The 101,129-nt window shown below is 40.2% G+C and overlaps 2 protein-coding genes across 3 annotated transcripts; both read right to left on the reverse strand.

The window, feature by feature from the left end:
* Positions 1-1,854: 1,854 nt before the first annotated feature.
* On the reverse strand, positions 1,855-34,336 carry GOLPH3 (golgi phosphoprotein 3). The gene is made up of 4 exons (XM_074569780.1): positions 33,869-34,336; positions 14,003-14,134; positions 7,120-7,234; positions 1,855-3,829 (listed from the first exon to the last, which is right to left on the reverse strand). The coding sequence occupies exons 1-4, from the start codon at positions 34,079-34,081 to the stop codon at positions 3,405-3,407; spliced, it is 885 nt and encodes a 294-aa protein (XP_074425881.1). The 5' UTR covers positions 34,082-34,336; the 3' UTR covers positions 1,855-3,404.
* A 15,577-nt stretch (positions 34,337-49,913) lies between these two features.
* Positions 49,914-88,065, reverse strand: MTMR12 (myotubularin related protein 12). 2 transcript variants are annotated; one of them, XM_074570230.1, is made up of 17 exons: positions 87,886-88,033; positions 79,713-79,767; positions 78,342-78,481; positions 76,461-76,533; positions 75,090-75,220; positions 71,477-71,570; positions 68,887-69,010; positions 65,950-66,025; positions 63,991-64,097; positions 61,695-61,819; positions 58,650-58,728; positions 57,048-57,118; positions 55,874-56,046; positions 54,879-55,046; positions 53,770-53,931; positions 52,195-52,756; positions 49,914-51,666 (listed from the first exon to the last, which is right to left on the reverse strand). In XM_074570230.1, the coding sequence occupies exons 1-17, from the start codon at positions 87,943-87,945 to the stop codon at positions 51,656-51,658; spliced, it is 2,211 nt and encodes a 736-aa protein (XP_074426331.1). In that variant the 5' UTR covers positions 87,946-88,033; the 3' UTR covers positions 49,914-51,655. The 2 variants fall into 2 exon arrangements, with proteins under 2 accessions (XP_074426331.1, XP_074426329.1); XM_074570228.1 differs by having other exon boundaries at positions 49,914-52,756; positions 87,886-88,065.
* Between the last annotated feature and the right edge of the window lie 13,064 nt (positions 88,066-101,129).

A 101,129-nucleotide genomic window follows, 5' to 3' on the forward strand; every position in this document is an offset into this window, starting at 1 on the left:
ACACGTGAGCACTCAGTCACCAGCCTTTTACAGCCAATTTATGCAACTTTCGCCTCGAAAGCATCACGTATGGCACACAGGTTTCATCAGCATCTCACACAGGAGCACCATAACATCATCTCTAGAAACACAGGAGAGGAGGATGTAAATCTCAAGGACTGTAAAACTATATATACTGCTCGGGGATTTAACTTTCAAAATTCTGGTTTTGACACCAACTTGAAATTTTGTTTTACAAGAATGCATCCCTCAGTAACGTATGTTCCTCCTTGAGGTACACGTTCAAGTTAGGCTATGGCTGGCAGTTTTCCCTTGAAGCAGCCATTGCACGCTGAGGACTTGGAGCAGCCAAGTGTCTTAAACCCAGATCTCCGAGAGCTGCAGTAGCAGCTAATAGGAAGAAAGGTACCTGAATCTCAACGGAACAAAGCAGTCTCCCACGTTTAACCATTTTGTTAGAACCTGAAATAGCAACGAAGTTTGCTAAATCAGTCCCTACCAAACTTACCTTCCTCATTAGACGCAAGGTCTGGCAGTACTTGTGGGGCTTTGGGTTTTTTAAAGCACAACACAGGACTCAGGACTCCAAAAGCTCATCTATTTCCCCTGCACATCCAGGCTTACACCAGCTGGGCCAGCAGAAGACACTGTCCCTCTTCACAACACCATCACTACTTACACCACAGTTTTTTTGATACACCCAGTACAAACTCTCCCTATAACAGACAGAGCTTCTACCTTTAAGCAAAATAAAGCTGATAAATACTGTAGGCCATTATCTTCTGGGGGGGGCAGGGAAGGAAAGTTAAAAACCCACCCTCTTTCTGGAGGGGATTAAACAGTGCCTTCTTTTAAACCATGTTGGCCATAATGGTAAAAAAAACCCAATATCCTCCACAACCTAACATGAAACCCGCAGGAACATGGAAAATACTCAGAGAATGAAGACAAGAGGACAGAAAAGGGGCTATGAAAGTTACTTCCAGTCTGAAGCATGTTTCATGTAGCTTAGATTTTTAAAGCCATTTTAAAAGTTTTGTGCACTTAACTTGCTCCTGAGTACTCCACTATTTTTCTGGCCCTTCCACCTAATTACTTTTCTCTCCTCCCAAAGAGCAATAAAAAAAATGAGAGAACAGATCACGGGAGTGAGAGACAATGGAAGCAGAGAGTTAGCACAAACTATCAAGTAAGAAAGTATTCTATAAGCTGCCAAATGTAAGAGCAACACGGCAACTTTCACTTTTCCTCCACTTAAAGCAATCACGTTTTGAAACGTTTGAAAGAAAACGTCCGCAGTTCATGCCCAAGCTCCTCAAAGATTTTAAACACAGCATCTTACAACTGAGAGAACACTGTTTGTCTTTTTATTTGTAAACCAGAGTTTGAAATATCTTACAATACACTTTTCATTTCATTTTTCTAAAGAAACAGCGTTTAAGAACTGAACGAACAGTGTGCCATTAAATGTTAAGGACCATATTTTAAAAACCTTTATTAAAAAAAGGTTATATAGGTATGATGAATTTAAGTTGTATTTTAAAGTCAACTACTTAAGCATCTGAATGATTGAAAATGAAGTGCAAAATTGTAATTCCAGTCACAGATGAGGCTGTATGGTCGTGCTCCAGACAGAGGAGGTCTGCCCGTGGCAGGCGCAGCTGCACGCTCACAGGCTAACTCAGTCTCAGCCATGAATCCTGCAGATCTGAGCGACACCACTGATCAGGTCAGTTTGATCTACTTAATATAAACTCTCCCTTTCTAATAAGAAGGATATTAACTAAAGCTTTCAGTCAAGCACTAAAACCTTTCTAATTAGCAACAAAAAATAAAAATGACATGCTTGCTCTGTTTCAGGCACTTTCAAGATCATAGTTTATTTACTGTAGGTAAAAAGCTAGTATACAGATTAAGGGATCCCTTAAATTTCAACTCTACAGTTATACACCATCTAGTATTCTTGCTCTGAATATTAACCAAGAAAGTTTCTAAACACCTGTAAGCCCCACTATAAATCAGCATTGTTATGGAGAAAAAAAAAATTAAATCAATGCTTAATTTTTTCAACGCATAATATTTACACTGTGAAACGAATGGGAGATAACAAGCAGTGGCAAAGAGGCAATAAATTTTAAAAAGCCAACGTTTTCTATTTTTTTTTTTTACAATAGTGTGCTAATCAGCATAATTGTATATAAAAAATACAATATAGCAGAGCGTCCCATTACAGAAATCTTAATCATCTGAATTGCAGTCATTACTTGTTAACCATTTACATGCAACACCTGCTAGGACTGACTTTTTGTTTTTGAAGTGTAAAATAGATTACAAGGTTTAAGAGACAAACATCAATGTGTGTACAAAATTAAAAACCGCACTCAAGAATTGTACTGGTCACGACCCTCTTCCGTACGGGGGGCAGAAGTACAAACAACGCTAGGAAGCGGTCTCTGTCCATACACTAATTATTAAAGGCGATGCATAGACTGAGAATACCCAGATGGCAAACTCTGTAGACACCAGAAACAAACAGCTTTCACATACATGCTCTTTACAGGAGGCCCTTCTTTCCATCGAATGGCAATGGCTGACAGCAAATAAGGGGCACCAGGTGTACAACTAGGTAGATCTTGCAAAATACTCAGATGGGGCAGTTGTTAATATACAATTTGAACTATATATACACAATATAATGGAATGTATCCCATCCCAAAACTGGTTTATGAAACAACTGGACCTTTCTATGCTAGCCTTACGACTCAGCTATCGTTCTAATGAAAATATAAGAATGCAAGAGACTTGCATGAAAAGTAAAATTTATGGGGCATTTTACAGGAACTATTGACAAAGCTGCTTAATGGCATTTTTGCTTTCAAAGTAATTTTGTTAGATATAATTGAAATAACATCTGTATATAAAATGTCCTGATAGACACTTCAACATGGAGCTTTGGTGATTTAAAAAGGCCCTTTTTAATCTGTTATGAATTGTACTGCAGACGTATTGATGCATGCACACATCTGTGTCAGCTGAGACTAGTGGTCCAACTGCATGCACATTTCCTCCTTGAGGTGCTTTCCACGTTAAACCACTTCAATAACAATAAGATGAAAAATAGATTAAACAAAGTATTTCAGATAACTCAAACTGAATAGGAAATGGAATGCCAATATGGCAGTAAAACCTTTTTCTGTTGTTTTTAAACAGGAAGGTCTCTTGTACCAGCAGAATCCTGTATACAGATACACAGAGAAGGAGGGAATACAGCACTTATAATTCCCATTAAACAAGAGCCGACTCATCATGTGAGAAGGTACAAATTACAGAAAACATGAATAGTCAATAGAAGAGAAACCACTGGTTTACATGAAAGAAGAGAGAACACTTCAGTCTGAATGCAGTTATTTTGTGAAAGCTGCTACAACAGCCCACAGGACCTCACTCGTGTTGGCTTTCATACATTCAACCTCAGGGTCTAAATCCAGAAGCTGCCGCACTCTCTTTGTGGCTAAATCATACTGCTCATCCAAAAGGGGGGCAAAAGCGTTCTCCAGAACATCTGAAGCATGGGCTAAATAAACAAGTGCCAGTAAGCGCTTGTCCATGCGGTGAGGGTCGTTCACCCATTTGTCAAGAACTGCTTCTTGAACTTTCTTGATGAGGCGCTGTTTGATATTGTTGTTGGTGAGAGGGTGCGTAGTCATGTCAAAAAGAAGGAAGTTCTGTTTCTCTGTTGTCAGTACACCTTTTTCCACTAGATTTTTAGCTAACCGTTCACGGACATTTCGTAGTTGGTAGTGCAACTTCAATGGGTTCCATGTTTCACCTAAAAAAGCAAGCAAAAAACCCAACAGTCAGGCACAGTTTAAGTTGTAGTATTACAGTGATTTTTTTTCCCCTCCTGTGGTGCAGAATGAGCTGTCAAATTCATATAGCTGACTGTTATGCTAACGTATTGTTTTAATGTCAGCTTTCTCTGATCTCTGACCTACCCAGATACAGGCAGAGACAGAGACTGAAAATCTCCTTGGAGGAGCTTCAGAGTACATTTAAAGTTTGGACAAAACGCTAGCTAAGCCATGTCTTGATTAAGGATATGACAAATAAGCAGTCTTGTACTGAAGGAAAAAAAAAGAACAAAAAAAACAACAAACCCCAAGCCAGTCATGAAAAAAAAGTTTACTTTTAATAATAAAAATAAAAACAAGCATCTCCTCCAGTCTTGTGCATTTGTCTGCTTCCAGCCTTTTACCATTTCAGAGACTGGAAGAAATGTCATTGCTTTTCTTTCTGCCACAGAGAAGCAAACCTGCCCTGTGCATTTCTCTACTTCAGGTTTCCATTCTTCTCTCCTTTCCTGCCCCCACCAGGTGAAACAGTGACCGCGCACTGTCTGAGTGTGGGGGCATGTGTGTACACATGAGCACATGTTCGGTAGAAGCTCTAATGTTTCTACAAAAATTATTTCTAATGCTTTGTGTTAAGGCAGGAAAATCTGGCCCTTCAGAGTGCATGACTCTGTGTGCATAGAGGAATGACTTTAAAAAGCACAAAAATCAGCATCAACAGCTACCAATAAAGTTAAAATTGTTAAGCACTGCTAAATCCACTTTGCTTAAGAGTTTAGCTAAAATAAAAGTTTTAGGTCCAGCCTACCTAAGTATTCATCATAAGTATTAAAATCCCCTCCTTATATAAGAGTCTATGTATTTTAACACGTGAGGGAAGAAACAACATTAAGTATTTCTTATACAGATGGGGTTTCTCTATAAATGATAGAAGAATTTCTGTAACAATTATTTTTCTACATCAGAAAGCTTTGGTTAACTAATAACAACACTAATAATAATAATAAATAATAATGATGATGATAAACACCACAGACGACTAAGTTTTCTCCCACTGTGATAGAGTGTGACATACACGGTATCCAAGTAACAGCCAAGTTAAGTAAACAAATAAGGTGACACCAACTGCATCACAAAAGGCAGAGAACTAACCCAGGCCTGAACTACACAAATCCCTTTAGGTCCCATACCTCACTGAATGCGATTCCCCAGATTGACCATGAATGAAACTACCACAAACACACAAAAAAGTAGTTTCCTTACAGCATTTTGCAGAGCAAAGGCTATTTCCTAGATTTTTCTACATTTGTTAGGTGGATGTGGCTATACAGTAACAAAAACCAGTACTGTGGTGACACCTTGTGACCAGTCTCGTCAATTACACAGACACTTGCTTGTCCAAACACAGATGTTTGTTACATCCACAGGAAGACCTGCCATTTTGATCCAAACTTCTGTATTCCTTACACTTGCTTCCCTTAGAGGCTATCTTATAAACGACATCAGCCTGGCAATCATCACCTTACAGGTACACATAAATATTTCCATGATGGCTTTGAACTCATGTATACTGTAACTTCAAGCACCATTCTTCGTGTCACTGGTAATTACAGACTGAGTAGCTATTTTTCCAGGATCAGGCCCTGATGCAAAATTCTAAGAGTTTATAAAAAAAAAAAACCCAAAGTATTTTTCTTCAAAGGGCAGTCCTCTAAACTGTGAAAAATCCAAAGAACCCTAAAGCCATCCAAGAACTAGTAATTAATAACCATATGTAAGCAAAAATGATTGACCCAAGTGTTAGCCACAGTGCTGACGATAACTATCTTCCCAGAGCCAAAGCTCAGCACTGTCAGGAAAACCTTAGCTTAGCTCAAAGAAAACCTATAACATTGTTCATTCATTAGTTGACCTTTTTTGAATCAGTACCAACTTGATGTGCACTGCACTGGGAGAGAAGGTGAAATGTCAGCACAAGTTATGGATTTGGGACAAGAAAAATGAATTGTTTTTCCAGGCTGTAAAAGCTGAGCAAGAACTGAACTGCAAGGCTACGCAGCAGCGGTGCCCCCCACTGACAAGGGCTGCTTTGTTCCCCCTCTGCCTGACGGTCAAGGAGCAAGAGGGGAGGGATGGCAAGGACAGGAGTATGAACTGATGTGCAAGGAAGACTGCTGAAGGTGGTGCAGGACAAGGGGGAGGAACATAGTGAGATCAAGGAGAAAGGAAGATCCTTTCTTTCAAGGAGAAAGGTGGAGATTTTGCTCATTTTTGACACTCTTACTCATCGGTTGTTACAAGTAACAAGTACATTTAGAAAGACAACTTCAAGTCTCATTACCCTCCACCCCCCCAGAGACATGTTATTGCCAAAACAGCAGGGGTTTTTCCTGCACTGTTTGCACAACTGAAGAACTGCTCTGATCTACTCCAAGCAAGCTGCATTTTATGTGTTTTGTAAAAACAGACAAACCCTGGTGATGAATTCTGTCTACAGAAAAAAAAAACCCAACAAAACAATAACAGCACGACCTGTTAAAGGATGGTCATTATAATTTCAGTTTAACTTATGCATCCTGAGAATACAACTGGTGGCAAGGTATATGAAAAATGTTAACAGCAACTGTAAAGATGAAATCTAATTGACGCTTCATTTTTTTTTAGCAATGACTCACTAGCTTTACAGGAAGAGCTATGTGCAAAGTGCTCATCTTGAAAACTTTGTTTTCAACAACAAGAAATATGTAATATTTGAAAATATTTATGACATTTCTCCACTTAATAGAAAAATAGAACTCCTGACTGTTTATTGTTTCCTTATCATTAATGGCCAAATCATCCTCAATTCGTACATCTGAGCGATGAGCTCCTTATCTCCTTTCTTTATCAAAGGATCCCAGTACTGAATCCATACACCTACGCTCCAAACTTCCACTAACCCTCAGTTCCAATTACAGAGAAAGGCAGTCAAATCTCCAGGGTGCAGTCCCGATTTACTTCAGAGACAGCAGAAGGCACTTCTTCCACAGAGTTGAGATGTTCTCTGACACTTCCATCTAGATTCTTTCTGTACGAAGTTAAGTCAAAAGCCACGGTTACTTGTATTTGATTAAAGGCTACAATCAACAAGAGACTACCCTAGAGGACAGACTAATTAACTTTTTTGCATACTTTCTCCCCAAAAACCTTATAGTATAATCTCTTGTGATGACAGATAATTAGCTTTATTGGGGGAAAAAAAAGCAAATACATTATGTCCAAGGCTTACCACTAAGCAGTTCAATCCAATTTTGTACTGTTTCAGGAGGCTGGGTCTCTTTTATGTGTTTCAGAGCTTCATCAAGCAGAACATCCCCTGTAGGAGCATCTGACTTGCAAATCACCTAAGACAGAATAAAACGCAGTCAGTATTTTGACTTACTTCATGCACCACAAACATCCACTGATAAAAACTGGAAAAAATCTGTTATCAAAACCAAGGACATTTAAAAAAAAATATGAACATCTCTAGAAATATGCAAGTTTAAAAAATACCTAATTGTAAAAAAAAAGACTGATTATGATTTTAATTACAAAGCTATGTTAAATCTTATGTTATCTATAACTTAAATTAACTAAAACAATAGTATTAATAACATGCTTAATACCTAATTTTTTAAGGAAGATAATCCATTAACCCCACAAGGTCCTTTGCTTCCTCCCCAAAACAAAGTACACTACGGTGTTAAATTACTCTCTGATTGCAGTCTATTTTGCTGCTTCAAGTCAATTTATTTAAAATACTGCAGTTAAACAATCAGGCCATGTGAAACTGCGAAATAAATTATAAACTGAAAAAGCAGGAAAACTGGTTTTCTTCTTCCATATATTGATGGATAAAAATAGTTTCAAGACAACATCTGTAACTTTTACAGCTCTGAAGAACACACTGACCAGCACCACTACATTCCATTCACTACCACTTAAAACAGATGTATTGGTGAAATATGTATATACTAATAAACCCCTTAACATGCAATAATAAATGCAATATAATTTAAGGTTTTTATTTAATAACTTCTAAAATTATTTGTGTCTTCCCTCAAGAGAGCACAGGAGAACAACAAAAAAGTTATTCACAGTAACATAAAACTTAACTGCCTGTTTACAAGTAGTTATATAGAATCATGGTATTGTTATGGTTGGAAGAGACCTTTAAGATCATTAAGTCCAACTGTTAACCTAACAGTGCCAAGTTACTACTAAACAATCTCCCTCAGCACTACATCTACACATCTTTTAAATGCTTCCAGTGATCCAGGGATGGCGACTCCACCACTTCCCTGAGCAGCCTGTTCCAATGCCTAATAACCCTTTCAAGTGAAGACATTTGTCCTAATATCCAATCTAAATCTCCCCTGGCACAACTTGAGGCCACTTCCTCTTGTTCTATCACTTGTTACTTGGGAGAAGACGACCAACCCACCTCCCCGCTACGCCCTCCTTTCAGGAAGTTGTAGAGAGCAAGAAGGTCTCCCCTCAGCCACTCCTAATAAGACTTGTGCTCCAGACTCCTCACAAGCCCCGTTGCCCTTCTCTGAACACGCTCCAGCACCTCATTGTCTTTCTTGTAGTGAGGGGCCCAAACCTGAACACAGTACTCAAGGTGGGGCCTCACCAGTGCCCAGTACAGGGGGATAATCACCTCCCTAGTCCTGCTGGCCACACTATTTCTGATACAGGCCAGGATGCTGTTGGCCTTCTTGGCCACCTGGGCACGCTGCTGGCTCACGTTCAGCCAGCTATCGACCAACATCCCCAGGTCCTTTTCTGCTGGGCAGCTCTCCAGTCACTCTTTCCGGAGCCTGTAGTGTTGTATGGGGTTGTTGTGACCCAAGCGCAGGACCCGGCACTTGGCCTTGTTGAATCTCAGATAATTGTCCTCGGCCCATCGATCCAGCCTGTCCATGTAAAACCATGTAAAAATAGCATTTTTCTGGCTAGAAAAACAAGAGCACCAAATGAAAACATATAGATTAAACTAGGCCAAGTCAATATGTTTGAATAAAAACAATGTAAAAATAATAATATCTATCTTTCCTTAGGAAAAGAAGAATTACTACAGTTTCAAATCTAGTTATGAAAATAACAATTAAATGTCACAATTTAAACTTTATCAGGTTAAAAGATAACAGGCAATTGACAGAAAAACTAACACAACAATATAATTCCACATATACATGAGAAGAAGGAAGTGAAAGCTCATGTTTCACAAAGCTTCACAGTAGTCGGAATGGGGTCCTGGAAAAGCTTTAAGTGTCATGTTGAAACACATGCCAAGTTTAGTTCTGTTCTGTAGTTCTAATAATCCTTACTACAAACAATAGAGGAGTACAATGCATTTTCACAGCATCTTTAGATGACACTGAAATAAGCTGCAATGGTAAGACACCTTCCGTACTAGCAAGATGATCCCAAACTGGAGATGTGTAAAAGTCAGTGAGATGAAACAAAATGCAAAATTGCTGGAGAGATCTTTGTGAATACCTAACAGGTCATGGCTGGAATACTATTTCCAATTTCAAACGTATAAATAAAGAACAGAAACCAAGATTTTTAATAAAATCAGCAAGAATGAACCAGTCCACAATGCCAGGCTAAAAAGAACAAAGTTTGTTCACATCTAAAAAGAAAGCATGTAAGATATTTTTACAAACAGGGTATCAAATAATAGTTTAGGGTGCCTACTTTGGGAAAATAAGAGATACCAGCTTATTCTGGCAATGGAAGATGCATGATGTATTGTCAAAAACTTCAATAGGCAAATTAAACACTCAGGGAGCTGCTGAACTGTAGTCAGTGGAGAATTTTAAGACTAAACATCTGCCAGGGAGGGACCAGAGAAACCTCATTATCTGTTACTGCATCAAGACTGTTCAAAATGGTCTCCTGAGATACTGTCCAGGTCTCCTTTTTTGGGATCTGGAGATCACTCCAACGATAAGTTTCAGATATTTGGTTTTAAGAACCCAACTACATTTTAATCCAGACAGTTGTTATTTGAAACTAAACAGATAACAATGTGTCTTTATCTTTCTGATTTACAAGCTTGCACCACAGCATCACCCAATACCTCTGTTAAACACATACAATGATATTACATACTTTCCAGTTTTACATCAAGATTTTGAATTTTTGGAAGTTTCTGTTCTTTAATTACACAGGAGCACACTTCCAGTTGGGTTTTCAAGCTGCCAGATTGCAGCTATTAAAGCCACCTTTCAGATATTCCTTTAATAATTAGCCTAAAAACACCCAACTTATTTATGTTTACTTCTTTTTAAAACTGACATTACAGTAGTTTTTTAGTTTCTTTGAAGTGTCCCATATGATTAGTTTCACAGTAACTGTAGTTACACTGGATCACTCCAGCCTGCTGCAGCTGGTAACCTACTACTCACCATCTCACTTTAACAGGTAAGATGTGAAGTCATCTTTTTGACCTGTTTTATAACACACACAAACAAAAACCCCGCAAAACAACAAAAAACCCCCAAACCTCACTGAAGAGATAAAAAATACTTTTAAGTCTAGGAAGTAAGTATTTTATTTTTTTTTATAGTTTAGAAAACAACTTTCCTTGCTTATTTGGCATTAAGGTACTTTTTTCTACCACAACAAAGAACTTTAAGAAGCTAGCCTGAATATAATGCACCATGACAGTACGAGCCTAAACATACAGGCATTTAGAGAAAAGAGCTATAAGGAGTATAGACTTCCCCATTCAACTCAGTCAGGACTCCATAAGCTCTGGTGAAGCCACAATGCACAGCAATTTTGTTTCCAAGTTTACTGTTCTCTGCTGCCAAGCATACAGCATCGTTTCTTCTCACTTCTCTGCTATTCACAGATTCTTCGGACTATCCTTCCCCTCAAGCAAAAGCAGTTTGGTTCACACATCCATGGTATTTCTCTTCCTCTCCCCTTCCCAGTACATGGAGTCAGGCAACAGTGGAAGCCCAGTCACCTCTCTCCTATCTTCATGGATCCACCCTTTCTCGAAGAAGGATTTATCAATGAATGCTTCCTGGTTAACTCTCTTCAGAATTACAACAGCACAAGAAGAGTGGGAAATCGAGTGGGTTGGGGATCTTGGGAAATGCATCATCACAGAAAACTAAGCATCCACAAGGGGCAATTATTTTTTTTCTCTCTTTAATAGATAAGCTAAGGTAGAGAAAGAAGCTAAGATCCCGTTTCTTCAGAGATGAAGGTCCTTAACCTTATTGCAAAAAATCTTTCTTTATTCCAATTTTTCAGCGATTTACCAGGTACTAGATTTGCTTTGTATCAAACTGCTGAGGAAATTTCAATTATACAGAATACTTAACAATACAGCTCTGCAATTAAGCAATGCTAAAGATTAAGCACCTCTTGTGTTGATTTTGAAGTAAACTTCATTTTTTAGTTTTAATACAAAAAATTCACTCATGCATGAATCACTCAGAATTGTCAGTTATAAAATACTGAAGTCAATCTGCCAAAGATTTGTTGGGATGTCTTTTAAGAACTCTGATGATTTGGTTTCCTTTCTGAGGCTGTAAGGCAGCAGAGTGCCGTTTTCTATTTTCAATAACCACTAGTCTTAGAAATTATTTTATTTATATATAAACCTCAAGATTCATTTATTTGTTTCTAAATTGATGCCAGTAGATAGAACTCCAAAATGATGCAATAATTACATACTCTCAAGCCAAATTTACAAGGATGTTGCAACATAAAACATGTCACACTTGACTTTTCAAAGTTTTGTTACTGTCCGCCAAGTCCTTGTCTGCTAGTTTCTCAGTTTCATCTGTCTCTCTATGCCATTCAAGCACAGATCTAATGCATCTTGATGCATTCTGAAGTTCTATCTTGGAAACTGCAAAAAAAGTTATCAGCAAAGATCCACCTGCTTTAAGGCCTAAAGTGGAAATCATTGTAACTAGCAATCTTTTAAGTCAGCTGTACAACCAAGGCCACAGTCAGCTGGTTATAAATCAATACCTCTGCCCAAACAACTAGTTCTACCCTCTTCTTGTTATCACCTTACTACTTGTGCCAGCAGCCTCACTTGTGCCCCACCTGATGACAACATCAAGAAAGTGATTAAGTAAAAACTATACTGATCAGAGAAGTAAATTTGTTTTCAGCCAGAGGTGATACCTGACATGGCTGCATAAATGCCAGCAACAACCCAAGAGGGACTCCAACAAGCCTCTTCACAAAGACGGGCCTACCCTTCTCAGCGGCAACACAGGCTAAAGTGACTGAAGCCTAAACCATGGCTTGAAGAAATAGGGTTTTGATTCACAAGTCAAAGCTTTGAGTTCTAAGAAGGTTTTACCTTCCCACAAAAAAATGAGGACAGACTTGGGGAGAAGAGGAAGAAGAGCTAGCCCGAGATGCAGAAGCTACAGAAAATGGTATTGCGACCGAATCACAACCTTGGATGCAACTAGACAGTTCATTCCACTCACTAAACACAGTATTTAACTCACAGCGAAAGCTGAGGGCAAGGGGAGCAATGCCTGCAAAGCGGGGACAAGGAAGATGCTTGGTAGAGTTGAGACACTTAAACTTAGCTAATACAGAAACAAGAGTGAAATTTGGTATTAATGCAAAACTTCAAATAAGGTATGAAACAACATAAGTCATTCACAAGAATGATTTCTAAATTGAGAGAGGTGATGCAGGGAAGAAGAAACCTGACATAAATCAACAGTTAGCGATTTTATTTGCACAAAATTACTTAAGCGGAAACCAACAATTTGAGTTTTAAATTAAAGTTACCTTCATAGAACCCTCCTGCCTGCAAAAAGAAATCTCTTGATTGCTTTCCAACAGCAGAAAGAACAAAACCTTTAATACTGGTAGCTTTTAGATCACCTTAAACAAAGGGGGGAGAAAGAAGAAATAAACACACCAACCCACCCACAACATCACATGTTAAAATTTAATAAAACAAAACAAGATAATTTTGGTTTTACTCTTTACTGAAGATATCCACAGGTTATTTTTCCATTTTCCTAAAAAAAACCCCATAATTAAAATTTCAGGGAGATAGAGCTGACAAGGTTTGCATAGAATGAAAGTAACTGCTAGGGAACATTCCTGAATGCCTAAGAAGCCAAAAGCTTTGGAGGAATAAAAAAAAAAGTGCAAACTAATCAATGCTGAATATGTTTAAATGAAGCTAAAAGAAGTAGGTGCTGTTTGTCTGAACAGAGGTTCAATTTTTCAGAAGAGAAGGAAGCTGGGAGAAGGTTGGGGAATTTGTGAGCTTTCCTTTAAAGAATTTAGCAAAAGATAATATTGACAGGGAAATGTGCCATAAAAGAGAATTTATTTGTGGTGGATAGACAACATTTGACCATGCGTTCGATAAGCTTATTTTATAAGTATCCTCTAATGCTGATGAAGTAAAAAAACCTTCAAACAGTGCGACACTGCACATTTTATACCAAGGAAAAAATCCAGCGGCAAAAGTAATAAATTAAGGCCTCAAATATCCAGCCTAATTCAATAAAGGACCTTAAAAGTTTGCCCATCTTAAAGGTCAGCGACTAGAACAAAATTAAAACAGTCACATGCTTAAACTAGGTACAGTTTTGTATTCCCAGGGGCCCAAGGTACACGGGTCTTCCTTCCCATACAAACCACAATGCTGTGTACGCCAGAATTAAACCAGTGGCTTTGCAGGATATATCTGGCAAGCTGTCAGTTAACCATTCCTTTCAGCCCCAGATGAACTGGCAAAAGCCAGATCCTTCAGCAGATTGTAACTGCTGCTGCTGGCTCTCAACAGTAGCTGCTGCCACTGCACCCTGGCCAGAGCCACTGCCAACTGTCTGTGCAAGGATCCAAACAGCAGCAGGAACAGGCAAGAGAACAAACAGGAGCAGAGACCAAGTACAGAAGATTTTCCAAGGCACTTCACCTCACCATTTAAACATGTTTAACTCTACATATCTAACTTAGGTCACTACTCAGAATCCCTATTACCACGTAAAGAAAAAAAAAAGTAGTTTACTTTTACTGGTAAAAGTAGCTTACCAATTGTAATTTACACCTACTGTATTGCCTGGAGCATGACATAAATGTAAATGTGACCATTTTCCTCCACTTACCTTTCTTGTTAATAGGCTTTTGCGCCTCATTCCACAAGCCTCTAGCTGAAGACGACCTCGCAATGCCAATTCAATTAACATACAGCCGCGCAATCCTGAGGAGATGCAATCATTCCAGAATGATGTGTAACCCTGTAAAGAATGAAAGGGAATAAGATACCTACATCTTCACCTGAAACCAAACAGAAAGAGAGGTTTACTGCCTTCTCTATGCAGTTCTCCTGCCTTCATACACTTTTGAAGTAGCATCACTGGTCAACTACCACTCCTGTATTGAAAACATTAAAGAAACAGACTCATCTCCTATTGGTTTTGACACTTAGTCTCTGCTCTTTGATAAACAGGGAAACCTCAGGAAAGTCACACACAATGAAACAGCAAGGTATCAAGAACTGTGAGATACAAAGTGTAGTTTATGCGTAGTCAAAATAAACTTACTACATTTTTAAGACATGAAGCATTTGGCATTACCAACATCACACAGGCTTATCTGAGTTTCTGAGAAACATTAACATGATTTTACATCCATAAACAACATGGCACTGATGAAGTAATAACCACCTGAAAATCAATATTAAGTAAAACATGGAGTATACTGGAAACACAAATGTGGCAATCAGCACAAATCACAGAACAGATTTTTCAGCTTCCACGTAGCAAACCAAAGGATAATTTTTTTTAAGTAAATACTTGGAATAGCAACTATTTTGTCATTAAAATCCTTTGAAACCATGTATTTTTAAAGCTTGATGTATACTGCTCTTATATGGACTGCAAAACTGGAAGCCAAATTTATTCTATGAACCACATCACATCTACCATACTTTTTCATCTATATTTCTGCATTGATAGCTGTCTGCTTAAATGGCAGAACAGAGTATTTGACACAACAGACTGAACTCAGTATCTAGAAATACCTGTACTGACTTTTGTACTCTATTGCTCAACAATTATGACCAAAAAAAAAAATCTTATAAAAAGGATGTTATTTTACCTACATAGTAGCCAACAAAGTTCTTGCATATTTTTTTAATATTTAAGTATCTAAGACAAAACATAATAATTCTGAGAAATGTCTTGTCTTTTGAGAAATGACTGCAGAAACATTTGGTATGACCCAGAAAGACCTTGCAAAACTCCTCTCCAGTGATACACACTTTGGGATACTTTAGAAAAGAGTGCTGGAAACAAAAGAAAGAAAAAGAAAAAAAAAGGCCACTCCCTTTCACAAGATTTATCTTAACCAATAACAAAAACTAGCTTTAATTGGAAGCAATTCAATATTATTCTATTCACAAATAAAAGCTGCCACTGTATAGAGATAACAAGATGCATATATCTGAAGTCCACTAAACTTACAAACCAATCCCTAACTAATGCATGCCATTAAATATAGATTTCCAGGAACATAATATTTGTTTCCATTTAGCACTTAACTATTTTCAAGAGCTGTATTATATAGAGGACCAATACTTCTGAAAAGTCTACAAAAGCTCTGAATCTCCAGCAATTAACTACTGAAGAACGTCACAGATATTTATTTAAAAGGCCATAAATATAAATGTTGGAAAGGGACTTGAAAAGTTACCTAATCAGCTGTCAACTTTGTGAACATCAGCTACTCTCAGAAGTCAGCCATTCTGTACATTAAGATTTTGGTTGGCACCAGACAAAAAAAAAAAGAAAGGAAAAGAGAGCTGACCTCTATATTCTACTATTTTCCAACCAAATGGCCTCTTTACATAATAATTTTTGAAATCAAACACATATGCAAACCAAAAATCTAGTGTTTAAACTTACAGTTGTGTGCGATAAATATACACTTTTTTCTATTCATACAAGGTGTTATATTATTATGCAAACAATTAAAGTGCTAATTTTTTCCCCTTTGCTTAATAATGAAAATTGAATTTATTTTTAAAGTGAGTATTTTTCAATGAAGTGACATTAACTACATTGATCCTGGCAGCAATTACCAGATGTAAACTCCTCTGCTCCAGTGGTTATTCAACATATATGGACACAGGCTGTCGGTTGCAGAGAAATACAGCATCATAGGGTAATTCAGCTTAGAAGGGACCATAGTAGATCTCTAGTCCAACCTCCTGCTGAAAGCAGGTTCAGCTATAAAGTTAGATCAAGTTGCTCAGGGTTCTTCTATTCAGGCACACCTTGAAAACCTCCAAGGATAGAGACTGCACAACCATTCAACAGTTGTTAATCAAGTCATTCTGAAAGGCAGCTCAAAAAGATTATGGTCTTCATAAATGGCACTGCTTGCCCTAGTGGGTTAGATGACACTGAAGTCATGAGAATATATACTGCCTTGCCACCTATTTTTTTTTTTTCTTTCTCTTCCCTCCCCCCTCCAGGGTCAGAGTTTGCAGGTGATCCACTAGAGAAGGAATGTCCTATTTCAATACACAGAGATTATACTGTTATTAACACAGTGAGGAAGGAGACATTTTAGAGCATTCTGTGTCATCCTGAATATTTTTCGATCCATTAAACTAATCTTTCAAGATAGTCCAGGCAGACGGACTGACTGGTTTTGGCATTTACTGCGAAGACCTTAGACAACTGTTGAAACCTTCACAGAAGGTCAGTTTAGCACACAACAGTAACTAAATTAACTCAAACTTCCTCGTATAACCAAAAATGAGTAGAAGCAGACAGTTACCTTCAACATCGCAAACAGCAATGTTGACACCTACTTTAAATAGCATACAACATAACTAGAAAAAGGTGCACAAAAGAGAAACAATAATGCTCACCATTACAGAACTACTGCCTATTAAAGAGGCTAGAGACGGACAGTGAAGAAAAAAGGAGTGAAAATGGTAGCGAAAATAATAGTATATGGAGAGAATAGCAACATAGAATAATGTACCCTTCGCACAGGAAAATTTTTTTTTTTCTTTTTCCACAGACAAGGACTAAAAGATGGTAAACGAAGCTCACTCACAGGTCTGAAAACTCAAAAGGCAACTCGTTTTCTATGATTATATTCAACTGTTTTTAGAGGAAGGCAAAGGTTTAAAAAGAATCCTTTAAAAAAAAAAAAAAGGTGAGTTAAATTCATAGGAGATCGATAATGAAATTTGACAGCCAGCAATGGATCTGTAAGCCATGCATGGCCTGGGAAGCTCCCACCCAGGAGCTTGTACACACCGAAGTCAGCACACACTGGAGAGGAGTTACCATTCTGTGCACTCCTGTTCCCTGAACATGGCCTGGCTGTTGCTTGCTATGGTTATGGAATAAGACTGGGATTTGGTTTGACCTTTAACACTGTTCTCACTGTTATTCCAAATACCTAACAGTCTCAAAACACTTAGACTGAAGATCAAAAGTCACCATTTATAGATGCAAGTCATTCCGCTATTTAATGCTCTTAAACAGCACTAGGTTTCTCACAAATACAACACCAAATGTTTCTACTTTATCTTCCTACAAGTTTTTTTACAGTTTTATAAACATCCTAACTCAAAGAAATACTTTTTTCATTAAAGCTGCTAACCAGCAGAGGGGGAAAAAAGGTCTTACAAGGCAAGGAATTATTTTTATCTGACAGCAATTACACTAGAATAGCACTTTAAGCTATGAATAGCTTGCAAGAGAAAATTTCAAATCTACATTGATTCAAAGATCAAAAGAATGTTTACAACTATCATGTTTATTTACACAAACACAACACAAAAGCATTTATTGTCACAGCTGACCTAGAAATGTTCAGGTAAAAACTAGTTTTGCTAGACAAACATAAAGGGAAATAAGAATAAAGTTTATAACAAACTTGTTACCATATTAACTTTGAAAGCTCAGATTTTCCAGTCAGGTATGGCAAAGCACAGAGCTAAGACTAAGATCCTCTTTCTGCTTAAAGAGTAAGTTATCCAAAATCCACATTCATTAGGACATTTCTCTCCCACCATCTCCTGCAGCACTTTTTCGCTTTCTCCTCTTCCCATGCCCCTTGACCAACTTCCAGCTCACGCAGGTCTTCCTGTTTAGTTAGCCATTAACCACTTGAAACTCTCCCTTATTAAACAGCCCATCTCCTAACGATGGCCCTCTGCCTTGGTGTTACCCAGCCTACCTTATCTTTCACTCCCTGCTTTTACTTTGCCTCTTTAGCTGCACTTTCTCACTATCAAACTGTGACACCCTCTCTCCTACAGCAGCCCCCTTCTCCACCTCATCTTCCTGTAACATGTAACACGCTTACTTTTCACTTCCCAGACTCTCAAACTTCACAAAGTTATACTTCAAATGCAATAGGGTCCTAGGACTTGCAAAAACATATTTCTATGTATTGCTAGAAATTATGAGAACTCCTGCATAGACAAAGAAATAATGTTGTTTAGCAGTTCACACGTTATCACGCCAGTTGTGAGAAACCTAGCAGGCTCATCTGTTTATGGTATAACAAAGCCACAGCTAGATGGGCAAACTATACAGGGAGAGGAAACACTCGTATATTATCTCTGACAACATCACAGCATTCTGAATTTCACGGCTATTCAAATATTTAATTGAAGCTCTCACTACTAAGTATTATAGAGCTGGTGCAGAAGTATTAAAGTACACTTCCACAGAACATATTGATTTCCAATTTTTCAAAACAATCAAAATTTAAATTTCTGGATATTTAAAATCCATAAATTACTGGAGTGATTTTATAATTCAAAGATTATTAATAAAAATGTTTTTTTAAAGGAAGACAGATAAGACAACACATTCTCCACCTCCCATCCAAAAAGGCACTGCAGTAATGACCACTATAATTTACTAAGTATGTAAAAAAACAGAACAAAGAGATTCTAAAGTGACCAGACTGCCTGAAGGTATTTGGCAAAGATCAGTGCCAATTAAGTTAGCGATTTCTAAACAATCTATGCTGCTTTAAGAACTTGCATGAAACTCCAAAAACATTTAACCGAAGTGCAAAACAGCCAACCTTCATGGATTAGTCGTTCAGTTACCTCTTACATTGCTCTACTCAGCCTCCAGGCAATTTTCCATTAAAAAACCAAAACAAACAAAAACCACAACAAAAAGCCAAACAAAAAGACCCCACCCAAACAAACCTCGGTATTTTCTGTTTCCCAAGTGCAAATTAAGGTCACTTGGCAGTAGCAGTGCAAAAAGTACAATTAAATTGCAGATGCTATTTTACATTTATAGACATTACCTTAAAATATTGATGGAGAAATTATCTTTAATGGATTACGGAGTGAAGTTTTTAAAAAAAAATACTTTTTTCCTAAAATTGAGTACAAAAACCTTACATAAGATCAGGTATTTGCTTTATGCATAACAGTTACTAAAAATCTCTTCCCACTACAGAAACATTTATTCTCTTTGAATTCTTCAGCTAACTCAGAACACAAGAGCAGAAGTTCCACTATATCTGGTACAGACCACAAAAGAGTGGTGAAGAGTGAAAAATCCACAAAGATCTCTCCAATTCAAAAGAAATGAAGTGCTGGCAGAGTTCCAACTCTGAGGCTTCAGGATACACACATGGCAGTAAAAAAAAAAAATCGTGTTTAACTTACTTGGTTAAGCCACCTGTTTACAGAATGTCGTACAGTGCAATGCAGACTGTAAGTGCCAATGCATCCCCTGAACTAACCCAGTGAGCCTCAAGATTACTTTGCAGAGCACAGAGCCATGGCAAATAGAAATCAGCTTTATAAGACTTTTAAAAAAGCATCACAAAGCCATGTAATAATCTGTGAAGATAACTGGGGGTTAAAACAGCCTGCACATCAAAAAATTAAATATTTCTTTATTTTAGCAACAATGGGCCCCTCAAGACCATCCTCAGATCCACACAGATTCACATTCAGCATTAGAGGTTGATATTAGGCCAAAATTTTGGCCTCAATTTATGAAGAACCCAACAGCAGAGCTTCTTGTCCTGGGATAATTCATGTAACACTGCCCAGTCTATATTTATCTTACTAAAAGCCTTTTCATTTCATATTCACACTTAACAGTAGTCCTTAAGTCCTCACCTAGCACTCTCTACTTAAAAGCAATCATAACCAAACTGAAATACACCAAACGATTAAAGGGGAAACTTATGAAGTAGAAACATCACCAGAACTACCCAAACCCTGAATTTCTGTTCTCAGAAAATTCCAAATTCTTCTTTTATGAAAGACACAAACAAAAAGACTTCAAGATTTAGTAAAGAATGCAATTTCTGAAACTACATGTAGAGACAGCAGAAATACAATCTTGTTTTAACCCTTTCTACCCATGGTAGCCCCATCAAAAGGGGAGCTGGCCAACTGGGTAAGTAACAGAAGGACAAGATAAACAACGATTACAGCTTCTGAGGTGTTTGGAAGGCCTAACTCCAAAGCAATAAATCGGGCAGTCTGTCAAGAAGACATGAAACCTCTAACTTCAGGGTTTCTCAGCTAGGAGGCTCAATCTAGGTTAAAGCAAGCTTTACACTTTAGCAAACAGTAAATTCAGAATTTACAGGTAGCATGTTTTCTATTATAAGAATATTTCAGAGGAAAAATTTCAACCAGTTCTACTTGGATGCTGAAAGATAGAAAAATTAGACTTCCCAAACTCTGCTGGAGTTTGCTGTTCTTTTATTACTTCTGCATGGATGGCATTCAAATACTGTGTTGGTGCTTGCAATATAAAAGCCCGGAGACATAAAACTATTGTTTTGTTTATACACAAACAAGCATCTAGCTTTCCCGAGCAAGGGTTTCTTCCTTGCCATCTATTCTTTCCGATATGTGGCAGACTATTTTTATGGTATGTTCTCAGAAATCACAGATGACAAACATAATGGAAAACGTTCTGTGCCTGCTGGTATCTTGGGAAGTTACTGAGGGTAATAATCTCCAGGTCCAATTAGTCTCTCCACCGCATTTACATGCCAACATAATAAAAATACAGTTTGGAGACCTGTAAAACATACAAGGTTCAGTTCTACTTTTCAGATGAGAACAGGAAGAAAGAGTTGTCAACGGATGTATAGCCTGAGATGGACTAATTAAAGAGAATATAGAACTTGGAAAAAGAAACTTTGAAAGTCAGTTCAGGTCATTTGTAGGATTGGGCAAAGCAAATTGAGTAGCCTGCTGGTATAAATTTTATGTGTGAGGCTGATTTTCACTTTGCATAGCATAATTAGCAAAGAGCCTACTTACTTCTAACATTTACACAGAATGCGTCACGAAGCAAGAATACCTGCAGGCTCACTTTGAATAGTTATCTCAATTCTGAGAAAGAGACTCATGTTTTGTATTTACATAAATGCAGGTATCTTTTCTTAGAGGTACTTAAAGTGGCAGTGGGAAACACCAGAGGAAAAAAGTGGGAAAATAAACTGAGGATAATATGACATACCAGTGTTTAATTACTTTCCCAGCATAAGCATCTCTTTCAAACCCCTATTTTCTGCACACCACTTCAATTATTTTTCCTTTGAGAGAGTCGTTCTAGTTTTACTGGCCTTTCAAATCAATGTCACAGCATCTCATTTCAACCTTTCACGAAACAATGTAACTTGAGAAGGTATGTCCTCCCCCATGCCTTCATTTTTAGCCATTTGAGGGCTAAACCCAAGAATGCAGTCCAACAAAGCCTGAACTGCTGTTGAAGACAAAAGTATCTGTTTTTTCACCCCATCGAAGGACATTACTGTTCTCTCTTGAGACCACAGTAGCACTTGTGTAGTCAGCTAGATGAGAAAGTAGTCTGTCTGAAAGCTAATGGTCAGTCTCCTCATCCAATTCACGGAGCTGAACAAATTTCAGAGACAGCATGGGAAAGGGAAGGAACACAGCTGGGACAGACAACACAAGGCAAGAGCATCCCCTTCAGTGACAATTCACATTTCAATGGACAAACTGCTTTCAAAACCTGAATAGTTTTTGCAACCTGAAGAATTACAGCTAGAACTATTCACTTAGTTGTTGGGATAATGAGCTTAAAAAAAAAACAAACCAAAACCCCAAATAAAAACACCCCATACATTATTGGGCTACCTATACTGAAGCCATTCATGAGCACAACCTGCTCAGAAAATATAAAAGGCTTAAGGTATCATGCACTATACTCACCACTACCTTCAGCTTCCTGATTTGAACCCTGATCATCATGAATTTGAAGTAAGATTATTTAAATCTGACAGGATGGCAATAGCATCCCTTTCCGATTCTCTAAAGCAATAGCAAGTTTTCAGATGTGCCTACTAGCCTACTATTAACCAGCACAAAGCACAGACAGAACGTAGTAATCCAAAATCATCTTCTGTCACCCACATGAATCCTACTGCAAAAGACAGGCAGAGACAATTTATCTCAAAATATGGGCTATGGCGAGTTGTATTTCATAATGGACTTGATCACAGCTGCAACAGAACTGTCACTTTTTTAGTCAAGGAGCTGCTCTCTGAAGTAGTAATTTTGGAATCTACAGAAAGACAGCTGGGGAGGGCAGAGGGAAAAGAAGCAACAGCATATACTGTCCAGGTGCACTGCAGCAGGTTAGAAGTTAAGAGGAATTCTGATTTGCCATAGTTTTCATGTCAAGGATGGCTGTTCCCTTCCCCTTTCATTCCATCTCCAACATAGGAATCTATTGCAAGCAACTTTACAACTTTAATGTGCTTCACAGCTATGACTGTGGATGACAAACACTGTTTTTAAGTATTTTGATTTTAATGAAGAGAACCAGCACACTGAAAAGCACAGGGCTATCATATACCACCAAAAGAAGAGAAGCATCAATACACTGTTTCTTTTACTTAGTCTCTCTACAGTTACTAATACTACTTTTGAAAGCAGTTGGAATCACCTGAAGAACACCTACAAGACATCTCCTTAAAGCTGTTCCCAAATCCAAACAAAAATATAAGCAGTATGTGTTCAGTAATAATGAAAGTACCTGGTTTATTATAAATTATGTTTTAGTATAGAATTTCAATCCTTTCTGGTGACCCAAAAGCTTCATTTTATGAATTCCAAATGCATTTATCATCAGTATTCTTCTACAACAGAAACATTACATCCTCTTGGATACTTATGTAAAGTCATACAATTAAATGGAGATATCAGGAGACATCAGCAGTAGAGGACAAAGAAGAATAAGTGAACGCCAGATTCTGACACCTTTACACAATTCTGTGTTTCCTGTCCTTTTACCTGCAAGTAAAATTGCTGATTAGAAAGAAAAATTGCTTGCTGTTGTTGCAGGTAAGTACATCTCTTCTTTGTGATTATGTAACTATAAGCAGAAATCATAAGAAGATCAAAATCAAGAACTGAGATAACTGAGTTACTGTTATATGTTTTAAGACTTTTTTATATCTAAAGAATCCATAAAGTTAGTATTTTACTTAGGAACTTCGTTATTCTGTAAGGAATAACTAATACAATTTCTGAATCTCTTGAAGCAGGTGGAAGTCAGCAAGACTGATGCTACATATGCTGAATTTAATACTGAGTATAAAAGTATTTGTCCAACATATCTGATAACTGCCTTTTTCAGTCAAACCTAAAAACTTCAACCACATCCTTTTGCAGAGCAGGAAATATTAGAAAATAAGGTATATAATATACCTTACATTAGAAATAGGGTAAGCTTTAAAATAGTTTATCTAAGTGGGTTTTTTCCAGCATACTGTTGCAAGAACCTTCTCAACGTAAAAATAAGCAAACAGGTCTTGTAAAAGTTAACACAAAATTAGAAAAACACACAAACTTTTCCAAGTTCTCAATGACAAATAGAAATGCTGGTCAATACTAGGAGAACTAATTGTATACTTATTCTATTAATTAGAAGCCCTTAGATCCCCTCATGCAGCCAGCCAGCCAGGATTTGTTCCTTCTCAACCAGGTCCTTATACGAATTTTTATAAATCTCGGATTCAGCTACTCAAGTAACCTTAGACAGGCTATAAACATATAAAGGATCCTAAACTCAGGCGAGAGCCAATTAAAAGTCTTTTTACCAGCATAACTAAACATACCTGTAAGAAGCTGGAGGAAACTCAAACAATAGAAAGCAATGATGGGAGAGGAGAAAAAGGAAAAGCTTCATTGCAACATTCATCGAAGACAGCTTGGAATGTCAAAAATTATTTCAGCCCTCAAGGCAAAAATACGCTGCTCTCACCACAGGTAACTCATTACATTAACTGATCCATTTTCACCTTCAGCGGATCAAAAAGATCTGTTCTTTTCTTTCCAATGCAGGTTATTGTAATCTAATCTACCTGAAGATGAGTGTAATCACAGCAAAAAAGCTGCAGCTGACTGAGTAAGTCTCAAACAAGAAAAGCTGATGTGGTCAAATTATGAACGTGCTTTAATGACCTAGAGATTCTCTGTTATTTTCTAATATCTATTCAATACACATATATTAATTTATTTAATCTAATAGCTGTCGATTTATTATTACCTCTAAGAAAATCTAATACTCCATGACACTGCAATACTACATAACGCCAGACATTAAAACACAAAACCAAATTCAGCTTCTGTGGCAGCATTCACTGGCAATACCCATATCAATTTCCTCTGGCCAGGAACTACGTGTGGTTTTATCCAGGCTACTGATACTCAGCTGAAAATATATTGTTCAGGGTTAGGGTCTTGCTTAAATAACTCTTCAATAATAGTTTCAATCTCTTCCCTCTTCTACGGGCCTGTAAGACAGGAGAGAACAAAAGTCTCCACAATTCTGGAACAGAAGAATGACAGTAAACTGAGAACACATTCAAAATTTTTTTGTCGTGTTTAGGTTCTAAGACAACAAACAACCCTGAAACGCAAAACTGACTTTTGGTTTTGACAGCAATAAGATTCAATAAAATTTATAATTATCTAGAAAATTATGAAAAGACAAACCCTCTATTTTTCTTTTAGAATTGTTTTCACATCTACTGTCTGCTGGATTTTGTCACTGCTTCTCTAGACAAACTGTTTTAAAACATATGTGGTTAAAGACATTACCCAGCTTCACCTGACAGGAATGCATTCAGAGAAGGCTACTTTGTACATACTATATAGACATATAATATATGTAATAACCAAAACTGAGAGATTAATTTTTCAGGTAGCTCTTAAACAGGTACAAAGGAATTTCAGACTCAGTTAAAAAAATAAATACAGTTTTATCTATCTATGTAATTGGAAAAAAATGCATTCCTGAAGATAAAATAATTTTAGGAGATATTCATTCCTTTTACCAGTCATCCTTCAAAAACAATAATTAAAAGGTAAAACCAACATGCCCGGAACTTGTGAATATTCAAAATATTCAAGTAAGACACCTGCTAAAGGAATACTCTGGATTTTCTCCCAACTGCAAGTCATTTGCAATTAAAATGAACTGGATTCCTCTTCATCCTCTTCACACTAGATTAAGGGTCTATGCCAACCTATACCTAGCAAGCTCTTTGCTGCAAACCTTACTTTTCAAGTTAGCTGTCACCTTCTCAACCCAGAAGGTTGCAGGAACATCTCATGATACATCCTGACCTACAGAACTTTTGAAAATTAGTATCTGTTTAAGAAAGAAACGCAAGCCAGAGCACAGAACTGTTTATTACTGGAATACTACAATGTGAGGACTCTGATGTCTGACTGCGGTCCCTCTTGATTTCCTCTTTTGATGCAAATGAAATCATTAGCCATTTTACTGGAACATAAATTGTAGCCTAGTTATAAATAGAAGATACGTTAGCGAGGAATATCTCTGAAGTGTTCTGACAGCCAACACTAGAAATACTTCAGGAAAGCAGCATACATATTCTACAAAGCACTGTGTCATTGACAAAAAACTTGTCAGGTATTTGATTAACCTGCCACTGCATTTAGGAATAAACAAGACATAGCAACTGCTGTTGACTACTGAAAGCACTAATGCCAAATGCTATTGACCACTTACACATGCATACATTACATAGACACATCTCTTCATTAAAATGAAAGTAATTAAAAAAATGTAACTTTGACGAAGAGGAGACAACTAACACATGCACACTGCTGAACCCTTAAGGGACCCCTGAACAAATCAACATTTAACAATCTGACTGTTCATTTAGGAATGAAAAGACAAACGTAGAAGCCTAACTTTCAGCGTGATTAAGTGTATACACATGCAGATAATGACTTCAAATATTTGCACGGCCCTTGTAAAGCCACCTTCCATCAGGGTCCAATCTCTATTCTCAATAGTTTGTGCAAAGTAAAGATGTAACTAATTTGTTCCATAACCTGCAAATTCATTTCTACACTACCAGCTATTGCCACCGAGCATAAAATCTGACATTTATTTGAAAGAAATGTTTAACTAGAACTGTTGGTTAAATCCTCCACATCAGATATTTCACTAAAAAAACAAGTCTTCCCACAGCAGTAAGCAAATATAGCAAAGATCAGAAAAACAGCTTGTATCCTGCCTAGATGTAACAACCAGAAGCTTACAACACAAACACATTTAGTGTTTCCTAGTGGTGGGTTGACCCTGGCTGGCACCTAAATCCCACATAACCACTCCCCCAACCGCCCCCCCCCCCTCAGCTCACCAGGATGGGGAGAGAGAACAGGAAGAGCAAAACTGAAAAAAACAAAACTGAGTGACGCAAAACACTCGGTCATCACCTCCCACAAGCAGACTGCTGCCCAGCCAGTCCTTGAGCAATGACCACATACCCACTCACCCACGCCCTCCCCTCCCTTTTCATTGCTGACTGTGACACTACACAGCATGGTACAACCCCCCATCAGCAGGGTCAGCTGTCCTGGCTGTCCCCGCTCCCAGCCTCTTGAGCACCCCAACCTAGTCACTGGGAGGTGGGCAGAGCAAGAAACAGGGGAGGCCTTGACCCTGGGCAAACACTGTTCAGCAACAGATAAACATGGGTGTGTTATCAACACTGTTCTGTGTTATCAACAACACTGATTTGGTCAAAAATCAAAAACAATGCACCATATTGGCTGCTATGAAGAAAATTAACTCTATCCCAGACAGGTCCCAAACACTTCTCTTAAAAACAGTAAGAAAAACCTTTTGATACAGACAAAGAGGTCTAACATTGGCTGACTAAATAACAGGTGGAAGTTTCATTAACATTGACTAGCTAGGCAACCATTAAAACTACAATTCCCTCCTCCAGGCTTATACTGTATCTGCCCCCAAATATAAGAGCTATCCCTCCCTTCTACCTTTCCCTCTGCAGTGTCCACAGTTTAAAACACTATGTAAAGCACTGCGTTATTTCATATTGTGGAGCTGTACAACATTTCATTTTGAGGGATTTGCATTAGGTCATTAATGTGGATGGATTTCCAGAGTCATGTTTTGGGTGTTTAATAAAAAAAAAAAACAAAACAACTATGCATAAGGGATAGGAATTCCTCTCCTCTTTGTCTAAACTTACCCTAGTTTCCTTTCAGTTTGTTCTCTCACTTTTTTGCACCTCTAAGTGAAACAATTTTCAAGAAACAGAATATCTCATAATAATGCCATGTCAACATTTTCAGAATTCCACTCATTGGACTGTTCTCACATTAGAAGGCACAACTTCTTCCATTTACTAACTGGAAATTGTACTATACTGTACATACTAACTGTAAACTGAAAGTCTCAGCCACACACTGCAGATCCTGCTGAAGCAGAAGTCCCATTTAAATATCCAGCACAAGCAAAGCAGTTGCAATTAGAGCTTCCTAAGTGATTAGTATAGATCAAACATCCATCTGGCATTTATCTCAATCTAGCCAATAAATGTTATACCTGCCTTCTCCACTGTGCAATGCAGAAGACATACTGAAATGGCAATGTAATATGTAAGGAATGCTTACATTGGTAGAAACTGTGGAATGCAGAGGTGCCAAAGTAAAATCAAGTGTCTACTGAAGTCAAAAAATGGAAGTGCAATGTGCTGTGTTGTACAAGAATGACGGGCTAAATAGAAACCTCATGGTACAGCCCACATACAAAAGACACCTCGCCTGGCAGCTAAGGACTCTAAGTAATACAACCATAATGCTATCAAGTAAGACCATACAGACAGATGACTAGGAAGTGTATAGCAATAAGCAGCTTATAAGTGCTTAAAAGAGTATCAGTGGCAGAAAGATACGCAAAAAGCCCAACACACTAATTTCCTGGTGTGATGAATAAATCCTGTAACATCCACAAATAATAAGAGAGCTATGAATGCAATATTTCTCCAATTACAAAGATCTATCTTAGAAGGCATACATTTCATTATCTTAATAGTCCATCACAAACAGGGAAAAGAAATAAAAACAGGGGTTGCAACACAGTAGTTTCGTGTAAAATATACTGGAGGAGGTGGGAAAGACTTGACATGCATAGTACTGATTTGCACCCAGATTAACAGCATAGGCATAGTACCACACACCTGTGTGCTCATACTCATCCAGGTTTACATACAGTGCACTTAGAGGAAGAGAACAGTTGTGCACTATTTTATACTAACTTCGTAATTTTTAAGTCTGAAAACTGTATGTGAAATCATTCTTCAGTAAAGTTTTGTAAGTATTTCTGAAAGTAAATAAATTATCAGGGAAAACCCAGTTTAAACTGACACATGCTATTATTTTTTTCTTTCTTTAGTAGAGGTTATGAGAAAACAGACTGAGAATGTTGTCTATGCGGAGGAAAGCAAGCCATACATTTACTCCAGACTACCTTCCCTTTCCCTGAGCAATGCAACACAGAAGTGAGCATGTGTTGCAGTAATTAATTGCTCTGTGAGTAAGAACGTAATTCTTGAATATACTGTCGGCACCACTCAGCCTGGTCAATTTAGCCTTGCAAAGAAGGCCTATTACATATAGCTTAACTAATTGAGATAAATGATGCAGTACTTGAACTACTTTAGGATCAAAGAAAACCTGAAATAATACTACTTTTTCTTCAATACAAAATGTTAGTTTTCAGTTCTATGATTACTTCCCTTCTAGCAATTAGCAGCAATACTTTCTTATATTTCATGCAAATTTTTTAATAAAAACTGCTTTAGTTCTTTAAGAGCACTTCAAAAAACTGACAAACCTCACTAGAAAGGCTTTGACAATGTTTTTGTCTTTCTCCTACACTAGACAGCTTGACATGAAAGAAGGGACTACACTACACTCGAAGCTGTTCATGAATAAATAATACAGACTATAGCCATGCTATAAGAGCAGGGATAACTAGCTGCATGCAGAATCATGAAATATAAACACCACTGCCACACAAAGTCAACTAGTATCCAAAATGCTGCTTTCAAACCGGCGTGTCCTCCAAAGAGCCCAAAAGCAGGATTTACTCAGGAGCACAGTAAAGAGGCACTTTACTGCATCTTGTAGCACACAGAATTTGGGTACTCCTCGTCCCACACCTATCTTCTCCTAGCCTGCAATTTCTGTATGGACATGAAATAGAAAAAGGACAAAAAAGGTAGGCAACTATGAAGGAAGAATTTTTCATCATAGACATTACACACTTTGTTGTTATTAGGCCCTGAACACTTTGAGAAAAAGCACGTCTTTGTCAAGGTTTCAACACATTCATACATCACTCTTCAACTGAAATGTGAATTCCCAGTAGACGCACGCCTCTTCATGTTTCACTCATTTGTCTCAGAAATTTTCCAGCAAAACTCAGGAGCTTTCAAGTTGACATACTGGCTATTGCTGAAACTTTTTTAATGAGTTAAAACAAACAAAAAAAATACTAAAAAGATACAGACAACACAAACCAGCACATCTGAAGCAAGCAAACTAGCTCCCCCATAACTGATTTCAATACAACGAAAAATATCATAAGCTGGAGACTTTCACGTGAACTATCTGGACAAAAAGCTGTGCTGCAATACTAAATCTTCGGCAATAAATGAACTTTCTGAAGGCCAAACACGAGTAGCAAAGATCTAAGATAATTTCTGTACCTAACAAAGTGATTTAACATTACTTCATTCTCACAAATGACATTTTAGTCTTCATCACAGAAAGGGTAAATAAAACCAGAAATATTTACTATTACAGTAGAATGCAGTACATGACACTTATTTCGGTATATTTACATGAGATTTCTTTCAGCAAATTAGGAATTAGTTACAGATGAAATAAAAATTTTATCTTAGTAGTTGCCATGTCTCTATAGCTGTTTGAGTTTGTTTAGTTGTGGCACATTGTATAGAGGACAGGAGCAGCTGTGTGCATTGCTGTATTTGAATAGAATCCCAACATGTACTGAGGGAGAACTCCAAAAAGGAAAAGAAAAAAAAGAAAAGACAAAAGAACACTCTACATGTACAAAATACTTAAGTGCAACAGTTGTAGAGCACAGCCACGTAGCAAACTCTCAGTTTTCTATGGGACTGAGTTACAAGATGTCTGGAAAAGCTGTAATGAACAAACTGGCCTGTACTCATCTCTTAGCTGTTGTTTTTAAATAAGCTAACTTTTAATATTTATCACTCCCTTCTTTTGGGAACGATGACCTCAGATGCTTCAGTAGTTCTACAGAATAACCTCCTTTCTGCTGTGGCTTTGACCTATCTGCAATACTATTTTTAACCTAATACAGCAAAGTATTTTATTTCAGTGAGTATTTTTTATTCCTATAGCAACAGGCTAGTGCTCTACTCTAAATGGATGAACACACCTCCATTTCCCCGCTATGTTTCTGAAGGGTTTCCAAATAAGTACAGGTGTTCTTGTGATCCCCCCTGAAGAATTATAGTAATATATTTTGAACCACTATATTACCTGCTCCTCCAAGGACACCATATCTGTCACGTTAAGCAAGCACATATTTCAACACATATAGCTTATAACCTGTCTTGACCTTGGAATATTATGTATACACAGAAGATACAATGGAATAGGAACCATTGGTGGAAAAGAGTGGTGGCAACCAGTACACATGCAGCATGTACAATCTAATTGGGCCAAACATGACAAAAAAAGAAAAAAAAAAAGGCCCTGTCCAGGAAGCATGTGCAAATGCAGTTAATTGTGTTCGAGCATTAATAATGGGATTGAGGCATGCTGTGTTTGTTTTAAGGTAGCCAGACATTCCCATCACTGAACCCATACTGCAGCGACAACCAGGCAACAACTCAAAAATTTTGCTGTGGTTGTTACAATCACTGCCCTGTCCTGAAAGTAGGATTCACCTAAATAGCCAACAATCTCCTAGAAACACTGCACTCATCAATCCATCACTGCCTGGATCTTCCTAAAAAACTCTCTCCTAAGAGTAAAGGCTCAGCCACCTACACTTAAAAATTATAAATGGTAGCTCCATACATGCAAGGTATTTTGCACACTATTTACATGGTGTTAAGCCATATTCAACGGTGTTTAACTTTAGAAAAAACATTAACCAAAAACCTGAAAGCTAATTTATTGATGACTTTTCTGAGTGAAAAGCTATTTTCAGGGAAACATGTTCTTTGACCAATCCAGACTCCTTTTTTAATATTTTTTACTTATTTGAAACTCAACATTACATTATTTTATCCTGTTGGAATAAACAGGAAGGATGTTACCAGCATTAAATTTACTGGCTTTCAATTGACCTTGTAGCTCACACACCTGTCTCTGCCTTTCCCTTAGGCTTTGTGTAGTTTCACAGCTATACTTTACGGACTCTATATTGCTTTTCTCTGCTTGCTTTCATGAGAAAGTCTCACACAAACATCATGGGAAATCAATTTTATTGGAAGTAAAAATATTGTAAAAAACATTTCCAGATGCATACATAAGTTTTGCTCACTTATTCCTAGAACAATAGAGAACAAAAAAAAATTCATCTTTGAAAATACATCTATAGTTTTAGTCCCAGTTTTAAAAGGAAAAAAAAGTGAAGACAAAGTGGTTTACATAGTGTAAGAAAGAGGGCTACATGCAGACTCAAAACAAAAATACAAACCCTAGTGATTCATGTCTAAGAAAGCTCAGAAATGGCGTACGCTACAGCTTCTGCACATAAGCCCCCTACCCTAGAGATGACATTATAATTCTTTTTGTCTGACATCTCAACTGCAAAATCGCAAGGGAGTTACGAATATTCGTGCCACTGTAATCATTCAGTTCCTTTTTCCATACAAAGGAATATTAGATCATCTGCAGTGTGTGTCACTACTGCACCTCGCAAAGTTAAACGATTTATAATTTTGATGCACACCAGTGCAAAGCTGGATTTTCATGCCCAATGTTAACTATTAACTTTTGATTACTAGGAAGACTTGGACTATATATTCTTTTTAGGCAGACAGAATGCTCCCTCCCTTGAAATCTTTATAGCCTGAGGCCCACAAATTCAGCAGATTTAGCACACGATTGTGGAAAAAAAAAAAAGAGCTGAAAGATCACCCAGTTTATCCCACATTCCTCAAGGCGACACCTCCTAGGCAATCCTGCCAGGTATCCGTCTTGTCACACCTAACTTACTTTCTCAAAACTGTTCAGGTTGTAGAAAGAGAAATGCGCATATGCACAAGTCTTCAATTCAACAGGTGGAAGCACATCACTGTGAATAACTACTGAGTTTATCAGGATGCCATGGCAAGGTCCACCTGAAAAAACGGGATTACAAGAATATGGCCTAAAATAACACAATTGGAAAGATAAATAAAATACGTTATTGAAGCAGGCATATATACAGATATACCCACACACATTAAAAAACAAGTGTTAACCAGGAAAACTACTCTTCAATCTATTCATTATCAACCAGCGAATTTATTTTAGATGCAACTCACTGTCAGAGAACATCCCTCCCCTATTATTCTGTGCTCACGAACACACACGGTTTTAAAAGACTTCCACCCAAATCAATAACCTGGCTTCATTAATTCATTTACCACTAAAAAAAAAAAAAGGAGGTTGCTTAACTAAATTCATATTGTAACTCTTACCTAAAATAAAGGCATACCATCCTTCACCACACACCACATCAAACTAAACTGTGTCCCTAAAAGAACTGACTTTCTGCAGCGTGCATGCTTTTTATATTGATTATCTCTTTCAAATGAAACAAAAATCTGACACACTGGCAGAAGTACACCTTCCTCAATGACTGTTATTCACTATATCCTGACAAACAATTAAGCTATAAATTCAGTAAAAACACAGAACTATACAATAATGCTACTTCCTCATTTTCACAGACTTCTCCTTACTGAAGGCCCATTTCTGTCATATGTATCTCCCCTGATTTTAAAACCTTTTTCACATGCATTAGTCTGGAAAGTCTTAGTAGAAAGTGCTAAGCATCCTAAAGCACCTGAGAACCCCATTAAGTACCACAGAGTTGTATCTGACAAAATACACTGGAGTAGACAAGTCTTCCACATTAAAGCCATGGGTAAGTTGTAGAAGAAGGAGTATAAATATCACAGATCTACCCAGGCCTCCAAATCAACCATCAACGCTGACCAGATGCCGTGGCCCTCATCTCCAAGTCCCTGTCTTGTTCCAAGCCGTACACCACCTTCCTTGAGATGCCACAAATATGACAGCCCCTCTGTGACCCCCACACCCAACGACCGATCCAAACACTCTGCCAGGCTCCCCCTCCCCAAAATCCAAGCACTTTCCCTACGTCCTCCAAAGAGCCGAGCCTGTTCCAGCATGTGCCCCTACCCCCGGCAACTCCACCGTCGCCAGCAACGCCTCTGCCCCCAGCCCGCAGAAACACTCACCCAGCAGCGCCCTTGTCCCCATCCCACCTGCACCCTACCGACACTTAATGCTCCCCGTTCCATAAGCCCCCGAATAACCGCTGTCCCCTCAGACACCCCCCAGCACCACCATGCCCCCTTAACCTCCCCCTGCCCGGCTCGGGCCGCACCTCACGGTCCTTGAGGCCCAGCAGCAGCACCTCCTCCATGAGGGTCAGCCGCGTTTCCTTGGAGTCGCCCTTCTCGTCGTCGCCGGACTCGTCCCGGCGGTTTTCATCCTCCGGGCCTCCCCCCGCTCCCCGCTCCTTGTCGGCGGCGGCGCTGCGAGAGGCCTCGGTCCGGCGCTGCACCAGGCCGGAGCTGCGCTGGGTCAGGGAAGTCATGGCTGGAGGCGGCGGGAGGGCAGAGGCCCACCGCGGGGAGAGGGGCTTGGCAACAGCTCGGGAGGAGGCAAGGAGAAGGGAACGGCAGCCGCCTCCGCCCTATCGGCACCGGGCAAGCGTCCGGCCGGAGGGAGTCATGGGGAGCGGGGCTCGACCGCAGCGGGGGAGGCGGAGGCGGCGGGGGCCAGCGTCCCCCCCTGCGACGGCCGAGCTGGCGGAGGCGGCTTCTCCTCCAATATGGCGGCGCGGGCTGATGTCAGCGGAGGATGTGGCAGCGCCGAGCGGGGGGGGGGCGCCGGAAGGGGCCGCGGGCGGTAGGGGCGGGGCCGACGCGCGCGAGCCCCGGCGGCCGTTCCTGGCCGTTAGCGACCGTTTGCCGGTGCTGTGGAGAACCGTTTGTGCAAGGCCCCGGGCGAGGGGCCGGCCGGTGCTGCACTCTGCTGAATTGATAGTTCTTTTTTGTTTAAAAAGTGCCTTATTTCCAACCTTAAATCCGCTTGATTTCATTTTTAGGCACAAGGCCCTGTCCCATGGCTAGTGCAGCTCCCCAGGAATCTTTCTCCCTCTCTTTATATTTCTCTCTCTCTCCCCCTCTCTGTATAGATATATATGTGTGTATATCTGTATCTATCTAGATACGTATACTCATCAGTTACGAGCGCATAGGTGAGCTCCCAGCAGTCCTGACTTCAAGGAGATGGAGCCCCTCAATGAGCGGCTTTGTCAAACCTCGAGGCCTTTCAAACGTGGCACACCAAAGACTCAAAAAACTACTTGTCATGGCTAAACCCCGTGTGTGTTTCTGGGTATTTTATTGCAGAGTAAAAGTGCTTATGATGCGAGGATGGCCTGTAGTTTTTAGTCCACAATTAGGGTATTGTGTTTGGCCATATTGAGATACACAGATATAAACACATATAAAACATATATCTAAGATATAAATAAAGTACGTATATAAACATAGAACGATTTCTTAGCAGCTTTTCAGGTGCACCCTGTTTACCAAGAGCTCCGAGTCACTTTGTAGGTGACTTTAGCCTCCGTTGTTCCCCACACCCCCAATTCTTGCATCATCTGCTGTTGTGACTTGGTGATAAGTTGGTATAGCTTCTTCAAGATCACTGATAAGAAAGAAGCGATGGACAAAACTGATCCCCAGAGGGTCTGAATCACTCACGCAAGCGTTTGTTGATTTTTTCTCTTCTGTGTTTTGAGGCTTGCGAATTATTCACTGTCCGCCTACTGTATCTTTCTAGTTTTTTTCAATAAGATGTTTTGATGTACCAGGTGAGATGCCAAAACAAAGCTTAAGGATGTAACACCACTGTTAATTTTATCAAGTAAGCATTTGCATAATGAAGAGATACCACAATAGCATTACAAGATCTGTTTTCTGCAAAAATCTTTTTAAAGTAGTAATTTAAATATAAAACTACTTAAAAGTAAACCTAAACTAATAGTGTGAATCAAATGAAGAACGCATATAACCGAATTTTGAGCCAATTAAATTACTTTTTTTTTACACCGGCACAGGGCTGATAGACAAAACCAAGATTTGAATTAAAAGGACAGCAAACAGGACACATTTCAGCACATGCTTTCATTGGTGTTGATCTCTTCTACGCAATTGAGAGCTGGTGTGTCAGCAGGGACCACTCGTCTTGTTGGACCTCCACCTAGGAGATCCTAATGTACCCTGTCACGACCTTCTTTCCTGCAGTTTATTTTACAGTACCAAGCTGTATTTGAAAAATATTTCTGAGTCTTATATGGCTTTAACAGGAGTTCAGAAGGCCATAATGACTGACACTGTGTTTGGCACTCGCTGGTACAACGTGTGGTTCATGTCATTTGGGTTGTCACTGGGCACCTCACTGGGTACAGACTCCTCTTCTTCCCCCCATCCCAATGCCAGTGGCATCGAGCCTGAGAGCTGAGGACCTGAATCTTTGAAACATTCTGTTAAGAAGTAATAATGCAAAAGCATGGGCTGTAGTCTATAAATAATGTTGTTTGGCTTGCAGTAAATTGACCTTGTAACGCATCCTTGTTTATTGTTAAGCCCATATCTGTCACAATTTCTGTTAACAGTTGCTGATGAGTCCAAGTTATCTTTACTAAATGCAGTAGACTTCAAAAGTAGATAGGTTTTTTGAACTGCTGCTACCTCACTGGGAAGTTGAAATAAAAAGGAAAATAGCAAAGCCATGAATCTTAGACTTATTTATGTCAGTCTGACGTCGGTAGCAGGGAAGGTCATGGAGCAGATCATCTTGAGTGCCATTACAAGTCATATAACGGACAAGCAGGGGATCAGGCCTAGTCAGCATGGGTTTGTGAAAGGCAGACGAACCTGATCTTCTATGACAAGATGACCTGATTATTGGATGAGGGAAAGGCTGTGGACGTTGTCTACCTAGACTTTTGAAAAGCATTTGACACTGTTCCCCATAGAATGGGGAACATGGTAAAACTGGCGGCTCATGGCCTGGATAAGCATACGATCTGCTGGATCAAGCACTGGCTGGATGGGCGGTCCCAAAGAGTGGTGGTCAATGGAGTTAAATCCAGCTGGTGGCCGGTCACAAGTGGTGTCCCTCAAGGCTCAGTGTTGGGACCATTTCTGTTTAACATCTTTATTGATGATCTTGATAAGGACATAGAGCGTATCATCAGCAAGTTTGCAGGTGACACCAAGTTAAGCAGGAGTGTTGACCTGCATGAGGATAGGGAGGCTCTACAGAGAGACTTGGATAGATTGGATCAATGGGCCAGCGCTAATGGAATGTGCTTCAACAAGGCCAAGTGCCGGGTCCTGCACTTGGGCCACAACGACCCCATGCATCGCCACAGGCTTGGGGAAGTGTGGCTGGAGAGCTGCCTGGCAGAAAAGGACCTGGGGGTTCTAACTGACAAGTGGCTGAACATGAGCCAGCAGTGTGCCCAGGTGGCCAAGAAAGCCAATGGCATCCTGGCTTGTATTAGAGATAGTGTGACCAGCAGAAGGAGGGAGGTGATTGTCCCCTGTACTCAGCACTGGTGAGGCCACACCTTGAGTATTGTGTCCAGTTCTGGGCACCTCCATAAGAGAGAGATATCGAGGTGCTGGAGCGAGTGCAGAGGAGGGCAACGAAGCTGGTGAAGGGCCTGGAGAATAAATCTGATGAGGAGCGACTGAAGGAGCTGGGACTGTTTAGTTTGAGGAAGAGGAGGCTGAGGGGAGACCTCATCACTCTCTACAACTACTTGAAAGGACATCGTAGAGAGGTTGGTGCTGGTCCCAACAAGAGGGAATGGTTTCAAGCTGCAGCAGGGTAGGTTTAGGCTGGACATTAGGAAAAAATTCTTCACAGAAAGAGTGGTCAGACACTGGAGTAGGCTGCCCAGGGAGGTGGTGGAGTCACCATCCGTGGATGTGTTTAAGACTCGTTTAGATGTGGTGTTAAGGGATATGGTGTAGGGGAGAACTTTGTAGAGTGGAGTTGATGGTTGGACTCGATGATCCCAAGGGTCTTTTCCACCCTAAATGATTCTATGGTTCTGTGATTCTATTTTGTGTTTTGCTAGTTGCAGTTGCCATGATTTACTTCACTGTGAAGCGGGGCTTACCTCAGTGTTGTCAGCAGGAAAAGTGAATGACAAACCGAGTGCAAATGTCTGTTGGGACCACAGGCCAAGCAAAGAGTAAATTTATTTAACACCTGAAGCAGGAGATCGCATGCTATTAACTATTGACAAATGAACGTCACGAGCATGACATAAGTACATTTAACAATACAGCTGGTTAAAGCAAGAAGTTGTAGAAATCTCAACCTAACAGATGTGCCAGGCTCTGAAAATTAAAGATGTAGTGGACGAATCCTAGTGTTACTGTCACAGCATCATAACAAGGTACTGCTGGGCAGACTTTTTCTTGAAGGAGGATTAGATTATTAGCATGTGCATGTTTTGAAGTTGACAGCAAGAATACAGGAGTTGTTTTCTGGAAGAAGGCTGCTGACTCTGGTATGGCTTCACCATCCAGTGGTTTCACCAGTCAAGCTTGTTTACATTCCTGCCTGTGTCTTCCATTCCCTCCCAGTGAAAGTTTGCCACTCCCAATTATGCGACTAAAAACAAGTGTCAGGTGAAGCTGTGGCCTGAATCCCTATAAGGATCTAACTTAAAAACAAGAGTCAAAAAAAAGGTCATGTTTATCCTATCAGGAATCTATTGACAGGGCAGCTTCACTAATAGGTACCGTGTCATTACTGAACAAGCGCTGAGCTGGAGTACAAAATATGGAAACCCAATGGCCAGGAGCAAAAGGAGACAGGAATTTCTTAAGGCCAAACCAACTTCAAAACCATGCTGATTACAAACATGCTGCTTGAGTGCTAGAGTAGACAGTAATGCCAGAAAGCAACTGGAAGAAACAAACTATCTTGAGATTTTTTCGATCCAACATAATCAGAGTGACCTCCAAGAACAGGATTTTCACTTCCAGTAAGACTCCAGATGCTGAAATGTACAGAGTGGCGAGAGAAGGAGGAGCTCAGAGGTATGGGACAAGAGAACTGAGCGGACTAATGTGTGAGACTGTAAGTGGGAAGAGACTAGAGTCAATGATCAACTGACCGTAGAAATCATATCTAATACACAGTGGTCATGTAATATTGTCTCTTTCCGTTTCAGCTGCACCTAGTTTGCTTGTACTGTTGTTCTGGTTACTAAAGAAATCCTTCACTAGCCATTGCAGACCAACTGGGATTTTCTTGTTGGTTTTAGGAATTAACTTTCCAACACTAGCAGCAAATTTTTCAAAGTAAAAAACACTTACTGATATGACTCTTCCAGTCCATACAACAAACCCTTGCTTTGACAGTTTTTAATGCCCAATAGTTAGACATTGTTTAAATTACGAGTTTACAAAGTCAAAATTTGCCAACATGTCTTTTCCAATAAGCCTCTTTTTAAGCTTCTCCCTTGGGATGATTTAAGGTTGGTGTTTTAGGCTTTTCAGAAATACAAAGAATTACTGCTTTCAGTGGCATAGCGCCAACTATTAACACCTAGCTTATATAAAGTCAGATGCAGCCACTAAGTTAGTAATAAGATTTAACTCTGAGTTAAAAATTTAGCACTGCTTTTAATTTGTGTATATACAAAACCAATAAATTGTGTTTTGTTAGAGACAGAGTGACAGGCATTTTAGAAGACCAAAGGCAGACATGCAAAGGTGTTACTCACATTTGCTCATTTCAAAAAGATTTTCTTTATTTCAAGTATTTACAGATCCTCTCATTTTCTCATCTCCTGCGGAATTCAAATGATTGCTAGTTCTTGAAATCTTTATATTGTAATAGCATCTTCCTCCTTGTATCTAAATGATATTGTTTGGTAGCGAGAATCTGTACTGGTTATTTTAATATTACAATTATAGTACTGAAATCATAAGGGCAAAAGTATCAGTCAAGGTGCTGTTTGTAATGAAGATGTGCTTTCATTTCTACGCAGGGGTCCAGTTCAACCAGCCTTACCAGGAAGAATGTGCAGCTCAACAGACATTCATTGAGTAAAATGAGTCCCATGCAGCCCCCACCGAAAACTGTCATTGGTATTTTGGCAAAATGTAAAATGTTTAATGCAATGAATTTATATAAATTCAGTTTTGAAAAATCTTTATTTCACTTCCTAATGTAACAAATGCTTTACTATCTATTCCGTGTAAAGTATATAAATACTCATCAACTCATTAAAAAATACATAAAGCCAGATGGCGCAAAGAAAATGTTTCCATGGGGCTGTAATTTACAAGATAAATAATGATTAGAACAGTATTCTTGTTGTCTAATTAGAGAGTACTTGTGTTCATTCAGAAGTGTGTGTAGAACAAGTCTTGATTATTTTTGGTAGGTTTACACCCTCTCGTTATGACCAAAGACCCACGCAAACAGAATCAAATGATGAGTGGTAATTTTAGAACAGTAAATGTGAGGCAAACAGAGCCATGGGGTCAGTAAGGGAGAACAATAAGGATTCCAGAATTAGTGGTTGTGTCAACTTAGCAAAGGGTGTGTGAGCAGCTGGGACAGGAGAAACTGAAGACAGATCTAGAAATATTTGGCAGCAGGCATCTCTGAGCCTCTATAGAGACTGCTGTAACAGAGATAAAGCTGCATTTTAAGTTACCTTGTTCCTGAGAAATCAGCCAAGGGCACTGCAATGTCTGTTCTACTCCTGGGCAGAAGTTGCATATCCTGCTTGTGCCGGGTAGTTTGTACTTCTCGTGGCAGCCAGGAGGTTGTGATCACAGGGAAGGCCAGAAAATTTTAAAGTTTGGCACAGGTGATAATACCTTCCATAACACCTTCTATTCAGGGAGCAAAAAACACTGATAAACATTTGTGGATTAAACATGCAGACATCTCTGGGTAACGCTTCTCCCCAGTTCATTCAAGAGTCAAACCAGGATGCATGCAAGTCTAATTAGTTTGTTACATTTAAAGTTGGCTTTGAAAACGCAGAATAAAATCCTGTGCAAGTCAAGTCTTAGAGACCACTGTGTCTCACCATCTCGCTGTGAACTTCTTTGCACAGTTGTTGCCATCATGACCTGCTAGACACCAAACATGGATTTGATGATGACAGAGGGAGAAAATTCCAAAAGATGTTTTTTTGAAGGGGACGCACTTGCTCTCAACTGGGGGAGTTCAGAAGTGACACTGCTCATTCAGCAGCAGAGCACTGTACCAGCACCGCCATTCTTCAGTTTTGACTAGTATTCCAGGTGCCTCGGTTGGCTGCAAGGCAGAAAGCTTGAGAATATTGTCCTGTGAACATTTTCTCATAGGGTTAAAACAAGGCAAATGTGGATTGATTTTCTTTGGATTAGTTCTGCATTGGATTTTAACAGTGTATTATATAATATTATTGCTAGATCATTTCTATGTGGTGGCATTCAAGGAGATTTCACTGACCAGCACTTTACAGTCCATGCAAAGGTTTTTCAACACATTTGATGTAAAAGAGCTGTTATTCAAACAGAAATCTCTTCAAGGAATTTTTGATTTAAATATACACTGCAGACCACATTCTTAGTTCAAAGTAAAGTAATAATTTGAATGGTTTGGACAAAGGCCATTTAGTACGTTACCTGCATAGTATAGATGGATGAGCATTCGAGCATTAAACACAACATTGTCTCTGAGGTTAGCCAGTTATTTAAAAACTTTTTTCTGTCCAGTGGAATAAGTACATTTTCATAAGTACTGATTGCATGGAGAAGTTCATTAATGATCTATAAATATAAAAGAACTCCCACTACATACTTACGTAGCACCAAACACAAGACTACCTGCACATGACCAAGTGAAGATGATGTACAATAACTAATGATGAGACACAGAGGGGTGTGATTCCAGAGTTTCTCCATTTTTTTAATACTAGTGTTTGTAGCAATCACAGTGGACTCAAACAGAGCAGAAACCTGACTAGTAATCAGGAACTATCAGAAGACTCATGGTAAGACAGTAAATTTACAGTCAGCCTTGTACACCTATGGCATGCTCATGTTTCTGCCTTTTAGTGGATTTTTTTTCACCCTGAAAACTAGATTGAGGAGGAAGAGAGGGGTTTTTGGGGTTTCGCTGTTGAAGCCAAAAGAGCTAAAACAGCACCAGAAATATGTGGTGTAGCTGGAAAGGTTATTTGACTTTCTTGTAGGGATTGTGGAATGGGGACTTAATAGAGAAGTGCCTCACTGACTCCAGGGTGAACCAGCAGCTGAGTACATTTCTCTGCACGCCCAGACATGCAGCAGCACTAGGAGAGAGACAGTGAGCCTGACAAAAATAGCGTCAAAAACTTGGCGTGAGGAAAGTTCCCCAAAATACTTTTCTATACGTGGGAGGAAAATTAAACAAAGTGTAAAAAAATGCTTGCATCAGTTATTCAGTTATGTGAACTGCTGTCTTGCTGACGGCCACTTTTGCATTGTCATCTTATTTTTTTTAAAGATACTAAGTTGTTGAAAAAGTTAGCTTTGAACAGGGCAGAAGCAGCTTTCCTTTTCTCTTCAATCCATCTACCATTAAGCTGTAACTTCAAGCCAGGACATTGGTACCCATCTGCCTCAAAGCCTCATGCTTAGAGTAACGGCAATGTGTGGCAAGTGACCGTCAGATCGCTTTCCCATGCTGATGCAGGACTAGCTACAAAACATAGCCTACCTTTTGGGCCTCCCAAAAACCTGCCTCCCACAGCTACCGGAGGCGGTCTTCTGCTCAGAGCCATAAGCTGTGTCTCTGAAGCCAGGATTAGACCATCAGGACTCCAATGACTTCCCCAGGGAGGAGAGAAAAAAAGAATTAGCAGCTAAAATTATCACCAGTCACAAATTAAGATAGTGAAGAAACCCAGGTGATGACTGGTAACAGAAATACCTCCCACAGCCTGAGACGGTGGCCCTAAGGGGGTCCAGGAACCCCCAAACGACACTGATCCATCCGCACGGGAGGCCCTTGGCTGCAGCGGTGAATGAGAGAAGCTGCAGAGCATATCAGTATTTTCACACGTGTAAGTAGTTAGTCAAGATCTCCGCGTCTGGTTTATAAGTCATCTTTGGAAGAAAAAATAAATATCTTTCCGCTCTTGCTGAGATACAACAAATGACATCTGAGCTTTCCATATTTAGCACAGAATATGTCACACTGATGAGTCAGCCCTCTGTATCAAGGTGTCCTACTTTGGTATGTATGGTCTTTTCTCACTAAATGTTTTTCCTAATGTTTACTGAGGCACCAGCTTAATTCTCTTTGCCAAAGGATAAACCAATGATTTGATTTAACAGCTAGTTACTACATGGTTAAATCCTTCAGAGAGAATATTAAAAAAAAAAAAAAAACCAAAAAAAATCCTTAAAAAAACCCCCAAAACTTAAACTAGTCTCATTTTCACTTAAGCGTGAAAACACACCTGTGGCTGAAATCCAGTAAGGTGATCTCTCACTGCTTACAGTAGGAGAGCAGGACCAGGCACTACGCCAAAGCAAAGAAAGCACTCCCTGTCCTGGAAGCATGGTCCCACTCTGAAACACAGCTCTGTAAAAAACAAATTTAGGCCTTTCCCTCTTCTTTAAATCAAATGGGCTCTGTTTTCCTAGCTGCAAACTCAACTGGAGAACCAACTTGGCACTTCACCATCCGTCATAAACATCCTGTAGTCAAAACCAAAGCGCTACTTACATCTGCAGGGCCCCAGGACTGTAAATTGGCCTCAGATATGAATGTCATGTTTGAATGCGTGTTTGCTAGCCATTGTTAATATAAGCTTAATACAAGGTGCTAAGTGTTTCTAAGATCCTGTTTTCTGACAGGAACTATTTCACAAGGCTGCGCTGCTCTTAGCTATACTGCTGCAACAGAACTGAAAACTTAAGCAAATAATCTTTATGAAGGTGTACTCCAAGCAGACAGTAGCAGGGACTTAATTTTGCCATTAGCATGAGGAAATATGGGATGGAATCTACAGGAGGACCAAAACTGTTTGAGAAAGAGGATGCCATTTTTACCACTTTCCATTAGCAAGAACATATTGGAAAGATACCATAGCACAGAAATTGTTTTGAAATTTGAAAATACATAGATAGATAAAACTACTTCAAAGTAGTCTTTTCTACTATGTCACTTCAGCACAGCTGACAAAAATCAAAAAACGGTCAAAATTCCTAATTCCGCTCCATTGGCCAGTTTCCCTTCTGCAGGAAGAGATCTTTCTGGGCAGTTGGCCAGCTCAGAGTCCGATAGGTTACTCCAGTTAGGAATAAAGCATCTTTGATGCAGTTTGGTTTATTTACAAAAACATACAGCCCTGCTTCTTTGAGCACAGTATAAATCAAACAGCCGGAGGCAGTTTCTTTAAACACAGCTCTTTCAGCCAGCACCTGAGCCAAGAGCCCTTTTGCAGTGCTTCTACGACCAGTTCTCCGTAGAGTGATTTGTTGCATGCTCCTCACCCCCATCGAGCCTGTCTCAAAGTCTAATGGCTACAGCAGGGTTCCTGATGAGCTGTTGCATGGCTTTTGCCTGCCCCAACATGGGACAGCCTGCTTAGACTGCTGTAGCGCAGCTGTGAGGATTTGGAAATAGCCGAGCTGAGACTACTGGCTTATTAATGCAGTGTGTACCTTCTCACTGCAGGCCCAGAGAGACATTCAGGAGACCTGGGAAATAGGAATCAGTGAGTGATTTTAACTGAGCAAGATCTTCCTGCAGCTGTAGCTGTCTGGATGGCAAACCAATAGTTAAGCAAATTGGACAAAAGCTAATACAAGATGCATGAAATACATTTTCTACACCTTTAAAACTCAGCCATACCTAAAGGGACTGAAAAATCATACCGTAAAAGCTTTCTAAAAATTCATGCAGCCAAACAGATGCTGTTAAAGGGTGCAACTATGTGTCTGTGGTGGGTTGACCTGGGCTGGCTGCCAGGTGCCCACCAAGCCATTCTGTCACTCACCCCCTCAACAGGGCAGGGGGAGAAAGTATGATGAAAGGCTCATGCGTTGAGATAGGGACAGGGAGATCACTCACCAATTACTGTCACAGGCAAAGCAGACTTGACTTGGGGAAAAATAATTTAGTTTATTGCCAATTAACATCACAGTAGGGTAATGAGAAATAAGAACAAATCTTAAAACACCTTCCTCCCCATCCCTCCCTCTACCACAGGCTCAGCTTCACTCCTGATTTCTCTATGTCCTCCCCGCAAGTGGCTCAGGGAGACGGGGAATGGTGGTTTTGGTCAGTTCATCACATGTTGTCTCCACCGATCCTTCCTCCTCACACTCTTCCCCTGCTCCAGCGTGGCATCCCACCCATGAGAGACAGTCCTCCACAAACTTCTCCAGCGCGGGTCCTTCCCATGGTCTGCAGTTTTTCATGAACTGCCCCAGTGTGGGTCCCTTCCATGGGGTGCAGTCCTTCAGGAACTGACTGCTCCAGTACGGGCTCTCCACAGGTCCTGCCAGGAGCCTGCTCCAGCGCAGGCTTCCCATGGGGTCACAGCCTCCTTTGGAGCACATCCACCTGCTCCACTGTGGACCTCCATGGGCTGCAGGGGAACAGCCTGACGGACCCAATGCAGCATTTCTTTTCCCTCACTTGTCCATGGAAAGAAGGGCTAAACCTTGTTTCCCCACTTAAAAGAGTTCAGGCGTATTAGAGAATTCCTCATGAGTCCTGTGATTAAATTTACCTTTTCAACTCCACCTCATTACACTCAGATATTATTTAACTAACTGAATGTAACTCTTCAAAAGAAGATTTCTTGGCAGGGGAACAGCCGTATATGATGCTCCTCTGAGATATGCAAAGATGTAAGTCAGCTTTTCCTTCTGCGTGCGGACTGCAGGTCAGTTTGCCTTGTGGGTGTGGAGCTGGTAGGCAGCACGCTGTATATTAACAACTGAGAGGGAAAACGTTCAAAAAGGGGAAGGATGTCTACCAGCCTAGACAGAATATTAATGTCAGCAGACAGCACCAGGCTATTATTACTTTAATAAGATCCAAAGATTACGAAAAAACGTTTATGTTTGATCATTTCCTGCTGCCTAAGTGAGTCTGGGTCCCCGATAATTGTATTTGAGCTGTTCCAGCGTCCATTATTACCTGCAGAACTCCAGAGGCTTTGCATATTCATGCAGCCTCTACTTAACACCAAGACATTAAGTAATGGTTTTACTATTACTGTATTTCATTTCAGTAAATAGCCCTTTTTATCATAATTTCTGCCAGATAGCTATTCAGCTGCAATTTGAATGATAAAAAGGGCCACTGCCTTGGGAATGACACTAGGTGGATAAATACCCCCAGAAAATTAGGGTGTCTCACTCAGAATGGAAAGAGCTCTGTCCTACACCTGAGACAGACAATGGGCTGTGCATGGACAAAGCACATCACCTGCATGAAATCTAAATAAAAATGAGAAGTAAATAATTAAAACGCGCTAAAAAATAGCTGTTGCAGGGGGAAGTAACCCATCAGCTTAGCTATGCGTGGCTGAAGCTTAAAAGAGAAAAGCAGGAATGTGTCAGGAATCCGAAATCACTTTCTGAGCGACAGTTATTTTCAGATTACAAGTCAGAACATGATTTTTGCTTTCCAACAGCCGCACTCAATCACTGCTTAATCACAGCCCCAGCAACACGGCGGTATTTAAAAGCTCTGCTGGCCCAAGCCAAAGCACAGCCTAAGGAACTACGGGCCTGAAGAGCATCAAAGTGTGTTTGATGGCCATAGATTGAATTAACTGGTTTTGTTTACCTTACCTTCTTAGTGTAGCAAACAGGTCAGATCCAATGCAACTATCCTTTAAATCACCCTTTAAGGCTTCTACAGGCAACCTCAAACCAAAGCTGGTTTGGGTTGTGGTTTTTTCTTCTTTGTCTTTTTTATCCCTCCCCCCCCCCCCGAAGTGTTAAATAGCTGGAGTTAGCTATGTGTGTTATTTACAGCACTTCAGCTAGCCGCACATTAGATGTGGTTCCCAGGATTTATCTCTTTTGCAACAACGCGGCAGTTTGAGAGCTGAATTTACTGCACTTGTGGTCCCACCTTTGACCTGCTCTGCTCGAACTGGGGGTTGCCTATTGAAAAGGGCATCCTCAACCAACCTGCTCCACGTGCTTCCTCGTGCACCCCCATGGAGAGAATTTGGATCAACAAGCTGATCTGATCGAAAACAAAACCACAAAATAAAAATAATTATTTCCATAAAAATTAGATGGCAGCTACATGATGCTAACAGCAAAGGTGGTGGGAGCGCACCGCCGGACCTCCTTTGGCAGCCCACCTGTGGTTGCCCCACATCAGGTGTAACCCAAAGACCAACCCAAACCCAGACCCTGCTGGGAGAAGAAACCATCGTTCTTTGGTCACTCATGACTCTCCACTTGCAGGCATCAGTACAGCAAAGTACTGAGAGGTACGGGAGATATGCTGCATTAGAAAACACAGTTTGGGATTATCACCCTGCTTTTTCTTTGGTGCAATTTTTATTTGTGACAAATGCTCTGGAGGATTTTACATATTCTGAATAATTATTTTTTTATTCTTATTATTATTACAAGACAACTTCCAGAGCTGCCATGCTCCCTATTGCCAGGGAAGTGAGGGACCTCATACTTTGAAAAGACTGGTTTACTCATCTGTAGTACTTCTTGTCTGGCTTTCAGATACTGCCACCACCTCAGGAGAATGTGACAGAAAAAACTAAGTATAGATGGCAGATATAAAAACCAATCTTTTCCAAACTTAAGTGAACAGCCATCAGAAAAAGCATGTCAAGAAAGACTTTCTTAAGAGGGAACCCACAGTGGGAAGTCAGGGATGGGAAACTGGAAAATGCAGGAAGTGGCTTGTAGGAAACAAACTGGGTTCATCTGTGTGGGAAACTTACAGAGCTTGGTAAGGAGCATCCTGTTTTGTTTTCTGATTTGGGCTCATAGTGGGAGTTGAAATATCTTCTTGCATCACCACCAAAACATGAAGCAGTGAACACTTATGCTCTCTGCATAAAATTTGCTACTCTGTGATCATGTTCATGCATAAACATACATTAAATCAATGCCTGCAGAAACACAAAAGGAAGTGAATCCCACTGACTGCAAAGTCAGGTAGGTAGGCAGCCCACAAAGCTCTGATATTTAAAAGCTTACTAGTATTTATAACATACTTGAAGATTTACTCTCTTAATTAGCAGAACTGTACATGATTTCTAGCTGCGTTAGCTGTTCTTAATTAGAATTTTCTTCAGTTGGGACTAAACCCAGGAGTTATAAGTGACCTTATAGAAGTCATAGAGATGTCACTTGATTTCCAGGAAACTGGACAGTTTCCTAGCCTGAATTTTGGCTCCTACAGTATAATGAAAAGTTTATTCCAGAACACAAAACCAGACATTACCCAAGATTAAGAAAAAAAAGAATTGTTGCATTAGGAGAAAACTGGGATATCTGATCTGACTGTAAATAAGCAGATCTTCCTGCTTTAAGCACGTAGATATAATGTTAAGGGAAGTACTTATTTCATTTTACTGGATTACTGAAGTGAAAAAGAGAAACAAAATGCCCACTGCAAGTGGAGTAACATGATGCAATTGAGCAAGAGCGTTTACTGTTCCACAGGGTTTCCACATGAGGACAAGGCTTCACAGTAGTCCAAAACGCGGCAGCATCAAGCATCCCTTGCCCATACAAACACTTGCCAAGATGGTAGCAGTCCTCTGTCAGCCTCTTCTCAGCCTCCACAAGAAGTTTAAAGATGATACTCTTTGAAGTCAAACTTACCTTCCAAGCAAGCCTTTCCAGAACTCAGAACTGTTTGCGGCCTCTGCCACGTTCTTCTAAGACAGCCTGAACAACCCCCTTTCTGCTCCCTTTGTATTCAACATGGAGGTGCCCTCCCCACAAAATTGTTTCTCCAGCTCAAACACCAGCTATCCTGACCTTCTGTGTCCACTTCTGACCAAGACAACTCTACTACCCCACCAGGCCAGAGTTCTGCCATCCTGCAAATGCCAACAAAAGGCATTTGTCACAAGTTACCTTTACCATAAACCAAGAATAAGAACCTGAGACCACAAGAAGAAGAGTTTTGCCCCTCCCACCCCCCAATCACTAAATTCATCCTGGAAGAGCGTATTAGTTCTGTACACAGAATGCTCTTTTTAGACTCAAGAGTCCACTAATCCATCTTCTTCCTGTCTCAGAAAATGAATTCCATCCCACATAATTTCTAAATAGTTTAATGCAAAACCTAGCTTTTTTCAAGGGAGCACCAGGCAGCAAACACTGCATATGAAGGTTCCAGCTAAAGATTGGAATAAAGGTGGGACAGAACTAATCCATCACAAGACATCTAGAGCAAAAAGCATTCTACTACCTCCTGAATAAGTCATGCTTCCATGCTTTGAGCATGAAAGGAAAAAGTTTTAACTAGAGCAAGAGATCAGGAGGACAAGTTGGCCATAAGTACCTTTACAAAGTACATGTTTGCATTCCAATATGGTGTACATCAATAGCTGAACGTTTTCACTAGTGAACACAGACTTAAATCAAAGCCCAGCAGCCAGAGTACAGTCACTGATCTTCAGGAGATGTGGGTGAGGCAGAGGCACACCTTGTGTGACAAGGTGACCCGGCATTTCAGAGCTGGAGCAAAAGCTATTGCTGCATGGGACTTCAACTCTGTCGCAGTCTGGTGACATTCTCTTTAGGAAATACCTGAAGTGGCATGATTTTTCAATGTGTGATTTGTACTAGTGCTGTTTTTGTACAGAAGCTAGTAATTTGTAATCTCTAGAAAAAATTAGGAGTTTTTAATTGGTACTCTATGGTGCACTGTGACCATCTCCCAGTCCATGCTCAACACACATTTGGTTTGAGAAATATCCCACTGCAGCGATTTCAAGAAGTTGCTTAGTTTAACATTGTTGAGAACAATGCTCCCCCTTAAAATGGGGCAAGACAAGTACATCACTAAGACCGAAATAAATAGCATTTAATAAACCCCCAAATACTGACATTCACCAGACAGCTTCTAGACCACCTTAGTAACTTCCCATAGCCACCCCACTACACTGCACTGAAATTTCCTCTCTCCTGAGCTGGCAGCACCTCTCCAATAAGTATAACCAGGTCAAAACTGCAGAGCTTCCTCCCTGTAACTGTCTGTAAAAACCCAGCACATAACCAGAAAAGCCTTGTGACTGCAGATTGTCAAATCTTCCATGATTTAAAGGATCATTTGCAAAATATGATCTTAAACACACATTCTGATTTCAGGACAAATACATCAAAGTATATTTTATTGATAACTCTCCAAACAGCCTGCTAGAGAGAAATGACAGTATTTAAAAAAAAAAACCAAACCAAACCCGAACTGTAAAGCTTCTAGCTTGCATTCAGTGTAAAAACTTGGAGGTATAAACAGAAGCCTGGAGCAAAAATATTAAGTACATTTCCAATCCCACAGTGCAGAAAAAGAGTAACAATAGTATTCACTCTACATTAGAAGTGTTCCCATGTTCAGTTCCACATATATGTTTCTCTTCTATATAAACTTCTGGTAACTTATGTACAAATAAATGTCCAACATCTGTTCTTTAATATAAATACATAATCTTCATGACTGAAACATTACAACAGTTTGATTGAAAGTATAGAAAAAATCCATTTAATATTTTTTTCTAATGGCAGTATTTTAAAAAAAGTCTTGAATCCAAGTGACCTTAGAATGATAGGTGTTTCTTCACCATAAAAATGCATTGCTCATTCAACATGCAGAGTAGTATTGCATACTTGAGTCAGTTGAACTACAATAATTAAGTGTGAAGGACAGGTGCTGGACAGCCCATTCTAGCAAGGGCTAGCTGTAAGATCATGTATCACAAAAGAAAGCATAAGTACTAGTGTATTTTTAAATAAAATGCTACAAACTCAAGTATTGTCCTCGCACTACTAAGACTTAAGGCAATCAAGAGTTGGGAAGCTTCAGTTCGGCATAGTTGCATTAAGCTCTCCCCTTATCCCCATTAATACATTTATTTTAACATCGTAAGATTTATTTTTAGAGTGCTGCTGATGAATTTTTGCTATACATTATAAATACAACTCTGTGTGAAATAAGATTAATCAGTAACCTATTTAATATCCCCAATCACACTGAGCTGATCTCATTTAAGCAACAGTTTCTCCACCAGTGAAGTTTTCCAGCGTGGATTTCTAAATTGGTATGAGAAAAAAGAAAAATATTAAATGTCTGTCCTCTCAGTGTAACTGATTTTATGACTTGCATCCATTCTTGGGGTATTCTAGAATTTAACAGTCCAAAATAGATTTGACAGTTAAATAATATTCAGCTTTACAAAGGACAATTATTTGCAGTAAAAATACTTTATGTATAAACACACACACACAGTAGATCAAAGTCAACAGGCGTTTCTTTATGGCTTTTTTCACTGAGGTACTGTTAGAACATCCAGCAACAGGATGCAAGTGTTCATGTGGTATGAACGCCACATTCATAAGCTGTGCCACCAACTCATGACAAGTGGCAACACACTGCAAATCCAGCTTCACTGCAGGATTACAGAAAAAGAGTCTTCCCTTCTCTGTGGAGGGTCTCAGTGCAAGCTACAGAAAGCCTCAAAGGCAACTAGCATAAATGGGGAAAGTCAAGATGAAAGTCTCACTCTATTAAAAAGAGAAAAAGTACTAATGGCAAATCAGAATCTCACAGTCAGACCATTTTTTACAATTAACAGCAAATGTTTGAGACTTAGTATTCCAAGGCAGCAAGGGCGTATAGCACAGCAGCCACACAGTAAGACTTGAAATGTGTAGTTAAGCTCTTGCATCTGATCCTTAAGCTAAGTGCATGCGCAGGCTTTGAGCAGCCAAGCTGCTGCTGCAATACCAGACAAGGTGAAGTGCTGCAAGCCAAAGATGAACGCTGTCAGAAAAGATGAGGCTGACAAGCACACGACTTCAGTGATGCCACAGTAGACAGGAGAACCCTGGTGATCACAAGTTCATTCCTCAGCTGTAAAAAAGTAATTTGGGAACGCACATTTAGTTGCACCTTTCCCTGTTTATTTTACATAAGGGGGAAAGGCGGATGTATTGAGTTCCTAGTCACAGTACTTCTGATCCTAGTACTCTTAGCATAAGGGGAAGCAGTTTTATGTTAAGATAGTGATTGTTGCTGTATGTATTTAGTACTCCACCTTTACACAAGAAAACGCTAGTTTTTTGTTGTTTGTTTTTCTTTTTTAAACAAAGTGGCCATACGGCTACTCCAGCCTACACTTCTGTTTTTATTACACCTATGCTAAAAATGTGCTGCAATAAATACTGTTAAGAGTGAAATGGAAGTTCAAAATATGCTCAGTTAATCAAGGCAACTAATTCTTTGCAACCAAGGTCTTTTTTTTAACCCCACAAAGTCATTGAACAGGCTGCAGATGCTTGAGTGAGTTCCTTATATGAGGATACAGTACAACATTTAAAACTCAGAGCTTAGCCACATACAATTCATACTTTAACTTATATACACTTTATGGCATATCACCTGTTAGATCGACAAATTCATCATCCCTCTTGACCAAGTCATCTTCATCTTCCAAGTCTTTCCAGGTGCTAGTGGGTAAAGCTGGTTTGATAGACTGTCTCTGAAGTAAAGCAAATGGAAACAAGGATGACAAACGGGCAGAATTTCTCAGCAGTGGAACAGAACGTACGTCTCCAGAAATAGCTTGACTATGTTCTTCATCCATTTTCACCTGCAAGCTTTGCACTTCCTCCATCAAGTCCAAAATCTTGGCAGCTGTGGCTATTGTACCACCACCATGAAGCTGGGCTTCAGGAATCCATCGTAAATACCGTTGTGCCCAGACTCTGATCTCAGGGCCATCGATGCGAGGTAACAGGAGACCATGATAGTCAACAGGTTTACTATGCCAGCTATCATAAAATTCCCTGAAGCTATTAGGAGGTTCATCTGAAGAATTTATAAACTTGCTGATTCTTTTACCCAGAATGTTTTTAATGAAATGATCTGTTTCCTCCCTGAAAAATCCTCTCTTCGTGGTAGATTTTGTTGCCGTCAATGGCAAAGAAAGTTGCCGTTGATGCTTTAAGAGGAAAGAAAAGAAAAATATACTGAGTTAAATATTGATGAGACTTTAGAAAACATGAGGAAGAAAAACAAAACTTGTATTCAGAAAATACTTACAAGTGAAATCACTTAGACTATATAGCAAAGCAGCGGCTGTGTTTAAAACTGCTGCTCTTCAACGGCTAACACGCCAAATACTTCACACAGCATACTTAGTATTCCCAGATACCTTCCCTGCACTGTAATTACAGCAATGAAGTAACACTGAATAAAGCATTTTTCTTTGAAAACGGAGAATTCTTTGCATACATTCAAGTATTACAAACTTCCATGTTTAGTTTAAGCTAGCCACACAAATCAAAGAGCACCTGATTTAGAAGTTTTTATCCAGTGGTTCCTCATTGCATCCCACTACCTAAGAATTCCCTGATGAGTGCTATAGATCATACTGACAGTGTCTCACTGAGAATGCTTTGTACAGAACAGAGTTTAATCAACAGGGATGTTGCAATCGAGAAGGGCTACTCCAGACAAATTTTTCTTACTGAATTTGTGCTACTTTCCAGTAATAAGGTGGTGCATCCTCCATACCACAGACAGTTTTTGTTGCAGTTGGTCACTCTTCCTCCCCCCACCCTCCAAGTGCATGCACATGCTCCAATTAGACAAAATTAGGGAGGCAATAAAAAACCTGCTATATATTTCAGTTAGGTACTCCATGGAACAAGAAAATAAACTCACATCAAACACGCCAGTGCAACTCACCTGGCTGTTAAGTCCCATGAGTTATCACTACATTTGCAAAAACCCCTAAGTTTACGGCTATGCACAGTAAGAGTAAAAAAGTGATTTACAACTGAGGTGGGTGCACACTGCATTCTTAAGACCCAGGAGAGTCTGAGGTGTACATGTATTTTGTCAATTAAAAAACTTTGCACCAATACTTCCACTGTAAGCAGATTTGAAGTATGAGCTGTGCTAAATATTTTTATCATTAAAAAAAAAGTAGTTAAGCAGCACATATCTTACTTTGAATCGTGTAGTTTTCCGTTGACTTTTATCTGGTTTTGGCTTCTCTGCATAAAGAGGGTTGTTCAGGAAAGCCTGAGCCTTGGGGTCAAACTGCACAGACCAGTCCCACACAGTAAGAAACCTGAAAGGACCGCTTTGTGTCTTGAGGCTTTCACCACTCTGCCAAAACAAACAGGTCACAATTAATACTGCTAGAAAGGAATTCTAACCAAGTCAAGGGGAAATTAAGAAACTGGCTTTTCACAGAAGAGGCCACAGACTTGCAACACCACTCATGATTTCTATGTATTCAATAGCTGAATAACATTATTAGATGCAAGTGAGAACAGACACAAAGGCTATCTATATATTATTCTCTGTAATTTCAGGCAGTATTTAATTTTAACAGTGCAATTAGACTGCACCAAGAATGCCTTTCCCAGTTGAAAATAAGATTATTTAATCTGAGGAAAAAAGAAAGTTTTCAACATGGGGCAGGAAATAGACACTTGAAGTTGTCAAACACAGGGGGGCGTGTTAGGATTGCAGAATAAACCTCTCCAAACTCCAAAGGTTAACCGTAGTTATGCAGTGCTACCAGTTTAACTTTTATGATCAATGCTTTATTTATATGCAAGACAGTGATCTTCACAATATTTTTTTTTTTAAGTCTCTGTGCAGCCTTGCAGAGGATACTCCCATTGCTTCCAGCTTCTTAGGCTAGAGAAAAGCATGAACCAAATATAAAGCAACATTAATGAAATGTTGATTTTGGAATACAATACTGTACAAGAATTTTGTAGATAACTTATTCTGCAGGACAGCGTGATAATCCTCTTAGGTTAAGGAGGTCCGTTTTCATTGAAGAGCAATAAACATGAACCTATAGTCACACATTATAAGTAATACATTCCTGAGTTATTTTCTTTTTGTCATCATAAACTCCTAAATCCTAAACTTGGCTCCTTACACCCAAGGTCGTACTCATTCACCCTTCAAGGCACCACCCCTTCAATTAACTATGGAAAAACATGCTACTAGGGAATTTTTTTTTTTTTCAGTCTTTCCTGCTTGTTGGTCAAACCTGTTCTCCAACACAGTGCACCCACAAAATATAATACCCTTACCGTATTAGTGTCTTTTTGATGTTGTGAGTTGAAGAAGAAAGTGCTAAAAATAGGCACGTAGAGGCTGTCTGACAAGACAGTTAAGTAAGTTTCTGTGAACTCAAATGCTGGAGGATACTGCTGTACCAACTGCCAAACACAATTTAGCAGGAGTAGAAAAACAGGAGCCTAAGTAAAGAAAACATTACATTGGTTTCAGAAAAAAAATATATTCTACAATACACACTATTTTATACAATTTAGTGTCTCCGAATACAAATCTTAAGGAAAGCAACCTGGTTAGCTACAGAACTGCTGCACCTAACTTCATCTGAACTCTGAAGAAGTATCATCTGAGCTACTTTTGGCCAATCGTTGACAAAAGAGACTAACACTTTCTAACCTGAATTTGCACATATTAACTTGCTATGAAGTTGCTGCTACACAGCATTTTAAAGTTGGCAAAGCAAAACTAGTTTATAGCAATTCTTGATCAGTCAGTTAACATGTATGATTTCCATTCTGCATAGTAGTCTTATCTTTTCCCAAAATATAAACAAAAATGGAGAGATGAGACTACAGCATTTAGCAAGACAGTATAAACTCTAGACGTGACAAGAAGAGGCAATTTTGAGCGATGTGGTCTAGTGGGAGGTGTCCCTGCCCATGGCAGGGGGGTTGGAACTAGATGAGCTTTAAGGTCCCTTCTAACCTGAACCATTCTATGATTCTGTGATTCACTTGAGTTATTTAACACAGCTTAAATGGACATAAGGTACACATTTTTCAAAAGTCTCCAAGACTGAATGCGAAGTTTTGCACTTGTTCCCTTTAGTTATAAAGACATTGCTGAACTCTAAACAGCAAAAACAGTGATGCTGCACAAAACATCAGCCCATAAAACAAAACATAAAATTAAAGATCCTCAGAGTAATTGGAACTTCTAGACTGACTTTTAAATGCCTCCTTTTGCTGAGTAAACTGTAAATAGTAAGGAAAAGTAATAAAAATCATACCTCTTCTTTGTCACTTTTATGTAAGTGGTTACAACGATCCAAAAAGGGATGTCCTCCAATTACCCACTCCTTCTGAATAAGGCTCTGAAACCCTGACTTTGTTCTGCTGTATGGATCCATCATCACTTGAACCAGAGTAGAGATTACGCAGCACAGATCAGTAGCACTCTCTTCTACAGAAGAGAACAGAAATGACATTGTCTACTAAGCCATTCCTAAAACTTTGGGTAAGAAAGCAAAGTATTGCTAGCTTCACATAAATAAAACTGTCTTTCAAGATCAGAGAAGCACACAATTTCTTGCAAATGCTATACCATCAGAAAGAAGTTAATCCATGTTTCCAATACTTCCCTTTGTAAGGTTTCTTGTACACTTATACTAGGATAATACCTTGACAATAAAACCTGCAAAACCCAAGCTTTTACTACTGTAACTCTGACGCCTATGCCTTTCAGTCTCCTGCAATGCACATACTGCCCCTCCAGCCCTATGCTACCAGGCCAGCTATCTGACCTTACCCTTCCTACCCTGCATGCATCTTTTCACAAGGTGTGAAATTGCCTCCTCATGCAGCATGCATTCTTCACCCTATAGGTGCCTTCTGGAAACATCTCTTCCCCATGCTAGATTTCTCCAATGGCAGTGTGTGGAAAAAACCCAAGTAAATTACTAATCCAAAAATAGCTTAATGTTAATAACAAACTGTTCAAGATGTGTACAATAAGCATATTCTGTCAGGTATTTTTAATAAAGAGATTACATAGTATTCAATGTGTATCCAGAACATAAAAACATCCTTTTAGAAACTTTTCATGCTCCATGTAGGTGTGTTCCCTGGCCCCCTTAAAGAACAGCAAAAGGTCTAGTATACCTTTAAAAAAAATAAGTTAGGAAACAGGAATGCATAAACAAGAGGTACTCTCCTGACAATTTATTAGCAGCTTTCTCATTCACACCATATTTCTCTTAGTCTGGAACTATGCTTACTATGTTTGGTTTTTTTCACTACAGGAAGCATTTCCAGGATTGTGATAGATTTAGGTGTCTGTTACTTTGAGTACTCTATGAATTTTTACCAGCCTCTACCATAATTATAAACATACAGCTTAAGCTACATCTAAATAAATTAAAAAGAAATTTAAAAAATATATAGGATAATCTCTTTAATTCTTACCTATAAGGAGAATATTTGTATGCTGTCTTTCCAGACACTCAGCAACTTCTATTGCTTTCTTCAAGACTCGCCTGTTGTGGTACAGAAAAAGATAAGTGAACATTTTCATAGCATTTTTACAATTAAGTTTCCACATTAGTTTCCCCTAAAAGGGGTTAGAATGTCATACTACTGAAACTTGACTAGTCCTTCAAAACAATAAAAGCCATGCTCAATTGTGTAAATGAAGAACTGTTTCGCCTCAACAGTAAGATTTCAAGAGGTATCTTTATTTGGCCATTGGTCATGCATTGCCAGTTGTTATCTTCGTAAATTTGTAACACAATACTTTATTCTGGATCAATAGCAGCCATCACACAAACACACACTAAAGTATTATAGTTGCTAAGAGCCAGATCTTTATCCTAGAAAGAGTCAACATCACCACACTTATGTTCTAATACACTACATTTCTCCCATAATCTGGTTTTAAGAGGCAGAGGTAAGGATCAGCAATCAGATCTTGTAAACACGCAGAAAAAATTTTTGAGGTAATCATTACACAAGGAAGACTGAGTGGAATTAAAGATCACATAAAACCAACGTAACATTGTTGGTTCTTACACCTAACTCTTCATAAAGTTGGTGATTTTCAGCAAAAGTTTGCACACGAATTAGGATTCTTGCATCTGCTTAGATCACTAATAGATGCTGGCAGCTTATTTGGTAAGTGTGGAATTCTCAGATTGTTTGTTCAAGTACCTAGAATAGCTGAGAAGGCATTCCTACTAACTGCAAGAGCCAAGAACAGGCTGATCCAGGAAGCAACTGGATCGAAGTATGGAAGTGACCAGACTCAAAACATAAGGACAGGAACTTGGGCTGCCGTTCACTTTAAACTATGTGTGATCTTGGTTATGTCAATGCATTTCTCAACATATGATCTTTACTATAACCTCTCATTCAACATACATTTAAAGTCTGGATTAAGGAATGAATAATTATCAATATTTATTGATTGTTATTAAGACTAATAAGAACTCAGGCTGACTGCAGAAGCACTTCACGGTAACAAGCAGATCACAGAATAAATTGGCAGACAATAGAGCTAGCACAAAGTAACACTGAAAACAAATGAAACCCCTCAACACTCCACTACAACAAGCCTTAAGTTAGCCAACACCATTCCAATGCTTACTCACTGTGGACTGCTGAGAGAAGGAAAAAGAACTTGAGGAACAATCAGGAGAGGAAGGGGACAAAACTGAGAACAACTGTCATTTTATAAATCTTTGGTGGGCTAACATCTTGAATACTGCAGTTCATCCCGTCCTAAAGGATATTACAGAAGTAGAGAGTACAGAGAAGAATGGCAAGGCTAGTCAGAGACATGGAATAGGTTTCATGCAAGAGACAAATAGGATTCTTCTACAAGCTTGCACTGTAAAAATACTGTCTCAAGTTGTAGAAACAGGATACAGAAATGGGACCATAAGTCTGTCTTAATTTTCTTTCATATTGGAGGTGAAGAATGTCATCGTATTTCAAGAAACTAGCGAGAAAACCCACTACAAATGCGTTTAACAACAATTTGAAACCCGGAAAGTTACAGATATAGCAAACCTGATTATCTCTAGCCAGTTTGTGCTCTCCAGTAATGAAAACCATTTCACATCAGTTGCCCAGAAGTCTGTACTGTTATCTGCAAAAACACCAGAACGAAAAATTGGTTTGCTCACATATATGTAGTGCTAATTAACAGCCATCCATTGTATTATTCTTCAGTTATGAACTTTATAAAACAACCAATACTAAGGAGTCATTAAATTCCAGTCACTGTTAAAGTCAATACCCTATAACTAAATGAGGAAGTGAAGCAGTCCTACCAGCACCAGTGAAGTTTTATAGCACCGTAGGCTTTTAGAAAACGTATGATGTAGGTTCATAGCAACCAAACAAAGTAAACAAATCTGTTGACAAAATGGGAAAGGAAAGGAAAAGAAATTTAAGCAGAGGCGATGGTTCTTCCAAGTTCCAGTTGCCTTGACTCTAAAGCATGATCTATATAAAGCTTAACATAATGAGGCTGGATTTTGAAATTCATTACCATTAGAGCCAGAAACACAAATGGGTTTTACAAGGAGGTTACACAAATTTATGGAATGTGAGACTACCTGAAAAAGGTTTTCAACAGTTTTCACTGCAACTGAAGAGGCATTAAAAGACATCAAAAAGGGAATAGCTAAGATAAACAAGTACAATACCACAAAGTCATTAAACGCTTACAAATTTCACTAGAATTTTTGTGGCTTTTTAAACACAAACGAAATCTCTATTGCTTTTATTTCTATCAAAGCCAGTATTCAGCAACTGGAAAGCTCTCACACTCTGATATTGTCAATTAAAACCAGAATAGATTACCTTTCCTGCATAAGATACAAACCTTGAAGCCCAGGTTCTACTATTGAGAAACAGCTGAGAGATACCACACGCTTCCCTCCTTCCCTACCCTGCCCCAACAGCTTCAATTCTGCATGTTTCTGTGTAACTTCTTTTCATAGAATTGTAGAGTAGTTTGGGTTGAAAGGAACCTTTAAAGGTCATCTGGTCCAACCTCTTGCAATGAGCAGGGACATCTTCAACTAGACACGGTTGCTCAGAGCCCCCTCCAACCTGACCTGGAATGTTTCCAGGGATTGGGCATTTACCACCTCTCTGGGCAACCTGTGCCCGTGTTTCACCACGCTCTTTCAAAGTCATTAACCCCCATCCTATCGCTACAGGCCCTGCTAAAAGGTTTGTTCCCATCTTTCCTGTAGGCCCCCTTTGGGTACTGGAAGGCCACTGTAAGGTCTCCCTGGAACCTTTTCTTCTCCAGGCTGAATACACTAGCTCTCTCAGCCTGTCCTCCTAGGAGAGGTGCTCCAGCCATCTGATCATCTTTGTGGCCCATCTCTGGACCCACTCCAATAGGGCCTTCCTGCCCCACATCCCTACATCACCCTGGACTGTCCCTATACCCTTTTCCAGGACACTTGTCCCTGCATTTCCTTCTTTCCCTTTAGGTTGACCAGCAGGTCTCAACTCAGCCATGCTGGTCTCTTGCCTTCCTTTCCTGATTTCTTACACCCGGGGATCGAGAGGTCTTGGTCTCTATGGGAAGTGTCCTTACAGATCTTCCAGCTCTGTTCTGCTCCCTTGTCCCCTGAGTGCAGTTTCAAAGGGGATCCCCATAACTAACAGCTGGAATTTTGCTTTCCTAAAATTCAGTCCAATCAAATTACATAAATCAAATTAACTAGGCACATACAGAACAAAAATAATGGTTAATGTGTTCAGACTTTGAAAAATAGTAGTAACGTAGTCAATTCCTGCAAGATCTTAATACTTCCACAAAAAGTTACCTGACTGATTTTCTCAGACTGCTAATGCATAGTGCTATATTAAGAAACACTTACTGGAACACAATTTTAACATATTCACTTTTACTTCAAGTAATATAAGACAATGATACAATTATACCATTGAAATATGCAGTATTTCCTGAGATATTTTAAATGACTTAAATTCAAGCTTTGGCCTTTTTCCTATAGGATTGTAAATTACCAGAAATTACATTCAAATGTATGTAATTATTTTTAGCTCCTAAGATTCACTGTGGATTTGACAGTGTATTCCGGGCAAAATCCTCAATGTGAAACTCTGGCAAATACTTCATGTATCTTGGACTTCTCTTTGCAGCGTACTTGATATCTTTACTAGACCATTCATACTATATTGCAATCAATATCAACTTCCCAGCTAAATTCCATGGACCATACCAATAGGACTTGTATACTGTCTGTAGGCTATGCTGCAAATACATGGTTCCTCAATGCTGATCAGTTATGTCCAACATCAATAGCTATGGCTCCAGTGTTCAGCATACCACCAGACAGAGATTATTGCAACATTTACCCTCGTTATCTTGTAGAAGAGCCACTGTCCAAAATGGCCCAATGGCACATTGCACAGTTGCAAGGTGATGCAGAGCATTTTTCATGACAAGAGGTGAGGTCAAATACTGTTTCATGACAGCAAAATAGTTAAAGAGTCCCAGAAAAAAGTCTGAAAGTCTAGATTATACTTTCACATGGCTCACATTTTTATTCCTTTCAAGTGGACTTACTATTTACAGGAGTCATGTTTAGGCCTACAGCCAGAGACAGAATTTTAAGCATGCTCACACTTCATACATTTTGAGATGTGATTAGTTTGTCACAAAAGCTACGGCAAAAATTAATTGCTTTTAGTCTCAACTCTTGACATAGCACAAAGGATTAAAAGGTTAACACTTAACATTCAATTTCAATGGACCACAGAAGACTGAAAAATTTCTAGTGTATTCCAACTAACATTTAAAGTCTATAGTCACCCTCTTCAAAAGTCATTTTCAGATACCGTTGACTGCTTAGCAAGAGGTAGTAAGTCTAGGAACTACAAATCTCCATTAACAGGCCAGTCATAAGCAGTCTTCAGTTACATATTTAAAAGTCTGCTCTTAACCACTGTCAAAAGCAAGACACCAACCAAGATTAAGGACTGCATTCATGGGACATAAACCAGCATTGTTACGCTTGGCATCTCAGTCACTTCAAAGACAAGAGGCTACTTTAAAGTTTGACTTACCTATCAAAAACAGCTGTTTAAATCTTGTGTATGCAGTCTGGATATCTTGCAGAGATGGAAGGCTGCTTGACAAGTCATCCGTCTTCAGGAGTTCATAGGGAGCTTTGCTAATTGTCTTATAGATTCTAAATCAAATCATCAAGAGATTAAAGCCTTCTGCTTCACAAGTCAAATAATGCACTAACTATTATCACTGAAGACAAAGTTAATAAGCATGGTTTGGGAAACAGCTGTAAGACCAAAAGATATACATTCTGGAAAGCTAATGGCCTCCATGCATTTTTAAGGACTGGCTGGAAGCTTGCCTACAAGCTTATGAAAAGCTTTGCTGCTCTTAACTGTTATACCAATAAAATGATATCCATGCATATTTGTGCAGTTATGAATATTACAAGCATTAGTTGATTTTTACTACTGCTTCTTTAGTATTGTCTTCACTGGACACGCCAAAATTCCTTCACTAGCAGGCTATTTAGAGGTGAATCCAGAAAGAAGAGATGGATAGAAATACCCAAACGTCCCAGCAGACACAATTTTTCTTGACTTTTACCAACCAAATTACATTCTGATACCTAGCTGCCAGGTCTGCTAATGAAACACATGAGTAAAAGAAAGAAGAAACAACTTGGACTCAAACAAGACACTATACCTGCCTTGTACTTCCCTACATATCTGCTGATTTTTTTCCCCTAGAGGTAACAAAAAAAAAACCAAGACAGATGAAGTTTTGGCTTGGACCCAGAACACCCCCTCAGATGAATATCAGCTTAGTAAATACCTCTGTTGTCATGCTGACTTTTTATTGTCAAGATTTGGGAAAAACTGCTCTAGCTCATGTTTCAGAGCTGAAGCCTTGCGGGCGCTTGCCCATACAGGACAGAGTACTTTGTTTCCTGTAAGTTGTAGAATAGAAGCCTGCTTTAAGTGAGGAGTCCACATCAAAAAGGCAGGTTACTAGACCTACCAGAAGAGGCATCAGATAAGAGAATTGAAGGAAAGCAATTATTTGTCAGTTACAATACTTCTTCCAAACTGAAGTAAACAATTTGCACTAGAAGATTTGGCTCTAAACAGCTTTTTCAATAAAACAAGCTGTTAGTTGTAAAGATCTGCCGGTTGCTTGAGTTCAGACTACTGTTACAATGGCATATTAACATACCCTTATGGACAGTTTGTAGATGTATTTTTAAGTATTACTGGTTAACAACCAGTACTCTATAGCAAAGAAAAAAAACACCAATACCGCCCCAAGTTCAGGTGGCCCCAGACACAGCATGAATTGTTACAGCTTACTGCTAGTTTCACTTACTTTTACATTATGAAACAGCATTAAAAAGAGTTCTAAGTCATGTAAAGTTTGCCATTTCAGGAGAGAAACACTGGAGAATCCACAGGAAGGTTCAGAAGCCCTTCCCATGCACGTATAACTAATTTTAAAAACAAAAGGGGTTTTAAGAGCCTAATCAAGCTATTTTCTGTTAGTTCTGTGTGATTAATAGGTTCGCCATCTACAGGTTCTCCATCACTAGTGGGGAAGTGGTACAAGCTGTACACATGAGCCTGATCTAATAGCTTGCTGCTAAGAGAGAAGTTCTCTCCAGGACAAGCAACAGGTTAAAAAAAGCAAGGAAAAAAAAAGAAAAAGAGCTACAAGTCATTGTAATCAGTCTCAGCCAGGCAGCTGTGCTCTTCCTCTTAAGTTAACCTCACATTTTTCAGACTGCCAAGCTAATTCAGCTCACTACCTCAGCTGAAACAAAGTGCTGTCTGCCATCGCATCTGAAAGTAGCAGAACTGAGCTGCTCGAGTGTCTCAGTCATTTTAGGTCACTTCAGATAAAGTTATTTAAGAACATGAATCCACTTCTGAGAAGACAGCACAGTTCAGAGAGATTTAAAACTCAGCTTGCAAATTCATGTTTAGAGATGGAGTCTAGACTTCTCTTTCTTGAAAACAGAATTGTGCCCATCAGCCAATGATACTCCAACTGTACTTAAGACCTACAGGCTTTGGTACAGCTCTATCTAATAACAAGGCACAGTTTGTGCAGAGATTCACCTGAGATGTATATATATACACTTACGTCTGTAAATAAGCCTTCAGTGATGTTACAGTCCTGCACAATTGACTGATGCTCTTAGGCCAAGGGCTTAAAGCCATTCCACTACAGAAAACTACTTTTAAATCTAGAACTTGTTTCCTGATGTGTGCAAGCTTAAAGACAGAGCATATATGGAAAAAGAGAAGCAAGGTCCATACCAAGCAAAGTGTTGTGGACAGAATAGCTATTACTGACCCATCCAAGAAGGCTTTTTGTGTTTGTGAAGTGCTGTCATCCTGTTCTTTGGGAAATGCAGACATTTTGAGAAGAGCAGCACCATTATGGCAAGACCAACACCAAATCTGCAGAAAGACATTTACCAGGTGATAGAAGTTGGTAAGCTGTCCTGTAGGAAGCAATTGCTTAAGTGACTGAGTGATTACAAGAAACTTCTCTATGCTGTGCTTTATTGAATTTTCAGTATATGCAATGAACCCATTAGTAGAAGCAAACTTCTACATCTGCACCAAAACTATATGCCTCAATAAACTGTGTTATCACTTGCAAGTTTTAAGTTAAGCTTTACAAACGCACAAGGAAATATAAAAAGTCTCAAAGAACAAAATGTCACAAAGAACATTACTTTCTCAATAGATGAAAAAAAAGATTGGTCAAAATGTCTACGGCCAAATTACATTAGAAGATATGCCACAGCAAGATGGCTCTTGTAACTCAAATCTGTATTAGCCATCATTTTTTTTCCACACAGAGACAGTAGTGTTTTTCCTACAGTTCAGCCTTGAGGTAACTCACAACAGATACACTGTCATGCCTTTCTACGTGAGCTATGCATAAAGGGTCATCTAGGCATACGGAATAAGATATTAAACAAGAACTCCACAACTAAATCATATTGTGTAGTTAACAGGCATTGCTTGTAGCAAGTCAGTCCTCAAAGCTTCTTTCTTTCCTTTACACATCATTTCTTGACTCATACCTACTACTTGAAACTCTCAAGCTAATCTTTAAACTTGCTTTGAAACTGGGAGTCAGAATCATTTTTATCAGGAATATTACACAAGTCAAATTAGGAAGTTAAAGTTCTGCTATCAAGTTAAAGTTCTGCTATCTTGGCTATTTACAGTAGCCAAGAGGTGCACCTCTAGAAGGATGCAGAAACCTCACAATCATTAAGAGTGGAAAAAGCGCCCATATTGCCCTTTCACTGCCACCTCAAACTGATTTAATATGGTCAACCTATTCTGACAGTAGCTTCCCAAAATGGATTTGGAAATAATTATAAGACTTCTACAAGGCCTCTGAACAATGCAAGATGCAATTTAATAAAAAAAAGAAAAAAAAACCTTCATTTTCTGTGTAACATCCACTGTAATTTGTCTGGTTGACTATCTGAGAAAAAGTGAACCAAACTATTTTGAACTTCGCTATCTGAAAGGGCAATTTGGGCAGGACAGTACATCACTGTCTTCCCTATGGACTCATTAACTTAAAGGCATGAAGTAAATATGGTTTTCCTTGGCAAACTTAATAGTCATGCACCAACTAAGGTAAAGCCTCATAAGTGAGGTTACTTTGCTCCCTGTTTAGATCTACTCTGTCTTACTGGTTCTTAAAACTGGTAAGAGGAAGAATGCCAAATCCAGCCTGCTACAGGGCACAAACAGTACCTTTAACTTCATTTTCTGTTGAGACTGGTAGAACTAGTTTTCCAGCAAGGCTATTTAGCTTTGTAAAAATGCTGCATCATCACAGCCATACTACTTACCAGCACCCAAGCAAGGCAACTAAAAGTATTCTATTACATCTGCACGTTTATGGTCTTCAATTCAATATCCAAATAGCACTTCAAGCCCTACATCCTGCCCAGCTAGATAGGATTCAGTACTCAGCCTCATGAAAAACAGGCTGGTGGATAGACAGACTAATGGTATACGAAGACTACAGGACATTAAACACTTGATACAAATAAATGGGGGCTGTGAACGCACATTTTGCTTTACACTTTTTAAGGGGAATACAGAATACTTTGAGCACCTCTCCTTCCAGCATCTATTTCTCCTTCTATAGATAACTAGGTGCAAGGAGCTGTTGAAAACAAGTTCTAAAAATCACATGCAGTAACATCTGAAGTGTTCATTGAAATTATGCCTTCTCAATAAGATTTCTTACCCTTAATCAAGCATATATACTTACAGGAATGCCTCTGCCTTCATACTTCAAGATACTCTCTTCAGAAACGCATATGGGAACAACAAAATACAAAGGCAGCCTAAGATAACAGAAAAAGAGTTTCTTGCACTTAAATAAAATACTGAACAAAGAACAATCTCCAAGCTCCTTTTAATGATGGTGAGCATTCTAGCCACATGCTAATTTTATTTTCACTCTTAAAGCTACAATAATCTTTCCTACTAGATAATTATATTGTCCTCAACACCTTCCCTTTATTTTCAACTCGATAAAGTGTTTTCTTCCAATGTTGAGACGTTCATTATTTTCACTGCCTTTCCACTCTGCCTTTACAAGGCTGCAATTAAGTCCTACATTTAATTGTAACATCTAAGACTGACTGTTACAACCGCCTTGGTTCTCTCACTTTTTGTTGTTTCAAAAGATAACCCTTGTACTATTAGATAACTAGTTCTATTTCCATGTCTTGTAAGCCGTTTGCATCACAATTCAAGGATATAATTTAATATATCATGAATTTCCAGTATCAGCCAACGCTATTTATGTTCAAGGCCCACAGAAGGAAAGGTAAGTACTTAAGCTCAGCTTGGGTCTCTCAAGACAGAGTTCTAGAATAAGTAGTTAAGACTTCTCTAAGTACATCAGGGGTAAAGGCAAGACTAAGGAAGATGCAGGCCCTCTCAGGAAGGAGACAGGAGACCTGGTCACCCAGGATGTGGAGAAGGCTGAGGTGCCAAACGACTTTTCCACCTCAGTCTTCACTGGCAAGGGCTCCAACCACACCGCACGTTGCAGGATGCAATGGCATGGTCTATGAGAATAAAGTACAGTCCACTGTAGAAGATCAGGTTCGGGACCATCTGAGGAACCTGAAGGTGCATAAGTCCACGGGACCGTATGAAATCTATCCACGGGTCCTGAGGGAACTGGCAGATGAAGTCACCAAGCCACTTTCCATTATATTTGAAAAGTCGTGGCAGTCTGGTGAAGTTCCCGCTGACGGGAGACAGGGAAACATAATCCCAATTTTCAAAGAGGGAAAAAAGAATGACCCAGGGAACTACAGACCAGTCAGTCTCACCTCTGTGCCTGGCAAGATCATGGAGCAGATCCTCCTGAAAACTCTGCTAAGGCACATGGAAAATAAGGAGGCGATTGGTGACAGCCAACATGGCTTCATCAAAGGCAAATCATGCCTGACAAAGTTGGTGGCCTTCTATGATGTTGCCACAGCATTGGTAGATAAGGGGAGAGCAACTGACATCATCTACCTGGACTTACGCAAAGTGTTTGACACTGTCCCACATGACATCCTGGTCTCTAAATTGGAAAAGCATGGATTTGATGGATGGACCACTCGATGCATAAGGAACTGGCTAGATGGCCGCACTCAAAGGGTTGCAGCCAATGGCTCAATGTCCACATGGAAACTGCTGACAAGTGGCATTCCTCAGGGGTCAGTACTGGGGCCAGTGCTGTTTAACATCTTTGTCAGTGACATGGACAGTGAGATCAAGTGCACCCTCCGCAAGTTCGACGACGACACCAAGCTGTGTGGCACAGTCGACACACTGAAGGAAAGGGAAGGGATGCCATCCAGAGAGACCCTGACAGGCTTGAGATGTGGGGCTGTGCGAACCTCATGAAGTTCAACCAGGCCAAGTGCAAGGTCCTGCACCTGGGTCATGGCAATCCCAGGCAGGTCGAAGGAGGTGATTCTGCCCCTCTGCTCCGCTCTGGTGAGACCCCACCTGGAGTACTGTGTCCAGCTCTGGAGCCCTCAGCACAGGGAAGACATGGACCTGTTGGAACGGGTCCAGCGGAGGGCAACAAAGATGATCAGAGGGCTGGAGCACCTCTCCTATGAAAACAGGCTGAGAGAGTTGAGGTTGTTCAGCCTGGAGAAGAGAAGGCTCTGGGGAGACCTTAGAGCAGCCTTCCAGTACCTGAAGGGGGTCTACAGGATGGATGTGGAGGGACCCTTTATCAGGGAGTATAATGACTGGACATGGGGTAACGGCCTCAAACTGAAAGAGGGTAGATTTAGATTGGATATTAGGAAGAAATTCTTTACTGTGAGGGTGGTGAGGCACTGTAATAGGCCCAGAGAAGCTGTGGATGCCCCATCCCTGGAAGCGTTTGAGGTGAGGCTGGATGAGGCTTTGAGCAGCTTGGTCTAGTGGGAGGTATCCCTGCCCATTGCAGGGCAGTTGGAACTAGATAATCTTTAAGTTCCTTTCCAACCCAAACCATTCTGTGATTCTGTGACTTGTCTGAAAAAAAAAATGGTGTTTGTTTCCAAGGTCTGTGAAACCTTCTAGGATTTGACTATTAAACAACAATAGTACATAAAGCCTTGGGTACATCCTAAAGGGTTCATCGATAGATACTACTTAGCTAAACTGGTAGAATTATACACCTCTAAGCTTCCACCAAAGCCAATGCAACTTAACTTTCATCAGCACATTTTGCAGATATATTTTAAACCAATCACTCCTTCCCCACCCAGCCCCGCAATTACAACAACAGAAAATGTCAAGTGCACATAACTTGAAATTTTACCAGTTAGAGGTAGAGGACTGAGAAAATGTCATCCTAACCAGTAAGTATGACAAAAGCATAGGTACCAGAGCTACAAATTTTCTATTCCATTTTAAGGTGGTATTCTCCACCCCTAGAGATATTCAAACCTTAACTGACCAAGGTTGTGAGTAGCTTAATAGCTTAACCTCATATTGAAGTTAACCCTGCTTGAACAGGGATTGTATAAGATGACTTCCTGAGGTCCCAAATCAAAGTATGTCATGAACCAAAATGGGAACCAGATCCTAGAAAAACCCTAAACAACGTTATAATGCTCAGCATCAAAGGTAGCACTGATTTTTGCAAATGTTCATGAGATATATATCCAAAGTTCACTATTAACCAGGGCAAGCTTACTTTTCAGAAACTCTGTAGCCTTCATTGGTAGTCACTGCTTTGTATTTCACATTCCCTTTGGTCCGCTCCAACTCATCACGCCAGGCCTCAAGAGTATCAAACATCACAGTTTGGTTTCTTCCCTCTGTCAGACATCAGTAATGTTAACTTCGCAGTGTATCACGAATTCTAACATGAAAGCATTCCTAAATCAAGTAGTTGGTTTTCATTAAGGTAAGCAAGCAAAACCTCTTGTATATAGGAAGCCTCATGTCAAAGATAAAATACCTTTGTGCAACACTGCTTCTGTCTGATCTTTAAAAATACATCTGTCAAATACTGCTTTAACTAATAACTTCAGGAATAATTTCTCTTACCAAAACTAATAATTTCTTACGGAACTTCTACACAGGTGAGGCTGTCCTCACATCCAGCCTAAAATCCAGGATGCTGTGCAGCAAATACCATTGTGTGCTAGTACAGCTGACTGGCATCTAATAATACAGACCTAAATGCAAAATTAACAATCATACCAAAAGCCTTCCTACAGTTCGGATATTGCATTTCATTTAAAGTTAGTTCTTTCATCATGGACAGGAATTTTGCACTGAACAGAACATTTCAGACACTTCTTAAGAGCAGAGAATTCGTTACAATAATTCAGTCTTTATCATTTCAACTGGCAACTTTTCCGGTATTCCTGTTAAGCTACTTCAGCAATTGTATCAAGTATCCTGCAACATCAGCTAACACTGAAATACCAAACAGAGCTAGAGTTAGCACAGAAGATACAATGGCAAATCGAACACTCCACTGTAAGAAGATAAGGTAGATAAAATATTTACAGTTGGAAACAGAACATTATTGATGAGCTCTAAGGGATGACTTAAGGTTTTAAGAGTATCAGACCGTAAGAGGTATAAACCCCAATTTCTAAAGTCTGCTTGGTTTGTCCTGTAACAACTTCATAAAGAATGAGATCTAGGCATTTATTATTGAAGATAGTTATTAAAATATGAAAGAATTCTGGCACAACACTTCAAAGTTGCTATAAAGACTAGGCTTCTCCCACATTTGCTTAGCCTCTACCTGGAAAAGCTTACAATCTTTCTGATGTTTGCAGTTCAAACTGAACACACCTTACAGATGAAGTCTGCAGAAAGTACCTGAGTGAGCAATGTGCTCACATATTCTTGGGCTGCATTAGGAAAACCATTGCCTACAGGTTGAATGAGAGTTGCTGTTCTCGGCTCAGCACTGGTGAGGCCATGCCTGGACGGCTGTGTCCAGTGCTGGGCTCCCCAGTACAAGACAGGCACAGGCCTGCTGGACCAAGTCCAGCGAAGGCCCATTAAAGGGCTTAAAGCACCTCATATGAGGAGAGACTGAGAGCTGCTGTGATCATTCAGCCCCAAGAAGAGAGGCTCAGCAGAGGTTCAGAGGGGCAAGAAATCTTTCCAGTGTGTATAAACACCTGAGTGGGGGCTGAAGCAGGGGAGGGGAGTAAAGGAGATGGATCTAGACTCAGAGGTATCCAGTGACACGACAAAAGGCGGCATGTACAAGCTGAACTACAGCAAATCCCATTTAAACATAATAATAAAAACTTTTTCACTATGAGGATGGTCAAATAATGAAACAGGATGTCCAGAGAGGTTGCAGAATCTCAATCCTTGGAAATATTTAAAACTCAACTGGATATGACCCAAGTAAACTTGTGGTACTTAACGATACTCTGAACAGGGGCAGATGGACCGGAACACGACTAGATGATCTCCAGAGGTTTCTTCTGACCTCAGTGATTCTGTAGTGCCTTGACATATTTTGATAAGCGTACAATTAATACCTTGGGTACATCAAAACTTTCCTCTGTGAAAAGAATAGGCATTCCCGGTGCACCAAGAATCAGGTTCCTAATTCAAAACAGCACTATTACTTCAGTTGAAGTCTAAACTGTAAAATGCTAAAAAGTGCACTGACAACTTTTTATCTTTAATTTTGCAGCTTACTATATTATTCAGCCAAGCTTGATCAAGCGGGAAGATTATGTAATAAGTTAGCTATAAGAGGAAGTCAGATGTCTACTGGAATCTTGCTATGCAAACCTATGCTTTTTTTTTTTGTAGTTGCCTAGGAGATGCAGATCACTTGCAAATAAGAGCAAAAAGGGAAATACTTTGTCAGATGCTACTGAAAATGTAATAATTTAAGAATTAAGAGGAGGAAGTTTGGTTCACTGCAACAGAACAGAAAAAACGCATTGATAAAATAAGCAAAATATTTTCTAGATGAGAGCACTCTAGCAGAAGCACATGAAAAGCATTTGCACATATTGATCACAATAAGTTTTCAACCCAGTGATGCTACTCCTGCTTGGAAAATTTCCATGCAGCTATAATGAAGGACACAGAAACCAAGAGCAGACAATTTAGAGATTTTTAGCAACAAGTCTAACAACATATAACAAGAGAATAATGAATCTTCTGAGGCTATCTGCCAGCAGGGCAGAGACATAAGCTGAGCACAAACTCAGCTACTAAGTGTCCGAGACTGCTTAAGGAACTAACTGTATGCAAAAAAAATACAAACCAAAAAATAGAAAAACATTTACCTGTATTGTTTGGGGCTGCTGATGCATAAGAGAACAGAAACAAGCGTTTAAGCAGCTTAGGAGTCTGGCTATGATGAATTATACCACTGACGATCTAGGAAAGGACCAAAAATTAACACCAAAACACAAACTAAGACTGTCAGTGTAAAAAGAGATGATTTTTCACACACACGCCAGGTTTTAAACAAAACTGTTCAATGGATTCCATCCCCAACAGCTGAAAACCGTCTTTTAGAAAGCTTTCTCCGTTGTCTCCAAGACACTATATCTACTTGGCTTAATGAGAAGCATTATACATGTTCAACTTCAAGAATGACTCTTATTATTTAAATAAAGGTAGTAGACTCCTAGCTTGGAGTTCAGATTAACCTGTGAAAATGTCATGGCTTCAGTTGGGATAGAGTTAACTTTGTTACACTAGCAGCTGGTATAGTGCTATGTTTTGGATTTGGGATAAGAAATACTTTCAATAGTGCAGTGTGGTTTTGGTTTTTGATAGGTAATCAACGCCTTTTCTGCTCCTTGCACCACCCCACCAGCAAGCAGATTTCGGGGCACAAGAAGTTGTGAGGAGACACAGCTGGGACAGCTGACCCCAGCTGACCAAAGGGTAGAAATGCTCAGTGTATAAAGCTGGGGGAAGAAGGAAGGGGGAGATGTTCAGACTTATGGCATTTGTCTCTCCAAGTAACTGCTATGCATGATGGAGCCCTGCTTTCCTGAAAATGGCTGAACACCTGCCTGCCAATGGGAATTCCTTGTTTTACTTTGCTTGTGTGCACACTTTTTGCTCTACCTATTAAACTGTCTTTATCTCAACCTACAAGTTTTTCCTCACTTTTACTCTTCTGATTCTCTCCCCTCAATAGCAACTGGGGGGAGTGAGGGAGCAGCTGTGTGGTTCTAGCTACCAGCTGGGGTTAAACCACAACACAAAAGAACTCAAGTTATGAGAAAGTTAGCAGGGGCCCAACTTAAATGCCTGTATGCAAATGCACATAGCATGGAGAATAAACAAGAGGAGGTAGATATGTGAGCACACCTGCAGGGGTATCTTACTGGCATCACGGAGACGTGGTGGGGTGTCTCTGATGACTGGAATGTTGGAATGGAAGGATATAGGATGCTTAGGAACAAGCAGGGGAGACAAGGAAGGTGTGTCACCCTCTATGTAAATGACCAGCTGGAGTGCATGGAGCTCTGCCTGGGGATGGATGAGGAGCCGACCAAGAGCTTGTGGGTCAGGATTAAAGGGAGGGCAGGGACAAACAAGAAAGAGGAAGTCAAAAACACCAGGAAGACTGCATGGACGAACAAGGAGCTCTTGGACAAACTCAAACAGAAAAAGGAGGCCTACAGAGGGTGGAAGCAAGGACAAGTAGCCTGGGAGGAATACATACAAAGTGAGTAGCCAGGGATCAGGTTAGGGAAGCTAAAGCCCAGGTAGAGTTAAATCTGGCCAGGAACATCAAGGTCAACAAGAAAAGCTTCTATAGGTACATCAGTGATAAAAGGAAGACTAGGGAAAATGTGGTCCCTCTCCAGAAGGAAACAGGAGACCTGGTCACCTGGGATATGGACAAGGCTGAAGTGATCAATGACTTTTTTGCTTCTGTTCACTGGCAAGTGCTCTAGCCACACCACCCAAGTCACAGAAGGTGAAGGCAGGGACTAGGAGAATGAAGACCCACCCACTGTAAGAGAAGATGAGGTTCAAGATCATCTAAGGGACCTAAAGGTACACAAGTCTATGGGACCTGATGAGATACATCCATGGGTCCTGGGGGAACTGGCAGATGAAGGTGCTAAGCCACTATCCATGATATTTGAGAAGTCATGGCAGTCCGGTGAAATTCCCACTGACTGGGGAAGGGGAAGCATAACCCCCATTTTTAAAAAGGGGAAAAAAGGAAGATCTGGGGAACTACAGGCTGGTCAGTCTCACCTCTGTGCCTGGCAAGATCATGGAGCAGATCCTTCTGGAAACTATGCACATGGAAAATAAGGAGGTGATTGATGACAGCCAAGATGGCTTCACTGAAGACAAATTGTGCCTGACAAATTTGGTGGTCTTCTACAACAGGGTTACACTGTTGGTGGACAAGGGAAGAGCAACTGACATCATCTACCTGGACCTGTGCAAAGCATTTGACACTGTACTGCACAACATCCTTGTCTCTAAATTGGAGAGACGATTTGACGGATGGACCACTTGGTGGATAAGGAATTGGTTGGATGGCCACACTCAAAGAGTTGCGGTCAATGTCTCAGTGTCCACATAGAAACTGGTGATGAGTGGCGTTCCTCAGGGGCCAGTACTGGGACCAGTGCCGTTTAACATATTTGTTGGCGACAGTGGTATCGAGTGCATCCTCAGCAAGTTTGCCGACGACACCAAGCTGTCTGCTGCAGTCAACACACTGAAGGAAAGGGAAGGGATGCCATCCAGAGGGACCCTGACAGGCTTGAGATGTGGGCCTGTGCGAACCTCACAAAGTTCTCAAGGCCAAGTGCAAGGTCCTGCACCTGGGTCACGGCAATCCCAAGCTGGGCAGAGAATGGCTTGAGAGCAGCCCTGAGAAGGACTTGGGGGTGTTGGTGGACAAGCAGCTCAACATGAGCCAGCAATGTGCACCTGCAGCCCAGAAAGCCAATCGTATCCTGGACTGCATCAAAAGCAGCGTGGCCAGCAGGTCGAAGGAGGTGATTCTGCCCCTCTGCTCCGCTCTGGTGAGACCCCACCTGGAGTACTGTGTCCAGCTCTGGAGCCCTCAGCACAGGAAAGACATAGACCTGTTGGAACGGGTCCAGTGGAGGGCCACAAAGATGATCAGAGGGCTGGAGCACCTCTCCTATGAAAACAGGCTGAGAGAGTTGGGGTTGTTCAGCCTGAAGAAGAGAAGGCTCTGGGGAGACCTTAGAGCAGTCTTCCTGTACTTAAAGGGGGCCTACAGGAAAGATGAGGAGGGACTCTTTATCAGAGAGTGTAGTGATAGAACAAGGGGCAATGGTTCTAAACTGATAAAGGGGAGATTTAGATTAGACATTAGGAACAAATTTTTCACGATGAGGGTGGTGAGACACTGGCACAAGTTGCCCAGAGACACTGTGGATGTCCTATCCCTGGAGATGTTCAAGACCAGATTAGATGTGGGCTTGAGCAATCTGGTCTAGTGGGATGTATCCCTGCTTATGGCAGGGGTAGTTGGAACTACATGATCTTTAAGGCCCCTTCCAACTCTTACCATTCTATGATTCTATGAAAATAACTGCTTTCGTATGAAAAAGACTGACATCTAAAATGTAATAAAATCACATATTACAAATAGAACAGCTTTAAAAGTTTGCCTGAGCTGAAGCTAATTTCATAATAGTACTCTCCAGCTCCAGTTTTCTTTGAAGAGACAGTGCATCTGATCTTTTTAACTGTTATACATAACAAGGTTTAATGATTAAGGTTAGCTAGAAATCAAAGTCTTTTACCTTCTCTCTCAATCAAAAAACACTTCAAGTTTAAGGGACCTCTCAAGGTAAATGTCATCCTTCATTCATCCCCACAGCTAAATATCCAACACTAAGCTTAAAGACAAACAAATTAAGTTACTATACTTACTCTTTTCACTTCCTCTTCTTTTGTGTATCTCAGGCAGAAATGAAATACTCTAAGATCTTTACAGTAGATAATTAGCTTCTCTGGGTATTTTCTCAGTTGTCCAGTTAGAAGTTTCTTTTTCTCATCATAAACTGAAAATTCAAAAGTCTAAGTAAATATCAAAAAGAACTTTGCCATCAGCTGGTAAAGCTATCCCTGCTTGACTTTTCAAAACTCTCAAGAAACTAATTCAAGCCCAAGTTTTAGCAAGTGGAAACAAGCATCCTACAACACCAACTGGCAAGCTCTTGTGCTAATACACTGAAATTTTTCTTAAACCCACTCAAACTACTTCCTGCAAGGTAAAAACCAAGACTGCAGCCAGGCAGCTACTCAGCTATTATTTCTGTTCACATTCTGACTGCCTAGTAAGTTCAAAGTTCTGAGATGCATAAAGAATTTAATTTAGTAGTTCTGTCCCAGTGCCCAAGGGAAATTCCCCAAACAACTGAGATATTTAAGTTCCTAAAAAAAAATATTTTTAAACTACCATAAAATCCCCAAGAGAGGCCTTTGTTCAATTCTGTTTGAGGACGTATCATTTCACAACTTCAAGTGCTGCCAGCTAGGCCATCATATATGAAACTAAATAGTTTCTCAAAATCAACTTCCACTAGTGTCTCCCTAGTCCACTCCTTCACAAATCCAAACCACCGGTCATGAATACTCTGAATACTCTAACACTAGTCCAAAGTCAGGCTTCTCAAAGCCTTCCCCACTATGTACAAATTACCAGCCCCATTCTCATTTACCTTTTTATAGGCATACCCGTAAGCCCTGCTGCAAAATGCTCATCAATTTACTTGTAAATTAAAACCTCGTTTTCCATCTCCTTCAATATTTTGAAGACATCACAAATCTCATAAAACAAAGTTCCCTTAGACAAACAAAAGGTACAGTTTGGGAATTTGGTACCTGTACTGCTCTGTAGTACTGTTGCTCAAATGAAGTGAATACCTGCATATTTATAGAAAAAGTTGATACACTGAAGTTCCTGGTGCACCAATCTTAATCACAGACTTTACACTCTGCTTTGCTTTGAATTGTGGCATTTTAAAGGAGTTGTTTTGTCTGTCCCAGCCAGTAATTAATCAAAATGTAGCTTTGACAAGCTTGAGAGATAAGACAGGATTCAAACAGATCTCTTATCTGTCATTTCATCACTAAATATAACTGCAGCTGTTTTTTCCAGACTACCCAATCCTGGTTTCCATCTCTGTCAGTTTTCTAGAAAGGAGGTACAAATGTGTACAAACAAAGAGCACCAGCACTATAAGACACTCAGAAGTGCGAGGCACGTTAAATGAAGAGGAGAAAGCTGAGCTGACTTACCGCCATAGATTTGATCTACACATTGCAGGGTTATGTCATTTTCTCCTATGATCTTATTCTTAAATTGTGGCTCCTAGAACATGAAAAAAATTCTTAGAAATCTCACACTGCGAAGCAGTAGCACCTTCTCACAACTAAAAGATGTATTCCGTACATATTTTAATATAAGCATTAATTCTTATTCTTATTAAACTGTGTAAGGCAGAACGCTGAAAAACAGTTAGGTTTTTAACAGGCACAGGTTACACAGGCATAATTTATAAACTGCAGATCCAGTTTTATTTAAGTCTCAGCCATGCTTGAAATGTAGATAGAGTTGTTACTTTTCAAATAGCTTCAAAGCATGCATTCCTACTGAGTCACTTTTCAAACCAGAATCACTGCAGTAAACAGGAAATACAGTAACTTGATGTAATTCAAGCCCTTTTATTACAGGTTTCCTTGCTATGGGAACCTGGCAGGAAATAGAAAGTCTCTTAAAAGAACAAGTATCCCAAGAACATTCCAACACAACAGCCAGATTTATCACTGGGTAAAATGAAGACATACTCAGCCCAATTCTCTTATCTACTGTTTTGTGAAACTTGAAGTGATTTAGGGCTCCCTTCCAAGAGTTCAGAGTTAAAAATGACATTTGAGTGATGCCTCGATTAAACACTGTTATGTTAAATATTATTACCAGAAGGCTGATGTACATTACATCAGCAAATTACATTTTACGTGAAGACAGCTGTGAACAGAGTTAACCTCACTCAAGTTATTTCCAGGTCTGCACTACTCTGAATCAGGTGGCTAATACTGAACTTCTGTTAAGAGAAATCAGGTTGACTTGGCATACTATCAACCCAAGATTTCAGGTTAGTGATAGAACAGAAATTAGCATGGTCGCTACCAAGTTTAGCCTAAATCTCATGTGATCTGTGGAAAGGGCTCTGCAGCTTTGTCCAAATTAATTCCAGAAGGTCCAGAAATCCATATTTGGCTGCAGAAGCCTTAATTTAACATTTAAACTCCATGACATTTTACCCCAAGAAACTTCTGACTACAATCAAAATGTGTCAAATCATATTCTCATTCTTCTTCACTGTCAAGATCACCTTGCACTCAAGAACGATATAACAGGCCCTCCACTTTTATTACCTAAGTGGACCAGACCGCTTTAGATGCTTAGCACGTCAAAAAAGATGTGGCATTATTATTTCCCTTTGACAGCTCAATTTGAGCATCTAAAAGGAAACAAGATTCAACTAATTTCTAAGATCTGTGGGCTTTTTAGCTTTTTTGATGTTGTCAACTCAATAATACCAGGTTTTTAAATCTTTGCAGTCAACACCTGACTTTGAACGGAATAATTCAGAGCTTTACTGAGCCAAACAAACAATTACCTAGAGCATTTCCACTGAACATCAGCTTACTCTGTCTTGTGTAGCCCTGCAATGGTTCTGCAGATGTAGCCCAAAGTCACACAGCTGTTATACAACTTTATAAGTATGTTTGACATTTACACTCTTGCAATTGCTACTAGATAAGTAGTCAGAAATCAGATGTAAACAAAGTGTTGATTTTTTTTCAAAACAATTAATTCTTTTAACTTAAGCCTCACAAAATTACCAACTCACAAGATATAGAGTTATAAACTATGCCTAATACAAGCGTCCACATATAGGCTAGCACCATTTTTACTCAGTCATTAGAGCTTGAAGAAGGATCTGCATAGACCAAGCAAATGCAGACTGACTAGAATTAGTGAGCAGCCATTAAAACTTTTTATAAATCTACATTTTTTCTGTATCCTTATGCAAGGGAAACGTAAGATTTAGTTAGAAACAGTATATGTCTTAAGAGCCCGTTTGATCATAATTAGAAGACTTGTCTTCCTACATTATCATCTGAAGCAGAATCATCATCAAGGAAAGCAATCTTGAAGTTTGTGCATACAAGTTTCCCATAGGTGCCACGATTTGATCCATCTTCTTGTACATACTTGTATACCATGTTTGCCTCGCAAAGCAGCAGTTCACCTGTATAAAAGAAACACTGACTTGCAACATAACTGACATTTGTAATTGAATTATTTCAACTGTTATCTGAAACTCAGCATTAACTTCCTGACAGATTCTCATAGTTGTATGCCTGAAGATATTTCATCGCTGTTATACAAAAAGATTAAAAGGCAGCTCCTGGGATCAGTACACTAAGAGCCTTTCAGGTTATTAACACTATCCAAGATGGACTGAACACTGTTCAACTGCACACATTTAGGAGTTCTGTAACCAGAGGTACAGAACTGTATCATGGCCTACTCTAGGTGGTAGGAGAACAATGCCTGGAGTTGCAAAGAGCAATCATAGGAGGATGTATTAAAAAAAAAAAACAACACCACCAAAGCCCACCGTAAAGTAGTTAATACAGTCAATAAACAAGTTGAAAACTAATCCAATTTTCCTAACTGCTAAACTCTAACAATGCTGAAACATTTGAGTCGGTTATTACAAGTTCATCTTAGTTAATTTTTCATAGCTTTGACTGGAGTTGTTGCTTATTTCACAAGTCCTAAGGCTATTTTAAAGTTCTTAAACAGAAGTTTGTATAAATGATGGTCAATGAAGTTCAAATCTTAAAATAAGCAGGAACTGAACTTTAAGAAAGTAAAAACAGGTTTTCATAGGTATAATCAGCCAGACTTCTGGTCTTTCCTATAAGGTGCAGAAAATCCAACAGAACAATACTCATTTATTCTAAGCTTTTACTTGTATTTTATCTTAGTAATTTCATCTTTCCTGATCTTGGAAAACATTTTTTTAACAATAAAGAGTTGTAAATTAAAAAAAAATAAATCTTAACAGGGAATGAGGCATCAAAGGCCTAAGTAACTCATAGCAGAAGCAAAGCAGCTAGGAAGTAAGTTTCCACTAGTTCTTGATCTTCAGTTCCCAAACAAGCAAACGCCTAACTTCATCTTTTAAGACAGAGGGCATACTGAAGTACAGACAGTTCTCCACGGACAGCTTACCGGAAGATACTGTACTCTATAAAAATTTCAATGTTTCTACTGTTTTCAACAACCCATGCAGAACTGGTATTTAAAACATTTCAACCTGCATGGGTTGTTACACCAAAACCTCTATTTTACTACTTGGGACACTGATGTCATATAAGTGTTTCTGCACAGATATGGGAATATTTAAATATTGTTTACATGATTTTTCTTTTTTATTATTTAATTCTAATAATACAATCTACAACAGTTACCTGGTAATAAGTGAGGATTTACTTCCTTTTCTGTGGGTTCCTTTATGTGTATTTCCTAAAGAGAGAAAGAATAATTATCACTTTGCAAAGGTCATGCCTTCAACACATGCTGTAAAAAAAAAAAAGAACCCTCCCTCTTAAATTTCTTACATTCTAGCAAATAGGCAAAATAAAATTAAGGAAAAAACTTCCTAACTTAAGGATAACAAGTTTGCATTATGATCCTTCTGCTAAAGGTAAGTAGTCTACTAACTACATAATTAAGCCAATGGTTTGACACCCAGTGTCAGTTACATGCAATTGTGAACACAAAAGGAAATGCATTATTTGTATATTTAACAGACAGAAATAAAGCATTACCAATATTTTTTAAGTTCTCTCAGCACATGCAAATGGATAAGCATAAGCTTAGTATTACAACACCATCTCCCAGAGTTCATTCATAAACTTTTCCACATATGACTTAATATTTGTTTCTAATGTACCCTTCACAATTTTTCAAGCCTCATCCTTCATTATGTGTTTCTGATTTTCTTACATGTCTTACTGCAATCAAAGTACAGAAGTTACTCAAACAGTACTACCTTATAGGGAAAGGGATTTCAGAATCTCAGAGCCAAGAGGTAAAACCAGTCACAGGATATCCTTTAGTTTGGACCCAGATTGCACAAAACAAACCTATTAAACTCTCAGTATCACTTATTCTAGCCTTGAGGCACTGATAGTTGGGCTAAAATCTTCAGCTGAAATACTATTAAACTAGAGGACATGCTACACCCTTCCTGCTCAGCCAGTTCAGAACTTCCTCCTCCAAATCATTTCACATGCACTGGGGTCTTTCTGGAAAACTATTAGTTAACTGGGAACCTCCCTGGGGCCACAGCAGCAAGCAAGCTAATTTTAGTTTGTCACCAGCATCCAAAGTCAGATATTGCAAATCACGGCAAGCAATCAAAAGGAGACATAAGCAATAACAGTTTTTCTGGATTAAATACAGAGAAACAAAAGCCCCTGAGAGCATAAAAATAACCCCCCTTTGCCATTCATATAAACACTTGCACTCAACACTCAGAAGATCTAAAACAAAACTCGAAGGCTCCATAGCAAAACTAAAACCACCAGGAAACCTTGTCATGAGAACAGCAGAGACATTCAAGACAGGTTGAAAAGAGGTAAAGGTTACAAAATGAAGTGGTGGTGGTGCAAAGAAAGAAATCTGTAACTACAGCTGGCACCTAAGAAAACAAAATACAATGTGCTGTATCCGACTTCTAAGTCTGGATGTTGTAAAAATAAATTTTAATCAAAGTTCACACTTGTCAGCTAAATACATTACTACATAAACATGGCTCAAACTGAACACTACTGCTGCATTCAGAGAAGAAATACATACACGTTTTCCCAATGCTGTCTGTTCACCACTGGCAGCACTAAGCTAAACTTTGGGTCTACTAGTGCCTTTATAGCTATGCCTTCTACTATCACCATTTGTGTGCAACTAAACGCAACACTGCTCACAAATTACAGGCCAACAATCAGTGCTACAGAATAGCAAAGTAGTATACTCACTAGGTGTTTCCCCAGTAACTTTTACTTTGGGAGATATTATAAGGCATGTAATAACTACTGTTTATGTATACGCACTTCTTGAGCATTCATACTTATTGCCATGAGTACCTGTTTATACTAGTGTTGGCAGATAAGACCAAAAATAAAAAATATTTGAACCCAGAGAAGTTCTTTGAGCTTACATCCGTTTGTTAAAATGCAATTAATCTTTTATACCACATAGGCACAGAGGCAAATAATTTTAAACAAGTGCTTTGGGTTTTGGTTACAAGTTAAATTGGTTATCTTCTGAAAGGAATTAGAATTTTAATTAAACAGCACCACAGCAGAATAGAGACCTCGGTCAAACACAGAGATCAGCTTGCAAAATCCAGTTTCACTCTTCATTGACAAAAACCCACAGACATTGAAGTACTTGCTATAGGCAGAATTCCTATAACATATAACAGCTTCCAAGAGCTGAGTACCCAGAAGAGTTCTGTTTGAAAGTCAACATTTATATTCCCATAATAAAATCATAAATATTTTAAAGACATACACACTAGGGATAGCCAGAATGCAAGCCACAAACATTGCTGAAGAATCCAAGCTGCTGCACTCATTTATCAAAGAAGGATATTAAAATACATTAAATTCTACTAATGTCACATTTTACATTTGCTCTTTAAAGAGAGAAGGCAAAGGTCTTCATGAAGAAAAGTTGTTAACGCACCATGAGTCAGCGCAATTTGTGTAGGAACCCATAAACTTAGCTAATACCTCCACTCTGTTTCAACTTTATTTTTCTAATGGATTTCAGTTTGGGGGCACCACAGATCCTAGTCCTAACTTAAGAGCCTGCTGACACTAAAACACACGCTTCTCAAACACCCCCTTTAATCAGTCATACAGTTTGTACTCACCCACCCACTCCTTTTATGCCCGTGTTTGCCTGACTGCATGGTGAGGTAATTTGGTTCATAAGATCAGCCGGAAAGTCTGTTCTTGTGCTACATTTGGTTTTGTTGTTACTGCCTATTGTTAGCAGAATTGGCTCATCAACAGGTCAGATGAGCACAGAAACAAAAGAAAGGGAAGCAGCAGAAGCAAGTCTCTCCCTTTCCACCAGCTACTAAATCCACTCAGACCTCAGGAAACTTCACATTCTGACTATTTGTTGAAGTTAAGCACTTTCCACGTATGACCACTGAAAGCCATGCACAGCTCTAGACAGATACTTCTTCCATCTGTAGCTTCCCAGTTCTGAATGCCACAAGCAGCATCTTGGCACTTCTTACTCAAGATACAACACAGGAAACCCTACTACCAGCAACAGTTCAAAGCAGATACCCATAGGACACCATGCAAGTGAGGAATGATGGAAACAAAGGTTTTAGAAACTTCTTACTCAGAGATGTTTCCCAGCTGTGTGCTTACCTTGTGCTACATAACTTTTTCCAGGTTATCAGGGTAAACTGGTACAGCAACACCCCAAAATCATCAATTATAAAAGTAGAGAGTAACAAACCATACCAAAACTGCAGGCTGACATGTCACCCTATACTAAATCAAAATGCATCATCCTTCTCATTAGTTCAAAACTTCAGCTGATAGCACTACGAAACCATGAAATGCCAGGGAATGGACACACCATGCCCTTGCAGAATCTCTGCTTTAACAGGGGGGAGACAACACAATAGAAAAACTGTTTTATTTAAGGAAAGGCTCACCTCTTCTTTTCTTCTTGTTTTTTACCCAATTACAGGGAACAACTGCACAGTTGGCAATACACAGGGACTACATTCAGCTCTCCCACCAAAAAAAAAAACCCATGTAAAGGGGATAAAATATATTCCTCAAGCCTGTCTGGAGGGACATGTCTTTCCCAAATGAAAGAGCCACCACGTGTGAGGGAACATCGAGTTAAGGCAGTAAGATCAAGTAGCAATTATGCTATATTAACAAGGTCCTAACTTCCTGCTTTTTCTCCTAGAGCCATTATTGAGAGCAATTCCTCACCTCCCACTCCACAGGGAAGCAAATGACTGTGGACTAAAAATAAGTAAAAAGTGAAAAACATTCCCTGCATGCTAGCATCCAGATTACTCTTGTCAGAGAAATTGTTTTGTTTTTTTAAAACCAGTATTGCAAAATACGTATATAGGCCTATTGATACTGGATATTGCTCATCAGTCTCAGCAGAGACCATGCGTGCAGCCGGCTGCTGCAAATTATGTGCTATGAGCGCTGAATCCACCTTACACCACGGTAATATTTCCATTTATCCATATCTGGATATTTGTGCTAGAGGTTCATTCCAACAATGGAAAACAAGATTTTTTAGTACACACGCTAGAAAAAACATTGTTTATTAGATTCGCGTAATGAAGGAACCAGTTATCACTTCTAGGGTTTCAAGAGCACTGGCTGAAACATACATTCTTTCAAGGCTGACAGCAAACAGTAGTGCTGTGAGAACACAGGATATTCTACTGTTATTATATCGTTTTCCACAAGAAATCTCTCTACAGGAAAGCTCTACATCATGGCAAGGTTTGCTGGGAACCTCCGTTTTTTCTTACTTATACTTCACTAAAAGACTAACAAAGGACTGAGACAGCTTTATCAGTTCAAAAAGTCAAACTGTACACTGAAATACTTGCAAGTTAGTTGTGGTGCTCCAGCAAGTGAATACAGTATTCCTGAGAAAAATAAATCCAACTTATAGCTAAGAGTTCCACTGGAATTGCACGCAAAAGAGAAAATACCTGTGCACTGCTTAGCATAGATATATTTTGTATGCAGAAACAAACCACAATACATATTTGGTATTTTCTGAAAGACTATTTCTTGGTCAAACAAGCCCAATCCCATGTTGTATACCATACAATCCAGAAGAGATACTTACTACACTTTAATAACAGTGCTAAAAATAATCTCTAAGTGCTTGTTTTCCTTCCTTTCATGGCTCCATTATCCAATAGCCCATTAGATCATAGCGCATGTTTTCCATGTCCTTTTCATCTTTTATCCTTTCCTCTTTCCTTACATTGTCCTGTCCATCTCCTCTGACTTCAACACCCGGCTTCCCCCACGTCAGCCCAGAGCCCAGCTGTTCACTTTGGTAACTCCTATCCCTTATGCCACCCTTCAATTCCATCGCCCCAATTTAGAAGGAGCGCCATACTATTTTAAAAGTGACCACTACAGAACACACAATATTGTACCAAGATTTACAAGCAACAAGTATCTATAATGGTTATGGGCTAAAGCAATGCATAGTTTGAGAGACAAAGCACAAGAGATATGAAAGTTACCCCCACAGCTCAGCAGCCTGAGGTGTACTCCAGATTTCAGAGAAAAGCAGGAAGAAGTAGAACAAGCTCTTTTAAAGTTCAAGGGCTAACAGAAGAACTAATATCCTATAAGCATTAACATGAAGGATTTAACTTTTAAGAATAATGCGCAGAAAGTAACATCAAGCTTCAAATCAAGCTTAATATTTACTTTTTTATTCAAATTAAGATTTTTAAGGAAAATACAATCCAGCTTGTTTGCCTTGTAAATACTTTCAGTTTTGAAATATTAGAATTAGAAATAATGAAATAATTCACTGGTTCTTTTTCCTATGTCTCCATAGACAAATTATTCCTAGTCTATGATCAGACATGTCAAAACATTGACTTTATACACGAGCATTCACCCCACTTCCTGCAGAGAAGCCAAGTCTGTCCTGAGGGGAAGCGTGTCACTAATATCAACATCCTACGGTCTCGCTCTCAACAGACCATTGATTGATCTGTGGTTCCATACAGCAGAGCATAACTAGGTTATATTTAGTCATATGTCAAAAACACCACTTTTCCAGACATTCTGGGGTTTCACAGCGGAAATAACTTCTGTTCCTTTAATAAACAGCATTTTCTGTTCACTCCTTACTTCTATCTTGCCATATATCAACATGAATAGAGTTCCTGTTTCTTTTCACATTCAAATAAACAAACCTCAAAAGCAGTTTAAAGCTAGCTTAATTTTATTTTTCTGAACATTACACAGTGTGTCCTTCAAGTATTTGAGGATGGACTAAATAACCTGAGGCTGGAACAAAACACAGCTCTGCATTTTCTTACTGTAACGCTCCCCTAATCTAGAAGCAGCAGCTTTAGGTCTCAAACAACTTTCCAGGTGAACAAGGACAAGCCCATTGACTCTGGAGGTTGCAAGCAAGGAGGACCACAGCATAACACTACTATATTGCTCTGTATTGCACAGCAGTTGACAGAAAAAATCTTGTTGCAAGTCATAAGTACAGAGGTTCAAGACAAGTCCACCATTAACTCAAATGCCATCTAGATGTAAACTCAAGCTCATGAAGTCCCTGAACTGCTGTTTCCCACCTTTTGACAGGGTATACCACAGGAAGCATGATACTAAACACAACTGTCGCCTATGCTCTTCCTCAAGCACCTGCTACACAAAAAGACAGGATATTAGTCTGCCCTAGTATGGCAGTTACACTACATTGATGAAAGGAAAGCTCACAGTTGACAAAACTATTTTGCACATAATAGGGACTGAAGTATCTCCACTGTTCCATCAGTCTAGCCCCAATTACAAATTTCAACTACATGAAAGTTAACAGGTAGTGGAAATTTGTGTTCAGAAAGTTATTTTTCTCACACACATATGGAATACAGTTCCTTAAGACATGCTCACTTCTGCTTATTTTAGGATATCTAATCAACATGTTTTTTCCAGATCCCCAATTAGCATCACAGGTTTCATCACACATCTAGAGTTTTACTTTTAATCCTCATAAAAACCACTAAAGTCTTCAGCTTCCTATGTAACCACCTTTTTTTTTTTGCAAAAAAAAAAAAAGCAATATCCAACAGAGCAGAGTTAAACTTGCTTTACTTGCTACTGGAATTTGACCTGTTTCACTGAGCTTTTGAAGCTGTGAAAGAGACACCAATTCTATGGCAGAAGTCAGGCCTATATTTCAAAGCTTCTGCTGCAAGAGCCCGTGAAATTCTTAAATTTACGTGCATCAAGAAGATAGTTAAAAGCTGCATGAATAAGTAAAGTGAATGTCTGCAAGCACAGTTGCATCAGGATATTTCATTAAGAGCTTCATCTTCCAGTATTAAATACCTTCATTATTCTTCCTGCAGCCATCAGGATCATACTTGAAGAGCTACATTACTGTAGTTATAATCAAGTTAAAGTGCTCTTTATTGTTTGGTATCTTACTCCACTGCCTATAGTTGACTTGCACCTTTTCCCACTGGCCACTTTTCCCAGCAAGCTTTAATCATCCCGCATGCTTATTTACACAGTGAAGTGTCTTTCAGTATGTCCAACAAGTGAATTTCTTACCTTCACAAAATTCAGTTCCTGTGTATTTGTACAACATACTTTCCTAAGGAGAAAGACTGACTTCACACAGAGATATATTTACTGACTCCAGAAATATTTGCACCTATCATTTACATCCATTTTCACTGGGAAATACAAGGCAGATAGAAAGCTTTTAAAGTAGACTGATGAAATTACAAGCCACCAGGGCAGAACAATGTGTAAAACCAAAGTTGCTACCACAAAACAAGGACATAAGTTTTCAACAGCACAGCTGACTTAGGCCATAATAACTCTGTGTTGTTATTTCAGATTTAGTGAAAAATAAAACCAGCAGATTCTCAAAGGTCCTATCAGTGACTAACTCTGTACTAATAAACAAGACAACCAAAAATCTCTTCCTTGAGAAGCTCTCAAGAGAATTAAACAATTAAGAAGAACCAGTTTGACACAGATTACAGAGAAGTACGGAGGGGAAAAAAAAAAAACAACCCCACAAATGGCTAGTTTTTATGAAGACTGTTTTTCCTAGAAAACAGATGTTTACCAGGAATAAGAATGAAGGAATACTGAATAATACTGATCTAATTCCATCTGCTAACAACATGACCTCCGTAAACTGAGTCTAAAGCCACTTCAGTCAGCCTGCCAACGTAAGTTTCAATAAATAAGTGAAAGGACAACAGGAAGAACAATGTGAAAGACATGCACAGCCAAGAGTTCAACATCGAGCTGTTAAGGAAAAAGAGAGCCAGGGCTTTGCAGCGACAGAACGGAAAACAAGCAGCTTGCAGGGGCAGAGGACACATCGGCAGTGATGTTAAGGGACAGGCGAGTCCCACCTCACAAGCCGAACCACCAGAATGACCTGGTCCCTGCTCATAAAAGCAATTAAAGGTAACGACTCCAAAAAAAATTAAAAAAAAAAAAAAAAGATTAAAACTGACCAGCCAACTACCAATTTTTTTTTAAGCTCTCTACAGAAGCAACAAGCAAGAAGCTTCCCCCTCCTTCTCGGGGAAGCACCTTGGAGGCACCAGACCCCCGAAGGGCCACACCGAGCCCGCCCTGCCCCCGTCCCACCGCCAACCTCCTCACAGCGCCCGCGGAGACACCCCAGAGAGGGCCGAGGGGGCCCCGCCCCGCCGCCCGCCCGGCCGCGCCCTGACGAGACCCCCGGCCCCGGGGAGGGCTCCGCGCCGCCTGACAGCCCCTCCGCCTGCCTCCCCACGGCGCCCTTACGGGCTGCCGCCCGCCGGCCCCGCACCTCCGGGCTGATATAAGACACGAAGGAGGGCTTGGCCGCCTTGGCCCCGCTGCCCAACATGGCTCCGGCCGCCTCCCGTCTGCCCCTGGAGCCGGCAGCAGCACCGGCACCACTTCCCGGGACTCCCCCTCAGCGCGGCGGCGGCGGCAGCGCGGGCGGTTGTATCCGGCGCACGTACGTGACCCCGCCCCCAGCCCGGTGCCCGCCCGCCGGTCCTCGGGCACCGCCTCCCCGCCGCGCCCGTCCTCACTGGGCACGGCCGCTGTCAGTCACGAGCGCGCCCTCCTCTTATTGGCAGCGGGGGTGCCCCCACCAAGCCGGGCGCGGCCCGGGCGCAGGGGGGCGCTGTTCCCTATACCCCCGACGGGCCTGGGTCAGCAGCCACCGGGCCGGTAGCGGTGAACCACAGCATTGGGCGCTACTGAAGTGCTTCTGTCGGGGCCTGGGCACCTGGGTCAGCAGCCACAGGGCCAGGAATGGTGCCCCACTGCATCAGGCACCATTGAGGTGCCTCTGTCAGCACCTGGGGCCCAGGTCAGCAGCCACAGGGCTGGGAGTGGTGCTCCACAGCACCAGGCACTATTGAAGTGCCTCAGTCAGTGCCTGGGGGTCTGGGGGCCAGGGCCTGGGGCCTGGGTCAGCAGCCGCAGGGCTGGGAGCAGAGCCCCACGGCATTGAGCACAACTGAAGCGCCTCTGTCACTGCTTGAGGGTCTGGGGGCCAGGAATTGGGGGGCCTGGGGCCTGGATCAGTAGCCATGGGGCTGGGAGCAGAGCTCCACAGCATTGGGGGCTATTGAAGCGCCTCTGTCAGTGCCTGGGGACCAGCAGGCCTGGGGACATGGGGAGCAGGGGCTTGGGTCGGCAGCCGCAGGGCTGGGAGCAGTGCGCCACAGCATGAGGCGCTATTGAAGCGCCCCTGTCAGTGCCCGTGTGGGTGATGAGCGCCTAATTTTTGGTGCTTCCCGGGTGACGGCAGCGCGTGAGTGGGGGGAGGGGGTGCCGCCACCTCCTTGGGTTCCTTCTCCCGCCGCTTGGCATGGCGGCAGCAGCCTGTGTGCGAATGGAGTGTGTTCTGCATGGCTTGTCCTTTGGTGTGTGGCGCCTGGCTCAAGGTAACTGGCTTACCACTGAATTATTTCATTTCTGGGTAACAATGTCTTTTTTTGCATCACTACAAAGACTGTTTCCTGTTGTTTGGTCAAGTTGTCACTTTGTTTAAATCGACCTTCGCGCTGCTTCTTATGCAGCTGCAAAGCACCCATGTTGTATCCATGCATGCTCATAAGAAAACTCAAGTAAAATCTAAACGAAGCACCGAGACGCTGAGTTTTACTTACAGCAGGAGATGTGCACGGAAAATGACATAAAAAGGGCTTTTCATTAAAATAATCCTCTAAAATGACTCTAAATTTTTAGAGTATTATTATACACAAATTCTTATTTTATAAACATTATATACAATTTTTAGAGGAGTATTATATACAAAATTCTATTGAAATTTGTAAAGTATGGGGTTTTTTTGTAAAAATATTTCCATATAGTCTACTCTTCTTGGAGGATTTTTATCAATGCTGTAAAACTTGACTGCTGATACACTACAAGAAATCCTCTGCCCAATGCCTATTAAAGTGTTACAGCCTCAGCCTCCCTGGAATGTTGTCTTTGGACACTGTATAATCAGAGCTGTAAATAAACACCAGGTTTACCAGGTATCTAGGTTACTTTTAAAAGCTTAACTTTTATGCGGGTACAGAACAATGCAAATATTGTGAACTGCCTGTGGCAGTGCAGCAGGACTACCCAGCAATTTAAATGACGAATGGTAACCCAGGCGACAATTTGCGTACAGAGTAGACTTTAGGGAAATATTTTTACAAAAATAAAACACACTTTACAAACTTCAATAGACTGTGGGACGTGAAAATGAATAGCTCCTTCAAATATTAATGATAAGCACTTTTTATATCACTCCCCCTCTTTTTGTGGTAATACTTCACTTTATTTACCTTGCTCCAAACCCAGACGTAGGAAAACTAAAGAAGAAAGAGAAAGAAGTACATGGAGTTGTTAGACAGCATTTATATAAATAAAATGGAGTGACTGTTTTAATGCAGAAATACATTATTTTTGCTATTTTCAGTGTCAAGGAATGAGAAGTCTTTTGGATTTAATCACCTTCTGCCTGAAAAAAAAAAAAGAAAAACTCAGAGATTAGGTTTCATGAGTAGTTTTACAACAAAGACTATTCTGGTATGGGATCCCACGCAGAAGGTCTCTCACATTTCACTCCACAGCTGCTTCCACATCATTCCTTTACATTGCATCTGACCTCAGCTGCATAGGCCAAATGCACAGCCCAGGAGATTGCACTGGTGTAAATCTAGGGTTGGGGGAAAACTGGGACAGAACTCCATGCTCTCTAGTGCATTAAAATGCACAAAGAAAGACAATAGCACTGTAAAAAAAAAAAAAAAAAGTATTTTAAAACTGAATTTACAGTGGCAACAGCAGGATTACCTCCAAGCACGCCCTGAAGTTTACAGCAGACTGAGGCAAAAAGCAGCTACTTACTGGCGTAGCGCATCTCAGAGAGGAAGGGATGTTTTGACCCCAGGCCAGAGTCTTAACTCCGATGGGAAGCGCAAAAGAGCTTTAATTCCCACAGAGCACATGGGAATACATTCTTCAACATCTCATCAAAAAAAGCCCTACATCCCCCAAATTGGAATGTAATCACTGTTCTGCATCAGCAAAATATCCACATAGTCCCACGTCCTGTCCTTTGTAATGGACAGGGAGTGCTCCTTCCTGGGGCTTGCTCCCCAAGCTGCCAGATGTGCTGGGCTGAACCCATCGTGGAAGGGATTTGAGTCCCTTTTCCTGGAATTTGAGGGCCAGTTTCGGATCCCCACTTCATCAGTCAGCGTGTTCATCTTTTCTGGAATGGAAGAAACAAAGCTACCAAACGTGCAAGTTAACTTACCTCAGAAAAGTACCTTGGCCTCTGAGAAGGCCAGCTGCAACCCAAACATTGTGCCCCAACCCATTACAGAGCACCAAAGGCTGTGGGGATCTTCCCCTTCCCCAGGACACTTCTGTGCAGTCTTCTCCCTTTCTCTTTTAAAATCTCGAGCACCTGTGAGGAGCACTCGCCAAAGCCAGTCACCTGATCCCGGCAGGTTCTCCCTGCAGACAGTGGCAGGAAATCGGCTCCTTCTGAAGGTAACAAGGGTACCCAAATAAACTGCTGGTTCAGAAACAGCTCTGAGAGTCTGCCTGGTGCTCAGGGCACCTCGGGAAACCAGCTTGGCCAGGCTCTTCTGAGCGTCCCCCTTCCCCACCTCGTCTCTACGCTCCCTGTGTAGTCATCTACCACCTCTCATTTACGTATTTATATGTTAAATTTTCTGTTGTTTTCACACGCCTGCTCCCTCCAGCATTTTTACTCTGTAATGTGTTTCTGAATCGCCCCCTCCCTGCGAGGAAATAAGGTCGTTCAGCATTGTATCATTTGGGGTTGTTCTCATCACTAACGAAAACTTTTTAAAAAATCATTTCCACAACAAATTGAAGTTCCTGGGGTGGTGCATTAACAGGATCTGTCTTCCCACGTTACTTCTAAATGGGAAGTCCTTTTCCAAGCTGCCAACGACTTCTGTCCATTGAAAAATGAAAGTGAGCTTATAAAATAATGTCATTTAATTTTGCTCAATTCTAAATGTATGACAATGGCAGTCATGCAAATGTTGAAGAGCAAAACTTCCAAAAAGTCAAGTTCTAGTTTGTCTGTGGTGGGTAAAGAACACACTGTCCCCATGTTATCCTGATATTTCGCATTCTTTCTAAAAACATAATCACGTTATTTACCTTTAAAGCTGTCTGCAGGAGGGGAACTCACAGACCAGCTCTACCCACGAACAGAGATTGCTTTGTTTAAAAAATTTACATGCCATTAATTTGAGTAATGCTTTGGGCTGCATTCTCAGCTGGGCCCAGGCTTGGTGAGAACAGCTGATGGAGGGGATCACAAAGGAGCTGTTTGCAGCTTTCCTATGAGTTTTCTTTCAGGGATTCTCTTAACTACAACAAGTTGCACATCATGTTTTCCTTTGTGGCAGTCCTCCTTATCAGGATTGCCTTGGCTCTGGGGAATGAGTAGCCTGGATAAGGCATTATCCCAGGCAGCATCTCCAGTGCAGCTGGCAAAGGTCACCGAATATGGCTTTATGCCACATTTCAGCTTTTCTGACCCTGGGGCTTTGCAAATCTTGCTTTCCTGGGGACTCCCAAGGGTGCTCGGATGGGCAGGGGTTCAGGTCACTGTGTCTTGTGGTTGCTTTGATGTAGGTTAGGCAGGTGTAACGAATTAAGTGTTAAAAGCCATTCCTGAGCCTTGAGCAAACTTGCATGACTACGCCTGAATTTCTTCTCCCTATTTCCTCATTTTGAAGGAAACAAAGGGAGGTTTTTGCCCTGACATAGACCTATAAAAAGCATGGATGTGTGCAGAGCTTCCATTCCAGAGTGGTAAATCACTGGCAGGACTCCCCCTTTGATTTTGCACCATGTCTGGATCAAGGTCTGGAGATTGCTTTTAGTAATTACGCTTCCAATAGTGACACAAAAGATTTTGAAGTAGCAGCTGGAAAGAGAATCCCACAAAGTTACCATTTGCCAAGGCTCCACAATCCTCTTTTTCTATCCAGAAAAGCTACCTGGGTAGAATTTGGAGATTTTTATGGCTTTATGCTTGCCTGGGCATTACCAGAACAATTGTCCTTAGGTGTAGAAATCTCAGTATTTCTATAGTATATGCATAATTAGTCTGACACTTCCCAGATTGTCGCAGATGGCCGTGCACGCTCTGAAGGTAGCAGGTGTCCCAAAAGTGTTGGATTTACCCGGAGTATACGGAGATTGGTTATGCATGCTGGGTCTGATACTCCTTATTTCTATTGTTCAATTAAATAACTCAGTTTAGGGCTTAGTATATTAAACAGTATGAGAGTACCACATTAAAGTAGCTGAAATCAGTATGCAAGAAATGTAGAAGACCTAAGATGAAGCTGGAAGTCGGATTACTGGAAATTATCAAAGAAAAAAATCGGAAATGAAGAATGTACTGTGAAGTCCTTTGGGGAAAGGTCAGCAAATCAGACTGCCTATAAACAGCAATCAGCTATCTGTGCTTTACACAGGTTAAGATAATTTCCTATTAGAACTCATGTATGTTAGCATTATGCAAATTAAGACAATTCTATAAAGAAAAAGAAGAAGATAAAAGAAGGGCTCTAATCTAAGATGATGCTTTTAGCACTGGATTCACATTGACATTTTCATCTGCCATTACTTTCAGGTGTCCTTTGGGAGTTGGTTTCCAAATTTAGTTCAGATTTCATCCTTTACAGTCTGCCGCCTTCATAGAGAACTCCAAGGTAACATTTAGAGCAGTGGAATATAAGCATTCTCATTTACTAAGTGTATGTTCAGAGATTGTGTACTACAGTCCTATACGTGAATTCTTTATCTTTTATCTTTGTTGCAGTGTTCTTTCTTTACTGACTGTATTTTGTGTTTCCATGTTTTAAGCAGACTGTTCTGTTCATTTTGTGAGAACCTGATTTCTTTGGGGAGGTTTTTCCCAGTCAAGGGAAAGCAGCTCTCTACCAGGTTTCTTCAGCTGAAACCTCCGTCTCCGACTCCTGCACCATCCTGTGTCTCAGTCCGGGGACACCATGTGCCCAGTTCCTCCCTGGAGGTCGTTGAAGAGATGCATTTTATGTCTTAACTAAAGCCATCTGCAAGGTCTCACGTGGCCCCTTCATGACTCAGACGGCAAGCAGGAGTTCCTTCAGTGATAGCAATACAGACTACTACAATTTCGTGTTCATCCCCTAGTTACTGAATGTTTTTGTTCTGCAAGGGCCTTCCAGAGCCAATGAGCAAGCTGAAATTTTAAGGCTTGGTCAAGTGATAATCTACATAGTAAAAGGCTGTAGAGAGGGGGCATTCCACCACTTACCACTGGAAGCCATTTGGGGCGTATAGTGCCAAAACATGAATGCAGAAGACTGCAAAACTAAATTAACAAGTACATAATGAAGAGTAGGACAGAGGCATTAACTGCTGAGAACACACCCTGGACCATAGTGTTTACTTTAGTCATAGAGACGCAGCTGGGAATTACATGCTTTAAACTTAAGGATAGAAAGCAAAGTATTGCTATGAGAGCTCAGAAAATTGAGGGAACAAAGCACCTCACATCTAATAGCAAAACCACCCCCTTTTCTTAGCTACAAGTGGGAGAAGAGGAAGTGAGTAACTAATAACTCTACCCACCCAAGGAAGCATGGGTATCAGAAACAAGAACACAGGAGTAGGGAAGTTCCCCACCTTTTTTTAGCTGTCTTGAAAGCAAACACAATTACTTGTTCATGGGCACACACAGACTTCTTTGTTGTGTGGTGAACCTCTTCCTTTTGTTCTCCAGAAGGCTATGAATCCAAATTACTTCAGTTAGGAGACTTCTCCTTAACACTACTCAAAGGGTGAGCCAACGCCCATCTGTATCAGGAGAAAGCCTGTGCCACGGCTGGATGTGAGGCAGAATTAAATCAGGGCTCACCTCTCACCCTCGTTTCTTCTCAACCTGCAGATGCTAAGGATCATAAGATCTTAGAAAGCAAGTAAGAAAATTGGATATATGGTCCTCCTGACATCAAAGAGCTTGAATGGACTGTTGGAATGTCTTGGAATGAACCCCAGGAAAGAAAAGATCAACATTCAGCTCCCAATTTGGATGCCAGTCCCTGCGCTGGGTGGAGGAAAAAGTTGCCAAGGGTTCCTTGCTGGAGTTACTGGGCGGCCCTGATTCTTTCTGCCCAAGTAACTTCTCCAAACACAATGTGGTTGGAAAGTCCTTGGGGAAGATTTCCAGCTATCAATCACCAGCTGAGAATGTGGTCCCTCTAGTTAAATAGCCCTCCCTTGTAGGACTCTTTGTGCTGGACATGAGGACTTCTGCTGTGGGAGGAGAGAAGCCAGTGAGAACTGTTCTGTGTCCAAGTCATAGGGTAAAGGACAGGCAGGTTCCACTGTATCCGTCGGGAGAAATATTCAGTATTAGGCCTAGTGAGTAGCCTTGTCTCTTTGTGAAGTACACATAGAGACTTGAAGCTTTTGCTAGTGGCATCTTGTCTCTTCTGTTCTTTCCTTTAGCGGTGAAAATGTATCTGGTGCATGACTGAAGTAAAACATGTGCTTGTTTTACTTTGCCTACCAGGACCTCGACATGCTCTTGGCTTTGATTTCCTAATGAAAAATGCATGTGCAAGTCAATAACCATGTATCTGGGGTAGTGACAGAAGCCATCCAGCTAAATGCTCATGCTGTCATCCCCAGCTCCCCTACAACTGCATACACAACTGAAAATTCCAGGCCAGATAATTTAAGAAACAGGCATAAACCTACCCCTTAAGGAAAGCTACATGCTCTTTAGCAGAAACTAATGATAAACCACAAACGTTGAGTCTAGAAGTTGGCTCTAGCTTCCTGTTTTTGTCCCTGACTCGAAAACGACCTTTGTCTAAGCAAGGTAAATCTTTATTTGGCTAAGACAAATGATTCTTTGAAGCAGCAAACCTTGTAGAAGCAGCAAGTCTTATAAAAGAAATCCATAAAACTGTATCTTCTTTCTTCTGTGTTAGCAACTGTCTTTGATTTGCTATAACATTTTTCTCCAGAATTGCTGTGGTTTTCACCTCCAGGCCTTTGGAAAGTTTTGTGACCAAACTTTCTAGAATTAAAACATATTCATGCTGATGTCTGCACGGGAATTTGGCACACCTGGATGTCAGATGGGTATTTGGAAACATTTGTCTCAGGGACTCTAGAACTCACCTGTGTTTCCAGAACTCCAGAAGGTTTTTCCAAGGAAATAAGTTATTTTAAATCTTCTATTCTTTTCTGATGCGTGGGCAACATCTGTAGAGGGACTGCTCCTAAAGGGAATATATAAACCAGCAGAGAGTTTGTGGAAGTTTCTTGTGTGGACTTTGTTGCAAGCCCTTGGCTTTTTGTTTTCTCTCACTCTGCTTCGCTGCTCCTAAGGAAACACTTCAGCCCTGGCTGTTCCTGTAATAAGAGCTCTGAATTGGTCATACAGCTTGTAAATTGGCACATCTCATGCTTTTGGATATGCTGGAGAACATGCTGGGGACATTAGTTAAAGCCTCCAGAATCCTGATTTATGATTTACCACTGCCATATGAGGAATTCTTATCCTGAATCTATTGCCCTGAAATGACCCCTGGCAGCAGCTGCAAGAAGTTTCTTAAGAAACGGATGCAAGGAAACAAAAATGCCTAATTGCATCTGAAACGTCCCTCTCCTCCTGTTGCCAGTGATTTACCAGATATACTCTTCTGACATTCATTTTCTCAAGTATTCCTTTATAACCTCTTTTTCAGTTCACCTTCCTCAGCAGGAATCCTTACCTGGGAGAACTTCTATAGCTCATTTCTTATTTGCAGCCCCCCAGTGACTCTGGACAAATTGAATCTTCTCCTATGCCTGCTCTGAAATGTTTCAGTTCTTTACCCCCAAAAGTATTTACTTCTAATTTATTCATGAGATAGTGCTGATTGTGTTTCTAACTACTGCTCTCTCCTTAAGCACTAGCAGAGATTTTGTATTGGGTTTTGCTGCCATGGCAACTTAGCAGCATATTTATTTATTTATTTATTTTAAAATTCTTTTAAAATGCATTCTTTGGCAACAGAGAGGAATGCTGGAGTAGCAGAAACATCACAGTTTTTCGCTTTGTGCATTTCACAGCTAGGGGAAAATCAACTCTGCCTTTCCAACTGGAAGCTGCTGCGTAACGACACAGCGCTCTCTGCTGTCGTGAGCACACGGAGATGTTTCAAATATTAGCCCGGCTAAACCTGTTGACTTGCTGTGTAACACTGCATTGGTTTTTTTTGTTAGTGGTTTTTTTTTTTTTTTGGCTGTGCAGCATTCGTTTTGATTTCCAAGTGTTTGGAGAAGGGTGCTCACACACTCCCCAATACTCTCCTCTCCGTTCACACGTAAGGGAGCAAGGCACGGACACGAGATGCATGGTTTTGTCTGTGAAGTAAAGTACGATAGACGCATGAAAGGTCAGTCCCTTCTCTTCATCTTTCCCTTCACCTTTCCTTCCAGCTCATTTGTGGGGACATTTCATGTAACATTTATTAACACCTGGCCTAAACCATTTCAGCCTTAACCTCCTCAATCACCTGGCACTTCTTTTTTCCTCTCTGTGGAGCACTGCAGTTTCTGCATGGGTGGCAAATCACATACTGCACTAGGTCTTCTCTCTCTATGAAATAGAGTCTTTCTCTTCATTTTCCCCCACTATTTTTGTAGTTTGTAGCTGACTGTTTTACTACTTGATGTAACTTTTCTTTCATTTTTATTTTAGCTTTGATTTGTAGCTCTCTAATGGCCTTCCTCATTTTATTTCTTCAGTTCAACCCATTTATTCAGTTCTGTTCTCCTTTCTGATAGCATTTTTCCTGGTTTTTTTTTTTTCCTCTTTCTTCTCAAAGTCATAATTCACTCAAAGACTACTTCTTTTCACTATAAAAATGCAGCTATTGAGGCAATTGATTGTCAAAAGGAAAAAGGCTGGGAAGAGCGGCTTGCTAAAATATGTGTGCCCTTCGTTCTGTAAAAGACCACCAAAATGATAATGAACTTGAAACAGGATACATTATTGGAAACAATACATTTGGGAATGAACATGTGTTGGTTGACACTCTTGATACCTGTGGCCACAGAAAGCTGGTTGCTCTGTATGAGAAATGATGGGAAACATTGTTCCGTTCAAGGTATTTCTCAATGATCTGGATGCAGGAGTTGAATGCACCGTTAGCAAGTTTGATGACACCAGACTGGGAGGTGCTGTTGACTCTCTTGAGGGACAGCAGGCCTCGCAAAGGAATCCAGATTGGAGTACTGAGGAATGATTAATGGGATAAAATTTAACAAATCTAAATGCTGGATTCTGCACCTGGGACAGAGTAACGCCGGCACAAGTACAGCTGGGAGAGAAGCGTCTGGAGAGCAGCCCTGCGGAAAGGGATCTGGGGGTGCTGGTGGGCAGAGGCTCCATGTGAGCCAGCACTGAGCCCTGGCAGCCAAGAGGGCAAACCGCATCCCGGGGTGCATCAAGCCCAGCACAACCAGCTGGTGAAAAGAGGGGACTGTCCCGCTGTATTCAGCGTTGGTGCCACCTCACCTGGAGCGCTGTGTGCAGTTCTGTTTAAGAAGGATGTGAAGCAACTTGAATGCGTCCAGAGGAGGGCAACAAAGGTGGTGAGAGGGCTGGAAGGAATGTCCTGTGAGGAGCGGCTGAGGACTTTGGCTTGTCTAGTTTGGAGGGAAGGAGGCTGAGGGGAGACCTCATTGCCCTCTACAGCTCCCTGAGGGGGGGACATGGAGAGGGAGTGCTGAGCTCTTCTCCCTCATACCCAGTGACAGGACACATGGGAATGGTTCAAAGCTGCACCAGTGGAGGTGTAGTCTGGACATTAGGAAGCATTTCTTTACCGAGAGGGTGGTCACACACTGGAACAGTCTTCCTAGAGAGCTGGTCGATGCCCCAAGGCTGTCAGTGTTTCAGAGACATTTGGACAATGCCCTTAATAACACACTTCTTTAACCTTCGGTCAGCCCTGAAGTGCTCAGGCAGTGGGACTAGATGGTTGTTGTAGGTCCCTTCCAACTGGAACTATTCTATTCTATTCTATTCTATTCTATTCTATTCTAATTCTATTCCTTCTCAACTTACAAAACAAACACACTAAAAAAAATTATTGAAGTTACTGTAAGAAATTGGGATGGCTTTTAATTATCATAGGCACTTTACTGTGACCAGCATACTCCCTTGCTGATACTACAATGCTTCCTTCATCCCACCTTCCTGAAGTTGCAGTTTCACATGATATATCGGTGACACTCTGGATCCCATCATCTCCATTTCTTAGAATTACCTACACTTTCCTCTCACATGTGTAAATACATGGTATTTACCTAAACAATGCCATTCTAGATATCCTAAGGTATCTGAGGTATCCACAGGGGGCTGGCAGCTATGGGCCTGAACCCGTCCCCTTTTGGAGTGGCACATACCCTAGGAACATGCAAAATGACAGTAAACCCCTGTATTCAGGCACCGTCATCTCCCCCGTTATGTTCTGACTCGCACTGTTAGCAATGCAGCTCTGCTTACTGTCTTACTAAGAAAACGTAAACTTGTATAACCGGCAAATCACTGGCAAATTTAAATATATGCCAGAAGTTACGTCTGTGATAAGGCTGTCTTACATATTCTGGACAGAACTTCCTAATCACATATGCATACAATTAATACAAACATAATGCAGCATGCAGAAAAGGAAAGAAAGAAGCTTATATAGGGAGCAAGGTTTGTGATTCTTATGTAGAAACAAGAGGCTTTTTGTCTCCCTTCTAATATTAAAGTAACCTTTTACTATAGAAAAAGCCATTTATTTTCTCTTGGTCAGCTATTCCATTCTGCAATCTTATATAGAAAACTTCAAAAATGCATAAAGATTTCTTGATGCCATTCTATGTTTCTTTGGATTTAGGCTACCTACATCTATTGATGGAGAATATACGTGAAAGTATTTAAGCTAGGCTGAGCATCTAAAAGCTGATAAACTTTAAACTACCCTGCAATAAATGAATTGCTGGCTTCAGAATAAATATTAATGGCCGTGGCTTTGCAAAATAGCTTAAGAAAACACGTATTAAAGAAGACAGCTTTTAATGATGACCGTTGCTAATGCAGGTACGTTACGGCTGTGTTAAATGGGAAAGTGTGCACTGTGCAGGATAAAAATCCCCAGCAACAGCTGCCAACTGGGTACCAGTGAAAAACAATGACCTTTACCCTGTTAGAAACTTTAGACTTGCCCAGTATTACTAGGGCAGCATTTCTTAAAATGCTAACTGTAAAACATCAGAAAGCAGTTCAATAAACAACAGTGAACTTCTCTCAGTACTGGGAATATATATGCACATTTTCATAATCCAAATGAGAAAGTGGAACAAATGACAGAATACAAATTAACGGGTATTTACAGAATGAAGCCTTATTTTTGTTTGGATATAAATCAAAACCATTGTGATAACTCTGTAGATGACATTCCTTGGACTTCTTTTCTCCCCCAGAAGACTAGATGTCTGTTTCATCTTAAAAGGCTAAGTACCACACTGAAGGAAAAAAGAACTCTTGAGAAGATTTATAAAATAATCACTCGGGAGAAAATTTAATTTGATAGCCTTTTTGACTAGAAAGCTCTTTGGCTTACAGCTTTCAGAGAAAAAAAACACCAACAAGCAGAAGGAAAACAGATGTTTTTGTTGAATCTATCACTGTACTTTGTAAACCTACATTGTAAGTGCAAAAAACCAGACTGCAAATTGTGCCTACTACTTCTTTTTGCCCCGTCTATTATTACTGCTATGCTATTAAAATCCATTTGGGTAGTCCAAACAAGTCTTAATTGTTTAATAAAGAAATGAATTCGGCATTGTGTGAATACTTAACAGACTAATGATCAGCAGATATTCAACCAGCAACAAGAATGTTAAATATGCATACAAATTGTTGAAGGCATATTTAAAGTTGATTCCAACTCTCAGAAATTTGCTAGGTACAACAATTTTAAGTAGTATTAAATCACTTCTGAGTAGTGAAATAGGTCTAAAAATAGAAGCAGCAGATGAACCCGTCACATTCAGTAACTCTGTAAGATTAACAGTTCATCTAGAATTTCGTAATAGGGCAAGATGTTGATGGACTGTGTCCAACAGACTTTAATTTCTAGCAATGCCTCTAGAGAGGAATCCATGTGAAACCACCACGCTGCTCACAGACAGGACACATTCACAAACTAGGCAGACAAGTCAAAAGTTTGAAAAAGCTTCCAAACAGAACAGTCACATTTTCACAAACTGTTCCTCTGAGGTGGGTGCTGAGGGGGAAATTCTTGCTGTGTGTCTCTGCTGTGCATGATGACTGTGGTCATCACATGTGTATGATTACGGTCATATACATATGAACGTGTATGATTTAACACACAGCGCTGCTGAATAAAAAAGGCAAACACTGCTTATTAGTAAGCCACTAGCATTACCAAACCATAGGATATTAAAATGATTACTTGC

The sequence above is a fragment of the Larus michahellis genome, chromosome Z (genome assembly GCF_964199755.1).
Source record: "Larus michahellis chromosome Z, bLarMic1.1, whole genome shotgun sequence".
In the NCBI taxonomy this organism is placed as follows: domain Eukaryota; kingdom Metazoa; phylum Chordata; class Aves; order Charadriiformes; family Laridae; genus Larus; species Larus michahellis.

Bases quoted from the DNA above. Each gene is read 5' to 3' on its own strand.
- GOLPH3 (XM_074569780.1), bottom strand. From the start codon at position 34,081: ATGACTTCCCTGACCCAGCGCAGCTCCGGCCTGGTGCAGCGCCGGACC. The intron at 14,135-33,868 runs GTGCGGCCCGAG...CATTCTTTACAG, and splicing joins TGGGCCTCAAGGACCGTGAG to GGTTACACATCATTCTGGAA. The intron at 3,830-7,119 runs GTAAGCCTTGGA...TTGCTTTTTTAG, and splicing joins TTGGATTGAACTGCTTAGTG to GTGAAACATGGAACCCATTG.
- MTMR12 (XM_074570228.1), bottom strand. From the start codon at position 87,945: ATGTTGGGCAGCGGGGCCAAGGCGGCCAAGCCCTCCTTCGTGTCTTAT. The intron at 64,098-65,949 runs GTAAGTATATAT...GTCTTTCTGCAG, and splicing joins ATGAAGGCAGAGGCATTCCT to ATTTGGTGTTGGTCTTGCCA. The intron at 55,047-55,873 runs GTATGATTTTTA...TTCTTTACTTAG, and splicing joins ATAAAAGTGACAAAGAAGAG to GCTCCTGTTTTTCTACTCCT.